General features: G+C 39.5%; 4 protein-coding genes across 10 annotated transcripts; 2 read left to right on the top strand and 2 right to left on the bottom strand.

Annotated features, from left to right (window-relative positions):
- Positions 1 to 16,725: 16,725 nt before the first annotated feature.
- On the bottom strand, positions 16,726 to 40,006 carry SDC4 (syndecan 4). The gene is made up of 5 exons (XM_012539807.3): positions 39,850 to 40,006; positions 22,149 to 22,293; positions 20,468 to 20,514; positions 19,478 to 19,670; positions 16,726 to 18,739 (listed from the first exon to the last, which is right to left on the bottom strand). Exons 1-5 carry the CDS (start codon positions 39,907 to 39,909, stop codon positions 18,588 to 18,590), a joined length of 597 nt encoding a protein of 198 aa, XP_012395261.1. The 5' UTR covers positions 39,910 to 40,006; the 3' UTR covers positions 16,726 to 18,587.
- Positions 40,007 to 59,155: 19,149 nt separating this feature from the next.
- Positions 59,156 to 65,265, top strand: SYS1 (SYS1 golgi trafficking protein). Of its 2 annotated transcripts, none has more exons than XM_031951547.1 (4): positions 59,156 to 59,343; positions 59,673 to 60,080; positions 61,593 to 61,660; positions 62,571 to 65,265. In XM_031951547.1, the coding sequence occupies exons 2-4, from the start codon at positions 59,919 to 59,921 to the stop codon at positions 62,809 to 62,811; spliced, it is 471 nt and encodes a 156-aa protein (XP_031807407.1). In that variant the 5' UTR covers positions 59,156 to 59,343; positions 59,673 to 59,918; the 3' UTR covers positions 62,812 to 65,265. The 2 variants fall into 2 exon arrangements, with proteins under 2 accessions (XP_031807407.1, XP_003757775.1); XM_003757727.4 differs by having other exon boundaries at positions 59,157 to 59,343; positions 59,801 to 60,080.
- Positions 65,266 to 73,743: 8,478 nt separating this feature from the next.
- On the bottom strand, positions 73,744 to 76,922 carry TP53TG5 (TP53 target 5). The gene is made up of 4 exons (XM_012539789.2): positions 76,782 to 76,922; positions 76,267 to 76,338; positions 75,521 to 75,651; positions 73,744 to 74,202 (listed from the first exon to the last, which is right to left on the bottom strand). The coding sequence occupies exons 1-4, from the start codon at positions 76,803 to 76,805 to the stop codon at positions 73,776 to 73,778; spliced, it is 654 nt and encodes a 217-aa protein (XP_012395243.1). The 5' UTR covers positions 76,806 to 76,922; the 3' UTR covers positions 73,744 to 73,775.
- An 18,298-nt stretch (positions 76,923 to 95,220) lies between these two features.
- DBNDD2 (dysbindin domain containing 2) lies at positions 95,221 to 108,027 on the top strand. Of its 6 annotated transcripts, none has more exons than XM_012539805.3 (4): positions 95,221 to 95,300; positions 98,555 to 98,703; positions 101,093 to 101,239; positions 103,895 to 108,027. In XM_012539805.3, the coding sequence occupies exons 2-4, from the start codon at positions 98,565 to 98,567 to the stop codon at positions 104,080 to 104,082; spliced, it is 474 nt and encodes a 157-aa protein (XP_012395259.1). In that variant the 5' UTR covers positions 95,221 to 95,300; positions 98,555 to 98,564; the 3' UTR covers positions 104,083 to 108,027. The 6 variants fall into 6 exon arrangements, with proteins under 6 accessions (XP_012395259.1, XP_012395260.1, XP_012395258.1 ...); XM_012539806.3 differs by lacking the exon at positions 95,221 to 95,300 and adding an exon at positions 95,318 to 95,368; XM_012539804.3 differs by lacking the exon at positions 95,221 to 95,300 and adding an exon at positions 96,136 to 96,362.
- Positions 108,028 to 144,179: the final 36,152 nt, after the last annotated feature.

Here is a 144,179-nt window from a genome sequence, read left to right as displayed (position 1 = left end):
AAATTTTGGTTGCAACAAAATTCTGTTACAGGTATACTTCATTTTATTATGCTTGCCTTTATTGCCCAGAGTTGTGGATGAAGGAAAAAGTTTGATCTAAAACAAGGGAGTAGAACTTAGGGAAACAAGGAGTCATAAAATTTTAAAGATGGAAGGGATCCTCAAAGATCCAACTCAAAGAGTTGGAAGAGCCCATTGAGTCCAACTATATGTGAGCATGACCAAAGATTTTAAATGACTGCTTCCCAGGCTGCAAAGACAAGACTCACAATTAGACAATGAAAGAACCAAGTTTTACATGCTCTTTGGGCTCTAAGTCTGGAAAGAATAATGAAGTCTGGAAGCCTGAAGGATGATAATGATATTTTCTTGAAGAAGGAAGACCATAAGATTCAACTATTATGCTATAATAAGACATGATAAGCAGGAAGATTTCAGAAAAATCTGCAAAGACTTATAGGAACTGAGTGAAGGAGCAGAATCAGGAGAACATTGTATAAGCTGACAACAACATTGTAGCAGCACAATGATATAAGACATTTCCAAAAGACTCATCATGGAAAATGCTGTCCACATCCAGAGAAAGAACTATGGAGTCCAAATGTAGATCAAAGAATGCTATTTCTACCTTTTAAAAAAATTTTTTTGGTTTGTTTTTTTCTTTCTCATAGTTTTTTTTCCCCCTTTTGTTCTGATTCTTCTTTTCATAACATGACTAATGTGGAAATATGTTTAAGATGATTATACATGTATAACATATAGATTAATTGCCTTCTTGAAGAGGAGAGAGGAAAGAGAGAGAGGTAGAAAAAAATGGAACTCAAAATCTATAAAAAGTTAATGTTGAAAAATAAAAAAAAATTAAAAAAGATTATTGGATTCAGAATTAAGAAAAGATTCTGAGATAAAATTGAGACCCAGAGAGGTTAAATAATTTGCTGGAAGTGACCCACACAGTGAGGAGCAGAATCAGGATTTCAATGTGAGGCTGGCTTTAAATTTGGGGAGTTTCTCACATTGTCTCTGAGCCGGAGCATATTCAGATGAACTCTAAAGAAAGGCAGCAAAGTTCACAGAGAATAGACCCAGGAGACTAGTCAAGTCCTTTCCCAGATAGCTGTGTATCCACTGCATTGTTCTGGGTGAGCCTTCTAACCTCTCAAGACTCTAGGCCAAGGCTTCTTGAACTTTGTCCACTCTAGACCATATTCAATTCAAGAAATTTTTATGCAATTCTGGGTACACAGGTTTATAAAATAGTTATGAAAATCAAACATTTGCTGATAATAAATCATAATTTCATGACCTTCACATTCAGCTGTGGCACCGCATATAGACAATTTAAGAAGCTTTGCTCTAAATTGCTGGGAAAATTGGAAACTAATATGGCAGAAACTAAGCATTGATCCATACTTAACGCCGTACACCAAGATAAGGTCAAAATGGGTTCATGACCTAGGCATAAAGAATGAAATTATTAATAAATTAGAGGAACATAGGATAGTTTACCTCTCAGACCTGTGGAAGGGGAAGGTTTTTATGACCAAAGCAGAACTAGAGATCATTACTGATCACAAAATAGAAAATTTCGATTATACCAAACTGAAAAGTTTTTGTACAAACAAAACTAATGCAGACAAGATTAGAAGGGAAGCAATAAACTGGGAAAATATTTTTACAGTCAAAGGTTCTGATAAAGTCCTCATTTCCAAAATATATAGAGAATTAACTCTAATTTATAAAAAATCAAGCCATTCTCCAATTGAAAAATGGTCAAAGGATATGAACAGACAATTCTCAGATGAAGAAATTGAAACTATTTCTAGTCATATGAAAAGATGCTCCAAGTCATTATTAATCAGAGAAATGCAAATTAAGACAACTCTAAGATACCACTACACACCTGTCAGATTGGCTAAGATGACAGGAAAAATAATGATGATTGTTGGAGGGATGTGGGAAAACTGGGACATTGATTCATTGTTGGTGGAGTTGTGAACGAATCCAACCATTTTGAGAGTAATTTGGAACTATGCTCAAAAGTTATCAAACTGTGCATACCCTTTGATCCAGCAGTGTTACTACTGGGATTATATCCCAAAGAGATTATAAAGAAGGGAAAGGGACCTGTATGTGCACGAATGTTTGTGGCAGCCCTTTTTGTAGTGGCTAAAAACTGGAAACTGAATGGATGTCCATCAGTTGGAGAATGGCTGAATAAATTGTGGTATATGAAAATTATGGAATATTACTGTTCTGTAAGAAATGACCAACAGGATGATTTCAGAAAGGCCTGGAGAGACTTACACGAACTGATGCTAAGTGAAATGAGCAGGACCAGGAGATCATTATATACTTCAACAACAATACTAGATGATGACCAGTCCTGATAGATCAGGCCATCCTCAGCAACGAGATCAACCAAATCATTTCTAATGGAGCAGTAATGAACTGAACTAGCTTATACCCAGAAAAGAACTCTGGGAGATGACTAAAACCATTACATTGAATTCCAGTCCCTATATTTATGCACACCTGCATCTTTGATTTCCTTCACAAGCTAATTGTACAATAATTCAGAGTCTGATTCTTTTTGTACAGCAAAATAATGTTTTGGTCATGTATACTTATTGTGTATCTAAGTTATATTTTAATATATTTAACATCTACTGGTCATCCTGCCATTTAGGGGAGGGGGGGGGTAAGAGGTGAAAAATTGGAACAAGAGGTTTGGCAATTGTTAATGCTGTAAAGTTACCCATGTATATATCCTGTAAATTAAAGGCTATTAAAAAAAAAAAAAAAAAAAAGAAGCTTTGCTCTAGGCAGCTAGTTAAAACTAGTCATTCTCAGTGAAAGTCCTGATCTGCTTTAATAGAGGTGGTTTCCTTGCCTACTAGTTCCCTCTGCCAATGAAATCACACTTTAGCCCCTGCTTCTATGACCTGAGCACTAAGGGGATTTTGGTAAAGAAGGAACTAGGAGATAATGAAAGGTCTTGTAAATAAGGCACAGCTCTAGGGCCTCTTTCCATGATGAGGGATAATGGAAAGGGACAGGAGCCAAACGTGAGTAGGTAGCACTGACCAGCCCCTTCCCTCACAGTATGCTTCTTCCCCGGATCCCTCGTCAAACATCTTCGATCACAGACTGTCTACCCAATACCTATCTGTGGAAAATGATGCACTCATCATCAGTGCTAGACAAATGGACAGCCTTCACCCTGCATCTAGGTGCTGCACCTAGATTCAACTCTACCTATGTCTCTGTCTACCACCCATACTTAAATAGCCCCCCAAAAGAGGAGTATTTTCGTTCCCAGTCTGCTTTCCTATGTTTGCTATTATACTAAGCATTCTTATTGAAGTTGAGACCAAGTTGAGCAATCTGTATTCCTACCTTCTCCCCCTGGTGACAAAGTGAGGGATCTGTAAGCTTAACAAGCATAGCCCTCAAATTTGAACTTACCTCTGAAAGGAGGTGGTTGGCCCTTCTGGGTATTGAGCAGATGTTCCAACACCAAGCTGAAAAGGTCATAACCGAACCTCTTCCTTAAACACTGAATTAGTCATAAACTCAGAGCCAAGAAGAATCTCAAAGACAAGTTCATTTTGCAAAGAAAAATCAGAGAAGTGAGTATCCTAGGGTAACATAGATAATTAGCAGCAGAACTAAGGGTATCCTGAATCCTGACCAATGCCTTTTTCTTCAGCACCTCCAATGCCTCTCTCAATCCATTCTTAATTGGAAGGGGGAAATTTAGACTAGAATGAGGTCTTCCAATTCACTATTCCTTGGAACAGGGGAGATACTGACACTTGTAATCATATTAGCTAACATTTCCATAGTGATTTTAATTTTACAAAGCATTTTGCACACAATTTTGTGAGGTGGAATGAAAAAAAAAATCACTACCCCATTTTACAGAGAGGCTTAGAAAGATTGAGGTTTTACACATTAGCCATGGAGCTAAATTTTGGAGTCAGAATTTGAATCCAGTTCTCCTGACTTTGGATTCAGGAATCTTTCCAAAACTCTACTATAGTCTATACTCAGCAGGAGTATATGCTGCAGGACATTAGAGATAAGAAAAGTACTTTCAACTAGGAAGCATATTTTTGTTTGCCTAATTTATAATGGATTAAGGTACCTTTTTCAGGTTGAAAAAAGCAGGACCTAAGTCCTGGGAAGCAATAATATGTTGTGGACAGAACTCTTACCTTGGAACCAAGAAAAGAGTATTTCATACCACCTAGTTGTGTGATTTGGAGGAAGGGACTGTCTCTTTCTGATTCTCAGTTTCCTCATCTGTAAAATATTTGTAATAACCCACCTCAAAAGAGTGGTATGATTGATGTGCTTTGTAAAGTATTGTATTTTTAACATAAGAGAGAACATGGCAGAGTAAATAGTGAGCTGGTCTTGGACTGAAGATCTGAGTTGAAGTCCAGCTCTTTTTATTAACCCGGTGACAGTGGGTAAACTATTCAACCTCTCACTGACCCAGGCAACTCTCCTAGGTACTCATTTACATTGGCAGAAACTGGGAGAGGTGTTTTGGTTTTATTTTGGCTCATGAAAAACTTTAGGGTGTCAAGGAAGGAGAAAGGGGCTAGTATCCTGCTGGGAAATCAGAAAAAGCCAATAGATGGCAGAGTGTTCTGGACATAGGGCATAGGGTAGTGGAGAAAGTACTTGGAGTAATAGGATATATCTATGGGATCACAGATTTAGAGGTAAAAAGAAGCTTAAAGATCATCAAATCTAAACCCCACATTTTACAGAGGAACCTGGTTCAAATCCAGGCCTTCCATTTACCCTATGTATAACCTTGGGCAAGCCATTTACCTACTGGGACTCAATTCTCCCTCACTTGAAAAATAAGGGGGTTGGGCTGAATGACCTCTATTGTTTGTTTGTTTTTTCTCAAATTTTTTTTATTTTAATAGTACTTTATTTTTCCAACTATATATGAAGATAATTTTCAATATTCATTCTAAGATTTTGAGTTCCAAATCTTTTTTCTCCCTCCCTAAACTCCTCCATCCCCAAGATAGCAAGCAATCTGATATAAGTTATATATGTACAATAATTTTATACATATTTCCATATGAGTTATGTTGGGAAAGAAAAATCAGGACAAGCAGGATAAACCACGAAAAAGAAAAACAAAACTAAACTTAAAAGTAAAAATAGGATGCTTTGATTTACATTCAGTCTCCATAGTTTTTTCTCTGGATGCATATGACATTTTCCATCTCAAGTCTATTGGAATTGCCTTGGATCACTGAATTGCTAAAAAGAATTAAGCCTATTATGGCTGATTATCACATAATTTTGCTGTTACTATGTACAATGTTCTCCTGGTTCTGCTCAAGTCATTCAGTAGTAGTTCATGTAAGTCTTTCCAAGCTCTTCTGAAATCAGTCTGCTCATCATTTCTTTTTTTTTAAATAATAGCTTTTTATTTTCAAAATATATGCAAAAATCGTTTTCAACATTCATCCTTGAAAATCCTTGTGTTCTAAATTTTCTCCCTCCCTTCCCCTAGGTAGAAAGTGATCCAATATATGTTAAACATGTGCAATTCTTCTATATGCATTTTTACATCATGCTGAAACAAGAAAAATCAAATCAAAAAAGGAAAAAATGAAAAAGAAAAAAAAAGCAAGCAAATAACAACAACAAAAGATGAAAACAGTATATTATGATCCACATTCAGTCTCCACAATCCTTTCTCTGGATTCAGATGGCTCTCTCCATCACAAGTCTATTGAATTGGCCTGAATCACCTCATTGTTGAAAAGAGTCATGTCCATCAGAGTTGACCATCACACAGGATTGTTGCTGTGTTCAGTATTCTCTTGGTTCTACTTATTTCACTTAGCATCAATTCATGTAAATCTCTCCAGGCCTTTCCGAAATCGTCCTGTTTATCATCATCCTTTCTTATAGAACAATGTAATAATATTATTACATTCACATATTATAACTTATTCAGTCATTTCCAATTGATGGGCATCCCTTCAATTTCCTAGTTTTTGCCATCACAAAAAGAACTGTTAAAAACCATATTTTGCATCCTTTTTCCTCTTTTATGTTCTTTCTGGGATACAGACCCAATAGTGGTACTGCTGAAACAAGGGGTATGCAGTTTTCTAGCCTTTGGGTCATAGTTCCAAATTGTTCTCCCTAGTGACTGGATCAGTTCACAATTCTACCAACAATGCATTAGTGTCCCAATTTTTCCACATCCCCTCCAATATTTATCAATCTTTTCTTGTCATGTTAGCCAATCTGATAGGTGTGAGGTGGTACCCCAGAATTATTTCAATTTGCATTTCTCTAATCAATAGGGACTTAGACCATTTTTATATGACTACTGGTAGTTTTGATTCCTTCATCTGAGAATTGTCTGTTCCTGTCCTTTGACCATTTATCAGTTTGGGAATGACTTATATTTTTATAGGCATACATATTTATACAATTATCTTGCTGCACAAGAAAAATCTGATCAAAAAGGAAAAGAAGTAAAAATGCTATGTTCTGATCCACACTCAGTTCCCACAGTCCTCTCTCTGGGTGTAGATCGTTCTCATCATCACAAGATCATTGGAACTGGCCTGAATCATCCCATTATTGAGAAGAGTCACGTCCATCAGAACTGATCGTGATATAATCTTCTTGCTGCCATGGACAATAATCTTCTGCTCATTTCACATAGCATCAGTTCATGTAAGTCTCTCCAGACCTCTCTGAATCATCCTGCTGATCGTTTCTTATAGAACAATAATATTTCATAACATTCATATGCCATAACTTATTCAGTCTTTCTCCAACTGATGGGCATCCACTCAGTTTCCAGTTTCTTGCCACTACAAAGAGGGCTACCACAAACATTTTTGCATATGTGGGTTCTTTTCCCTCCTTTATGATTTCCTTGGGATACAGACCCAGCAGAAACACTGCTGGATTAAAGGGTATGCACAATTTGATGGCCCTTTGAGCATAGTTTCAAATCGCTCTCCAGAATAGTTGCATCAATGACTTGTATTCTTATAAATTTGATTCAATTCTCCATGTATTTTAGAAATGAGACTTAATCAGATGCACCAGCTATAAAAATTCTTTCCTAGTTTTCTATTTCCCTTCTTATCTTGTCTACATTGGGTTTATTATGCAAAACTTTTTTAAAAATTTAATGTAATAAAAATTATCCATTTTGCATTTCATAATGTCCTTTATTTCTTGTTTGGTCACAAATTCCTCCCTTCCCCAAAAATCTGAGAGGTAAACTATCCCTTCATCTCCTAATTTGCTTACAGTAAACCTTTTAGGCCTAAATCATGAATCCATTCTAAGGTCCTTTTAAGTTCTAAATCTATGACCCAGTTTGCCTCCTAAAGAAATCCCCTTCAGTGGCCAGAAGGACTGACTCCCAAGTGTTGGGAAATGCCCTTAGCGGTATGGCCAGAAGGTGGCAGAGCTGCATAAGCCACAAACTCTCCTAGATACCAGATACCCTGTCAGAACTGGAAGGAATTTTAGGACCTAAGATTATTTAATAGAGTTGAAAGATCCCATCCATAGTCTTCGACCAGCCCAAGATTCTCATTTTGTAGGCAATGAAACTAAGCTTCTGATAAAAGGAAAAACATTGTATGTTCTAGCGGTAACTGAGGGACAGCCCCGGGAAAGAAGCCCAGTCTCCCACCTCCCAGCCAGGTCTTCTCACTTCCCTTACACTCATCTTCTCTCCATCTTGTCATAGGACCATGCTGTATATATATATATATAGCACTTTACTCCTAACTGAGCCCTTTTCCATCCATTATTTCATTTGAGTAGAAAATGTCAGTTCCTCAAGGACAGAAATCACTTTCTTGCTTTTTGATCATCATAATAATTCTGGGAGGGGCTAGATGGGCACTAGAGGTACTGAAAAAGAGACCTGCCCAAATAGTTACTAATTGATAAATTCAGAACTCAAATCCAGAACTTCAGATTATAAACTTGGGGTTTTAGCTGTTATATTAATCCATAATGAACTAGAGGCTCCTTTGATCGAGACTATTCTTATAAGATGAGAGAGTAGGTTTTGGCCTCCTGAAATGATTTGGAGGAGTCATGAGTCTTCCTCCCTCTTCTTCCCCTCTTTCTCTCCCTACCCCTTTGCAACCCCATGCCCCCCCAAAAAAAGAGTGCCTGAAATCCCTCGACCAGGTCTTTGTTTCTTTGGCTGAAGTATTGCCCTCTTGTGGCCCTTCCCTCAAGATGCAAATCACCTATCTACCCATACAATGCAAAATTTGAATCCTTAGTTACTTATTTATGAGCTATGTGATTTTGGGCAAGCCATTTAACTTCTCTGGCTCTCAGTTTTTTCATCTGTAAAATGGGAGTAATACCTCCTTTGCATACTGTTGTTAGCATCAAATGAGATAGTCTTCATAATGTCTTGGAAACTTTAAAATCCATTTAACCCTTTCTGTAGTAGCAAAGAACTGGAAATTGAGTGGATGCCCATGGGGCATTGGCCCAGTTGGGGAATGGCTGAATAAGTTATGGTATATATATTGTTATGGAATATATTATTGTTCTATAAAAAATGATGAGCAGGCTGATTTCAGAAAAGTTTGAGAAGACTTACATGAACTGATGCTAAATGAAGTGAGCAGAACTAAGAGAACATCATACATAGCAATGACAAGATCATGTGATGGATTTAGCTTTTCTCAACAATGAGGTGATTCAAGAGAATTCCAATAAACTTGTGATAGAAAGAGCCATCTGCATCCAGAGAGAGAACTATGGAAACTGAATGTGGATCACCACATAGTATTTTCATCCATTTTTGTTGTTTGCTTGTTTTTCTTTCTTTCTCAAGCTTTTTTCCCCCTTCTGATCTGATTTTTGTTGTGCAGTATGAGGAATATGGAAATGTTCAAAAGAATTGCACATGTTTACTCTACATTGGGTTGCTTGGTGTATTGGGGAAAAGAAGAGAAGGAAAAAGAGGGAGAAACATTTGGAACACAAGGTTTTGCAAAGATCAATGTTGAAAACTATATGTGTATTTGGAAAAATAAAATACTATTTTTAAAAGTATAAGAGGAAAAAAATACTAGCTGTTATCATTTAGGAGGCTAATGTAAGCACACAGAGAAGCTAAGAGGCACAATTTGACAGAGTGCTAGGTCTGGAGTCAGAAAGACTCATCTTTCTAAAGTAAAATCGGGCCTCAGACATTTATTCACGTATTAGCTGTGTGACCTTGGTCAAGTCACTTAATCCTGTTTGCTTCAGTTTCTTTATCTGTAAAATGAGCTGGAGAAGAAAACACCAAATCATTCCAGTATCTTTGCCAAGAAAATCCCAAATGGGATCACAAAAGAGTTAGACAGGACTAAAAAGACTTATCTGATCTGTCAGAACACAGGGTAACTTCCTTATACTGAGTGGTGTGGACCTCTCCCAATCTTCTTTGTCAAGGTTGGTTGTTTGAACCAGTAAGACAGATAGAAGATAATCAGATTTTTGAGTGATTTGTTTTTTTTTTAAGTTGAGGGGAAGGGCCTGAGCAAGTCAAAATTCCTGGGAAGACAGAGAAAGTACTCAGCCCAACCCAGACAATAACTATGAACTAACCCTCATTAAAAGAATTCTTTTCAGGGAGCTTTCCATAGACTAGTGCTGGACAGACCAGCTAATGCAGCATTTCCCTTCTCCCACCATTTTACAGATGACAAAACTGATCCCTAAGAATCCCTGGGATCATTCCTGCTGCTCTGGGATACTGGAGAGAGTGCCATACTCTTAGCTGAATAATCATGGGTAAAAATAATGACCTCTCTGAACCTCAGTTTCTGTTATAGGGGGATACTACTCACACCACCAATCTCATGGGGATTGTTATGAGGAATATTTCATTTCCCCAGGAATGTAATGATAATAAATGATGAAAATGGTGCCACCAGAAAAATTTGTGAAGATGATCACCTTAGGTGTGAAAGGATTGTCAGATTGTGAAAGGAATTAGAGCAGAAAAGGACCTTAAAAATCATCTAGATTAATCCCCTCATTCTAAAGATGAAGCCAAGCTCAAGAAAGGTGAATTGAGCTGTGTGACCCTGAGCAAGTCACTTAGCCCCAATTGCCTCAGAAAAAAAAAAAAAAAGAGGGGGGGAGGTTTAATTGATCTGCCCACAGCCATACAGCACTAAGTGGAAGAATTTGAATCCCAAGTCCTCTGACTTGAAATCCAAGTTTTTTTTTTCCATTATACTATATCTGCTTATTTGAAGAGATAGTATACCCACATAGTTAAACATTTATATATGTATGCATATACATATACATATATATATATATATACACACACACACACACACACACATATATGGCGGGTATATGTGGAGGGGTGTATATATATATGTATATATAGTAAAGTTGGCAAATATATATATGTGTGAGTATAGTATAATGTGAATATATGTGTGTGGTATGTATATGTATGTGTATGTGTAGAAACATATATATACAGATACATTCCACATGCATATATAACCACACATAGTACACACAAATATATGCATTCATGCGTGTATGTATACAAATATATACATAGACATTCACACATGTCCATGCATATGTGTACGTGTATACACTAAGTGCCATCTTTACAATTATTATTATCTCATTTGATCCTCACAATTCTGGAAAGTGAATGCTACTATTATTGCCATTTTACAATTGAAGAATAATAGGCAAATTAAGGTTAAAGTTAGGGTGATTCAGGCTGGATTTGAACTCGTGTTTCTGACTTCAATCAAGGTCAGTGTTCCAGACACCTAGCTGCACTGACCAGGAGAAATGGACTGCAGAGAATTGGGAGCCATGTTTTAGCAGCAGCAGCAGGCCAATGATAACTTGAGAAGTCACAATCTAAGTTATTGTTGTTATTGTTTGTCCTTCATTTTTGAAGAGGACCATGATATCAGGAAGGTGATCCCATGATGTACAAGTGAATTGGATTTAAGTAAAAGCGAGCTTCCCAAGGTCATTTGCCTCCCTTTCCCCTCTAGAATTATCTGGTCCAGTGGGCAGCTATAGAGTAGGAGGACTGGAGACAGCCTTTGGTGCAACAGGAGACCTTGGACTTTGTAAGCTAAGGTCTTCCCTTAAAGACCTGAGCAAGTTTTTCCAGGGATTTTTAGGTTATTAAGACTTCTCTTAGACATTCTCTATGACTGATGAGAATTTGGGAAGCCTGAGATTAAAGTATTCTGGAGGGGAAAAAGTTATGGAGTTGAGAAACCCCCTAATTGAGAATTCTGAGCCTCATATCCACTAAGCAGGCCCAGGGATACATGCCCCTTCCAAGTCCTGTATATATTTTGAAATGACTTGGCTATACCACACTGCTTTCCTAATACAAATCTTAGGATTAAAAGCTCTGTTATTTACAGGAATAGTCTAATCATCATCAGGAAAAGTCAAAACAAATTGTGATACTTTTTTTCCCCAGAGAAAGATTCTGGGTAAGGGCCCAAGCCAAAAAGATGAGTTGTTCTTACTGAGAAACCCTAAGACACAATCTGATCCAACTGCCCAGAAAATTCAGTCTTCCTCTGACACTTGGGCTACATTAACAATCACAGCTCACATTTCTAACAAATCACTCTCCTCATAAACAAGGCTGTTAGAATAGCATATGAGGATTATCACCATTAACACTGAAGAAAATAGACTGGGGAGACTTGGACTCACTCAGCATTGCACAAGCATAGATTTAAAACTGGAGGGAATCTCAGGCTTTCTTCATTCTATAGGGGAGGAATCTGCTTAAGATCATACAACTTATGATCTCAGAATGAGAATTCAAACTCAGGTCTTCTGAATCCAAGCCCAAGGTGCAAGTGGTGCCCTTTATCCCCCAAGGTCCCTTGCATTTTCATCACAAAACAAAGAATTCCATACTTTTGAGAATTAATGGGCACTTTCACAGCAGACCTACATATGCCCCCCTCCTACAAGCATTCTCTGCTTCTAATTATATATATATAACATGTAAAAAAATATTTAACATTCACTTTTTTAAAATTTGGAGTTCCTGGACCTTTAATTGAAAATAAAAAATAACACAAGTAAAAGCAGGAACTCAAAATTTTAAAACGTTACATTTTTTTTTACATGTAATTAGGAAATATTTAACAAAACACATTTTTTTTTAAAAGAGTAACAGCAAATGTTTGAACCAAGAAGGGTTTTTAAAGACTCTCCAGTATAAATTTTTCATTTAACAGGGAAAACTGAGGCCCCAAAAGGGGAAGTAACCTAGTCTAGCTCACATAGCAAGCTAGTCAATAGTCTCTTCAATCATGAACAAATTATTTAATCTGGATTAGAAAGAACTATGCAAAAAAAAGAAAGAAAGCACTATGCAAACCATGAAGTTATATGAAAAAAATTGATAAGTATTTTCCCATCCAAGATACAGCTGCCTCTTTTGGGAGCCACTTCTCTTCCCATTCAAAACTTCCAAAATTAAACACCTGCTATATGTTCAGGAAGATCTGCAAAGAATAAGAATTAGACTCTTCCCTTTCATAATTTAGATGCAGAGATAAGACGCTTTTTAAAAACAACTAGGCCACGTAGATAAGTACGTAAGTTCAGGTACAAAGTGCTAATAGGAGGGACTACAAGGAAGGAAAGAGTATTTCTGGGAAATGGAATTATCCTAGAAAAAGTCTTCTTTGAGGCAGATGTGGAGCAAAGCTCTTATTACGATGATTTTAGATTAGCTCTGTGATATTACTGAATTTTCAGTTTTGCTCCAAGAAGGGTTTATATTTCTAATAGCATTTTGGGATGTACAAGGCACTTCCTTCAAAAAAGCTCTGTGAGGTTATGTACTATAGCCCTATTTCAATGATGGTTGCTGTCCTTCATTTTCTTTTTTTTTTTTTTTTTTTTTTTTTTAATATAACTTTTATTTTAAAATCCATCCTGGGTAATTTTTTTAATTATCCCCCTCACTTTTTCGATTTTTCCTCCATCCTCCACCCCTCCCTAGATGGCAAGATCCCTATATATTTAATATTCCCTAGTATATCCTAGATACAATGTATGTGGCAGATTCAAACGTTTCTTGTTCACAAGGAGGGTGGATTCAGAAGGTAAAGTAACCGGGAAGAAAAACAAAAATGCAAACAGTTTTTCATTTCCCGGTTCTTTCTTTGGGTGTAGCTGCTTCTTATATTGATCAATTAAAACTGAATTAGGTCTCTTTTCAAAAATCCACTTCCTAGATTACATCTTCTCAGTATAATTTTTTGGCGTATAAATGATCTCTTGGTTCTGCTCATTTCATTAGCATCAGTTCATGTAATTCTCCGCTTCTGTATTCATCTTTGGTCATTTCACAGAACAAAATTTTCCTAACTTCATATGCCACAATTTACCCAACCATTCTCAATTGATGGGAAGCCACTCAGTTTCAATAGCCACACAAACAGGGCCCACAAACTTTTTTGGCCTGGTCCCTTTCCTTCTTTAGTATCTCCAGGGTATAAGCCCAGTGAAACCTGCTGGATCAAAAGTAAGTTTGATAACTTTTTGGGCATAATTCAGATTCTCTCAGAATGGTGTTCGTTCACAGCTCCAAAAGTATCAGTGTCCCATTTTCCCATCCCCTCAACACATCATTTTTTCCTTCATCTTGAATCGCAGGGGAATAGTATCTCAGAGTTGTCTTAATTTGCATTTCTATTAATAATGATTTGGAACCTCTTTCCCTATATTTAATATTTTTAATTTCATCATCTGAAATTGTCTGTTCATTCCTTTACATTTATCAATTGGAGAATCCTTGGTTTCTTATAAATTAGAGTCAGCTCTCTATATATTTTAAATACCTTTATCAAAAACTGTGAAATGTTTTAGTTTTTTCTTCCTTTAATCTTGTTTACATTAGTTTTGTTTTACAAATTTTTAATTTATGTAATCAAAATTTTTATTTTTGATCAATAATGGTCTCTATTCGTCTTTGTACAAATTTCTTCCCCACAAGTCTGAGAATAAACTATCCTATTTCCTCAATTTTTTATAATCTCTTCTTTATGTTCTAAATCATGGACCCATTTTGATCTTATCTTGGTATCTTTTAAGGTTTGGGTCTATCTAATTTCAAACTAATTTCAGTTATCAGCAGTTTTGTCAAATAATAATTCTTATCCAAAATTAGGTCGGGTTTGTCAAACACTAAATTCTATAGTTATTTCTGTTTAGATAACCTGTTCCACTGATCAATAATCTTTTTTAAATAAAATGGTTTTGGTGACTGCTGCTTTATAATATAGTTTTAGGTCAGGTACAGCTAACCTTCATTTGATTTTTTTTCATTAATTCTTTTGAGATTCTTGACCTTTTTTATTCCATATGAATTTTTTGTTATTTTTTCTAGATCATTAAAATTTTTCTTGGAATCTGTTGGAAACTAAATAAATGATTAGTTTAGGGGTATTGTCATCTTTATTATATTTGTGACCTATCCAGGACATTGATATTTTCAATTTTTTAAATCGCTTTATTTTTGGAAAGTTTTTTGTAATTTATCTATAATTCTACTTTCCTTTGGTAGATGATTCCCCAAATATTTTATGCTGTTAACAGTTATTCTGAATGGCATTTCTCTTTGTATCTCTTGCTGTTGGTTTTTTGGTGTGTAAAAATGCGAAATTTAGGGTTTTTTTTTTAAATAACTTTCTAAAAGTTATGGATTATTTCTAATGCTTTTTTAGAATCTCTAGGGTTTTAAGTATAACTATCATCTGCAAGAGTATAGTTTGGTTTCCTCCTGCCTATTCTATTCCTTTAATCTCTTTCACTCTTATTGCAGGTTGTGTTTCCCTAATACAATATTGAATAGTAATGGTGACAGTGGGCAACCTTGCTTCACTCCAGATCTTACTGGGGCTGTCCTTCATTTTCAAAGAGGACCAAAATTCCATCACCATGTTAGAGTCCAGTTAGAATGTGTCTGTGGTTGATCAGAACAATTCTAGCTCAGAATGCTCTGCCACCGGTCAGACATGGAACATTTAGGGTGGACTCTTCTTTGTGCATCTAATTCAATTCTGCTTTGCTCAGAGCACAGCCCCTTATCTGATGAGGGCATACCATGCTGAGTGGTCCTGTGCCAGTGTCTCTGTCATACAATCAATTCTAAAGTTTTTAGGACAGATCCCAAGTATTTTTTTTTTTTTTGGCTGAAGCAGTTGGGGTTAAGTGATTTGCCAGGGTCACACAGCTAGAAGTGTTAAGTGTCTTGAGGTCAAATTTGATCTCAGGTCAGGCAGACCCTGAATATTCCAATGATGAAGAAATTGCCAACCTTGGATCACTTCCACCATTTACTTCCTTCACTCCTTGAATGAAAACGGAGAAAATTACTTAATTGTTCTGATGGGATCCACCACAAATTTATATTATAACAGGGCTCTCAATGCTACTGGCAACCCTTCTATACATCTCATCTGCTCTTTATCGCACATTCCATAGCAGCTCTTCCAGCAGATTGCCCTCTGTCATCTCCACTCTCTTACCTTCAGTCTGTCTCTCTCTCCTAATTCACTTCCTACAGCCTACAAACAAGCCCTTGTCTCCCCTATCCTAAACAAAACAAAAACCAAAAACCATAAACCATTCACGTTTCTCCCATCTATTCTATTGCTCTTCTACTTTTTGTGGCTAAACCTCTCCTCTCACTAACTCCCAGTCTTATTAGTCTACCTAAAAACTGGTTTTGATAATCCCTTAAAAACCAAATCCAGTAGCTTTTTCCTCAATTCCCATCAATTTTTCTGCAGCTTATCACTATTGATCACTCTCTTCACTGGTACTCTCTCCTCTCTAGATCTTTGGAACAATACTTTCCTTCCTACCTCCCTTTTCTGCTCTTATTACTGACCTTCCTGGTCTCAATTAAAATCCCACTTACAGAAAGCCTTATTTCCTATTTGCCTTGTATATTGCTTCTTTTGTAAATATCTGTTTGAATGTTGCCTCCCCCATTAAGATCATAAGCTCCTAGAGGATAAGAGGTCTTTTGGATCCTCAGCATTTAGCACATAGTAGGCATTTAATAAGTGTTTATCGATTGATTGAGATTGGAGCTACCCTCAAAATCTCCTGCTCCTTAGTGGTATCCGGAAAGAAGTTATTTCCAAATAGGGTATTCTTTCCACTGCTTTTGGGTGTGTTTCCAATTAGACCTATAAGCTCCTAGAGAGTGAGAAGCTTCCACAGAAAGGGATTCAAAAGTGCTCCAGGCAGTAAAACCGTTTTCAGAGAAACAACTTGTAAGTAAGATCAGGTAGGCCTTTGAGGTTTGATTAGAACACCCATACCAAGAAGGGAAACATTGATAGCGCTGCCATGGAGTAGGCGGCTATGCCATTTGCTTTGGCAATGTTTCCCACACATCCTGGCTCCATCACTTGCCAGCTTTCCAACTATTGGCAAGTTTGCTAAACCTCTGAGAGATAACAGAAGGGCTAACGTATGCCCCTTATGGCGAAGGGCTGTCAGCCATTCCTGGTCATCATATTAATGGATTCTCCCTTTCTCACTATGGAGATGGGAAAGTAGAGCCTGCACCAGGATCACTGAGATCATTTTTATCTATCCTCCCACCATAATAAAATGAAATAGAAGCAGAGGGTTTGAGAAAGCTTTTTTATTTTTATCCAAAATATCAGTAACAGACACAGTGAAAGGCAACTACAAAAAGGCAGGAGGTGCCCACTCCCACCACTCAGTCAAAGCAGTGGGCAACAACAGGTTGGATGGGGATATCAAGGGAGGAAAGGGACAGAGATCCAGCCAGCTGGACTCCTAGGGCAGGGAAATCAAGTCAGATCAGGGAGCAGCTGCCCCAAGGGAGCAAGAGCAAGGGCAGGTAGGGAAGAGCTGCCCACCCCAGCCAGCAGGGTAGTGGTGGGAAAGAACTCTCAGAAGGCCCTTCTCTCTTCACCAGGGGATTCTGGGATTTTTCTACTCATATAAGGAGACAGTTCAGGACTGTGCCTCCATCAATAGTCCCATGAAGGTATTTTCACTCAGGATATTGGACTAGGGCCAACCAACTCTCAAAACCATGGCTACTGCTGCCATCCAAACTGGGAGAAGGCACCAGAGGAAGAGGCCAGGAAAGAATTGAGAGCTGGTCAACCACTCACCAACTCCCATTCTCCCACCCAGCCTATTTTATACTCTTTAAATCATTTTACTCGAAAAATATATCTTTCTATCTAAAACCAAGAAAAAAGAACAATATATTACATACTAAGATAAACAAAGGCCCACCATTGCCTACAAGACCAACATATTTTGGAATCGGCAAGAATCTATTTTCGGGATGTGGGAGGATAACCTTGGAAGGGGTTGAGGTCAAGGACAGTGTCTGAAGTATCAAAAAAGAAGGGACCAGAGAGGTAAGGAGTGTCCATAAATAATAAAAAAAAAAAAAAATCATAAAAATCACACCCCAGGCTCTCCCCTCATTTAAAATAAAAACAAAATGAAACAAAAAAATAATAATAATAATAAAGATACATAAATAGACAGGCCACAGCAGGTATCAGGAAGATGCTGGAGGGAAGGCCCACCCAAGCTGGTATCTCACACCATGCACCAGGGCAGAAGCAGCCTTCTCTCCAAGGAATGAACTCTTCAAAAATTGGAAAGTTTTTTTTTTTTAAGTTAACTTTTTTCTTCTTAAGAGGAAACTCTACAAATCACTTCTATATAAGCATTCACCTGTGTCTGTATGCTCTCTTTATCTACTCATTCTACCCCTCAAAAGAAGTTATAAAAGGAGCCCTCAACAGACCAGCACAACTTGTTTCAGATCGCTTTTCTCTGGCTTTTACACAAGATCTGCTGTTTCCCCACTATCTTTTCTCCCTAACGCCACCCTAGGGTAGTAAATACATTGCTATAGGGTGGTCATAAGTCTATGTGTTAATAGCTCCATCTGCCTCTCTTCCACCAATTGTGATGCCGTGAAGATACAGGGTGGCAGCTTTGCCCTGGACAGAAGTGAGAGACCTGTAGGGCCTTACCTACACTGCCCCAAGAAATGTTTGGGGGTCTATCTAGTTCCCCTCTCCCTCCTCCAAATGCCTCTCTCAAATTAGACTCTACAATGCTCAATATTAGACTAGATATCATAAAATTCTAAGATCAGAGCAAGAAGGGATTTCAAGAGATTTCTTTATCCATCTCTGACTTTCAGACTGGAGAATTACTGCCATTTTTCATATGGAACAACTGAGGCTCATGGGCTGTGAGGAACTGGTAAATGAATAGGAGGGGATGAGGAAGAGGAGAATTTTCTCTTATATAACCTACCCCACCCCCCACCCCCAATGTAAGAGCACCCACTTTGTGGGAAGAGGGGGAAATAAGCAGAAAAAAAGTGGAGACACGATGGCTGGTCAGTGCCTCCCCCTCCCACCGAGAGGTGCCAACCCTCCCCTCCCCATCCCCTAAGTCTATGCTCTGCTGCCCAGTGGAGGGCCTCATGCGTAGAACTCCTGGGTAGGAGCTTTCTTGTAGATGGGTTTCTTGCCCAGATCATAGCTGCCTTCATCCTTCTTCTTCATTCGGTAGATCAGCAGCAGGATCAGGAAGATGGCAAACAGGAGCCCTACAGCACCACCAGCAATCAGAGCTGCAGAGGACAAAGAATGGAAAGTTGTTAGAGCTTGGAGGGACAGGAAACAGAGTTATCAGATCCAGACAGGACCTTCAAGGTCATTATGGTCCAACCCACTCCTTTTATGGGTAACAGCCAGAGTGGAAAGGTGACCTGGTCCAAATCAGCATAACCTCTTTAAGCGAGGCAGCTCTTCAGTACAGTGGATGGAGCCCCTGGACTGGGAATCTAGAAGACCAGAGTTCAAGTCTAGTCTTAGATATTTATTAGCTCTATAACCCCTAACCCTGTCTCAGTTTCCTCATCCATAAAATGAAGATGAGAGTAACTATTTCCCCAGGTGTTATCCAGTTTCCTGGCTGGATAAGCAAGAGGCAGTTACTTGCCTTCTTTGAATCTTAAATGAACTATTCATCTATAGTATGGAAGTAATATTTTCACTAGCTTCTTGAAGGAAAATTTAAGAAAAAACTTTGAAAATCTTAAAGAATAATAACTATCAATTCAGATTATGCTGTTATTATTCTGTTTGGGGGAAATGGTTTCTTTGAGAGAAGTGAGGTCTGTCTGTTGGCTAGAAATTGTTTAGAACAAGATAAAATGTAACCACATTAAAAAAAAAATTCAGTCACAAAACTTTAAAAAGGTTACAGTAATTGGATTTCCTTCAGTTACAGTCTGTGGCTCCATGGGCACCACACACACACACACACACACACACCCCTTCACCCCCAAGAACTTAATCCAAATTACCTGCCAAGACTTCTGTCTTCTCAAAGATGCTGCCCTGGGCAGTGCTAGACATCGACACTTTGTTACTTAAAGTTTCTTCCTCAAAGGGAAATCTCTTCTTGGACATGATCTCGTTCCCTTCCAGCTCTTCAGAGTCCTTAGGATCCTGGTTTGAAGGCTCCCCTTCCACAGGGATGTGGTTATCCAGAGGCACCTAGAAAGAGACAAAGTATCCAACAGGTTTCAGAAAGAAAGCCCAGCTCAGTGAAAAGTGTATACACACACACAGGACTGGAGGACATGACAGTTCCAGCTGTCCAGGACAGATCTCACTATTAACGACAGCTAATTAAGGCCCACTTTGCTTTTTCAGTTTTTCCCCTCTTGTTCCCCTCCACCCAACCCACCCACCTCAAAGCACTGTCTTCTCCTGCAGACCTGGATCAACTATCTCTTGAACATACCTATTTGTTCTCTCACCTCCAGGCTTTTGCTTTCTATGTCCAGAGCTTCCCCACCCCACCTTGGGTTCCTATTTTTTTTCCCCCAAAGCTAAACTCAACCCTTCCCTCAACAAGAAGGTTTTTCCAATTCTTCCCTGGGCCCCACTTTTAATTCAGCACTTTGTTTATGCTTCTAATTGATCAGAATTCAGTGTTGAATTTTAATCATCTGTTTACCAGTAACGCCCTTCCTGCAGCTCCATGACATCAGAACTTATATTTTATTCAAACCTTGTTTTTTTAAACATGAAACTCAACTCTGCACCCAGTAAGTATTTAATAAATGCAGAACTGACCTCGGCTCCTGACTCTTTAGAATCAAATCAAATATCCCTGCCCAGGAACTAAAGAATCGCCTTTAGATTTGTACCTATATATTCATGTATAGATACATTTGTGGGCTCCATGAGAGGCCTCTGCTACTCTCCCCCCCCTTCAACCGACATTTGAGGTTTCACCTTCAGGCCAAGAGAGAAGGAGAAAAAGAATCAAGATTAGTGCTACTCACCGAGGGCTGAACTGTATTCAAGAATGTCTCAGTTATCTCCAGATCATCTGTAAGGACAAAGGGATGATAAGACAAGGATAGTGAGGGAGAGCTCAGTCTATTTTGTTGTTTTTAGTCCTTTCAGTCATGTCCAATTCTTCATGACCCCAACTGGGATTTTCTTTCCAAAGATGGGTTGCCATTTCTTTCCCTAGTTTATTTGACAGGTGAGGAAACTGAGGAAAACAAGGTGAAGTGGCTTGTGGAGAGTTATGCAGCTAGGAAGCATCTGAGACCAGATTTGAACTTCTGAAGATGAGTTTTCTATCCACTGTGCCACTTAGCTGTCCAGCCTAGGTTTAGATGATGCAAAATTAGCCCAGTAGCAGTTAGCTCCCACCCAGAGAGAGGCTTACATAGCTAGGACCTGGGCATCCCATACCAGAACAATCTTGTCCGTTTGTCTGGCCTCTCCAAAGAATCAGAAGAGAGCATGTGGTAAGATCATATAGATAACTGAAGGCCCCAAAACGGGCCCTACTGTGGGACCCCGGAAATAGGGAAGACTGAACTATGTTCCAGTTTTTCCACCCATTTCATGTGCTGTATGGCTACAAACCAACCACTTTTCAATTTCTAGGTCTTGGATTCTTCCAAGTTTAGAGTTTAGGAGTTTAGATTAGATTCTTTTAGTCTAATAGACTTGACTCTACAACTGAAAAGAACCCATGAGGCCATTTAACACATTTTAAGCTTCAAGGCTCTAGAGGAAGGGCGGAAGATAAACAGAAATTGAGAGATGGATGTCTGAAGTCCTCCCTTCCTCCACCCTCCCTGGGGTGGACCCGGGGCCTTCTTCCAGTTCCCTGAAGATCAGCCACCATGTCTGTCACTTGCCCAGTTTACCCTATCTCACCCCAAAGCCCAAGCTTGCTCTCATCCTCCTCTACCAGTTCTTTCTCTACTTCTTCACCCCCTCCCCAAATCTGCCTGCACATGCCCTACTGGTTTCAGGGCTGGTGCTTCTCCTTTCCTCCCCACCCCCAGGGTGCCCCAAGCTAAAGGGAGGGGCCTCTTAGGACAGGTTGGGGCCAAAGCTCTGATGAGCAAAAGTCTCATAGGCAATTTCATGGTCTGTCAGAGGTGGAAAGAACCCGAGTTCAACCCCCTCATTTCTCAGGAAGAAGCTGAGTCCTGCAGGAGGGAAGGTACTAGCTGAAGGCCACAAAGTCAATGAAGAGCTAGGGGTCCAAGTCTCCTGACTCCTGGTCCAGGTATTTCCAGGTTCAAATAAACTTTCTTCAGGAGCCAACAGCAAATAAAACCTAACAAAGGGATTCAGAATGAGGAGGAGGGTGTTTGCCTTTGTTTACATTCATATGAAGGCTGTGGAGTCCATACTAGAGAGGACCCTTTAGCCAAAGACTAGCAGCAGAGAGAAATGTTAATGGGGGAGAAGGGGGTTTCCTCCCAATATCTTTGGGGAGTGCTCCGATAAGTTAAATAGGGAAGTCCACACCCCACAATCCTCAAGGCCAGGTTTGCCTATGGACTTGTGGGCTCAGAATATGGCCAACTACTTCCCAGAATTACCCTTCCCTCCCTCTCATCGTGGGGCATATCTTGGAACTCTCCTGCCCAAATTCCCTTTAGGACCCTCAGGACCACCTGCTCTTCTCTCCTTTCCTAGGATTAGCCTTACCTGTATCTCCTGAGCCTGACAGCTCAAAGTCATCTGGTTCTTTTTCCAGAAGGGCCCCTCCTACATCCTCATCATCTGGCAGGACCCCAGAGAAGTAGTGGGCTTCATAGAGGTCTCGGGGGTCCATCACTTCGGTCTCACGGATCTGGCCAAGAAGAAGGGAAGGCCTGTCAGTCAACAGTGTCCTCAGTCCAATCAGTAAGCTGATTGATGGGACACGGAGTCAATCCCCTACACCAGGCCCACCTGCAACACAGGACACAGGCTGGGCGGGCAAGGGGGCTTAAGGAACATAACCTGGACAGTGGCTCTGAAAGAGAAGATCAGGGCCAAGCTCAAACTATTCCGAGTCTGCTGTAGGAGAGGCAGAAGACACAGCCTTTAACCCTGGGAGAGCCATCAGTCAAAATGCAAGAAGGTGGAAGATCGGGATGGCAGGACTCATTCCGATCATCTCTCTTCTAGGCATTGGGAACCATCCAACCAAGCGGGGGGGTGGGGGGAGAGGAAGGGAGGAGAACTTTGCTAAGAGTTGAAAAGCAAAGATGGGACACAGTAGACCCTGGGATGCAGACATCCTACTCTGGCCGCTAATTTTCTGGCTGATCTTACATGACCCAGGTATGATGCATCCTCTATTCAGATGTGAGCTTCTTGAGAGTAGAAATCATATTCCTTATGCTTAGTATGGCACCTGGCATATTGTAAGCAATTAACAAGTACTTGTGAACGGATCAATTCTCAGATCCTCAGCTTTCTACTCTGAAAATATAAATATCCTCCAAATGGAGATGCAGGAGAGACAGATGCAGAGAGAGCTCCTCAGCCTGTTGCTTACCACAGCCATGGAATCCTGACTTTTTTTTTTTTTTTTTTTTTTTTTTTTAAACCTAAGCTTCTTTCTTAAGTATATGAAGCCTTGAGACTTGGATTTTTTTTTCCAGAAAAGCTATGAGGAAATGTGTATCCCTCAGGCAGAGGCCTGACCAAAGTCATCTTCTGCCAGGAAGAAGAGGTTGGTCAGGTGCTTACCACAGGAGGAAGGGGGAGTAAGAGGGAGGAAAGGAGTTCCAGCCATGCTTCCAGCTGCCCCAGGGCTCTAGGTCTCAGAGAATCTGTTCCCGTAGGTGGCTACAGAGAGAGAAGACCCCACTTCCTGTCTACCAGGACACAGGAACCCACATGTTCTGTGATAGAGAAGCCCTTGGTGCCTGCCAACACAGCCAAACCCACAGGCTGTACGCGGGGGCTAGGAATTCCATCGGCAATAGCTCCTGATTCCCAAACCGTGAAGTCATCTCCCAGCAAAAGCCTTAACCCCTTCTATTCCCCTCTTCCTGTCAGGGGGAGCTGCTCAGAACAGTCCTGGCCCAGGAATGTGGGGGCCTGGATTGTACTCCTATCTCTAAACTCTGACCCACTGACACAACCTCTCTGGGACAGCACTTGCTTCCTTTTTAGATAAATCACAGGGTAGGAAGAAATCGCCTCTCTGGTTCCTCCTCACTCCAAAGTTCTACAATTCAGAGTTGGGGCTTCCCAGCAGATATTTTGTGTGTGTGTGTGTGTGTGTGTGTGTGTGAGAGACAATCAACAAGTAAGGAAAGTCAATGATAGTTCAAAAAAATGGAATTTCCCTCCCCAATTGAAAGAATTTACAAATACTCTTTAACCTGGCCCCAGTTGAGGACTTGTGCTAAATTCCTGAAGTGGGGAGGAAGGGGGGATGAGGTGGAAAGGAGAGAGCAGAATTTGCTATGTGATTCAATCGACCACCTCCTTTCTGCCTCTATTTTATCTCAGCCTGTTAAATGTTTTATTTTTTAAAACCTGTCCAGCAGTTACCGAGAAAATGAGTGTGAAAGTAATTTGAAAATGACAAAGGGCTATCTAAACACATGGGTATGACACAGCTAGATCCAGAGAAGCAGGCTGGGTGAGTGGGCCACACTCGTGTGCTCACACACATACAACCTCTGAGTCAGCCAGGCTCCTAGCACCACCCAGACCCAAGGCTCTGAGTCCTAAGGCTCGGCCATCCTTCCTACAGAGCAAGCCTGGCCTGCTCTGGCCCTCTGATAGCTTCTGAGAAGGCCTGGTCAAGCTTAGCTGAGAAAAGGGAGGAAGTAAGGTGGAAAGGTGGGGAGGAAGGAAGCAACCACACTCCTATCTGAGTCAGGATCAATCAGCTACCGGATCTTAAAATCCCAGAATTTAAAAGAGAATGCTCAAAGGGCTATTTCCCCATACTTGGAATGTAGGGTTCCATCCTATCTACAGCAGAAATCTCGCAGCTTTCTCTGATCCTACTATCTCGGAAGTGATCTTTCCCTGGTTTCCAGCACCCTCAACCTCACATTCTATTTATCTGTGGCCTTATTTAATCTCTCCCAGAAGACCATAAACTCTTTGAGGGCAAGGAGATTTGTTCAGAATGGGTACACAAGGTACTCAAGGCATGTTTTTTTTTTTTTTTTTTTAATTGATTTTTCCCCCCAACTTTGAACATGGGAGTTGGCAAGGTCTATGTAAATGTTATCACCCAATTTCTTTCTTTAACAAAGAAAATGGGGGCCCAGGAGAAAAGTTAAAAGTTACATGGGGCTAGAGGTTGGCATAGAACCAGTGATGGGCTACAGCAAGCTACCAATTGGCAACACGTCAGTATGAGAATTTACACACACTTGACACTAAGAAAGTGTTAATAATACAGATTAAACTTGAATGTGTCTGTGGTTTTTTTCCCCCTGGACAGCTCAGTCCTGCCTAGAATGCTAGGCAATTATAGGACCCTTAGGAGGTGGTATATCAGCTCTGGGCACTACCAGCATCAGGGATAGGTCTAAGCCGGGGCCAGGATGGTGTCTCCAGACCCCAGCCCTTGGAGACTCCTTGCGGGCCGGCCTTCAACTCCCTCCTAGTGGCTCCTTTTTATAGAGAGCTCAGCACTGGGTGGCCCTGTTTCAGAACCCAGGATACCCAGCAGGCTACGTTTGCAGAGGCATATACCAGCAGTTCCCAGAGCTCAGCCCAACTAGAGGCCAGGGACCACACCCTTATGAGTGGGGGGGAAGGTCTGCATCCCATAAAGCAGTGTGTGTGTGTGTGTGTCCATCTCCATAAGTTTTCCCAGCCAGTCTGCAGTTTCTCTGTCTTCCTATTCTTGCCATCCAAGCAAGGTACCCTCCTCAAAAGGGACATCTCTTGGGCTTTATTAGGCTGCAAAAACAAAACATTGCTGAGTCTGGTAGCCTGGACTAGAAGTTGGGAAACCCAAGATCGAAACTTAGCTTGAACATTTATTACAGCTACATTAGGTAGATTAAAAAAAAAAAAAAAAAAAAAAAAAAAAGGAAAAAACTTTAATACTATTGTCTCTCAAATTTGTAAGGAAGAAAATACTAAAGAAACAGGAAATAGTATTATCCTAAGCCTCTTCAAGTTCCTAAACTCAGAGCTATAAAAGCCTGGAGGGTTCTCGGATCAATTAGTCTAACCTTTTTTTTGTACTGGTTAAGAAATGGAAGTGCCAGGTATTTTCCGGATCACACAGATAATAACTATGGGAGGCATAATTTGAATTCAAGTCTTCAACTCCAGAGCCAGAGGGGTTCCTTCCACCGGATCATGCTATCTCTTATCTAGAAACCAGGAATGCCAACAAAAGGCCCATTCAGAGGCTGACCAATCCTCTTGTTTTATATGAGGGAGGGAGCTATGGTCATTTTATTCTGTGGCAGTCACTGTTCTAAACTAACCTATCCTAAATTAGGACAGGAGACAGGATGGAGAAGAAAGGGAAAAGAATATGATCCCTTAAGGATCCCTATGGATCAGTACCAGGCTTACTTAAATATGGGGAGAAGACCCCGAGGGTTGGGGTAAAGATCCAGCATTAATTCAAGTCAATCATGAGGAGTCAGAAATTCTTTCACCTCTGCCCCAACCTTCCACAAAGCATCAGATGCCAATTATTCTGGCTACAGATAACAGGCCTAGCCTGCCCAGGAGCCTCAGATCCTAAGAAAAAGATAGGAGGGGAGGGCAAGAGCACAGATCTCCTAGAAGAAACCCCCATGGGAAGGCCTTCATGTCTATCATCCATCAGGCTCTCCACTCCAACTCTCCTCCCTTTGCCCACAGAACAAACACAGTGAATGTCTAGGTTGTTTAAAGTACTGTTTAAATGGAAACTTGGCCCCTTCTCCAGAGGGCTCTAGACAGGGCCTGGTTAACTGTTTGTGAGGTGAAGAGAAAGAGAAGGGCACATTCAAGGAAAATTTCTGAGACTTGGCCTCTGGGACTGGAGAAAGGGACTAGAAGCTGGAGATTTTTTGTTTCCTCCATTCCTTCTGAGGAGAAAATGTTTGTTGGTTAATGGAGCAGGTGCTGCTAAGCCTTCATTTCCCCTACTCTGGATTCTGTGAATCACTGCTGTCATCATCAGCATCTTAGGTAAAAGCAGAGGGATCCAAGAAAGAAACTGCAGGTATAGCCCTCTGTTTTCACCTCTGGGTAGAAACTCCCCAGGAAATAAGGACCCAAGACTCCCTACTGAGACCGACTGTTCTGTCCAAAATACTGTAGTCCTAGTTCATCTAGAATCTTCAGGCTCCCTGTGACAATCCACTTTCTCCCCACTTTTGGATTTCACAATTCATTTTACCTCATACATCTCAGATTCACTTATTCACCTATCTAGGAAAACTTTGCTATGTTCCAATAACCTTCCTTTCCCTTCTCCTTCCGATTTAAAGTGACTGAACTATTATCAATTCCAGCATATATATATGTCTAATATATGTAGAGAACCACGCTGGACATGATGGAACAAGACCTGGTCTCCACCCTCAGTTTACAGTCTTAATTGTAGTGCCTGTGTGTACATGCACAAGTATACAGAAAACAAGGCACAAGGCATGATAAAAGCAGAACCACGGCAAAAGAGGAACCATTTGGGGAAGAGATACAGAAGAGAAATCAGTGAAGGCTTCGTGGAAAAGGTAGCTTGTGAGCTGGGGTTTAAAAGGAAAAAAAATTGTCAAAAAGCTAGAGTAGAGAGGGAATAGTCTGAGAAAGATTGGTAGATCTTGGAATAATCTGGGAGAAACCCCAAAATTAATCTGGTTACTACTAGGCAAAGGGTCTTTTGGCACCTAAACACAATTCTGCAGCTCTTCAAAGAAAAACTAAGTAGGAACGAACTGAACCAGACAAATTCAAGGTAGTTAAAAATTAGAGGGGAAATCTGTGTGTTGGGGAGGGAGGCAGTTTGGAAAACTGGGAATCGTTAGCAGGAGCTCGAGACCTGGAAAATCAGCCCAGTGACCACTGGAATTTGCCCAGCCTACCTTTTTTTTTCCTAGGAGGTAGGGTGAGGAGGGAAGAATGAGACTCACATTTCCTCCCCCTAAACATATGCGCATGCCCACATGTGTACTTCTAGTTCTAAATCCTGGGATCATCATATCCAAGGTCACAAGGAATGGTTGATCCAGAGGGCTAAGCACTTTTCTCAGACTCAGAACAGAAGGGGACTTTAGCAACCATCTGATATAGTCTCCCCTTACTTTACAGGACACCTAAGAAGGAAATGACTTGCCCAGAGTCACACATTCAGTAAGTGATACTCAAAGAGTTAAACCAGGTCTCCATGGGGGCTCAGATGACAGGCTAGGCAGGGAGCTCGGCTCCAAGGTCGGGTTACTTTCAACACAATCACTCTGGAGGGAGCCCAGGGCCAGGCTGCCAGGCTCTAGGCAGGAGTTTTTACAAGAACCCCATGGGACAGCCCCATGCCGAGGGCAGCTGCTGGCTGGGAGACCCGGGCAGAAAGGCTCTTCAGTTGGGTCCCAGTTCTACACTTTGGACTCCCTGCTTAAGAGGGGCTCCGTTCTGCTGGGTCAGCTAGAAAGTGCTCAGATCTCTTTTTGACATAGTTAAGGGGGCCAAAGGAGAGAAGAGAAGAGAAAGAGCCCCAGCACCCCACCCCCATCCTCCAGGGGCTCCCAGACAGAGATGCATTGAGCTTGGGCTTTTAATCTGAGAACCAGATCTGAAATCCCTGCCGGATAAGTGTCCTGAGGAGCTCTCGCGGCTCTGAACACAAATCTCCTGTTCTCCCAACCTCAGTCAATAGCCTCTTTCCAGGCCTGTCGTCTTTAATTATATCACCCCTGTAACCAATCCAGAAGGCCTGGTTCCCCAGACTCTCTCCCTTCAGTCCCTGGGGGTGGGCAGGAGAGTGGCCATGTACCCTTGGGGGAAGCCTCCTCTGGAAAGGGTCAGTCTGCCCCAGAGAAGTTGGGCAAAGCAGGTCAGGCTTCCCTAGACTGGGGACAGAAGAGGCCTCCTGATCTCCCTGGGTGATGGGGCACTAGCCAGCCCCACCCCCAGCCCCCAGGCTCTGAATGGGAGATTTTTCATAAGGTCCCAGTACACGGGGTCCCGGCAATTGGCCACAAGCTGTTTCTCTGCTTGGGTCATTCTTTCCACACACATTCTTGCCACCCCGCCCCCTCACCCCTTTCCACTACCCTGGTCACCTGACTTCCAGCTCCTTTGGCTTCAGGGCAGAAGGAACTGGGAACAGCTGGGCTGCCAACCCTATACAGGGACAGCCCTTCTTCCACTATCCCAGACCACTGAAGTTAGACAGAGATCCCTGGCTGACTGGCACACTCACACTTAAGGTTGCTGCCTGAAGGAGAGACAGGGAGCGAGGAGGAATATGTACATTTGGAGGAAGAACATCACTCCTACTTCTCTATCCTGAATCCTGCACTTCCCATAAGAGCCCATTCAACAGATGATGAAACTGAGATCCAGAGAGGAAATCACACCCCTTGCCAGACCCCAGACTTTCACTCCAGCACAGTCTCTATTACATAAAATAGTCTGAGCTTCTCTGTACTCCATAGATTCCATATTTCTAGATTCTAACTCTATGGAATCTAATGGAAACTCTTAAGACAGAGATCCATTCTTTTTCCCTCCCCACAAAGTTCCTTCAACTCTGGGCCAGCAAACAAGTAGGGAGGGACACTTAGGAACTAGTCCTAGTTTAAATATAAACTCATCTGATAATTAGCAAACAGCTTAGTTCTTAGGTAAATAAATAAGAGAATTCTGGATCCTAGCCCCACCACACCCCTTTCCCCAACAACAGAGGGGTAGGGCAGAGGGTAGAAAAGCAGCTGCTTCTGAAGGCTCCACCCCAGGACCCCTCAAGAAGATAAAGGCATCTTGCCCACCCCCCATCCGAACATCTGCAGCCCAGGTTTAGGGTTTCTTGAACACTGGGCAGATTTAGGGGTGGACTACAAAGATAAAACTAAAGGTTCCAGGGGGTAAAAAGAAAATGGACCTGAGTCTGAAGCCATGTATTAAAGTCCCAGGTTTAAAACGTAAGTTAATTGTTAATTGACAAGGACAAAACTAAAGATCCTTGGAAAAAAGAAAATGACTTAAGTCATGTACTGGAGTCCCAGGTTTAGAACTGAAGTTAATTGTATGATCTGGAATGTCATCTCCTTTTTTGGCCTTCAGTTTTCCCATCTCTAAACCCAAAGGTTTAGACAAGTTTTCGAGGGCCCATTCTAGTTCTGCCATTCTGGGTGATTCTGGGTGCAAATACAAGGGAATTCATAATGACCTGTTCCTAATCCACCCTGCTTCCTAAACTATTACATATGGAAACATTTCCTCTAAGAGAGAAGACTCCATTCCCTTCAGACCCAACTCGTGAGAAGGACCAATGAACTCATCAGCAAAAGAAGACTCAAATTAACTGATATGGTCAGGGTCACAGTAAGCCTCATAATTTGGAATTGAACCCAGTATCTGGGCCTCCCAGTCAGTTTCTTTTCTATCGTATCCTACCTCTCCAGAACAACCAAAAGCCAGGTGTTGTGCCTTAATGGAGCATTTTTTTGTTTAAATAAGTTATATTTATGCCTGCTATAATATTAATCATTTCCAGGTAAACCTGAAGACAGCCATGTGACTTAGTAGATAGAATACTGAGCCTGGAGTTAGGAAGATCGGAGTTCAAATCCAACCTCACACATTGACTCTGAGCAACTTCTATTTACCTCAATCCACTGGAGAAGGAAATGGCAAACTATCCTGGTAACTTTGCCAAGAAAACTCCATGGAAAATATAGTCCATGAGGTCAAAAAGAGTCAGACAAATGAACAAGAATAACAACAACAACAACAACAACAAAAATGATACACACTAGCATTAAACACTCTTATAAACCTAATATTTTGTAACAAAATGAAACTCAAATTAACCAATATGCTCAGAGTCACAGTTAGCCTCATAATTTGGAATTGATTCCAATATCTGGGCCTCCCAGCCAGTTTCTTTTCCACTGTATATTAACTCTCCAGAAGGACTAAAGGCCAGATGCTGTGCCTGAAGGAGGTCTGAGGCAGGCTTCATCCTGTCCCCCACTCCCTTCTTTAGGAAGGGCGGCAGGTAAGTCAATATTTAGCTGACTTTCTAAGGAAAAGACTAAACAGCTTTCCCGGGCCCCAAGACCTCTCAGGGTGGGCCCCACCAATCCTGGAACAGTTTGGAAGAAGCTTGAATGACTCAGGATTAGTTAGACTGACTGTGAGTCAGGGACCCAGAGCTAAGGTCCTCTTCTCCAAATGGTCATTTCCAAAGCCTTCTCCCCATTCTACCCCAGTATGGAGGGTTATCTGGCAGTATGGGGCCAAGATGGGTTTCCAGCTCCCTCCTCCACTGATGTGGGGCTGCCAGCTGGGAGTCTGACTTTTCAAATTCACAAAATTCACAAATTCACATCCAGCCTAGCATTCAGAGTCCTTGGAAAAGCCCTGAACGGAACTTCTGTTGCCGGGGAGGCGGGAGCAGTGAGGAGTGAATCCTGAATCGCTGGTTTGTCTGACATCCAGCCGAGTTAAGAGGCACCAGTTTACTTCTCCTCCTGATAGGCCAGGGCCTGGTTGGCTCAGTCACTACAGCAGAGCCCTGGTACTTCTACCTGGTGGCCTCCCGAGCCTACAGCAAGCTCATGTGCTCGTGCATGGGCACATCAACAAGTCAGAGCTGGCAAAGACCTTGGAAGGGACTTTAGGAATCATTTACGTGGACCAACCCTCTTGTTTCATAAAGCAAGAAACAGACTTAAAAAGAAGAGGTGGCTTGAGCCAGGACACACAGCTAAATAAGAAGAGCCAGGCTGTCTAACCACTAGGCCACAACTTCTCTACTATATCAAATGTCAAAAAATAAAATAAAAAAATAATCTAGGTCCAACCACCTTATAATTAAGAGTTAAACTTAAACTTCAAGCACCCACGGCACAGTTAGGTGGCACAACAAATAGGTTTGTTGTCAGGAAAAATCGAGTTCAAATCTCAATTTCTTCTACTTCAACCTAACCCACAGAGCTGTTGTGAAAATCAAAAGAGCTAACAGTTGAAAAGCAGCAGGCACATAGTAGCCACTTAATAAGTGCCTGTTTCCTTCCTTCCCCAGATAAGGTAGAGGGACTAGAGTCCCTGCCCTCCTTCCCCCCTCCACCCCCAAAAACAAAACTATCTCCACAGACAATCCACCCACCTTGTTAGACAGGATCAGTCTGCCTGCCCTCCCCAAGTTATAATAGATAGGGGGTCTTGAGATTCCGTTTATCTGCTAGGTTACAGGGCCACATTCCAGGAAAATAGCCATGAGGGACAAGGTGAAACAGAGTTCTCCAATCCTAGAGAGCTACTTATACATAGCTCTAAGAAATAAAGGTTATAGAGAATCTAAGGAACCCTACTAGATTCAACACTGGTCCTCTCCAGGACCCCACCCCACCCTTCCATGAAGCTAAAAGCCAACCACCCCCCAAAGCATATAGTATATAACATCTCCTAGCTGATTCCCAGTTTTCCTTTAAGACCCAGCAGGTTTTCAGTGACTCTGTTCCCCACCCCTCAGTCCAGTGATCTTTCATTTCACTAAGAAAGTGCAAATCTCAAAAAAAATTTAGAGGAAATAGGGATCTTGGAGATCTCAGGGTTAATAATCACATCGATTCAGGAAACAAAAAAACCACAACTGGCAGTAGGGGATTAGGATTTGAACTCGGGTGTTGGCCCACTCTCTCCTCCTTTGATAGTTTCCTAAATGTGTCTGGCCCTCAGAAGCCAGAGTAGGAGCTCTCAAAGAAGTGGGATCATGATTTACATTCTCATCCCTCCAGGGCCAACAACAGTGTCCTTTAGGTGGCAGACAGTTGATAATAAATACCTAATTGATTGATGGGAGTTGTCCAAATGTAGGAACAAGAAAGGTGAGAAACATCAACATCCTCCCTGGTCAGAGCAGCTGGGACATCTCATACTGGCTCAGAACTGAGCCACTCTTCCATATGGAAGGTACAAGCAATAGAAGCCAAAAGCAATAGAAACAGACAGATGGCAAAATAAATCCAACGCTAGGCTTGGAGTTAAAAATTTTGAATACAATCTCAGATACTTAAAAGTTAACTAGTCTCTAGCCTAAAGTCAGATAACAGCTCCTATCCCTCAGATTGTAGTGAGGTTTAAGCGAGTTAAATGTAAAGCACTAGATAATTTAATCATTATTTTATGATTCCACCTTCCTTCCAGCTCCTTGACCTTCTCAGGTACAGCTATAAAGACATCAGCTTTTTTTTTTTTTTTTTTTATAAATAATGCAGAAAGATAGCAAGCATTTGGATTCCAGTAACTCTGAACAGGCTTCTCATAGAGGGACTTTCCCCAAAGGCTTCCCCCACTGGTTTCTATTTTCTAACCCAGACAGTTACGGATCCAAGGGGGAGCCTATTTGACCAGCTTAGAAGTCTTCTCAAAGCCCAAATGTTTTGGGAAACAATGACCAGCTCTATCACCTGCTGTCTTCCTAATGGCTGTGGCTCAACCACATCCCCTACAGACCCAGATGAGAGCCTACCCATTGTTATTTTGTTACTGCCTTGTTTTTGCCTCAATCTATTTCTGGAGATATCCCCTCTCCCCACTTCTTATATGAACTCTTAAAAACCAGCAAAACCACTCAAACACAGATAGTGATCTCATAGGATAGTGGATATAACATTCTGCTCTAGAGGTCCTTTGCTTCTCTGAAAAAGATTTCCTAATCTATCCCCAGGGACCATTTATTGGTTTTTCAATTACTCAGAGTCTGGCTTCCTTTCTAATGATCTTTTCATTTCCAGTGACAGTCATTGTGTACATTGCTCTTTTGGTTCTACTTATTCACTATCAGTTCACAGAAATCTTCCCATGTGGCTTTGAATTTTGCATATTAGTCATTTCTTATTGCTCCATAATATTCCATTAGATTCACAGGCAGCAGTTTTTTTTTTCCAGTCTCTCCTCGGTTATTAGTTATTATACTTTATTTTGACAATAAATGCTGATATGAATATTTTGGAATATGTTGAACTATTTCTGACTTTAACCTCCTTTGATGGGAACCTTGGCTACCTTCTAGAATAAAATGGATAACTAGAGATTGTTACTCCTGTTTTATAAAAGACACAGAAAGATTAAAAGAAAGAATACTGAATTAAGATTATAAAGGTTCAACTCCTGTCTCTCCCTACTATGTCCAACCAGTAGACTCATCTGGACAACCAGAGACCCCAGGCTCTCGGTGTCCTCTTCTGAAAAATGAAGGGGTTGGATTAGGCAACTTCTTCTACATCTCCCTCCAATGTCACCAGGGCCCAGGCCATGCAGCCAGCTTGTCTGAGCCAGTCACTCCAACAGGAGACAAGGAGGCCTTTAATTGGTTGAGGCAGGAAAACTGAGTAGGGCACCAAAGGAATAGGCCCCAGGGAGTGCCCTCCCCATCGGACAGGAAGAACAGGTTTGAAATTGTAACCAACACTGGAGCATGGGCCCAGGCATCGGGCCGAGAGGAGTGACCCACAAACATGCTATGCAAGGACAAACAGCTAAGAGCCTTGCTTCTCCTCAAGCCCCCTCCTGGGAGCCTGTCACATGAGTCAGGGTGAAAAGCACATCGAATTAGAGCCAGAAAAGCCTTACCTAGTTCTATTCCCTCATTTTTATGAATAAAGAAACTGAGGCCGAGAGAGATCAAATGATTTGCCCAAACCACTTTAAGTGAAGATGTATTTTCTCAAAATGCAATTTGGGAAGAATTCAAATGAGAGGGTAAGACGTAATAGAAGTTACATTTGTGGGACCCAAAACAATAAATCACTTTTCTTCTCTGGGATTCAATTTCTTTATCTATAAAATGAATGTTGGACCAGGGTCTAAGGGAACAGCTCTAACATTCTGTGATTTGTGAGCACTGGATAGTCAGGAGACTCAAGTTTTAATGCCAGCTCTGGGCTATTGGTCAAATCATTTCACTGAACTCATTGGACATGGTCCATCAACAGAGCTAAGACTGCCAGATTAGGAATCAATAAGCCCTAAACTCTAAATCTCAGCTCTGCCACAAATTTGCTGTGCAATGGGGGTCTTAGTTTCCTCATCTGCAAAATCGATATAATTTCTGGCATCCAGGATTGAAGAGGAAAAAAAAAAAAAAAAAAAAGACTGAGTATGAATGTGTTAGAAAAACTTAAACAAAAACAAACAAACAAACAAAAAAAAAACAACCCTGAATTATCCTTATAACCTTTCTTCTCTCATGCCATCTAACCCTTTCTCCTTGACTTTTCCTACCCCAAACTCAGACCACAGATCAGGTGACCCAAAAAAGTAGGCAATTCCTTCTTTAAGAGACATCTTGGCCTTTTTCTTGGCTAAAGGGGCCAACAAAGCTAGGAAACCAGAACCATAAGTCAGAAGTCAGAGATCAGGACCTATAACAGGAGTCAGGCACATTGCAGCAGGCTGCCCAATTTCTATAACTCAAGAAACCATCTAACTCTTCCACTGAGGATCGAGGGTCAGACTTGCTCCTACTCTCATTATTTCTTCAATACCACAGAAGCCACTCTAACCAGAACAAAGTGCTCCAATGAACTAAGTCGCTGCTACCAGGAGTTGCTGCTTAAAAGGGGGAAAATTCCTTCCCCCAGTCTAAGCTGCCTATCACTCGTTAGGGCCTTCTAGCCCAACAAGAAAGCCTAGGAAGTGTGCACAGGGGACACAACTGTAAATGGTTTAGAGTTAGGGGAAGGAATTTGTGTCCCCCTAAATCCAAAGCACCTGATTTAAAAAAAAAAAAAAAAAAAAAAAAGGCTATTCATTTACAAAGGTACTCAAGGGCATTTGGGAAACAAAACTGCCACATAGTGAAATTAAGTCCTACACCCCAAGTCCAGAGACAACAACTCCAGTTTCAGCTTATACCAATGTAATAATCATGTGACTTTGTCTAAATCAAGTCCCTTCTCTGAATGTCTCAGTCTCAGCTATAAAATGGCAATAAGAATGAATGTCTACAACACAAGTATACCTTGTAAACATGAGATCGTAGAATTAGAGCTGGAAGGAAATTTGGAGGTCTCTAAGAACATAACTTAGAGAAACAAATTTGAGGCCCAAAAATGCAAAGTGATTTTTACCATTTCAAAAGTTGGTAACAGACCCAGGTTGTGAACTCAAGTCCTCAGGACTCTAAATCTGGCACTAAACCTCATAAATAGAAGGTGGTATACATAGGAATTCTCTGTACATAGTAGGTGTTGAATTATGCTAATTCCCTACTGATCATAAAATTTAATTCTAGAAGGAATCTCCTGCCCAGTTCAGGTTAGTCATTTAGCAGAAGGAAAACAGGGCTCAAAGAGGAAAAGTGACTTGTTCTAGAAGTCACATGGGGCATAGGCAATGAAAGGGGCCTTTTCAAGCCTTTGCTAGTGCTGTCTCCTCCTCCTCTTTAAATCTACCTATCCTTGAACGCATGGTATTGAAAGCGTGGTATAAGTAAGATACCAGGTTTCTTTCTACTTCCAGCTCTTCTGCTAGCTCATCATGTGACTCTAGATAAGCCCCTTCACCCAATCACAAGATCTGGAATTAGTGGAGAGCTCAGAAATCCTCCAATTCAACCCCCTCATTTTACAGAAAACTGAGGCATAGAACGGAGAAATGTTTTGCCTAAGGTCAGAGCCAGCAGACCACAGAAGTGGAATTCAAACTGTTCAGCAGACCCACCCCAAATTCAAACAGAGCAAACACAAATGATCATCTTTCCCCTACAAACCAGCCCTGCTTTTAGAACTGGATTTCTATCATGGACACTACCAGTTCCCCAAGATCTTAACCCTTGCCTTCATCCTCACTCTCACAACCCATGGTCCAGTCAAATAAATGTCAAATCTTGTTTGTCCTTTTACTACACTGCTCTCTTGGTCCCTTTCTCTTCACCCACAACTTCTACTCCTATCTCAGGCCCTCACTGTTTTTCACCTGGGCTATTACACTAACTTCCTAAATTGGTTTCCCTGCCTCAAATGTTTTGCCTCTCCAATTAGTTTCCAAAGTAAAATTCCTACAGATCTGATCTAATTCCAATTCCACCAGCTCTCCAATAGCAAATTCCAATAGCTCATTACCTTCAGGAGCAAATACATCTACACTTCCCTATTCAGAGTTCACAATCTGGCACCAAATGACCTTTCCAGACTTATACATCACACCCTTTCATTCTTCAAAACTATAGTCCTGTATGGCACACATAGCACTCCCATTTCCCATCTCTCTATTTGTGTTATGCCTGAAGCACAGTAGGTTCTTTATAAATGTTTGCTGATTGGTTTCAAGTCCTTGTATTTCCTAGTAGACTCAATGTCTCTTTAGTTATTTTTCTCCTCAAAAGATAGCCTGTACTTGATAGAAGTTTCACCTTCTTTCTGCAATTCAGCACTTATTAAACTCCTACTATATTCCAGAGTGGGGATACAAATCCAAAGAGGTACTTTCTGTCCACAAGGTTTACCTCCCCTCCCCCCCCTCCAGGCAGCATGGGCTATTATTCTAGGCCAGGTTTATTCTCTTTTGAGTAAAGAGCTGGAAGAGTGAACTGCAGAAGTTTTGATTCCCCGGTTTTCTGTAACTTTTTCTGTAACTTATTCGTGAGTTTTATCTCCCTCCCCCATCAAAAAAAAAAAATTGAAAAATTTCTGCAGAAATGAGACAGAATGAATACAGTGGGTCCATCAAGATTTTTATATACACATCCCTTTTTTACTAGTAATGATAATAATAACTAGCATTTAAGGTTGCAAAGTACTTCAAATGTCAACTCAATAATAATACTAATAAAAAGCTAGAATCTAAATAGCTCCTACAAAGTACAGGCATTGTGCTACACATTTGGCCAATAATATCATTTGAGCCTCACAACTGCCTAGTGAGTACGTACTATTAGCCTTATTTTACAATTGAGAAAACAGAAAGCAGTCAGTGATTAAGTGACTTGCTTAGATTCACTATTAGTAAATGTGAGGCCAGATATGAATTCAGGTCTTCCCAATTCCCCATCTGTATAGGACTCTCTCAAATTTACCACCTAGTCATCTCAAAGAGATTAAAAGCCCTCTTCTGGGGAGCTCCATTGGCTTCCCTTAGCTTATCTTTCTCCTGCTTTATTACATATTGCTTCCCTTTTCAGGGTCCTTATAACTCCAGAGAAAGTGGACTAATGGGCCCCATGAGCCGTTTTCAAAACACAAAACTGTTCAATCCTTTCAAGACTCAGGTAAGGTACTATTTCTTCTTCCAAACGGACTTCCCCGATTCCAACCAGAAATCATTCTCACCTTTTCTTCAACTTCCCTATAGAATCTAATGTTGATCAATGAATAGAAATACATAAGGATCCATGAGGGCTTCAAGTGAATTGGTCTTATAATATTGTCCATGTTTTTATTTTTAATTGTTTTTATTAAATATTTCCAAATGACATTTTAATCTATTTCAGGTAGCTTGTTTGAATCCTCTGAACTAGATCCTTGAACCCACTCCATTGCTTTGTTTTATCTTTATCTATGGACATTTTATATATATATATATATAAATATATATATGAAATAAATATAAAATAAAAATTATATATATAAAATCTCACAAGCTCATAGTACCTGCCTTCAAGGATCTTAAATGTCATTCTCAACTCTTATCTTCAACACAGTTCCTTGCAGAGTAGGCAGGTAAGTAAGTATTTGTTGAATGGAACGTTATTACTGCCCATCCAGTCCAAAGGTTGTCCCCAAACTGCTTTCAAGAGGCCTCAGAGTTCTAAGTTGAATCAATATTTAATGATTAAGCTGCTAGGGCTTTCTGGCCTGGACTAAAGGTTAGCAAGAAAATGGTAACAAGCTCTACTCCAGACAACAGACACGGTAAAGAACAAAGTTTTATACTTGGGATGGTGTGGGGGAGACTCAAAAGCAAAGAAAATATTGCTTCCTCATCCCAATAGTCAGCTCTTTCAGTTTTTACTATAGTTCATGAGGGTTAATTCCTGGCAGTTCAATTTCTTCCTCCCACATTCACACCTCAGGCTCCACCAGGTGGGAAGTCAATAATACACCACATTTTTATGTAAACTTTTAAAATTCCAAAGCACTTTGGCATTCATAATTTCTTTAGTCCTGGAAACACCTCAGACAGATAACTTATGTAGAGGCCACATTATCCCCCATTTCCATTTGAGAAAATTGAGGCTATGAGGGGGAAGTACTTAGATTGTCACCCCTTAAATATTAACTTTGTATCTCACACAGAAAGAACAAATCTCTACATACAGCAGATACCTATAAATGAATCTTCAAATTAATTGGTCCACTCAGCTGAAAAGACTTGAAAACCTAGGTCTTCTGGCTCCAAGCTTTTGTTTTTTCTGTCAAGAGGGGCTGAATTTTGCTTTCTCCTCCTTCCCCTCATTTAAGTGGGGAGGAAGCAGGGGAAAAGTTGGAGGTCGATTTCTGTCTGGATCATAGTATGCCACAAGAGATGAACCCAAATCCAAAAGAATAGAGAAAAGGAGGGAGCCTATCACCAATTCCAAACTCTAACCCGCATGAATCACTGTAAAGATCTATGGTTTTAATGTCGGACGAGAGACTCTGTCCACTCTGTCACTCACTAGCCTCTCCGGACCTCAGTTTCCTTAAATGTAAAAAGAGGCGACTAGATGAGTTTTTTAAGGTCTAAAATTTCAGTTCTAAAGTTCTACCTATGAACGCTGGATCTGTCCCCTCGCAGCACCCTCCTCCCTAACCCCCAATCACTCCGGTGAAGGCAGGCTGGGGCCCAATGGAGGGAGTGGATGACGGGGGGAGGGGGAAGGGGTCGGTCTCAAATTAGTCACATCTCTGGCAGAAAGAAAGCTTTGGGAGAGAAGGGAGGAACCCCGACATAGGTGGAGGTGGAGGCGGGCTTGGTGGCATTCTGGGTCAGTCACCCTAAGGAAGGGTGAGTTGAGGGCAGAGAAGCCCAACCCCACACCCCGTCTCTGGGCCCCTTCTGCTTCATCGCCATTCCAGAGTAAAGTTCAGGAGAAAGTAAAGTTAATTCTAGTAGAAGTGGCCGCCTTCCTCCATCCCTAGGGTTGGGAGACGCGGAGTCCGAGGCAGAGCCTCCCCGCCCCGCGCCATGCACCCCAGGCACAAAGCAGACTCCAAGCTCGCCCCACTTCTACCGAACCCCTCTTTCTAAGGGTCACCCAGAACCATTTGGATCTCCAATCACCTACCGATTCAGCAACGGCACTAGCGGCCAGGAGCAGGAGAGCGAAAAAACCGTGTGGGGGCATGTTGTCTGGCAGCCAAGCTGGCGTGAGCGAAGATTAGGATAGATCGGATCCGGAGATGTCCTGAGCCGGCTACGCGCGCTCCTCTTATAGGTGGCGTGCTGCTGCCGCCGCTGCAGGGGCTACCAGCCCCTCCCCGCCCCGCCCAGCCAGGCTTAGAGCCGCCGCCCCCGTCCGGAATTCCCCAGCTCCTCTACTCCCCGGAGCTCGGATGGCAGATCCCCACGCTGCGGAGGCTCGCTCCCCCCGGGAAGGATTCGCGAACCCACGCGGAATTCCCGGAACCCCTATTCAATTCATAAAGTGTCTACTTCCATTCCCCGGACTTCGGTGGCCCCTTCCAGTCCCCAGTTCCCCTCCCCCCACCCAGGCCACGCCCACACCACCTTTCCCCACCACCTTTTCCCTCCACTTCTTCCGCAGCCCCTGCAGGCTTCCTCTGAAAACCAACTTCTTCTATTTTCTAAGAGATGAGTCCTAAAGATACTGGAATTCTTAGGGAACTGCCCCATCCTATTTTCTCCCCAGCGATGATTTTTCATGGGGTCATAGATCTAGATTTGCAAGGAACTTTAGGCGTCAACCAGTCCAACTCCTCAGGTGAGGAGATAAAGGGTCAGTAGAAGTATTGCAAAACAAGTTCGAATCTATTGGGGATTTTCGTTGTTGTTCTTGATGTCATATTAATATTAGGCTAGAATTATGATCTCACTGATATGGGGAACTCCCAGGAAGGAAATTATCCTTAATGCGGGTCTGGCAATATTTTGTAATTTATATGGAAGTAGACTTACAGACAGGCCTGGGCACCTGAAAGGTTAAACAATTTGGTCGGGGTCACAACCTGCAACCAGTGTGTTTTTGTGGTAAAATCTGAATATAGGCCCTGGGGACCATCTCTGAGAGCGGGTAATTCTCCACTTAGCGGGTCTGCCTCTCACCCACATCATTATTATCGTTATTTTGTAGCACTTGAAAACTTTAGAACTGGCTCTCCCAACTTCCATTCACTAATTCGAGTGAGGCTGTTGCATCACCAACAGGGTCTTTGTCGCACAGAAATTCTCAACCTGGAATGTTTTTGTTTTTTAATATTTATAGTTGTGTTTCAATATAAATCATCTCCTTGGCAATCCTATGTACTTTATTTTATTTAGTAATGGTAGCTAGTATTTACATTGACTTCTAAGGTTTGCAAAATACTTCACATGTTATCTCATTTCCTCACAATAACCCTTGGAGGTAGATGCTATCATTACATAAAATATGTTTACAAATCAAGACACTGAGGCTGGGAGAGGTTGAAAAGACTGTTCACAGAACTGTTAGGAATCTGAAGCAGGATCAATTCTTTGAAGCTCTATTCTGGGAAAGGAATATAGGCTTCACTACATTGTCCAAGGGGTCCATGATGAAAAAAAAAAAAAAAGTTAAGAACCCCTGTTGTCTTTCTCTCATGATTATCAGTTGATATCAGTTAGGTCATTTTTAGAAATGAATGTTTATTATAGTATATCATTATTGTGTGGGACAGGTTGGGTGCAAGACCCCCTTCCCAATTAACTAATCAGAGACATCATCAGGTACAAAGAGAAAGCATTTATTTAATCCCTGCAGGGAGAGGCCCAGACACACACCTGGAAGCCATGCCAACTCCCACCATGTGCACCTGGAACTTAACCAGCTTCCGGCTTGTCCAGGGGTTTAAAAGCAAAAGATCTGAGCCTTCTCATTGGATAGACTAAAAGGACGTAATCAGTGCTGGCTGCCTCCCACAGGTCATGTACTGAGAAATACTTCATCCAATCAGTCCCATTCAGTATTATATATTTCATATTTATTATAATGAGTACAAATCGCAAAAAAAAAAAATGTCTGTGGTACTCTCCCACAAGTACATACAGAGTCTAAGGAAAAGTAGATATGCTCATATGCTTGAAATTCGTATGTAGCCAAGAAATAGTGCAATCCATAAAGTCTTTTAGCTAGTCTTCCAGATGTTCCCCTTAGCTATTGTATTGCTTTCTTGCTGATCTCCTTATGGAGATTTGATTCTACTTTTCTTCATGGAATCCAGTCAATCCTAAACTTCTGATGCAGACACTACTGCTAGCCCCTCATACACATTAACTGTGTGAATCACTTAACCTCAAATGTAAAATGACAATGATAATGGCACCTACCTCAAAAGGTATGCTTAATATAGTGTCTGGTACATAGTAGGTGTTGTATAAATGTTTATTCCCTCTCCCTTCTCAACCAGTCGGAAGGCTTCTTGTCAAGCCTTATTAAAATACTGGAAATATCCACAACTTTTCAGTTGATACACATTTCCTGGAGATGTCCATGCCTTTTCAACTGATACCTGTTCCTACTTGATAAAGGTTTCGATGCTAAATGGGGTAGGGTCATTTGGACCACTACAACTATATTAATATAATTCATAACATGGTGAAGCGTATACGGGCATCAAATTCCAGCCCTGCTACTATGTTGCCTCATCTGTAAAATGGAGAAGGTTAGACTAGGTAATTTCTAAGAACCCTTATAGCTCTGAGAACATATTAATCTATGAAATTTACATCTCTAGAGTTTTAAAGTTCACAAAGTTCTTTCCTCACAATAACCCTGTGAGATTGTAGTGAAAATATTATGACCCTCATTTTAAAAATGGGGAAAGGGGAAACTGAAGCCCAGAGATGGGAAATTATTTGCCTTAAGTCACAGAGCTAGTAAAGAGCAATCTCACCTCTCCTTACTTCTGGTATCCTGTTTCTTCTTTACCTCATTGAAAACCCACACAACCAACTGCACAGACACACTCACACAATATTTTAAATTATTGGAGGGTATGGGGAGAATGATTACATTGTGTCATTTGTTCCAATCCTGTCTCTGCAAGACTCTAACATGTGAGTATCACTGGAGTATGGATAGCAGGATTCCTTAAAAAAAAGGTTCAGTGCTCCACCCAACTTATTATTGGGTATTGACAGACTTCTGGTCGGTTAGAAAATAAAAATAACTTATTTTTATATAGCATGTTAAGTTCTGCTCTTTCCTCAGGACAGTGCTGTAGTTATTATCATACCCATTTTACAGTTGAGAAAACTGAGTATCTATCTGAAAGGGTTAAGTGACCTGGCCAACATCAAAAAACTATTTTTAAGGCAGGATTCAGTTGTCCTGACTCTCAATTCAGTAATTTATCTGCCATTCCACCACACCAAAAGGAACCAAATAGGTGTTCTATTAGTGTAACTCTTTTGTCGGTCCACAAAAAATGCCCAGTTATGTGTGTTAATGTCACTTCTTTCTTCTTTAAATTACCTCCTTGATCTCTCCACAGAGCCCAGTCTGGGAGAGAGAACTGAGGATCCCTAAATGGAAGCAGCATATTGTAATGGAGAAAGCTTCTTCTTATTGTTTAATTGATTCAACTTTTTTTTATCCCATGTAGGGTTTTGGCACAGTACTGGAGTGATTTGCCATATCCTTCTCCAGCTCATTTTACAGGTGAGGCAAGGTGAGGCAAACAGGATTAAATGACTTGCCCAGGATCACACAGATAGTAAGTAGCTGGGACTGATTTTGAACTCAGAAAAACAAGTCTTCCTAATGTTCTATCCATTGCATCACCCAGCTGTCCCAGATGGGAAGAGCAACAAACTGGAAACCAGGATTAAACCCATATTATCCATTTCCTGTCCAATGCTTCTCCATAGACCACTCACTTCCCTTTGCTGGCCTCTGTAAATTGAGTAGTTGTGATGAGACTGTCACAGGGTCTGTCACTCATAATGGCACTTAGTCACTCAGTGTTCTCTAACTGTTCTCTCTGGGTTAATCTTGTCTTCCCAGATTGATTTTCAATCTTGCAAGGGCAGGAGCAGGATCTTCAATCTTTGAATTCCCCTGTGTTTAAATACTTACAAAACTGAATGTTCATTACTGTTCTCAGAAGCCCTTACAATCTGTTTCAGCAATTTACCCTTCACAGCCTCCTTTCCCTCTTTCTCCTTTATTGGCTCTGGTTTGGAACACCAGGTAGCAGACTATTGAACCATAAATCAGATACAGAAGAAATCCTTAGAGATCACCATATCCGCCCCTTTCATAGATGTGAAGAGACTGAGACCTAGAAAGGACAAATGGCTTGTTTTAAAGTCACACAGTCCATTAAGCAGTAGAGCTGAAATTAGGACCCAGATATCCCTGGGTCCATTTCAAAATTCCATCCACTATGAAAATCTAAGGAAATCAAAAGAGCTCCAATGAATAGCTTCCAAGGTTCCAGAAATACCTAAACAATTAAATAAAAGTGGAATGAGCTGTCTCTCCAGAACAAGTTTCTTATTACTGAAGGCATTACAGCAGAGACTGAATGTCCAACTGTTGGGGATGCTGCAAGTAAATTTCCTACTTCAGGAAAGAGACATAAGAGATGAACTTGGTGGCCTCTTCCAGTTATATGTGCCTCAGGTTACTATTAGCTGGTACCCAGCTTTGGATAGCACTAGGGAAACTGAGGTAGAAATGACTCAGAGGAGGTAATGACCTATGGAATTCCCCACTGTTGAGAAATATACTGTTTCCTTCCTAGACCTATTCCAATGCAAATCTTCCTCCAGGTAATGAGCCCAGAATTGAAGTGGACCACAGCCACAGTGTCCAGTCACAGCCTTTCCCAATGTTAAACATTTGTCACTGTGTTCCTGTTTCTCTAAACACACTGACTCACACTATAAATCTTCAAGAGATTCATTCTAATAGGCTTAAATTGCTCCCAAGCAGAACTTCTTCATTAAAAACTATACAATCCTTAAATTTCTTCAAGCACTAAAATTTTAAACTTACTATAGCATCTTCCTCTTATATCTCCTCACCAAAGAATCTCTAAGGCAAAAATGGAGGAAATTGCTTCAGAAAGTGATAATGGGGAGATCAGACACCTTTAATGTCTTATCATCTCCCCCTCCAGACTGTACTCTCCTTGAGGGCAGGGACCATGTTATTTATTCTTTGTCTTATCTCCAATAGACAGTACTCTGAACAGAGTAGGCCTTAATAAGTATTTGTTGAACTGAACCAAATTAAACTGGTTCTCCCCTAGAGAGAGTCTGTAACTAGTTATCTTAGCTATTCATTCTTATAGTATCTGGACCCCAGAAGATGGAATAAATAGCAAAACCTTCCACCAAGTATAGGATTGGTCATTTACTACTGAGACACAGAAAAGTGAAATAGCTTGTCTAAGATCACATAGGTAGTAAATAGCAGATTTAGAAATTAATGTCTGGTCTTCTGATTTTAAATCTAGTAGTTTTTTTCTACTACATAATAATTGTTATTCCCAGAAACACAGACCACAAAACCAAATAACTGTTTAAGTGGGATTGGAGGCAGGGGTGGATGGGGTAAAGGAGAAGAGTGATGAGGTTCCAACTTTTGTCTTTCTAAAAAAGATCATCAGGACAAATTCCATCAATTCCCACTGGTTCTTGGGGTCTCACACTCCCAAGTAGCTGCTTAAGAATGGAAAGATGATTCCCAAGGTATAGCTACCTGAGTAGCAGGAACTAGGGGAAAAAATTCTGCCCCATCTCTGGGACAATATGGTTTTGAGTTCCTCTTTCACAGTGTGATGAAATCTCTGGCTGGTGCCCAGGTTAGCCAGATACTTAACTCCCTAATGGATTTTCCAAATTTGTGAGTACACAGTTACATAATCTGCCCAGATAACATGCTTCCCTTGGGGAAGGTGTTTTTTGAAAATGTTCCCCACAACAGGAACATGTGAAGAGGGCATATGTATGCCAGCTGAAATGGGGGTGAGAATAGTGGGAGTCCTTCTGGGAATGTCCATTTCTCCATCTGCATAGGAGAAACAACCCCTTTTCTGGGACACTGGAAGGCCTTATGAGGGACCTCATGGGAGTAGGGGACCTATAGAGTATTTTAGCACCATCTTGGTATTTGAAGTGAGAATGACAAATTAGGATTCTGCTGTCTTTCTCTCTAGGGTGGTTTGATTTGGTTTGGGGCTTCTGTCACTATTCAGTTCCTGATCAAAGACAGAATAAAAATGACTTTTGCCACAATACTTGGGTCATCCTTTTTCTTTTTTTTTTTTTCTTTTTTTTTTTTTTTTTTTAATTTAATAGCCTTTTATTTACAGGATATATGCATGGGTAACTTAACAGCATTAACAATTGCCAAACCTCTTGTTCCAATTTTTCACCTGGTCATCCTTTTTCTATGAGGGTTAGAGGTTCCCAGCTTTAGATTAGTGATGTTCTTTGGGCATCCCAGTAAGCTAGTACTAATCCAACTGGATTCTTATAGTTGGTTCATGACTGAGAGTCTGGGAGGATATTCAAGTCAAACCTCTACATTTCAAAGGGAAACTTTTCAAAGGTCCAAAGATATAAAGGGTAGGAATTCTGGAGAAATATACTTAAGGCCCTGTATGATTGATTTAATCCTACAAGGTATTAACTCAGTGAAATTAAAATAATGATTCTCTAGAATCATTAGAGGGCTTCCAGAAGGGTCTTGGTTTCAGTGAAGGAATGCAGGAGGCAGGACAGCCATCCTGAGGCTGATCAAAGATGGAATGTCTCTCTTTCAGTCTTTGTTGATTCTTATATACTCTATTACAAGTACATCATCATAGGTGTCAGTCTTGTAGAATAGGTGTCAACTTGTAGAATTATACTAAGTACTAAGTACAAGTAAACTAGAGAATTATTGTCTCATCAATTCCTCTGAGTTAACACCTTGTTTCAAGTATACTTCTCCAGAGTTCTGGCTCTTTACACAAAGAGGGAATTTAAGTTGTGCAAGATCACATGAGGAGTTTGTGACTAAGTAAAGACTGTAAGACAGGACTCCTGACTCCCAGGCACTACACTTTCCATTACAGATGCTTTTGGCCAGGTTTTCTCCTAGGTAATTCCACAACATAAGGCTCTTTTTTCTTTTCCTGCTCCCTTTTGATCTACCCTGGGTATTCCAGTTCCCTTTTGATCATCCCTCAGAGTCTTTGAAATTTCTCTCTCTAGGTTTGGGCCAAAAGGGGCCCATCCCATTCTAGTATCTCTTTGCTCAGATCACCAAGACTGGTCTCAGTGAATTCTGTGTAGCCCTGTGTCACAATGAAGAGAGCAATGAATTTGGATGGTCAGCTGTGTGATCCCAGGCAAGTCACTTAACCTGACTGGGCCTCAGTTTCCTTATCTGTAAAATGAAAAAACATCTGTAAAAATAAAAATACAAAATTAAATAGCTTTTTATTAATCACCTAGGCATTAGAGATAAAAAGACCAAAAAAAGAGGAAAGAAAAAAGAAAGAAAATAAAAAACCTACAAAGCTGTTCCTGCCCTTAAGACTTTTTTTTTTTTTAAACTGGGGAAAACAATGCAAAAACATAGACTAGACTAGGGGACAGAGAAAACCTGGGTGCAAATTCTGATTTGGCCATATGACTTTGAGTATCCCTATACAACCAACTAGGAACTACTACCAAATTTCTTTCTTTTTTTTTTTTTTCATAATTATAACTTTTTATTGACAGAACCCATGCCTGGGTAATTTTTTACATTATCCCTTGCACTCACTTCTGTTCCAACTTTTTCCCTCCCTCTCTTCACCCCCTCCCCGAGATGGCAAGTAGCCCTATACATGTTAAATATGTCACATTATATCCTAGATACAATATATATGTGCAGAACCAAACAGTTCTCTTGTTGCACAGGAAGAATTGGATTTAGAAGGTAAAAATAACCTGGGAAGAAAAACAAAAATGCAGAGTTTACATTCATTTCCCAGTGTTCTTTCTCTGGGTGTAGCTGCTTCTGTCCATCATTGATCAATTGAAACTGAATTAGATCTTCTCTTTGTTGAAGAAATCCACTTTCATCAAAATACATCCTCATACAGTATTTTTGTTGAAATGTATAATGATCTCCTGGTTCTGCTCATTTCACTCAGCCTCAGTTCATGTAAATCTCTCCAAGCCTCTATGTATTCATCCTGCTGGTCATTTCTTTTTTTGTTTGTTTGTTTTTGTTTTATTTTAGTAAGTTTATTTGATTTTTTTTAAATATACATTGCTTTTTTTTTTAATAGCCTTTTATTTACAGGTTATATGAATGGGTAACTTTATAGCATTAACAATTGCCAAACCTCTTGTTCCAATTTTTCACCTCTTACCCCCCCCACCCCCTCCCCTAGATGGCAGGATGACCAGTAGATGTTAAATATATTAAAATATAAATTAGATACACAATAAGTATACATGACCAAAACGTTATTTTGCTGTACAAAAAGAATCAGACTCTGAAATATTGTACAATTAGCTTGTGAAGGAAATCAAAAATGCAGGTGGGCATAAATATAGGGATTGGGAATTCAATGTAATGGTTTTTAGTCATCTCCCAGAGTTCTTTTTCTGGGCATAGCTAGTTCAGTTCATTACTGCTCCATTAGAAATGATTTGGTTGATCTCGTTGCTGAGGATGGCCAGATCCATCAGAACTGGTCATCATATAGTATTGTTGTTGAAGTATATAATGATCTCCTGGTCCTGCTCATTTCACTCAGCATCAGTTCGTGTAAGTCTCTCCAGGCCTTTCTGAAATCATAATATTCCATAATATTCATATACCACAATTTATTCAACCATTCTCCAACTGATGGGCATCCATTCAGTTTCCATTTTCTAGCCACTACAAAAAGGGCTGCCACAAACATTTTGGCACATACAGGTCCCTTTCCCTTCTTTGAGGTATAAGCCCAGTAGTAGCACTTCTGGATCAAAGGGTATGCGCAGTTTGATAACTTTTTGAGCATAATTTCAAATTGCTCTCCACAATGGCTGGATGTATTCACAATTCCATCAACAATGTATTGGTGTCCCTGTTTTCCCACATCCCCTCCAACATTCGGCATTATCTTTCCCTCTCGTTCTAGCCAATCTGACAGGTGTTACTACCAAATTTCTAAAAGAAATTGTTAGGATTCTTACAAGATATTAAGTCAGTGGAATTAAAAGAGACAATAATTATCTAATTTAGCATGGTTCAGTATGATTGATCTGATCCTACAAGGAAATGTTATGGGCCAGAACTTGAAACAAGGTGCTAAATCACTGGAATTGATAGAGACAATGATTATGTACTTAGTACTTACTAGAGTTCTACAAGATTCACACCTTTAAGAGAGCATATATAAGCTAGGAGCCTCAACCAGGATGCATTCCGGGAGATTCAGAAGCCAGGATTCAGTCGAGCAGATTCACAAGCCAGAGAAGGCAACTTAAGCTCTCTGAATCAAGGAGAGAGATAGGCCTCTAAGAAAGCTAACCAGGCCCAAGGAAGGAGACAAGACTTGGAAAGAGACAATAAAGGAATTAGACTTTTAACTCCTGGCTGCATTTGGGGTGATTACACTGAACTGAAACTAAGGTTGCTCCCAGAAGTCCCCCAGGAATCCTGCTCCCAGAGAACATTATATTTTTAGAGAACATTACAGGAAACAACTTTGCATTTATTATCAAGCTGTTCATATTGTTTCCTATCAATAGAAAGTAAGCTCTCTTTTCTATTATTTGGTCTAGCAAAGGTCTAGCAAAACAGACAATAGATAAGCATTTAATAAATGCTTGGTGAATGAATTAATGAAGTCACTTAACTTGTCTAGCTACCTCCAATTTCTTTACCTGTAAAACTAGGGGGTTGGACGAGGACCTTTCCTGAGATTTTTGCAGAGTATCCATAAGGTCAAAACTATTTTCATAATAATACTAAGATTTTTTCATTTCTAATATGATAAATATTAATAACAATCCATTTGAACAAAAGCTATTGGGTAGGGTGTGGGAAGGGGTTCTCCATAATTTTTAAGAATATAAAAGGGACTCCTGGCTGTGTGACCCTGGGCATTTAATTCCAATTGCCTCAGCAAAAAAAAAAAAAAAAAAAAAAAAAAAAAAAAAAAAAAAAAAAATATATATATATATATATATATATATATATATATTTAAGGGACTGAAGACCAAAGAATCTCACAGTCCTAAATCTGAGTCTAAAATACATTAGGGGTTGGATGAACCCAGAATGAAATCAGAAAGCTCTAGGAACCCCAGGAGAGGTGGGGAGAGCCCTAATAGCTAGAGAATAAGGAATGTACACAGGGCTAAGGTGGGTTAATAGTAACTAAATGGATTTCTAACTTTCCTTCCACCTCTAAATCATATTATCCTAGTTCTCTGGGAGTGTTACAGGGAAGTCTCCCCATGGTGCCAAATAGAAGAGGTTGGTAAAATCAACCACCAAAGGGGGAAGTAGGAGAAGGGGTCTGATTTCCAGAGATGGGGGAAGCTGAGAAGTGAAACTGCAAATGGAAAGGGAAAGAGCATCTTGCCCAGGTGGGGATGGGGGAGAACAGCTGGCAGGAAGGGTGCTTTCCCAAGAGTTACAGGAGCACACACAACTCAGGGGATTACATCAGAAACCAGCTATTCAGTGCAGGCAAGCAGCCAGCCCAGCCCAGCCCAGTCCAGCCCAGTCCAGCCCAGCTCAGCCCGCCTTTAGTTCCATTTCGGGAAAAGGGGGCAGGGCCAGGACACTCCCAGTGAGGAAAAGAGGGGGATGGGCCTCACATCACAAAGCTTGAATGGGAATGGGGGTGGGTGGACAATCCAGGAAACTGAAACCTATGAATTTCAGCCTCATCCTGGGAAGATTAGTATAAAATCTTCCAATTAAATAATAAAAATAACCACTCATATTTCCAGATTGTGTTGTCGTTTGCAAATTGATTTCCTTACAATAGCTCCATGAGATAGGGAGGGCATTATTATTCCCATTTTACAGATGAGGAAAAGATACAGTCCCATTCAATAAAGAACCTGATTTCACACTGAGAGTTCAATCTGTGGTACCCATTTCTTGGCACTTGTCCTTAAATTAGATATAACTTTAACGTTCTCCCAACAGCCAGGCTCACTTTCAAATGGAGAATATTTCCATATTCCCCTTTTTCATTCCTACAGGAAGTTGGCTCCTCAACTGCATTCCTCCACAGCCACTGACACCTCACCTCCAGGCTGATGAGCTTTTTTTCCTCTTTTTTAAAAAATCAGAAATCTTGGAGACGGAGGAAATGACTGATTACTAGGTAAGAAGAATTATTCATAGACTCATTGAATATCTGGATTGGAAAGTTGTCTGGAAGGTGGAATGTCAAATTTAGAACAAACTCCATTGGGAAGGACTCTTGAAGGTTGTCTAGTCTAAACATTTTTTTTTACTGAGGGGTGAAATTGTTGCTGAAGGAAAGTAGTACCTTGCCCAAGGCCATATAATGTTCACCAAAAATCCTGTAAATTGGCACATTTCCTAAATTTTAGGTCAAGGTTCTTTGCCCTCCCTACCTTCTATTCACACCTGTTCTATATAGGGAAAATTGAGGATTCATGAAGCAGAACTGGACAGGTGAAGAAAATAATCAATTCAATGCTGTTTTTTCCCTTCACCTCTAAACTAATTCAATAGCCATCTCTTCTGCTACAAGCTCTGTGTCTAGATCCAGGCTAGGAATAAACTTCTACATTTAAAAAGTATTTTGCTTATTTGAGCTTATCTCATTTCATGCAGGCGCTGGAAAGGGAATCTTATCTCTCTTTATACTAATTAGTCTCACCCCCAACACACTTAGATATTTTGATAAATCTGTTACCTGGTCCACCTGGCTTCTCCTTCTGGTGGGAATGGTGAGATTACATCCCACTTATGCCTTCTCATCCATTGCCACTCTTGATGCATGTACTGGGCTCTACTCAGAAATCCTCTGGATTTCTTGACTATTGTAACTATCAGTAGCAGTTTAGGGCTGTGAATGAGTTATCCCTAATTCTGGCTCTTTCTCTTGGAAGACCACTTTTTTTTCCCAGTTACCCATCTCTCAAATGAGGTCCCCTTCCATGTTCTTCTCTGACACAAGTCTTAGTGGGTGATATGTTTCAGACTTATGCTCATCATGTGTTTGATGGGTTTTAATTAGGGATGCTTTCTCTTAGGTTTGTACTCTTTTCTCCCTCTCTCTTCTCTTCCCCCCCTTTCTATCTCTCCTCCTTCCCTTCTTCTCCTCTCTCTCTCTCTTTATTCCCTTTCTCCTCCTCTCCCTCTCCCCCCCCCCCCTTTCTTTCTTTCTCAGGAAAACAATATAGTCAAATCAGACTCTGAATTTGTCACCAATTTGGTGTATCATCTTGGTAAACACCAAATCACTTGGGGTTAGACACTACTTCTTTTTGGCAAAGGGGCAAAAGCTGCAGAGAGCCAGTTTGAGGGTTGGTTAAAGGAAAACCTTCCAAACAATTAGACTTAGCTTAAAGTGAAATGGGCTATCCCATAGGCAGTTAAGATCTACTTCAGATAATGTCAAATAAGTAAAATCTAGATAACCCCTTGTTACATACAGTAAAAAGTGAATTCTTGTTCAGGTACTTTGGACTTAGTGACCTCTGAAGTCCTTCTCTGGAGATTTCATGTGATCCTAGGGCTCTGGATAAGTTACTTCCTATTTCTAACCCTCAGTTTCTTCATATGTAAAATACATATAAGAATCCTTGCATATCACACATAGACCATTGATGTTCATCATTGTGGGTGCTCCTTCCACTGACTGAAACCTCTCAATGGCTCTACTAATGATTTTCAAGATCTGTTATGTGCTTTGTTGATGTGGCATTAAGAACCCCAATTGCATATCATTTTTAGTTATATATATTGATAACTGCCAATTAGACTGTGAGTCCCATGAGGCTAGGGAAAGATTAATTTTTTAAATAACTGAAAGCTTGATAGATAGATGAAAGGCTTACATTCTAAATGGGGAAAAGGAAACAATTATCCTTCAGAATCTTTATTATCAGGGTATTAGAGGGAGTTCATTTCTGATGTTATAAAAAAGAAAAACAAAAGGGAATATATAAGAAAGAATATATTCTTGTGTAGGAAAGAGGAAGAGGGAGGTAGAACTTATTATTTTTCATAACTAGGATGAGAATACAAAAAAATGAAGAAAATGAGAGAGTATATTTTAAAATATGAGTAGAAAGCAGGTGGTAGTTAAGAGGAAGGCTAATACTAGGGAAAGAATTCGTTGTTCAGTCTTGGCAGAGATCCTAGAATGATTTGCCATTTCTTTCTGCTCATTTACAAATGAGGAAATTGAGGCAAACAGGACTAAGTGACTTGCCCAGAATTGCACAATTAATATCTGAGGCTGGATCTGAACTCAGAATTTTCCTTACTCCAAACCCAGCACTGGATCCATTCTGTTAGCTGCTGAAATGCATCACTAGTATACAGTGTTAAATTTTCAAAGAAGTCAAGAATGAGGCCTGGAAAAGCATTTAAGAGATTGTTAGTACAAAGAAGAATGCAGTTTTAGTCGAATAGTAGGAATGAAAGTCAGATTTCAATAACAAGTAGCTTGAGGGAAGGGAAGGGTTAAGTATTTTAAGCATTGTAGAGATATGTGCTCTTTTGTAGACTGCTGGGGAAGATCTAGTAGATAAGGACTGATTAAAAATGGGAAGAAGGAGGTTTGATTGAAAGGGAAAGCTCTCTGAGAAGATAGGAATAGGATCCGGATCTGAAAGGTGAACGGTTTGGACTGATTATCTCTATACTACTTCACGTGCTTATTTAACAGCTTCCGTGACTTTAATTATCAAATTGTCATCTCCAAGAAGATGATTCTTAAAATTTTTTAACCTCTCTGATGACTTCCGTATTTGCATCTCCTATTGCCTTTTAGACATTTCAAACTAGATGTCCAAGAGACATCTGAAAATCAACCAGTACAAAATGGAACTCATCTATATCCCAAACCATTTCCCAAGCTTCCTATTACTATCTAAGGTAAGGTATCTTTCAGTTCTCCAGACTCTCAACCTAAGTAATTACTCATTTTCTTAACCTGTTCTATTCCATCCTCCTTCTTCCCTTATCCAATCAGTTGCCACAGCCTGGAGATTTCACTTTTGCAACATTTCACCTATATAACCTTTTCTCTCTCTTGTAGCTAGGTGATACAAGTGGATAGAGTGCCAGGACCAAAGTCAAGAAGACTCATCTTCCTGAGTTCAAATCTGACTTTAGATATTTGCTGTATAACCCTGGACAAGTCACTTAACCTAAAGTTAAGTTTGCTTGCCTCAGTTTTCTCATCTGTAAAACAAGGTAGAGAAGGAACTGACAAACCACTCCAGTATTTCAATTAAGAAAATTCCTAAATGGGGCCACAACTCTTGTATTTATCACCACCACGGTGTAGGTACTCATCACCTTATACCTGAACTATTGCAGTAGTCTGCTGATACTGCCTGGCACAAGTCTCTCTCCATTGCATTGGTACTCTAGGCAGTTACTTGGTGATTTTTCTATTGTTCACATCTGTTGGTGTTTCTTTTCCAAAACACAGCCAGATGATAAAAGAGTTCAGATCTTTTATTGTGTCTTTCAATATAGCCCGGTTAGCCCAGAGGCCTATCTCTCTGCTTAGTTCTAAGAGCTCCGCCCGAATGTCTCCAAATCCAAAGGTTTGTCCTTCCAACTCCAGCCAGCACCAAGGTAGAAGGTATGATGAATCTCTCTTGCCTGGAAGATAGGGCTTGTAGGCTTTCTTGCAGAGTGCTCCTCTCCGACCCCTGGGAATGTTACCCAAGTAACTCTTTCAAGTGGCTTACTGGAGCTGTATTTATGCTACTTCTCCGAGAGTGGGATTGTGGGATATCTCTCAGCATGCTCTCTGGCCCTAACTGAGGTGTGAATTCAGATATCTCTTTCTAAATCCTGAATTCTCCCAAACATGTGAACTCCATTGAGTACTTAGATTCTTATGAGTTCTCTAAAGGTGTGAACACAAGCATTGTTTCCATCAGTTGTACTTAGTACCTTGTTTCAAGTTCTGGCCCAAAATATCTCTTTCTAAGATCAAATCAATCATATTGAACCATGCTAAATTAGATAATTATTATCTCTATCAACTCCAATGTCTTAACACTTTGTAAAGATTCCAACACACATCCAATCATGTCAAGCCTTATACACACACACTCACTCTTTCTGTCTTTCTCTGTGTCTGTCTGTCTGTCTCTCTGTCTCTCTTCCTCCCTCCCTCCCTTCCTTTCTCTGTCTCCCCTCCAGTAGCTTTCTACTACTTCCAGGATCAAAACCAAGACCCTTTATTTCAAGTCCAATGAACTTTATGACATAAATCCCTTCTCACTTCTCAGTCTTATACCATACACTGTTCTCCCAGCATGTATTCTTTGATCTAGTAACACTGGTCTCTTTGCTCTTCCCCAACAAGATACTCCATCTTTTAGCTCTGCTCATTTTCTCTGGCTGTCTCTCCTACAAGGAATGCTCTCCCTTTTCATGTCTGTCCCCTGGCTTCCCTTATTTCTTTCAAGTCCCAGCTAAAATCCCACTTCTTAGAGAAAACCTTTCCCAATTCCTCTTAATTCTAGTTTATTATTTCCAATTTATCCTATATATAGATCCAATTTATTCTGTATATAGATATATATTCCTGTTTGTACTCTGTTGTCTTTTCCCAATTAGACTGTGAGCTCCTTGAGAACATGCATGGTCTTTTGCTTTTTTGTATCTTCAGTGTATCACAGTGCCTGGCACATGGTAGACCCTTAATAAATATTTATTGATTAACTGGCTGTCCTTGGCAAGGAAAAGGACCACGTCTTTCTCAAAGATCAGAATGAAGGATAGAGAATAGTGGTATTAAAAGTATGGAGCAAAAGAGAAAAAGGACTTTAGATAGATAGTCTTGGTTTTCTTAGTAGAATTAAAGACTTCTTCTTCCAAGAAAGAGACAAAGGTGGGCATAAACATCTTGAGAAAGGAGGGGAAAGGGTTGGGACTCTCACTGTAAGTGGTATGATAGAGTTGGGGGAAAATACAAGAATTTTTAAGTAGCAAAGAGCACTCAACAGGGGTGTGCAAAAGGGCTTTTAATCAATAATCTCTATATAAGATTAGATAACATAAATATGCAACAGACCCAGTTTGCATGGTTGTTGACTTCTTTCAATGGCATTCAGTAGCACCTGACTAAGAGCAAAGAGGGAGGTTAACTAGGGGTTGGAGTTTGTCAAGATGTGAATGGTAGTATGACAAAAGAGCAAGAGAATCAACAGAAGAGGATAGTTTTTAATTGAATTGGTCAACCATGGAGTGCAGATCATGATGGGAGGAAAGTGAGGTCAGAATAGAAGTGATATACTAGATAATGTAAATATTAAATCATAATATTTATTATACTATTATCATTATATTGGCAGTGTGCTATAGAGTTTTAGCCTTAAGAGTCATTCAAGAAGACATGGGTTTAAATCTTAACTCTGACACATACTAGGTATGTGACCTTGAACAGAATAAGTTCCAGATTCTCATTGGTAGAGTGAATTTCCTATAACAAGGAGATCACAAAGCTAGCTCTTATTCCATATTATTATATTATCTTGGAGGAAGCAATTATTAGTAATAGTGAGATATAGTATATGAGCCTTCCTGTGTTTGGCTGAGATAGAATGACGATTTAGGTCATAGGAATTTAGAAGCTAAGATATCAGAGTATTTGAGGGACATAGATGACCTAAGTATAAGGGCATAAGTTGGGATTGAAAGGAAGACTGTGAACTAATTATAGATAATAATAATAGTGTAAATATATATAGAATTTGTAGCTTTAATATTTTCAAAGCACTTTGTAAATATCTTTTTTTGTTTCATAGAAAGGTAGGTGTCGTTATCATCTTTATTTTATAGATGAGGAAAATGAAGTTAGGAAAGTGATTTGTCCAGAGTTACACAGCTAGTCTTTAAGTTGAAATTTAAACCAGTTCTTTCTGACGCTAGGCCTATCTCTCTATCCATTATGCCACCTTGAGAAAATAGAATGACTTGGATATCAGTTATGACAAGAACAAGGAGGTTTGGGATTGGGTGATGGAAATCAATGAAATGTACCTCAAAGAAGCAAAGTTTGTTAAGTGATAGTAAAGGAAGGTCCTGAATAAATGGCAGTGATAAGCAAAATATGCCTATTTTTCCTATTGTGCTGGGAGCATGAGGGATGAGCAGTTACTAGAAAGGATAGCAATATGCTAGAAGAGAGACTGAGCCAGATTTCTTTGAGTGAAAGATGGAAAATATGTGGGATGTGAGATCTGAGTAGATGAGAGAGTTCCGGATGAGAGGAAACTTGTTAAGAATGAGGTGTGGTTTCCAGAGGGCACAATGGAAGGGAAAGTTTGAAGGAAGATTGGGACTCTGGAGGAGTAGGATTTAGATGGATGAGGATAAAATGACTAGTGATAGCAGGAAGAAAGGAATTTTCACCAACTCATTCTCAGAGATAAGGTGGTAGAGGTGGAGGTGGAAATTCATACCATCTGAAGCTAGTTGTTGAAATGGCTGGGTCTGAAATTAAGAAGATCTGAAGTGATATCTGAACTCTAATACTTATTACCTAAATCACCCTGACTCAAAGTGAATATAAATAGCAATCATTTCTGTTTTGGCCAGAAACCCTGAGCATCTTCCCCTCGCAGATTTATTTATTTAGATTGGTTTTGTTTGTTTGTTTGGGGTTTGTTTTTATTTTTAACTAGATGAAAGAGGCCTTTCTTTGCTTCAATTGCTACCTAGTGCTAATCACTTAATGAGTGTTGCCTCAACCTGTCAAACTGAGACTTGTGAAAGACCTTAGCCTAGAAAGGCCAAAGTCTACTATTTCATCCAAGGCCATCTCTAATCGTCCTGAGCTGTATCTGGCCACTGGACCCAGATGGCTGTGAAGGAGAAAGTGAGATAGGTGACCTTGCACAGCCCTCCCTCATTCAAATCCAATTCACTTGCATGTCATGGCATCATCTCCCTAATATCATGGTCCTCTGAAAATGAAGGACAAACAGCAACAACAATATGATCCCTGAGCAACCTCTTCTCAGTTTCCTTAACTGTAAAATGGGAATAATAATAATACATCCACCTCAGAGAGTCGTGAGAATTCTTTCTCACACACATGTGTACATATACACACACATACATCTATCACAAATGAGAGACCTTAGCACAATTTCTGATAGGTGACTAATACATTTTCCCCCTTTTCTCCATAGGACAGGGGAAGTCGTTATGGACCGAGAGATTGACAAACTGGATTTCTCCCCATAGCCCTCTCTTCCTCCCCAAATACCACAGGATGAAGCCCAAAGAGAGATCATATATCTTTCTGGGTTAGTAAATACTTGGTTAGGGACAACACTGGGCTCTCATTTGGTGGCGGTTCCTTTGCTTTATCTCAAAGTAATAGGGGTTGAACAACTATAAGAAACCACAGATGGAGACTATATTAGGATCTCTTTCTGATCTTGTGTTTGAGGTGCTAGTTCTTGGTGCTGTTCAAGCAGTGAGATAAAGAGATGGTACCTAAATAACCAAGGAGTGTGCCTAGATGCTTTGTCACAACATCTTGTAAGACACTGGGTTATCTGAGACAAAATGGCTTGCAAACTTAGTCCTGGAAAGGGGTTGAGGCTTGAAAAAGCCAAATGCTTCTGAGTTTGGGAGCTCACTTCATTCACTGTTGATATTCTCTGCGGTCCAAATGACCTTTTTCTGAACAAAGTTAGCATTTAACATATTTTTAAATTTTTTTTTTTTGGAGGAAACCTCTTTGTAAATCTTAAATAAAAGGGAATTGTCACTACCACCCTGCTGTGAACTTCCTGAGGCAGAGCTCGGGTATTTTTGACCTCTGTTTGCTACCCATATCCCACTATGGGCTCCTTGCACACAGTAGGCACTTTAAGTTTTAAAATTCTAATTGTACGAGGTACACAAGCAACATTGTGAGCTCAGTGACCAGAGGCAGGCTAAAAAAAAAAGGCAGATCCATTCCAAGGCCATTCTAGCTGGAGAACTTCCCAGTTTGGCTCCGACATTCACCCAGGACTCCTCCTTCTCTCCAGTCCTCAAAACCTTCAACCACAGGCTTCCACCAGAGGGCACGCACGTTCCACTTAGTTAATGCCCCACTTCCGTTTCTCTTCAATTTCCTAAATGCGCATGTGCGCTACTCTTCTTCCTCAGGCTGCTCCCCTCCCCCCTCCGCCCCGCCCCTTCTTTCGCGGGTCCTTCTCAGTGCGCCGGTGCGAAGCCGGGCTTTTCTCGTCCCCGGAAGCGCTAGGTCCCTTCCCTTCCCAGCGCTGTGACACGGAGGAATCGGGACGCTCTAGGCGCCACTACCACCACCATGGTTCCAGCCGTCCGCGCCGCACGTAAGGCTACGTGGTGAGACCGGGCCGAGCAACTGGCCCCACAGTCCGTAGCCGGGTGAGTGAACCTCAGACTCCTGCGGAGGTTCGAGCGCCTGCCTGATCTTCCAGAATGGCACAGCCTGACCTCTCAGGGCCCCCCTTCTCCCGCCCTCCGCCTGAAATGGGCTCGTCCATGCCTCTCTCCTTTTCCCTACCCCGCCCTCGCGGAGGGAGGGTCTGGTTACCATGGAAACGGGCCTCTCCGCACCCTTCCTTTCTCCCCAATTTTCAGGCTATTGGAAAATGGAACTTGGGGGAGGAGGGTGAGTTGCCATAGATAGTGTTCAGTGCTCTGGCCCTCATTAGCCTAAGCTCCTCAGAGTTATCTGTTCTCTTTCCCCCCAGCTACAGGTTCGCCCCTCCCTGGGCTGGCCAGGTGTCGGGAGGAGGAAGGGAGGATGGGGCGGGGGGACTATGAGTTGCTATGGTTATAGAAGTTCTCCCTGACTGCACCTTGGACCCCGACCCCGCAGGCCCCGCCCCCGACCTCCACACTTCCCCTTCCCATGGCTTGGACACACGTGGAAACTGTTGGGGGAAGGAGGCAGCCGCCGTGCTGAAACTGGAGGCCGGAGCCCTGGAGCCCTGGCCATGGCTGGCCAGTTCCGCAGCTACGTGTGGGACCCCATCCTGATTGTCTCCCAGATCGTCCTCATGCAAAACGTCTACTACGGCTCCTTGGGTCTGTGGTTGGCGCTGGTGGACAGCCTGGTGCAGAGCAGCCCCTCTCTGGACCAGATGTTCAGCCCCGAGGTAAGTAAGGGTCTCCTCGGGAATCGGAGGTTCAGCTCAGCGAAGGTGGAGAGTCAGCATTCCGTGCTTCGGTCTTCACCACAGTGCTCATTCACTCAGTCCCTTCTTTACTAACAATCACTTTCATTCATTCAGCTGTTCAGTGGCTCATACTCTAGGACAATTATACAGTCTCCCACTCAGCCAGTTAGTCAGATTAGCCACCTGGTCAACCAGCCAGTCGCCCACTCAGTCACCCCAGGGGGCAGCAGGCAGTCACTCCTTCAGGTCTCTCATTCACTCATTTCCTCCCAGTGTGTTACTTGGTGCCTGTTCAGCTGTCAGCCAGCCAGCACTGATTTGTTAACCTTTAAGTATTTACAGTGCACAGAGATTTGTGCTTATACAAGGCTACAAAGTTGAAATATGTCAATTGCATATTCTTATGGAATTTATAGTAGATGGAATTGACACACAGATGCAGATTGTTATATAACATGTTACATGATAAATAATTAGAGTGGGTGAAACAAAGTGCTCTTTGAGGTCTAAAGAGAAAGTGTTACTTAATGGGGAGGGGGCAGGGTAGACATGCTGTATGGATGGAGCATTTCATTTAGGCTTTTAAGATAAATAGAAATTTTAACAGGTAGAGTGGGATATGGGGCAAGAGGAAGAATGGAAAGTAGGAAACCATTCTAGGCATTGAAGCAAAAATTGAGGTAGGAGAATTCAGGCTTCAGTCAGAGACATTGTGGTAGGAAAGAGTCCTGACTAAAGAGTCAGGACACCTAAATTGAAGTCTTAGTTCTCTATCACATATTAGCTGTATAATTTTGAAAACAATTTTCCCCTTTCAGATATTCAGTTCCCTCACCTATAAAAGAGAGTTAATTGTACTTAAGATTACCCAACTCCTGGAAAGAATACTGAAAGGAAAGTACTTTATAAACTGTTCAGTCACTGTAGAACCACAGTTAAGATTATTGGGTAAGAAAGCAGAATACCTGAGGAGCAAGTATAAGGAGATGAGGCTGAAGGATTAGTCAAAATGCCTTACTACCCTCTATCTTCTGGACCCTGCTGAGACTCCAGGGACATGGTGTCCAGGGTAGGGAGATCTTTCTGGGGGCATCCATCATAAGGTTATTGATGATAGATTCATGTATACATTTGGACCTTGGTATCCTCAGAATTTAATTTCTCACCCACATCTGAATGAAAAAGTGATTGAATCCTAGCAACATCTACTTAGTCCTTCTTTGGTGATGGGTTCTGATGTTTTTCCTTGTTGGATGTGGTTTATTTTCTTTGAGCCTCAGTTTCCTTACTTGAAAAAATTGATGAGAATCAAGTGAAGTGTTGTGTATGTATATACATAATTTTAAAATACTATGTAAATCTGACCTGTTGTTAGTATGTGATATTATCATCCTCCTTCTGGGATTCTTAATCCAGGTTCTTGCTGAAAAAAATCATCTCACAATTAGTGTCGATTCATTCATTTGTGATTGCTTCCTTTTCTCTTCTTAGATACTGGGTTTTTCCACTCCTCCTGGCCGTCTCTCCATGATGGCCTTCATTCTTAATGCTCTTACCTGGTGAGTATCCCCAGCCTTATAAGCCATCTAAAGTTCCTAAGATAAAGCTTCTTTTGGTTGAGTACTAGGGCTATCTCCCCTTGGCTTCTGAATTGATATGAATGTCCCTACACTAGATTGTTTTTTTGCATAGAGCACTGGGCCTAAAGGCAGAAAGACCTGAGTTCAAATGTGGCCTCAGCCATTTAGCAGTTGTGTTGTGTGAATGTGGGTTAGTCACTCCCTACCTTGTTTGCCTTCATTTCCTCATCTTTAAAATGAACTGGAGAAGGCAATGACAAACTACACCACTATCTTTGTAATCAAAACCCAAAAAAACAAAAACAAAGAGTTGGCCATGACTAAACAGTAAGTTCTCTTTAGGGAGTAGTAAAAGAAAGTGGGCTCATTCAGGCATTTACTCCATTTCTAGTTTTCATAGAAAAGCAATTCTGACATAGGTTTACATTTGTATCTTTCTACCCCCTATAATGTAGCCTAGAGATAAAACTATTAAGCAGAGACTCGAAACAGAGATTTTTGGTCTCGGTTATGACCACTTCCTGTGACCCTGGAGCAAGTCATGTCTCTCTGGTCCTAAGAGACCTCATACATAAAAATGATGAAGTTAGGCTATTTCCTTCTCTGATATGCTATGTTTCTTAGCTGATGTGACAACTAAGTTCATAGCTTCTTCAGTTGTCTATGAATATATGGCCTAATCTTTTTTTCTGGGTAGCATCCTTGATTTTATAGTCACAGAACTTTTAACTTGTATGTTGTTTGCCCAATTCCTGTTCTTATAACTGTTGTGCTCCATTCAGTCTAATTAGTGACCTGTCAGATGAATGAGTTCCCTTCAGCTTGTTAGGTGTCTCTCTCAAAGTAAGATCAATGCAATGATCTCTCCCCATTTTGTCCCCCATCACAGTGCCCTTGGTTTGTTATACTTCATCCGTCGAGGGAAACAGTGTTTGGACTTCACTGTCACAGTTCATTTCTTCCACCTCCTGGGATGCTGGATCTACAGTTCCCATTTCCCCTCATCACTGACCTGGTGGCTGGTGCATGCTGTTTGTATTGCCCTGATGGCTGTGATTGGGGAGTACCTCTGTATGAGGACGGAGCTCAAGGAGATCCCCCTTAACTCTACTCCCAAGTCCAATGTCTAGGAGTAACTCATTGCTGTCACCAAGAGGACTTGGCCAATGAAAGTTGACATTGGAGTGGTTGAAGCAGGTTCCAGCAGTCAGCTCTGGGGCAGTCAATTGGCATAAGCTGAGGCATTGGTGTCTGCAGGGAAGAAATACATCAAGAAGAAAATCTTTCATATGGACAAGGACAGAGTGAAAGAAGCAAGCAAAAAATGGGAGATGTCTCATTCTTTCCACTATTATCATTTTTTTTTTAAAGAAAAAAATCAAGAAACTCTGATTGGAGTAAATCACCTGCCTGGCTATTCATTCTGCCAACTTGGGAAAGATATAATTTCTCAAATTTTGCTGGATCAAAGAAGATCATTTTGGGGCAATACATTTTTGTGGTTGGAGGCAGGGGTCATAAATGGTCTAGTAATCAAGGCGGACAGAGGCACTGAATGCTAGTGAAGCCCAAAGCCTGTTTCCCTGAAACACACATATTGGCCAGTGACCTTCCTTTGGTTACCTCTTCTCTGTCCTGTCCCTGACTCCTGGTTCTTGTGAGAGATAGCTTATATGACCCTAGGGAGTATAGGCAGACAGTTACTCCCTCCTTTCCTTGGAACTATAATACAATGGGAATTACTCAGTGAAGGGACAAGTCCATTGTTCTACCCATCCAGGGTTTTTCTCTTACCAATTGGGGATGATGTGGTGAGGAAAAGGAGGAGGTAGTGCTTTGCTGTCCAGATGTGCTTTTGGGGAGGGATTTCCTAGTGGAGTGCCTAACAGCTCCTTGACTTCCTTTGTATATAAATACAGTATTTTCCACTTCTCCCTGTGCTGACTGTGTTTCTATTGGGAACTATTGGAAAGAGGTTCTTAACAAAGATAAAGGCATTCTTTCCCTTCCAGAGTTGTAGGAGCAACCTTTCTATTGTACTAGCAGAGCAGCATGGTAGAGTAGGAAGAGCAGGGAAACTAGAGTGAAGATAAAGAGTTCCAAAGTCCTGATTTGAAAACTCACTCAGCCACATGACTGAGAGCCATTCTTTTCCTCTCTTGTAATCTTCAGTTTCTTTTTTGTAAAATAGGGATAATAATAGTGGTCCAATCTGAGTCACTGCCCTATTATAATGACTGCATTTTGTTAAGCCTTAAAGTGCTATCGCAATGAATTAGTAATAAATTTGTAGGAACTAATTATTTTGGTGAAGGAGTGCTGAACCAGGCATCAGGCAACCATGCTTCTAGTTCTGGCTAAGTCAGCAGCTAATTGAGCCAGTAGCTTCCCCTTTCCAAGCTTCAGTTCCTTCATCTGTCAAATGAGAAGGTCAGACTAGATGTCTTGAAGTTTCTGTCCTGTTATAACATTTCAAGATTCAGATATTCCTTTCCTTGTATTACCATACAAATCTACTCTACTTCCCCTTCCAGGTTTTAAGAGAAGTATCTTAGAAACTGAGTTGAGAGATACCACTATCGCCTCCTGATCATTTTCTAGCCCAGGTGACAATGGTGTTAAGGTCTATATTCCCTGTTCCACATTTGCCTGGCATCTGTTTTGATGCTGAGTTTTGTAATTATTGCTTTTTTTGTGGAAAAGTGGTATGAGGCAGAAACCTTGCCAAAAGATCTACTATAAAATGCCAGATTTTTCCACATTAGTAGTTTCGGAGCTGGGAAGGAAATGTAGATTTGACTTTAAGAAGTCATTGGATTTCCCATGCTTCTCTGGATTTTAATCTTGTAAGGGAAAAGTTAAAGGCTGACTATGTTCAAATTTTTAAAGGCAAATAAATGCTTGGGTGGAAAAACATTAAGAAAGGGTAAAGATTGGAATATGAGGGAAGTCTAAAAGGTTATAATTTTGCCATAAAGAATGGGAGAGAGTGAATTTATTAAGCTTTAAATTTTCAAGAGGAACCTGATACAGGTTTTTTTGTGTTTTGGAAGGGAACCCACCTCCCTACTTCGGGCATGAATTCTCTTTATGATAGTCCCAGCAGGCAGAAGACCAAATTTTCTTGTCCTAGTTAAGTCCCTCATCTTAAAAGGGGATTTGGGTAACCTCTTAGGATAGTATGAGAAGAGAAGGCAGCAGAAGAGAACTCACTTTTCCCTTTGCTTAAATTGATTTGAAATATGATTTCCTGTATAGTGGAACTTAAATAATAACTTAAGAGAAAGAAGGCACCTCTGATATTTTCTTCACAGGCCTATTGTGAAGCTTAGCTTTCCTTAGAAGCTTGCTTTGCAAGCCTTAAAGCAGTATTTACATGACAAATTATATGTCTTGGCAATGTCTTTTAAGAGTTATTGAATATTTGAGAAGTTATGATGGAAAAGCAAATAGAAGCTCTGGGTACTGCTGTTTACTGTACTGTGAGACCTGAGCAAATCAACTGCCCTCATTGGGCTTCCTCATCTGTAAAACAAGGATAATGCTTAATATGCTAATATAATTCAAATAGACTTGTAAGACAAGCACTATTTCTTTTTTTTCTTTCTTTTTTTTTTTTTGCTGAGGCAATTGGGGTTAAGTGACTTGCCCAGGGTCACACAGCTAGGAAGAATTAAGAGTCTGAGACCACATTTGAACTCAGGACTTCAGGGCTGGTTCTCTATCCACTGTACTATTTAGCTGCCCCAAAGCAAGCACTATTTTAAAAATATTTAAAGAACTTTTATTATTTGGACCTCATTGTAGTGGGGATATCTAATTGAGTACTTGGAATACACAGTATTTCTAAAATTTCAATGCTGACAAGTATGCTTCCCTTCTTTCCAAGTTTACTTTCTAAGGAAGCCTTGCTGATATATAGCAAAATCCATAAAATGCAAGACTCCTGCATCACAGGAAGGTTTTTAATTAATTGTAAAAGATACAAGTAGGTTCTTTTCTCAGTATGTATTGTGGTAGGGGGAAGTGATACTATCTACCTAGGCAGGAAACCAGTGGATGGTAGGAATCTCACCTGTTAGGATTAGATATTGGATCAAGTGGCTTAGAACATAGCAGGAAAAGATCTCCTTTCCTTTTGACAAGAGAGGGTTTGGCTCAGGGACGTAGTAGGTTCCATGCACTAACCCAGGCTTGCTTAGAACCAAAGAAGGAGCAGGGCAGTGCCTAGCAGGTGATAGGGTAAAAAGAATAAAGGGCCTGGCCCACCAGAACCCCTAGGGTTGCATAGGTCAAACAAGTTCCCAGGAAATTGAAGATTTCTAAATTCCTTTTTTAATGTCTCCCAGATTAGGGTAGCTTCCTCTTCACAGTCCTGAAGGGTAGTCAGGGCACAGGCATGAAACTCTTCCCAGTACCTGTAGTCAAAAAAAGGACAAAGAGGTAGCCTTTCAGAGCTTTGGATACATTAATTTAATCAAAGTCTTATATAAGATAACCATCTTCTATATATAAAAACAGCTAGATGACAAATACAAAAAACACTCCTGTCCTCTGAGTCTATGTATACAAACAAATAAGAAACAAAGAAAACTGAAGAGGGAGACAATTACAGAACAGATTTTCAGATTTGGAAGGGAGCTCAGAGGCTGAATGGTTTAACTTATAAACCTTTTTAGGGAAGCTCTGACAACCTTTTCATCAATTCTTTGATTAAAAGCTCCCAAGGAGGGGGACCTGTCCCACCCCCACCTCCTGAGACTGCCCCTTCCATTTTTAAAGAGGTATAATTAAGCTTTCCCTTTGCAATTCAGTTCTGCCCTTGGAGCAAAAAAGAACAAGTCTAATCTCTTCAACTTGACTGCCTTTCAAATACTTAAAATTGTGTTTTGACTGAGTTTCTTTCCCTGGCTAAACATTGGAAGTTCCAATAGTTCTTCATGGCATCTATTTAAGGCCCTCATTTATCTAGGTTGCTCACTGGTCAATTTCCATTAGTTTTATTGGAAGAAGTTTTTTGGTGGCAAAGTTGATGGAGGAATGGATGCCTAGTATGGGGTATGTGCCAGTTTGTCCCTAGCATAAGAGATAGAATGTTGAGTGCAAGCAACAGCTAGAAGTCCAGTGGGCTAGAATATGAGTGTAGAAAGCAGAGTAGCAAGAAATAATTTTGGAAATCTGGTTGGGAGCCTATTTAGGACAACTTTAAATGCCATGATTGAATAACTTGGAAACCACTAAAGGTTTTTTGAGTAGGGGTGTGAAGTGATATGGTTTTAAGAGGATTATTTTAGTAGTTCTTCAGGAAAGACTAGAAAGAGAAAGTCTAAAAACAGAAACCAATTGGAAGTCTATTAAATAGTCTAGAAAAGTGGTGATAAAGATATGAATTATAGTATTAGTCCATGAGTAGAAGAGGTTAGGTGGGTAGTGGATAGCTAACTGTATGTCTTGAGTAAGTTAGGTGGATAGTGGATAGCTAACTGTATGTCTTGAGTAAGTTGTTCGTCTCAGTTTCTTCTAGTGTAAAAATGAGGATAATAGCATTTATCTCAGGGTTGTGGTGGTGATGAAATAATATTTGTAAAATTCCTGGCCATAGGATAATGCCAGCTATTATATGTGTGTATGTGTATTTTAGGTTATACATGTCCATTTATTTTTTTACATATTATATGAGTTATATTGGGAGAGAAAAATCAGAACAAAAGGGAAAAACATGAGAAGAAAAGACAGACGAATAAAGATGGTGAAAATAATATGCTGTGATGTTTTCCTGGTTCTGTTTGCTGCACTCAACATCAGTTCATGTAAATCTTTCCAGATTTTTATATTTCTTCAAGAGATGTGAAGATAGAATCTAAGAGTTGGTAATTCATTGGCCTTGTGAGATAGTGAGGGTAGATGAATATTCAAGGGTGATTTTTAGCTTATAAATCTAATCAATTTCTCAGGAGAAATAAGGAAGTTTGAATGAGAGGTAAATTAATTGGTGAAGAGAATTGGTTCTAGTTTTGAATATGTTGAGCTTGAAGTGCCTACAGGACATCTAAGAAGAGGTTTTTGACAGCAAGTTGGTATTATGAAATGGACTCGGGAAAGGGACTATGGTGGAATATTTAGATTTGGGAGTCATCTGGGGAGAGATAACTGAACCAGTGAAAGCAGATGACAACACCAGGAAAAAAGCATAGAGGAAGACAAGGGCATGGGACAAAGCCCTGCTAGAGGACCAGGAGATGGATGATCTGGCAAAGGAGACTGAGAAAGAAACTGGATAGACAGAAGAACCAGAGAAAGCAGTGTGATAGGAGGAGGTGACTAACATTGGCAGGATCTGCAGAAAGGTCAAGGAAAATGTTGGCTGAGAAGCCTTTCAATTTAAGGGTTAAAAAATTGCTATTAATCTTGGGGAAAGTCTCATTTCAGTGGTTGGATTATAAATCAGATTGCAAATGGCTGAGAAATAAATAGGTATTGTGGAAATAAAAGAAGCAAATAGATTATTCTTTTGAGGAAGCATTGGCAGTGAAAGAGGAGAGATGAAGGATTGTAGCTGAAGAAGATAGCAGATGAGATAGATGAAAAAAATGTTTGTACAGAGGAGGGAGCTTATTTGGAGAAATGTTAGTGAGAGCAAGAGGAAGAAATTGTGGAAGATGAAAGCAGAGGCACAAGTAGAGAGGTTTATCTTGGTAAGGAGAAAGGTCATCCCCCTTAAAGGCTAGAGCAAAGGAAGAGATAAGCAGGAGACAATCTAGAAGAGTTCTGAGGTGTGTAGAATTGGGACAATGAAAATTCACAGTCAGCAAAAAGGAAGATAAGAACATCTGCTAAAAGGGAGGTCTTGAGAGTAATTTTGGAATAGTCACTTCGAGGTTTAGAATAGAGAAGAATAAAAGGATTGCTATAGCGCCTATCCACTGTGCCACCCAGCTGTCCCATTGTTTATCATCTTGATATTTGTTGTAATCAATGGTGTCCTAATAAATGTTTAACTGTAGTACACACACACACAATGAATTTGTAGTGGAGACAGATGTTGTATAGCTTCTAGTCTTAATCAGCTACAGAAGAGTGAAAACAGATAGCGGAAGAGATCCAGGGTTGACAGGGGGTTAATGACAAGATAAAGGGACAAGGGAATTATAAGAAAATAATATATGTAGCTGAATTAGCTAACTTGTAGGACTATAGAGGGGAAAAGGTGGGCCCAAAATTGAGATGCTTTGGATGTTGTGAGGAGAACATGGTGTCTTGCTTGGTGAGGAGCATATTTCCCTATTTAGAAGAGATGGGAAATCAGATTTTAAGAGGTTGTAAAGAATTCAAAGTAGGACTTAAATGGTGACTATAAAGCTAGAATAAAGTTATTTTGGCATTTCTGGGGGAGAGAATACCAAATGGGCTTGGTAGCAAGCTTTTCTCTAGCACTTTTTTTTGTACCCCCACCTCTGTACTTCAATCCTTTCAGGTAACTCATGGAATCATAAAGCAGAAGGAGCCCTTAAGGATTAACTAATTCTACTTCATTTTTCAGAGTAAACTGAGGCTTGGACAGTTATACAATGAATTAGTGCAGAGGTAGGATTATTAAGAGCTGGAAATGGTAGAGAAAGTAAAAGATTTTGGATTAGACCTGACCCTGTCCAATGCCATTTGCTTAAAAGACCGTGAGTTTCAATGAATTTTAAAACCACCAGCCTTCCGACAGGTCACCAAAGTATTTCCTTTCACGTAAAGGCAGATTTTATTTTGCATGGCTTTGATCAGAAATATTCTTTGTCCCCTTCAGAAAGTCAGGCTAGTATGGGTACTGTGGGAAGATCAAAAATTTTTATATTTCAGCAGATCATTTGGGAGGTTGTGAAGGAATAAACTTCCTTTTCAAATACCGTGGGTAATTAATTCCCTGAGGGTGGGTAGTCGAGCAGCTGCTCATTAGTGGGGAGAAATGAGGCCATGAATATCCTTAGGGCATCTTAGAGAAGCAGGTAAAAAGAAGTGAATGAGGATGTCATCTCTTGTGCTCTCAGTCTCCTTCATCCTTTCCAATCTTTTCTAGGCAGGACCTGTAGGGACATCAAGGCTGGTGGGGGACACTTGTGGCAATTGGCTTCCAGAGGGAGAGGAAAGATGAATTCTACTCACCCACAGACTGCGGGAAGTCCCTGTGCCTCAGCCATGCTACTTCCTAGCTGCAATACGCAGGCAGAGAATCCGCGGTATACTTGAAGGCATTCTACCTGGGCATCTCGAGCCTTGTCTGAAGTCGCTGGAGTAGAAGGCAGAAAAAAGAAGGGAGGGAATGCGGAGGAATGAACTCGTTCCGCTCCCTATGAGTGTGTGTGTGTGTGTGCGTGCGTGCGTGCTTAACTCTTCCGACTCCCACCCCTGTCTCTACTCTGATATTTGTAGGATAAGGCTAAACAACTTGTCCCACACCCCTCCACATGCAAAGTAGTTCTCCCGTTGCCTCCTTCTGTACCGCAGAAAGAGCTCGATCTTAAATCAATTATGGTTCATTTCTTTCAGGGCCCCTCCCGAGCGGTTCATCCCAGTCTTCCCTCCATCCCACCCCAGTTTGCAATTAAGCTCACTTTGCCCCAGGCAGAGATTAAAATAAACCGGGGCTAAGCTGGGAAATAGGGAGCCAAGGAAAGCCCAAGAACTGAGGGAGAGGTTCAGCGGATAGAGAGCAAGAAGCCCGCGGGAATGGGAGATGGACAGAGAGAGAGTGGAGGCGGAAGGTATTCTTAAATAAGAGGAAAACGTACAGGGTACGAAGGTTCAACCGGGGCGCAAAGGCAGGCTGAGAGCGCACAAGCAGAGCAGGCAGTTTAGCTATTTTAAAGGGAAGAAAGGCGCCAGGAGCTCCAATGGAAAGAAAGAAACAAGAGCGCAGAAGTGAGAATTTGTTTTGGGAGGAAGGGATGCGCACCTTGGGGGTTCGAGGCTGGAGGGCGGACGTGGAAGAATGGACAGAGAGAGGGCGCGTTGCAGAGGGATACGGTGAGTGCTTCAGCATATCGTGGGTGCCTTACCAAAGGAGGGCAGCAGCAGCAGCGCCGAGAGCAGAAAACCCAGTGCCATGGCCCCTCTCAGGACAGTCTGCGGAGTCCCATGTGGAAGACGGAACTGCAGAACCAGGAGCCCAAACCTCTCGCACATAGCTTCATCTGCGCCAACCCGTTAGCTCCCACTGCCTGGCTCCCTCCTTCTCGCTCCCACCGCCTGACTCCCTATTCCCCCCTCCCCTCCGCTGCCCAGTGTTTCGCTGCCTCACCGCCCCAGGTCCCGCACCTGGCCAGGCTCACTGGCCGAGACCAGCTGCCGTCGGGACTCCACCAGAAGCTTGAGACTAATAGAAAGCAGAAAAGGAGGGAGGAACGAGGGGGGAAAGCACTGACTGGATTCAGAGGATTTGGATCCAAATGGATCCTCTTATGTTTACTACCTGTGTAACCTTGGACAAATGACCAACTCCCCGCACTCATCTATAAAACGAGAGAGTGGAACTAATGGGTTCTGAGGTTCCTTTCATCTCAAAATCAAAATCTGTGATCTTACGATCCTATGATCAATAGATCCAATACTCTTATAAAGTCAGGCCCAGAGTCAGAATCAAGGAGGAATCTCTGGCTAAATTAAGAATCCAAATCGTCTGGTCTTTTATATTTTTTATCCAATTTGCTTTATCTCTAATACATTATTTAAAATATCGTTTTGAGTCAATAATAAGAATTCTGCTTTCCCAGACAGAATATAAATTCTAATCTGGGTGCTGACTCTTGTCAGCTGAATGATCTTGGATAGTTCATTTCCCCTTTGGGGGCGCCTCAGTTTTCCCACCTGTAAAACAAAGGATGATTTCTAAGGATCCAATTCAATTCTAAATCTAGTCTTTCCAAATTGATAGGAGCTGCCACAGAAGCTTGAGGATAATGGTCATCCCACAATGAAGCATCGGAAAAGATGTAAGATCAAAATTGTTTGGATGAACCCTCTACAGTTCAAGGGTACAAGTACCCAATCCAAATTAGCACTCTTGGAGAGACTGTATCCCTTGTTTCTTTCCTCCCCCAGAATAATCTTTTGAAGTGGGGAATGGAAGGGGGACGATTCTGAAGCCAGAGTGAAACAATTATGACGTCCAGATTTCGATGAGCCCTACTCGCTGGCCAGACTTGGGTTAGCCCAGGATTAATTCTATTCCCCGTAAATTCCAAGTTTTCTTGACTTCCCTTTCCAGGACTGCCCACTTCCTCCCCCTTCCAGTCTTTTCCTCTTCCCTAAGGACAGACGGATTTTGGCCAGATGGTTCTAACCCCATGCTATGTTGCTTGGGACATCTATTTGCACAATCGTGATTTCTCTCGAACTTTCCGCAGGCTTGGGCTGACCTTTCGCTCTTACATTAGCTCCACCTGCCTGCTCAAAAATCTTAAGAGGACGCACTGTCGCTAGAGGGCGCTGCTTAAGAGTAGGCTCTACAGGGGATGTATAAGGCCACCTGTCTAGAATAGTACCGGTTTCCAGACTTCTTCCCCGTGGGGTGGATTGTAATAAAGGGCACACTGCTAAAACGGTGGACTGGAATGAGTTCTGGACTGGAAGACTATTCCAAGTCAAGGGAAAAGACAATAATTCAGAGAGCTCTTGGTGGGGAGTCGTCTGTACTCCAGGATCTTCACATAAATTTAGGGGCTTGCTTGAGGCAAGGAGAAAAATCCAGATTTTGTTAAATGTAATATCCCTGGGCCTAAAATTAGAAGACCTGAGTTCTAGTGCCACACATACTATCTAGGTGACCCGATGCAAATCAGTTAACCTCTCTATTGTGTCTCTTATCTGCAAAACAGGGATAATATTTGCACATCCTCTCCAGTATTGCTGAAGAAAAGGATTTTATAATAAATTTATATAGCTCATAAAGCTCTTTCCTCATAAACTCTGTGAGGTGGGCAATATATATATATATATATATATATATATATATATATATATAATTCTCCCCATTTGACATGAAAACTAAGGCTTAAAGAAATTTAACTTATTTGCCCATGACCAGAGAACATCAATTAAATTCCAGAATTAGGATTTGAATTCTGAGCCCAAGGTTCAAGATCTTTTTTCATTGTAACCACACAAAAATTTCAGTCCTTATTTAAAATGTTTTTTGGTCCAAATCTATAATTTCACTGATATAGGAAACTCCTTTAAAAATACACAGTAGTTATGGTTCTGCACCTTATTTTAGAAGTGTTGTCTGTGGCACAAAGAGGTTAAAGCTTCCCAGGTTCAAATAGGTGGATCAGTGGATAATAATTACCAGACCTGGAATCAGGAAGACCTGAATTCAAATTTGAGCTTAGACCCTTACTAGTTGTGTGACACTGGGCAAATCACTTAACTCTGCCTCAATTTCTTCATCTGCAGAATAATCTAGAGAAGAAAATAGCAAACAACTCCAGATATCTCTGCCAAGAAAACCCTAAATTAGGTCATGGAAAATCAACAACCCTAAATTAGGTCATGGAAAATCAACCAAACACCAAGTTAGAGCTAGAGCCCTAACTCTAATCTTCCTAATTCTAAAGTCAGTTTCCTCTGCAAGATGTCATTCTAACATCTCCTAGGTTATTATTTTAACATATTACTATATTTGTAATTAGGAAGCTTTGGGGGACATAGCTAGATGGCAAAGTACCATCCTTGGAGTCAAGAGGATCTGAGTTCAAATCCAGTCTCAGATACTTAATACTTCCTAGCTGTGTGACCCTGGGGGCAAGTCACTTAACCTCAATTGCCTAACAAAAAAAAAAAAAAAAAAAAGATTTAAAAAAAAATTAGGGAACTTAAGGTTCCAGTGCCAGTTCTGCTGCCTGTTATCTGTGGTCAATCTTTTCTCCTCTTCCTAGGGCTTTAATGTCCCAACCTGTGAAGGTGAAATGACCTCTAAGATACTTTGGGGGAAGGTACTGTTCTAGCTCTATGATTTGAACCTCTGCCTCAAATCCCAATACCCAAGCTACCACCAATAAACACACAGAGAGCTTGGGTCTAAGACATTTGACCCAGGCAGCAGCCTGAATCATGCTTTGTAAGGGTAAGCCCTTGGTAGCTCCAAGGTTGCAGAACAGAACCGTGTACAGCAGCGCTTTACCCATCGAAGTGAAGAAGGCCGACAGAGTGTTCTGGGGGCTGGTATGTGGATGCGTTTGGGCAGGCCCTCGAACCATGTCCAAGATTTGCTAAAGTTCTGGGGGGTTGCTTTGCGGGATTTGGGAAAAGTCTTCAAGACGATGAAGTGAGAACCCTTTGTGGCTTTGACCTTGGAAGAGGAGATGGAGAAGGAACAGCATTGACTTTTAGCCTTTGTGGCCTTCTTGGCCCCTCTCTTGGCCTTCTCCATGTTTGCCTTTGCCTTCTCTACTTTTGCATTCTTTGCTACCAGGTCTCCAATCTCTATGGGAGCTCTGTTCATTTCCATTAGTTTGGAGGAAGTACCAGAACTGGTCCTAGAATGGTAGTGGAAAGGGTAGGGGGTGATCAGTACAACAGAAACCCAAGCCCCAGAATGGATCAGATCCATTTAGCCCTGCAGTTGCACTCTTCCACCCTTTCCTCCCCCTTAACCCCAATCTTAAATCAAATCTGTCTTTGGGAAGGAGAGGTGGTGCTTGAACACAGTTCAAACCCAAAACAGAGAATAATTTCACTCCTGTCATCAGAAACAAAGACCTGTATGACAGAATGAGGTGGGAGAGGGGCAAAAAGGAGACTGGAATAGGAGAGAAGAGGAACATTCTATGATAATTCAGGAGGCCTGGTTAGAATCTTGCCTCTACAATTTAATATTAAGCCTTGGGCAAAGCACTGAAGTTTCCTCCTTTGCAAAATGCAGAACTTGGACCAAGTGGTTCCTAATGTCTCTTCAAGCCATAATATGTCATATTCTAAGATTCTTTCCTGCTCCAGCATTCTGTTTTAAGACTTCCTCTTATTTCTGATTTTCAGTTTCATCATCCCCAAGGAAGAAGGGAGATGGGGAAGTAAGTGGAGAGACAGAAATCCCTTGAAGCAAATCATTGAAGCTTTTAAATCTCAGGACAGTTTCTGTCAAAAAGGTAATTGCAATGGGCTGGTCCCTTCAATGGGACCAGATTCAAGTGTGGGGCAGCAGCATTTTAGTTGTGCATCTGTCCTTTGGGAGCAGCAGCAGCTGGGAAAATAAATATTTGTTAAATGAATGAATGAAGAGAGATGAAGAGGTGTATTCAATAAGATATGTTCAGGGATGGCCGATAGGGTCCTAGGTTCTAAGACACTCTCTATTGAATGTCCACAGAGAGCTGGTGATTTGCCAGAGAGATTATCAGAGCAGAAAGGATGAGAATTGCCTAGAGCTATAGAATGAATCAGAGTTAAAGCTGGAAAGACTCTTGGAGATCAATTAGTCCAGCTTCACCCTGCTCTTCCCATTTTACAGAAGGAACTGAAAGTTCAGCCCAGAGTGATTTGCCCAAGCTTAAGTTGCAAGAGCCAGGGTTCAAGCCCAGGCCCTCTGATTTTAGCACTAGTGTTCTTTATTCTAACCCCATACAGCCATAAAAATTCAACTCAAGCTGGTTCCAGACCTAAGGTGCAAGTATGCAAAGGAATTCCCCAGGGTTCCTCTCTCTGGAAGACAAACCTCTCTCTACACCACCCTCCTCCCTAGAGCTGTCCAGGGTACTAGCACTCTCCAGAATTGGGAGTACTGGCAGTGTAGCCTCAGCAAGCAGGCACATATGCTCCACACACTATATTTCTGGGTACAGTGAGAGTCTTGATCACCTAGAGGAAACACGAAGTATCTGGGGCACTTGAAATAGCAGTTTCCAGCAGGACTTTGCCAGATTGTGGAGACTTATTACACGGGGATTTGATTTCTTCAACAGCTTCAGGAGTGACAGGTTTTTCATCACCTATACAGGAGGACATAAAGGGTTAGGAGAAATAGTTATGAACTTACTGGGACCTTCCCTTCACTCTACCCCTCTCTCCCATCCATCCTATCCCTGGTCATTTAGATTTGAGGACTTCTCAGGTCAGCTCAGCCTGTGGTTTAAAATTGTGAGAAGATGGCAGTAATATCATGTAGTGTAAACAACCCTGGATTTGGAATAAAGAGATCTGTGTCCAAGCTTTGACTCTTACAGGAGCTCTGTAACCTTCAATAAGCATTTGTCCTCATGGAAACTCTCCTCTACAAAATGAGGGGACTGAACTAGATTCCTCTAAAGTTTCTTCCATATCCTAGGTCCTATAATATGAGATGATCTGGATCCTGTTGGCTTGAAGATATCTATGCTAGGAGATCAGTTTAAAGATTAAGGAATCTGTTTTTTTTTTAATTGAAGCTTTTTATTTCCAAAACATATGCAAGGATAATTTTTCAACATTCACCCTTGCAAAACCTTGTGTTCCAATTTCCCCTCCTTCCTCCCTCCCCCTCCTCCTAGATGGCAAGTAATTTAAGGAGTCTTTGTAAAGGTGTGTGTGTGTGTGTGTGTGTGTGTGTGTGTGTGTGTGTGTCTTACCGTCCGTAGCTGGTTTAGCTCAGCCTCCCTGCTGGATCTACACCTCTTTTTCCATTGCTCCATATTTTGAACCTGGGGAAAGAGAAGTTTGAGGACATGTCATGGGGAGAGGAATTTCTATGTTTTGTATAGCCTGGCTCTTACATTCAGTGGCCCTTGATGACTTCTGGTGAGATGGGGTGATGGTTCAGAATCCAATTTTTGTTCAGTGATGGTTATATGTGGCAGCTCCCTATACTGTGTTTTCTAGGGTCCTAGGATTTAGGGCTAACAGGAAAATTAAGAGATCATCCAGAATGATTATCTCTTATTTTAGATTAGAGAACAAAGGACTTTCAGAAAATTACAAAAGCTTAGAACTTGTACAATCAAGATTCAAACTGAGGTCTCCTAACTCCAATTCAGTATTTTCCCCTCTATTTTTCTGACTGCACTTCATAGCCTTGTTCTGGTCCTTGCTGAGCCCAACCCCTTTGGGACTAGTGGGTTCCTTTGTGCCCTGCATGATACCCAACCTTGGGAACAGGCCTGGTTTTCATTCTCCGTTTCACCGAGGGGCTAATTCTTGGTGGAGAGCAAGTCGTGTCTGATGGGTAGGTTTAGTGCCAAGATAGGCCTGCTCCTCTCTCTGTAGAGGAGGTCAATGACTTGCTCTGGCTGGCAGGTTGTGACATAGATAAGGATGCTGTGACCTCATGGAACTTTGTGATGCCAGAAATATTTCTGATGATGTCATATTTGGCAGGTAGGAGGCCCTGCTTTCGGGGACTAACAGGTTAAGCCTGAGAAATGAAATCAGCTTTTTTCCTAATGGAAGAATGCTTTATTTTTGATACTTCAAAACAGCTGGGTTTTCTATGATGTGGACACTTCCTTCTAAAATGACTAAGATTAAACCTACTACACAAATACTTTCATGAGTTATAGTGGCCAAAAACCCTACCAAACAAAAATAAATTCAAAAAGCCCTTTATTCCCTATGGGTCCAATAATAATAGCTCATATTTTATAAAACAATGTCTTTTGTAATATATTTTTTTTCCTTTTTCCTTTTTTTTTTTTTTTTGCTGAAGCAACTGGGGCTAAGTAACTTGCCCGGAGTCACACACCTAGGAAGAGTTAAGGGTCTGAGGTTGGATTTGAACTCAGGTCCCCCGACTTCAGAGTTGGTATTCTATCCAATTCATCATCTAGCTGCCTTCTGTAATTATATTTTCTAAAGTAACATCATGATAGTTCAAATGTCTATAGCTATTTAAGATTTACAAAATGCTTCCTCACAACAATCCTATGAGACAGGTAGTACAAGGATTATCATCCCCATTTTACAGATGAGAAAACTGAGGTTCCAGAAGGAAGAATGACTTGCCCATGGTCACTTAGCTAGTAAGATCAGAGGATGAAAATTTATGCTGGGATCCTAAAGTACTTTCCTGTCCATTAAAAAAGCTTAGAAAAGAGCACTAAATTTGAAGTCAAAGGCCTTGGTTTCTGGTCTTAGTTCCATTAATTACTACTTCTATGGCCCTAGGTCTCTTGATCAATCTAGCTTCGGTTTCTTCATCTGTAAAATGAAGACATTTAACTCTATGATCTGAAAGGCTCCTTTTGGCTCTAAATCCACTGCTTCTTTATGATTCTTGTGATGTATACAGTACAATAAATTTATTCCTCATTTTACAGATGGAGAAACTGAGACTTCAGAAAGTAAGGTCATAAAACTAGTAAGTAGCATGAGTGCATCCAAGTTCACGATTTTTTCCTGTAACAGTATAGTGTCTCTTGCTATAACCCACTTGCTTCATAGAATAAGAGAATTATAGTGGGCCAAACTATAGAACATAGAATGTTAGGGCATAAAATGTAGTAGGACTATCTTTTCTCTGATCCGTGTACATTATGAATGTCCACGTGAATTTGTTTAAATGTGGCTCGAAGAGAGGCAAGAATAGACCTGTCTAAAGTCTCTTCATCTCATCCTTCTCCAAGAAGTGAAGGAGGAGATTGGGCACAGAGGCTAGCCATTCTGCTTTCCTTGAAGAAAGGGGGCACCAGGTCAGTTAGATCTATCTACTCCATTTAATATTATTAATCTAAGGACAGTGATTTTTAGATTAAAGCTAAACTTCTGATCTCTGTTCCTTAATGGGGAAAGAAGGCCTCAACCTATAAATTTGAAATTTAACCCTTTTCCCATCAGGTGACAGCTCTACAGTGAATACACAGAGCAAATAAAAAGAAATCCCTTTATCTAAGTTGATAGCAAAACAGAAACCATATATATGATCATATGTACCAGACAATACAAATTGAACAATCTCTCCTTTTGGATATGAAATAAATCAGTTCAATTAAGAGACAATCTCAGATTTCGCTCTTTAATAAAATTCATTAAAGTGTCTACTGTAGCAAGCTGGGGATAGTAACATGATTTGTCTACCTCTCTGCAAGTCAGCTTTTCCTTAGAGTCTTTGTCTCTCTATGAACCTGAAGAGAGATTGGAATTATTCATCTTATCTCGAAAAATCAGAAGTGCCTGGTTTTCTCTTTTCTCCCAATATCATGGATTCAACCCTCCCCAGAGGCACTGAGTTGTCAGTTTCCAGCAGGGAGGGAGAACCCTATGCAACTGTCCCTTTGAACCAACAGTTACATTAGAAAAACCTTTAATAATGACAGTGACCCTTACCGAAATTAAAGTCAGAGATTCTCAAGATTTAAAACAAACAAACAAACAAAAAAGATTTATTATGATCTTTCAAAAAAAGGACAACTCCCGATAGACAAGGTGTCTATAAAGGAGTGCAAAGTACAAACTGCAAAATACAAAATTAAATAGATCCTAAATGCAAAAGCCCCCTCCCTCCCCACCTTTTCTCCCATTGTCTGGGGGAGTCCAGGCTTACATTCTAAATGTGGAAATCTATCCCAAAAAACAAAAGAATATTAGTAAATAACAACCATTAATTTAAATTTCCCTAGAGAACTTCTATACAAGCAGATATTCTTGGATGGGAGAATTCTGTTACCTGAATTCCTAAAGCCATGATCACCTTTAAAAGAAGTATTTAAAATACTAAATAAGAGGTGTATGTGTGTGTGGTGGGGAGAGAGCAAGAGGGGAAATTTTCAGCCAAGACAATGGAATACTTGTAGCTTTTTAGCTATAACTCAACTTGTTATTGCAAAGTCTCAAGTCCCAGTTAGGGCATAGGTTGAAGCCACATTCCCATGAGAGGTCTTCTCTCAGTTTATCCCATTAATTTAGAAATCATTTTTTTTAATTCTTCATTTTACGTAGGAAAAAACTGAGGCCCAGAAAGGAGAAATGACTTGCACAGCTGGTTAGTATCAGAGTCAGGATTTGAATCCAGATCTTTTAATTCTATGTCCATGGTATAGAAGAAAGAACTTTGATTTTGAATCAAAAGTCTGCCAGGGTTTAAATCCTATTTGTGGTACTATCTCAGCCAGTATGGAAAACTATGGACTTCCTCTTTCTGAGTCTTAGTTTTTTTTAATCTGTAAAATGAAGTTTTTCATTTGTTTGTCTCAGGCCCCAAAAGTCTTCTTGGAAGATCCCAAAAGGGATGTTCAAATAAGAAAGAAGAAAAATTGGGGGGGGGGGTGAGAGTTATGCAAAAGAATTATGAAAAAAAAGAGACAACAGCTTAGAAAAAGAAGTACAAAAATTGATTGAAGAAATGATAGTTTCAAAAGGTCCTTCTAGTTTTGATCCATTTTAAGGGTCCTTTTAAGGTGTAATATACAGGCATAATTGTTTCTTCTTATTTACTCTGTGAATATGTAAACTTTCTGAATATGGGAATTCTTTCATTCTTTGTATTTGTATCCCCAGTAGTACTTAGCAGTTTTTTTTGTTCTGTTTTTTTTTTTTTGCAAAAAGTATATGCTTAATAAATGTTGCTTGCTTGCTTACTTGTTATCCTTACAATGATTATCTCCTTTTCTTTTCCCCAATTTCTCTTTCTGACTCTGTCTCTGTCTGTGTGTTTGTCTGTCTGCCTTTTGGTGAGGCAATTGGGGTTGAAAACTTGCCCAGGCCACACAGCTAGCAAATGTTAAGTGTCTTGAGATTGATTTGAACTCAAGCCCTAGTGACTGTCTAACCACTGTGCCATCAAGCTGCTCTCCCTTCCCCCAATTTCTCCATCTGCTTAATCTTGGCTTGTATTGTTTTCTTTTGCTTCAATCCCCTTTCAGGAAACTAATAGTTCAGTTATTTTTCTCATTCTAACACCTAATTGGTCAAGATCTATTTCAAAATGATTCTTCAAAACAGGCCAATTTATTAGGAGGAGGGAGTGGATCCACATGCTTATAACTGGAAATCACAAGGAAATAATTATAAACCCAGACACATCAGATGGGAAAAACTATTTTTTAGAGGAAAATTAATTTAAAATTTTTTCATACTTTATTTTCTCCTCAATTACATGTAAAATAATTTAATAGTATTTCATTTTTACAAATATGTGTAAAGATAGTTTTCAACATTCATTTTTGTAAGATTTTGTGCTCTAAATTTTTCTCCCTCCCTTCCTTCACCCTTCCAAAACAGCAAATAATCTGAAATAAATTAAATACGTACAATTCTTTTAAATGTATTCCCATATTTGTCGTGTTATATAGAAAAATCAGACCAAAAAGGGAAAAAAAACACACAAGGAAAAAAACACATGAAAATAGTATACTTTGATCCATATTCAGTCTCCATTGTTCTCTCTCTGGATGTAGATGGCATTTCCATCCCAAGTTTATTAGAACTGCCTTGAATTATCACATTGTTAAGAAGAGCCAAGTCCATCACAGTTGATCATCATATAATATTCTTGTTACTGTGTACAATATTTCTTGGTTTTGCTTGCTTCACTCACCATCAGTTCATGTAAGTCTTTCTGGGTTTTTCTTTTTTTAGGTAAATGTATAGAAAATCAAAATTTGCTTATTTATTACAGTGATAACATATCAAAAGAGATGTTTTTTATAAACTTTCTTGTTTTTTATAATAGCTTTTTATTTTTCAAAATATGTGTAAAGATCTAGGTGACACAGTTGATAAAGCACCAGCCCTAAAGTCAGATGGACCTGAGTTCAAATCTGGCTGCAGACACTTAACACTTCCTAGCTGTGTGACCCTGAGCAAGTCACTTAACCTCAATTGCCTCAGCAAAAAAAAAAATACATGCAAAGATAGTACATTCTTGCTTTCATTCATCCTTGCAAAACCTTGTGTTCCATATTTGTCTCCCTCTCTCATTCTCTCCCCTCTCCCCTAGACAGCAAATAATCCAATATTGGTTAAATATGTGCAATTCTTCAAAACATATTTCCACATTTATCATGCTGCACAAGAAAAATCTCTTTTCAAAAGGGGAACAAAATAGGCTCTAGCTTAGTGAACATATGTAGTAGAAGAGTAACTCATAGGCTCTTCTTTGCTGGCAGTCCTTTCCTTCCATTTGTGGGATTCTCATGAAGTTGCCCTTGGATATGAAATAGCATTCTGCTGGGCTCCCTGAAGCTACCTTTTATCATTTTGTGTACTTTGAGTTCATCTTCCAACACAGATACTACTATTGATGAGGTGCAAGAATTGAGGGTATGAGATCCCCTAATAGCAATGAGATCCCCTTGGCTGGTGGCAGGCTTTGAGAAAGAATTCACAAATCCAATGAATACAGGCACAAGGTTTGTGACAAAGAATGGCATTTATTTACACTAAGAAAACGACTTGCTAGGAAGACAGTCTTCTTAGTGGGCAAGGTCCTGTTAGGAATATAACAAAAGTGGGTTAACTCTGAGAAGAAAATATCTTCAGCAGTGGGCAAAATTCTGTTAGGACTTCTGCAAAGATTCAAGTTCAGAGTTGTCTTTTATTAGCCTTCTGAGGTCTTATTGCGGTTTTCCCAGCCTCCCCCTCAAGCTGGGAGCAATTTGAGGGACTAATCTCCAATTCAATAGAAGGTGATTATGTCCCTGGCCAAGATCTCCAATTGAATGAGAACACTTAAAGGTGTTGTCTGGGAAAGGTGTGCTTTTCCAAGAGTTTGAGAGTCCTCCCAAAGGGGACACAGTTTACATCTAGGCCCCCCAAAGATTAAAGGGGACACAATTTACATAATTTTTTCCCAAAAGATCTGTTTACATCCCTATCAGCCACTGGTGTTTTGGGGATACTGCTAGGACACTCATGGAAGTCCAAAATATTCTAACCTTTTGCAATTTACAAGGTCATATTCTGGTAAAAAATCTTCTGATCTTTTATAATTTACAAGATTATTCTGTGGTCAAAAGGAAGAAGAGATGGAGACTCTCTTCGTTCCACTTCCCTCCTTAAACTGTGGGGTTTAGGTAAAACCACTTCCACTACTATACTGGGCTGTTACTAGAATTCCAAGTTCTGAATTGGCTTGTTATTTTATCCAACATCCTACTGTTGAGGTTGGGAAAGGGGACCCCAAAAGTTTGGGGTCATAGACCAATGTTGCAAGATGTCTGAAAACAATTTGCAGGCTTGAACCCATCTCCTTAGCCAAAGGGCAAAGTTTATTGTAATAGTAATGCCATTACAAAGTAGAATGGAATTTTAAGGGAATTCAGCAGAGAAACAGAAGCAGAGAGACACTTTTTTTAGTTTTTTAGCATTAATATGCTAATTCTATGGCTTATGGGTGGGAAGGAAGACTGGTCTTCGGAATTTGGCTCTTGCTGACAAGATTATCAATCAGCAATGAATTGAGGACTGATCTTTGGAATCAGGCAGATGTCAGAACAATAGCATTCCTAAGACGGGTGTTGGGGGCAGGGGCAAAGCCAGAGGACTTTGGAATCCTCTGATTGCCAGAACAGAAGCCCTAAGGTTAGGTGACCCCAAAACCACCACTATATTTCCCTAGAAGCTATACTATATCATTACATGATATGACTGAGTCTCTGTAAACAATATAAATATACTTGATGTGTAACGTTTCATTTCAATTTTTCCAAATTGAATTAAGAACTTTTCTGCCACTATTTTAATGTCTTTGATTGATTGATTGATAAAGATATTAGGGTGGATGTATTAATTACTTTAATTATTTACATTGTTACTGTTAGTGTGGTGAGATCATTGATTCAACTGAGACCCCCACACATACATATATGCATGTGTGCATGAGCATGTGTGTGTGTTTGTATGTATATAATATTGTTATTTATTTATTTCTCCTCAATTACACATAAAACCAACTTTTTTGGCTATATATGTATTCACTTTTTTTTTTTTTTTACATATTTCTTTATGAATCATGTTGGGACAGAAAATTAGAACAAAAAAAAGAAAAACCAAGAGAGAAAAAGAAAACAGAAGAAAAAGGAAAAAAAAATGAATATAGAATGTGTTTATTTATATTCAGTCTCCATAGTTCTCTCTCTGAATGTGGATGGTGTTTTCCATTCAAAGTTTATTGGGATTGCTTTGGATCACTGAACCACTGAGAAGAACCAAGTCTGTCACAGTTGATCATCGCACAATCTTGGCTGTTACTGTGTACAATATAGACCCGGTTCTGGTTCTTTTTCTCAGCATCACTTCTTGTAAGTCTTTCCAGACCTTTCTAAAACTACTTTGTTCCTAATTTTTTATAGAACAGTATTCCATTATTTTTATATACCATAACTTATTTAGCCATTCCCCAATTGATGGGTATCTACTCATTTTTCAATTCTTTGCCACCACAAAAAGGGCAGCTACAAATATTTTTGCACATGTGATTCTTTTTTCCTCCTTTATGATTTCTTTGGGAATGACTCAGTAGTGACACTCTTGATTTAAAGGATCTGCAGTTTTATAGCCCTTTGGGCATAGTTCCAAATTATTCTCCAGAACTGTTGCTTTGTTTCACAACTCCACCAACAATGCATTAAGGTCCCAGTTTTCCCACATCTCCTCCAACATTTATCATTATCTTTTCCTGTCATCTTAGCCAATTTCAGAGGCATGAAATGGTACTTTAGAGTTGTTTTAATTTGCATTTCTCTAATCAATAGTGATTTAGAGCATTTTTTCCCCAGATGGCTATATAGATAGCTTTAACTTCTTCATCTGAAAATTGTCTATTCCTAGCCTTTGATTACTCTCAACTGGGAAATGACTTGTATTCTTATAAATTTGACACAGTTATTTATATATTTTAGAAATGAAGCCTTTATCAGAAACACTGTCTGTAAAAATTTCCCCCAACTTTTTGCTTCCCTTTTAATCTTGGGTTTTGTTTGTGCAAAAACTTTTTAACTTAATGTAATCAAAATTATCTGTTTTGCCTTTCGTAATGTTCTCTAGTTCTTCTTTGGTCATAAATTCCTCCCTTCTCCAAAGATCTTATAGGTAAATTATCCCTTACTTTCCTAATTTGCTTATACTATTATCCTTTATGCCTAAATAATGTATGCATTTTAACCCTGTTTTAGTATGGTATGTAAGATGTAGGTCAGTGGTTTTCAAACTTTTGTTTTCAGTATTTTTATCCTATTAAAAATTATTGAGGATCTCTCCAAAGCATTTTTGTTTATCTGGATTATATTTATAGACATTTACCATATTGGAAATAAAAACTATTTTTGAATTTGTACACCCTCTAAAAGGGTTTCAGAGATCCCCAGGATTCTCTAGACCATACTTTGAGAATCACTGATGTAGGTCTATGTCAAGTTTCTGACATATTGTATTCAGTTTTATAGTGAGTTTTTACTTCAAATTCCAGTTTCTGGGGTAAGAACTCACTATTTTACGAAAATTGCTGGGGAACTTGGAAAATTATATATATCTGATATGATAAGAAAGTCTATGTAATATGAAAATGTGATATATAGTAGAGAGATAATTAACATTGGTGTCAGACAGATCTGCATTCAAGTCCTGTCCGTGACATATGTAGGTTTTAAAAACCTGGGCAAGTCTAAAGTTCCCAGTGCTCTAGTGAAAACTCTCTTTGAGATAAAGTTTTTAAAAAAGTATTGGAGGTGAGGGAAAGTCTACACGGTGCAGAGAAGCCAGGAAGTTGTCTGAGCTCTCCTCAGTTTCCCTCAAACACAACATTAAATCTCTCAAGAGAATTCTGTAGTGACAGAATCCACAAAAAGATTGAGTAAAACAATTTTCCAGCCCAAGAAGAAAGTTCTATCTCACTTGGGTAAAACAGAGTCACACTCCAACATGACTGGTGTCCTGGCAAGTCAGTGGGAGGCTCTTAGTTACCACACAGATCACTCGTCAGTGAGGCTCAGCAGGCCAGTAGCACAGTAGGCCAGCTCTGAGGTATCCAGTCCCAGAGCAACAGGCAAAATGCCATCCCTGAAACCCAGGGCATAACAGATATGAGTAGGTTGAACCACCCTAAGACAGTGGGCAAGCCACCAGCTTCAGAGGCCCCAATAGAAAGCCAGTAACCAACCCTTTGATTCCTAGTGGAAGAAGCTTGGGATAGTGCCACTGTACCCCAGGAAAAGAATGTAACTTTTTTACATGACCAAAAAGCAGAAAAGAGCTCTGATCATAAAATGTTAACAAGCCTACATGCAAGGTCTCAAAAGGAAATTTGTCTCAGGCCCCAAAAGTCTTCTTGGAAGAGCCCAAAAGGGATGTTCAAAATCAAATAAGAAAGAAGAAATATTGGGGGGGAGGGGTGAGAGTTATGCAAAAGAATTATGAAAAAAAAGAGACAACAGCTTAGAAAAAGAAGTACAAAAATTTATTGAAGAAAATAGTTCTTCCCAAAACAAAGTTAACCAAATGAGGTACAAAAGCTAACTGAAGAAAATAATTCCTTAAAAATTAAGATTGGGCAAGTGGGAGGTAATGACTCTATGAGATATCAGCAATCAAATAAAATCAAAAGAAGAAAAAATAGAAAAAAAATGTAAAATACTTCATTGAAAAAAACAACTGACCTGGAAAATAGATCCAGGAGAGATTACTTAAGAAATATTGGATTACCTGAAAATTATGATCAAAACAAAGAGCCTAGACAGCATTTTTCAAGAAATTATCAAGGAAAACTGCCCCGATACCATAGATTCAGATAATAAAATAATCACTGAAAGAATCCACTGATCACCTTCTGAAAGAGCTCCCCAAACAAAAACTCTAAGGAATATTGTAGCCAAGTTTCTGAATTATCAGATCAAGGAGAAAACACTGCAGGCAGTTAAAAAGAAACAGGTCAAATATCAAGGCGTCATAGTCAGAATTAACCAGGATTTAGTAGCTTCTACATTAAGGACTGAAAAGCATGGAATATAATATTCTGGAAAGCAAAGGAGTTTGGATTACAACTAAGAATCAACTACCCAGCAAAAGTGAGAATAATCCTTCAGGGGAAAAGATGACTATTTAATGAAATAGGGGACTTTCAAACTTTCTGATGAAAAGAACAGAGCTGAACAGAAATTTCAATCTTCAAACATAAGATTAAAGAATAAAGAAGTAAACAGGAAAGTTAAAAAAAAAATTACCATAAGGTTAAACTATTTTCATCCCTACAGGAGAAGGCAATACTTGTACCTATTGAATACTGCACCTCCATTAGGGCTTTTAGAAGCATTTTACCTACATAGTGTGATGTGATGATGTAAAAAAAAATTAAGGGGAGAAAAAAGAACTATACTGGGAGAAGAGGAATAAGGGAGGCAAAATAGGATAAATTGGGTGAAGAAATAGAACTTACCCTATAGGAAAGTGAGGAGCAAGGAGAAGAGAGAGGGACTGATAAAAGGCAGGCAGTTTGAGGGAGGTGGTGGTCAAAATCAAAGCTCTGGTGAGGAGGGAGAATATGAAAAGAGATAGAGAAATATAAACAGAGGGGAAATAGGATGGAGGAAAATATATAATAATCATAATTGAGGATGTGAATGGGATGAACTCTCCTATAAAATGGAAGTGTATAATAGTGGATTAAAAAATCAGAATTCTACACTAAGTTGTTTACAAAAAAACACAATGAAAGCAAAGAACACATCTAGAGTAAAGGTAAAAGTCTACAGCAAAATATATTATGCTTTCGCTGAAGTAAAAAAAAAATCAATCAGCAATCCTGATCTCAGACAAATCAAAAACAAAAATAGATCTAATTAAAAGAGATAAGAAAGGAAATTATATCTTCCTAAAAAGCACCATAGATAATAAAGTAATATATTACATATGTGCACCAAGTGGTATAGCATTCAAATGCTTGAAGAAGAGAAGTTAAGTTATAGGAATAATTGAATAGCAAAACTATATTAGTGGTGTATGTCAATCTCTCCCTCTCAGAATAGATAAATCTAACCACAAATAAAACAAGAAAGAAGTTAAGGAGGTGAATAGAATTTTAGAAAATTTAAATATGATAAACCTTTGGAGAAAACTGAACGGGGATAAAAAGGAATGTACCTTTTTGTCTTTTTTAATTATAGATTTTTATTTTCAGAATATATCCATGGATAATTTTTGATATTCACCCCTACAAAACCCTGGATTCTATTTTTTCCTCTTTCTTTCCTTCCCCTCTCCCAGTCAAAAAGCAATCCAATATATGTTAAACATGTGCAGTTTCACTATACATGTTTCCACAAATATTATGCTGCACAAAAAAAATCAGATGTAAAAGGGAAAAAGTGAGAAAAAAATAAAATGCAAGCAAACAACAACAAAAAGAGTGAAAATATGTTATGGTCTACATTTAGTTTCCACTGTCCTCTCTCTGGGTGCAGATGGCTTTCTTCATCACAATGGAACTGGTCTGAATCACTTCATTGTTGACGGGAGCCATGTCCATCAGAATGGATCATCATATAATCTTACTGTTATGGTGTACAATGATCTCCTGATTCTGCTCATTTCACTTAGCATCAGCTCCTGTAAGTCTTTCCAGGCCTCTCTGAAATCATCTTGCTGATCATTTTTTATAGAACAATAATATTCCATAATATTCATATACCATAACTTGTTAAGCCATTCAACAGTTGATGGGCATCCACTCAGTTTCTAGTTTCTTGCCATTACAAAAAGGGCTGCCACAAACATTTTTGCACATTCAGGTCCTTTTCACATCTTTATGATCTCTTTAGGATACAAGCCCAGTAAAAACAGTGCTTGATCAAAGGGTATGCATAGTGTGGTAGCCCTTTGGGAGTAGTTTCAAATTGCTCTCTAGAATGGTTGAATCAGTTCACAACTCCACCAACAATGTATTAGTGTTCCAGTTTTCCCACATGCTCTCCAACATTCATCACTATCTTTTCCTATCATTTTAGCCAATCAGAGAGGTATGTAGTGGTACCTCAGTTGTCTTAATTTGCATTTTTCTGATCAATAATGATTTAGAGATCCTTTTCATATGAGTAGACATGGTTTTAATTTCTTCATCTAAAAATTGCCTGTTCATATCCTTTGACCCTTTATCAATTGGAGAATGACCTGAATTCTTATAAATTTGAGTCAGTTTTCTATATATTTTAGAAACGAGGACCTTATCAGAAGCCTTGAATGTAAAATTTTTTTCTCAGTTTATTGCTTCTCTTTTGATCTTGTCTGCACATGTTTTGGTTGTACAAAAACCTTTTAACTTAATATCATCAAAATTATCCATTTTTGCATTCAATAATGTACTCAAGTTCTTCTTTGGACACAAATTCCTTCTTTCTCCACAGATCTGAGAGGTAAACTATCCTTTGTACTTTTAATTTGCTTATACCATCATTTTTTATGTCTAAATAATGAACCCATTTCAATCTTATCTTGGTATAAGGTGGTTAGGTGTGGGTCAATGCCTAGCTTCTGCCATATTAATTTCCAATTTTCCCAAGAATTTTTGTCAAATAATGAGTTCTTATCCCAATAGTTGGGATCTTTGGGTTTGTCAAACATTAGATTACTATAGTAATTGACTATTTTGTCCTGTGAACCTAACCTGTTCCACTCATTGACTACTCTATTTTTTAGCCAGTACCAAACAGTTCTGATGACTGCTGCTTTATAAAATAGTTTTAAGTCTGGTACAGCTAGGCCACCTTCATTTGCATTTTTCATTATTTCCCTTGAAATTCTTGACTTTTTTGTTATTATTTTTTCTAGCTCTGTAATTTCTTTTTAAATTTTTCTTTATTTTTTTAAATTAAAGCTTTTTACTTACAAAATATATGCATGAGTAATTTTTCAACACTGGCTCTTGTAAGACCTTGTGTTCCAAACTTTCCCCTCCTTCCTTCCAATCCCTCCCCTAGACAGCAGGTAATTCAATACATGTTAAATTTGTTAAAATATATGTTAAATCCAGTATATGTATGCATATTCACACAGTTATCTTGGTGCACAAGAAAAATTGGATCAAGAAGAAAAATAACAAGAAAGAAAACAAAATGCAAGCAAACAACAACAGAGTGAAAATGCTATGTTTTGGTCAATACTCAGTTCCCACAGTCCTCTCTCTGGGTATAGATGGCTCTCTTCATTATAAGATTATTGGAACTGATCTGAATCATTTCATTGTTGGAAAGAGCCACGTCCATCAGAAATGATCATCATATAATCTTGTTGTTGTCTTGTACAATGATCTCTTAGAGGTTCTGTTTGTGTCACTTAGTATCAGTTCATGAAAGTCTTCCCAGACTTCTCTAATATCATCCTGCTGATTGTTTCTGATAGAACAATAATATTCCATAACATTCATATATCATAACTTATTCAGTCATTCTTCAACTGATGGGCATCCACTCAGTTTCCAGTTTCTTGCCATTACAAAGAGGACTGCCACAAACATTTTTACACATGTGGATCCCTTTCCCTACTTTAAAATCTCTTTTTGATATAAGCCCAGTAGAAACATTGCTGAATTAAAGGGTATGTACAGTTTGATAACTTTCTGAGTATAGTTCCTAATTGCTCTCCAGAATGGCTGGATCCATTTTCTGTGAAGTAATTTCTTGGGAGTTTGATTCATATGACATGAAATAAGTAGATTATTTAGGTAATATTATCATTTTTATTATATTAGCTCAGCAGAATGTACTTTTTCTCATTAGTATATGGCACCTACATAAATATTGACCATATAGTAGAGCACAAAAACCTCACAATCAAATGCAGGGAGGCAGAAATATTAAATGTATCTTTTTCAGATCATGATGCAATAAAAATTACATGCACCAAAGAACCATTGAAAGATAGGTTAAAATTAATTGGAAATTAAAATAATCTAATACTGAAGAATGAAGAATACTGAACAAGTAATTTTAGAAAAAATCAATTTCATCAAAGAGAATGGCAATAAGGAGACAATGTACCAAAATTTATGGAATGTAGTCAAAGCAGTATTTGGGGAAATTTTTATATCTCTAAATGTTTGCATGAATAAAATAAAGAGGAAATCAATGAATTGGGCATGTAATTAAAAAAGCTAGAAAAAGAACAAATCAAAAATCCTCAATTAAATATCAAATTAGAAATTCTGAAATCCAAAGGAGAGATTAATAAAATTCTAAGTAAGTAAACTATCAAACTAATAAATAAAACTAAGCTTTGACTTTATTTAAAACATAATAAAATAGCTATATCTTTAGTTAATTTGTTTTTATTTTAAGAAGACATCCAAGTTCCAATATCAAAAATAAAAAGGTGAATTCACCATCAATGAAGAGGAAATAAAGCAATAATTAGGTGCTATTTTGCCAAATTGAATGCCAATAAATCAGTCAATCTAAGTAAAATGGATGAATACTTTAAAAAATATAAATCACTCAGACTAACAGAAGATGAAATAAAATATATAAATAACCCCATTTTAGGAAGAGATATAGGCCAACAATGAACTCCTAGGAAAAAAATCTTCATGGCCAGTTGGATTTACAAGTGAATTCTACCAAACCTTTAACAATTAATTCCAATAATATATAAACTATTTGGAAAAATAGGGAAAGGAGTCCTGCCAAAATCCTTTTATGATAACAAATACAGTGCTTATATCTCAACCAGGAAGAGCTTAAACAAAGAAAGAAAATTACAGACCAATAACCCTAATGAATACGGATGCAAAATATTTAAATATTAGCAATGAGATAATAGCAATTTATCACCATAATAATCCATAGGACCAAGCAGGATTATGCCAGGAATGCAGAACTGCTTCAGTATTAGGAAAACTTATAACTGACTTTATCAATAGCAAACCAACAGAAATCATATCATTATCTTATTAGATGCAGAAAATATAGTACCCATTCTTATTGAAAACATTAAAGAGCATAGGAATTGAACTTTCCTTAAAATGACAAGCAGTATCTATCTAAAACTACCAGCAAGCATTATCTGTAATAGGGATACTTTTCTAATGAGATCAGAGTGGAACAAAGATCACCACTATCATTCAACATTGTATTAGAAATTTTAGCATTAGCAGTAAGAGAAAAAAAAAGTTGAAGGAATTAAAATAGACAATGAATAGTCAAAGCTATCACTCTTTGCAAAGAATATGAGAGATTCCTTAGAGAATCCTAAAGAATTAACAAAAATGCTTCTGGAAATAATTAACAGCAAAGCAGCAGGATTTAAAATAAACCCACATAAATCAGCATTTCTGTATGTTACTAACAAAGTTCAGCAGCAAAAGACAGGAAGAGAAATTCCATTTAAAATAACAGTAGACAATATAAAATATTTGGGAGTCTACTTGTCAAGCAAAACCCCAAAATTATATAAACATACTTTTAAAATACTTTTCACACAAATAAAGTCAGATATAAAAAATTGGAGAAATATCAGTTGCTCATGGGTAGTCAGAGCTAATATAATAAAAATGACAGTTCTCTCTAAATTAATTTATTTATTCAGTGCCATACCAATCAAATTACTAAAAATTATTTTATAGAGCTGAAAGAAAGAAGAATAAAATTCATCTGGAAGAATGAAAGGTTAAGAATATAGAGGGAATTAAAATGCAATGAAAGTTGGGCTAGTTGTACCAGATCTAAAACTATATTATAAAGTGACAATTACCAAACCTATTTGGTACTGGCTAAGAAACAGAATGGTCAATCAGTGGAATAGGTTAGGTACACAAGACACAGTAATCAATGACTATAGTAATTTACTGTTTGATAAACCCAAAGACTCCATATTCCGGAATAAGAACTTATTATTAAAAAAAAAAAAGAAACTGCTGGGAAAACTAGAAAATAGTGTGGCAGAAACTGGACATAGATAAACATTCACACCATATATCAGAATAAGATCAAAATGGATACATGATTTAGATATAAAGGGTGATGCCATAAGCGAAGTAGGAGAGCAAGGAATAGTTTACCTGTCAGATCTATGGAGAAGAGAAGAATTTATGATAAAACAAGAGATAAAGAATATTATAAATGCAAAATGGATAATTTTGATTACATGAAGTTAAAAAGTTTTTGCAAAAATAAAGCTAGACACAATTTTTATAGCCAGTATCTCTGATAAAGACTTCATTTATCAAACATATAAGTAACTGAGTCAAATTTATAAGAATATAAGTCATTCCCCAACTGATAAATGTTCAGAGGATATGAACAGGCAGTTTTTAAGTGAAGAAATTAAAGCTATCTAAAGTCACATGAAAAAATTCTTTAAATCACTATTGAATAGAGAAATACAAATCAAAACAACTCTGGAGTACCCCTTCACACCTATCAGATTGGTAAAATGATAGAAAAAGAAAATGATAAATGTTGAAGAAGATGTGAGAAAGCTGGAACACTGGTGCATTGGTGATGGAATTGTCAACTGATCCAACTATTGTGTAGAATTTGGAACCATGCCAAAGAGTAATTAAACTGTGTATTCCCTTTGATCCAGCAATACCATTATTAGTTATGTCCCAAAGACATCATAAAAAAAAGGGGAAATGATCTATATGTGCAAAATATTTATAGTAGTTCTTTTTGTGGGGGCAAAAAATTGGAAATCGAGGGAATATTCATCAATTGGAGAATGGCTGAACAAGTTGTATTATATGAATGTAATGGAACACTATTGTGCTATAAGAAGTGAGCAGATAGGTTTCAAAAATACTTGGAAACACTTATAAAATGATTCTGAGTGAAGTAGAATCAGGTGAACATTCTACACAGCTAACATTAATACTTTGCAATGATCAATTTTGATTGGCTTAGTTCTTCTTGGCAACACAATGATCCAAAACAATTCCAAAAGATCCATGATGGAAAATACCGTCAATATCCACAGAAAGAACTATGGCGTATGAATGCAAGTTGAAACATTATTTTCACATTTTTTTGGTGTACTTTTTGTGGCTTTTCCCTTTTATTAAAAAAAAAGTCCCTTTTTCTATACAAACATTACACATACACACACACACACACACACACACACACACACAATCTAGACTTGGAGCTTCTAGAGAGCAGGGTTAGTCTTTTTGCCTGTCTTTATACTCCCTGAACAGTAATTGGAACACAGTAAGCATTTGATAAAAGTATATTGACTGATAATGTATGTAATACATAGAGATATGCACATATATAAACACATTTAACATATACCCATATATTTCACACAGAAATACATACATACAGGCATTTTATAAATAGATATTTACTAAGATAATAAGAACAGTTCGTTCAGGCATTGCCCTGTTATACATAATATATATATTATGTTAATTATATTGTATATTTCCTAAGTATATGTAGTATGCTGCTCTGGAAGTGTAAACGCCAACATTTCTGGTCTGGCTCTGCCTCTAACTCACTGTATGACTGGACTATCACTACCCTACTGCGTTTAAATTTCCACATTTGTAAAAGGAGAGGGTTGAATCAGATGGTTTTAAAGGTCCCTTCCAGCTCTAATCTACCTCTGAAAGGGAGCTATATGATTACATTGTCTCTAAGGTCTTAAATCTGTAATTTTCTGTAAGATTTCTTCATCTTTTTTGTGTGGTGGACCTCTTTGGCAATCTGATGAAGCCTGTGAACTCAATCTCAGAATAACGTTTTTTAAATTATTGGAAGGAATGTTATTTTTCAGTGAAATGAGTGAAAATAAAGATGTAATTTTTTCCTATCCAAGTTCACAGACCCCCTGAAGTCTATTCACAGAATCCTGGGTTAAGAACGTTGTCCTGTGTGGCTCTTTTCAACAAAGAGGTGATTCGGGCCAATTCCAATAGACTTGTGATGGAACGAGCCATCTGAATGTAGAGAGAGGACTGTGGGGACCGAGTGTGGATCATAACAAAGTATTTTCTCCTTTGTTGTTGTTGTTTGCTTGCTTTTTGTTTTTTTTCTCATTTTTCTCCTTTTGATCTGATTTTTCTTGTGAAGCATGATAAATGTGGAAATATGTATAGAAGAATTGCACGTTTAACATATATATATATTGGACTACTTAACTGTCTAGGTGAGAGGGTAGGGAGGAAAGGAGGGAGAAAAAATTTGGAACACAAGGTTTTGCAAGCGTGAATGTTGAAAACTATCTTTACATATATTTTGAAAATGGAAAGCTATTTTTAATAGAAAAATTAAAAAGAAAAAATAACTTTGTCCTGGGGGAAGGAGACAATCCTTTCAATTTAAGACTCTTGATTCCTCTCCCAGCTCGACCACTTATTTGCTCTGCCATCTTTGGGCAAATGACTTCCCCTAAAATGTTCAGTTTCCTTCCCTTTAAAATGAGGAGATTGGACTAGGTGACCTCTAAAGCCTTTTCCAGTCTCCGAGGTCTTTAATTATATGATTAGATGATCTCCAAAGTCCCAGCTGTGATATTCTAATACTGTTTCCCATCTGTCAGCTACAGGCCTTGCTTCCTTAGCTCCTTCCACAGTGCCCTCTCTCGGTCCCTGAATTACTGAGAGCTCTGAGGCCAACTGTGGAAATCAGCTCTGGATGGGTTTGGACGCCGCCTCTCTGTCTTCCCCAGGACTCCGCCCTGGCTCAGGCTTCCTCTCTATACAGTGTATCCGCAAAGTCGGTCGGAGACCAGAGTGGGAAGCGGTCTGGTGAGTCTTAGGGAGAGGAGTGTGTGACCCAGCTTCAGGGCAACTGTGCACCTGTAATCCAATAATGGGTAAGGGGAGGCGGGGTCACGGATCTTACCTGTTCCCTTCAAAACTCCGATAATACACTGTGAACTCCTTCAGTTCCAGCTCCCATCTTTCAATATCTTTTACTGCCTTTCTAACGTTGATGTGCAAAAAGACCATGTGTAAATGAGCGAGTCTGTGTGTACGTGGAAAATCTGTGTGCGTGTCTGTGTGTCTATTTACTAAGGAGATTCTGGGTGAGTGCAACAGTGTTTCTGATAGTATGTATAGGAAATCATTTTATCTTAATGTCTGCGCGTGGACAGGGTTGCTATGGGTATGTGTGCATTGTGTATCCTTGGCTCACTGAGTTACCATGGGGAGAGTGCTTTGTAAACATTTAAAGCAATATTGAGAAATGCCCATTATTAACCCGAATGTGCATGTCCCAGGGAGAACGCGTGTATCCTTATCTGAGGAATGCAAAGGAGACCTGCAATGCTTGCGTATCCAAAGTATGTAAGGCAAACTGTTAGGAATGTCAATTGTGCTTGGGATACCAATTTGTTTGAAGGTTAGAAAAAGATTAATTGTGCGTCTAACTTTTTTTTTCTTACTTCTCAACGCATATGCTTATGTTGAGTTGCGTCCCTTCGGGAAGCTAAATCTGTCAGAAGCTCCGATCGTGAGAGTGGGGATCCCAAATACCCAGACCACTGGGACGCTCCATCTCCCTCCAACCCCACTTCCGCCGCCTGCCTCTTCCTAGTTCACTCTCCCTGGGCCAGTCCACAGGGAGCCCTAGGCGACGCCGCCGGACGGGCGGAGCGTGGGTAGCTGTCTCCGCCAGAGCCACACCCCGCCTGACGGGGCCGGCTCGCTCTCACGCCCACGCGGCCGCCGCCCCGTCGGAACTGCTCACACCGGGCGGGCGAGCGCACACGCGCAGTGTTCCTTCGGAGCCAGCTGCCCCCGGAGCGTCTCCTCGGATTCATCGGGAAGCCGAGGCCGCTTGGGGACTGAAACAGGGGCTGCCAGGCAGGTAGGAGGGAGCCCCGTTAAGGACAGGTGCGCCCTGGGTGCGAAGAAGAATGGACAGGGAAGGCCCACCAGGGCAGCTGAGGGTCAAGCAGGAAGCCACCTCCTTGGTCCCTCGCTTTCCCCCTCCCCCAGCCACTCCTAGCCTTTTCCTTTTTTAGGGAAATTCTTTAGCTCTTGCTCTGTCGGAAGCCTTTTGGGAGTCGTGGGTGGGGGAGGAGAGATAAAGAGACCTCGCGGTCCCTGGATCTGAATCTCTGGATTTCATCCCTTTCCCTGTCCCCTGGAGCGCCGTCCGTATCTCCTTCTCTCCCTCCTGTCATGCGCGCCTACCCCAAGACCAGTAAACAAGGCTTTCTACCTCTCATCTCCCCCCTCTCCTTTCTCCTCCTTTCTTTTCCCTCCCTCCTCTCCCCCTTGCGCTGTATTGTCATTCCTACAGTCCCACTGGTTTGAAGTCCCCTGGGAGGGGTGACGGGGATGGTGGGAAAGGATTATTAGGAGGGGGTTCCTAGGCCCAGTTCAGCCCCCTCCCTTTCTTCTTCCACCCCTCCCATCCCCAACTAGCGCCCCTGCGGGGCTCAGGAGTATTTTTAGCTCGATGACCTGGGCGGCTGCTCTAAGCTTTTCCCAGGGATCCTAGTCACAGCAGTTCTCCCTGTCCCCAACCTTTCTCTGCTGCCAAATCTCCCGCCCCACTGTGACTTCCTCTACACCCTCCCCAGCTCCATATTCCGGGGTCCCACCCTCCTTGACTGGCCTCCACCTAGACTCCTGAGACCCCTAGGTCCTGTTGATCTCATCATATGGGCTGGTGACCTGGCGGTTTCAAACTATAAGTAGATAACCTAGAGGGACTTACGCTGAGAAAGGGTGTGTCCCCATTCTAGGATCAGGGATAGAGAGTCAGAACGGTTTTTAGCGGAAATCTCATGTATAGGGGGAATACTATTCTAGTGTCCCTCTTCAAAGACAGAAAGTACCTTCCAGCTCTGACATTTAATATTCAAAAGTCTCTTAACTATAAGAAGGTACCAAGAGAAATCAGGAGAATTGAACTTAGAATTCATTTCCCCAGTTCCTTTTCATCACCATGCTCAGGTAATTGACTCTGTCAGTAGTTTCATGATAGTGACTATGATTCCCTATAACTCAGTTTCCCCCGCTGTAAAGGGACAGTGGGCCAGTTAATCGCTAAACTCCCTTTTGTCTCTGACACGTATGTTAATGCTAAATCTCTTCTGGCTCTAACATAATAGTTCTGTGTGCTAATATTCTGTGTTCTAAGGTCTACTTTGTAGTTTTAACGTTCTGTAATAACAGTTCACATTTATGGAGCCATTTATAGTATATAAAATGATATCCTCACAGATAGTAAATATCTTCATTTTACAAATGAATAAAGCAAAGCTTAACAAATGCTGAAATCGATATATTCTATAAACTTCAGCTAGCTGTTGGCATCCAGAAAGTTCTGAATTTGCTATATCCAAAGCTCAGACTAAATTATTCTTTTTGAGGAAACATGTAAGGAGTGCTCAATCCATGTTCAGGTTCTTCATTTCCTTCTCATGTTCTGACCTTGTTAATATGAGCAAGGTCTTTTAGGCCTTTTTGTCTTAGTCCTGTTCATCCAGGCTGACACAACCTTTACATTTCACTCTAGCATTTGGCAGGGTTCCCCTGATAGGGAACAGCTTCTTCTGCAGAGCCAGTTTCCCCCCAGTGGTGCCTGGGACAAGCATCTCTTTTGTGGATGCACAAGTCGGCTTCAGTAGGGAAGGATAGATTGTGTGTGTCTGAAGGGATAGAGATAGAGAGAAATAGACTAGGGAGGGAAATCAAGTGAGGATAGAGAGATGTAGGCTGGAGCCAGAAATGAGGCTGGGTGCTATGGTGACTGAAGCATAGGATTAAGTCAAATGTCTAGTTTTTCTGTCTATGACCATGATTTGGAATCATATAAATTGGAATGCCAAAACTAGAAGAAACTTTAGAGATCATCTAGTCCAATGCCCTTATTTGAAAGATAAGAAAGTTGAGACCCAGGGACTTGCCTAACATCATACAGGAAATTAATGGCAGAGCCTGAACCAAGATCCCCAGGTTACTTGGCTCCCAATCCATTGCTCTCTTCATCACAACATGTTGTCTCCTGACTTTGAAGGGCTTAACCTTCTTTCTACCCCTAGAGAAGCCATCATGGAACCCAATTCCCGTGGAGCCTTGGACCGGCAGCAGCTCCGTCTTCGAGATCGACAGAAGTTCTTTGAAGAAGTTTTCCAGCAAGACTCAGAATTCTTCTTCCCTCTATCACATCTTCACCTCGAGTCCCGGAGACGTGAGCATAGCTAGTTGGGGTTGGGGTGTATCATCTTGATATAGGGGAAGGAAACGACCACAACACTCAGTAGATAGCAAGCCAATGTGGTGCCCATCAATAGACATTTACTAAGCATTCACTATGTTCCAGGAGCTGTGTTGTACAATGGGGATCTAAAAAAAAAAAAAAAAAAAAAAAAAAAGCCCCAGTCATTGTCTTCCAGAAGCTGATATTCTAATGGAGGTGGCAGCATGGGAACAACTACATGCTTATGAGATATGTATAGTATAAATAGAAGATAGGAATCTCAGAAGAAAGGAATTATGGGGTGAGGAGAGGACCAGAAAAGTCCTTGGTAGAAGATGAGGTTTTAGTTCAACCTTGAAGGAAGCCAGGGAAGTCTGGAAGTGAAGATGAGGAAATAGAGCATTCACAGCATATGGCTATCCTATGAAAAGACTTGGGGATAGAAAATGAGGTGTGGAATTTGAATAATAGCAAGAAGACCAGTATTTCTGGATCATAGTGTAGGTAGAGGAGAATAAAATGTAAGAAAAGTAGGAAGGGACCCAGAGCTATAAAAGCCAAATAGAAGATTTTACAGGTAATAGCCATTGATGTTTATGGAATAGGAGTGACATGGGTAGACCTGTACTTTATAGTAAGATCAACTTGGTAGTTGGGTGAAGTTATGGGGAAAGACTGGTGGCAGGGCATTGGTCAGTTCTGAGATCCTCGTGTTCATGATCTCATTTGGCTTCTGAAGATTCTACATTAGGACCTTCCTTAGCCTCTTAACCTTAAAAGAATTAAAACTCTTTCCAACTGCCTAGTTGGATCAGTTCATCAGCTTGTTATGACCCTCCACAATCTTGATACCAAGACCCTCGTCCAACATTACTTCCTAGAGCTTAATTTTGTGCTTTCTCTGACCAAACTTGAATTTATGCTCACTGATCCCCATGCCTGTAATAGACTCTATACATATACCTGTTAGAATTTTCTTTTAGTAGCCAACTCAGGTACTGCCTCTTCTTCAAACCTTCCCAGATTCTTCTAACTGGAACTTATCCTTATGTCCTCATATTTCTCAGGTCACTGAAATCTCTCTGTGAGTCTCTCTCTCTCTCTCTCTCTCTCTCTCTCTCTCTCTTTCTATCCCTCTTTCTTTCTCTCTCACACACAAATCCCTGTGTACTTAATAAGTTTATAAGAGTAGTTATTTTAGTTACTTGTATACTACAACACCTCCCATGACAGAGAGTGTAAGCAACATGAAGGTATGGATTTTTACTTATTTCATCATTGTATCCTTAGCACAGGGCAAAAGACTCTGTGTCGAGCAGTTATTTAATAAATCTTTGTTGGATAGAATTGAATCACTGTTTCTGATTCCCCAGTGTCCTAGAGAGTGGCTCAGTTCCATACCCCCCTGAGGTAGTTCAGTTCAACAAACATTTGTTAGCATGCATATATTGAATGAAAAGAACTATCTTTGGCACCTTTCCTGGATTCTCCTTGTTTCTCTGATCCACTCTTTCCCTGCCTTTGATTCCCTTCTGGAGCAATTCCAAAGTCCCCTTGGAATTACAAAGACAAAGGAAGGTTACTTTCATTAGTCTTTAAACAATTGTTTAGCACTGCACTGTCCAAGGTGCTGGGAGAGAGCCAGAGTTTACATAAAACTCTTTCTGCCCTCACAAAGCTTACAATGGAGTGTGGGACAGGGCAAAACAAATAACAGAGAATATACTATATAATACAAAATCTGATACTTGTCAGCCTCAAAGGCTTGGGCAGTTCACTTTCCTTTAGTTTCCTTATACCCATTTAAAACAGGGACAGGAATATTTGCATTACCTTCCTCATGAGGTTGTGAGGACAACTGTGAACAAAGAAACACTATACAGAAATGTGAGTTATTGTTATTAAAAAAACTACTTATTCTTATATTACATGATAAACACATAAAAGATCCTATGTCTTCTAACTCTCTTTAGTGTATGAGGTTGCAATCTTTAATAAAAGAAAAACATATCTAATAATAATTGCTGACATTTCTACAGCACTTTGTTGTTTATACAAAGCAAAGTTGTTTATAGAACAGTTTAAATTATCATGAATTATCTAAATTTATCTATATAGCAACCCTATGAGCTAAATTGTGTTAATATTCCCATTTTAGAGATAAAGAGACAGAGACCCAAAAAGATGAAGTCATACAGTGAGTCAGTGGGAGAGCCCAAAGTCCAACCCATGTCTTTTGTCTCCTGATGGAGTACATGATGCTGCTGAACCCTTTCTAACAGGAGGTGGCTTGGATTGGTGTGATAAGAAGAGTTGATTTCTCCTGAACACAGTAGAATTAGTGGATCCTCAATGTTAACTCACTTGTTTCTTTTCCTAGCTCCCATAGGCAGCATTTCTTCTATGGAAGTGAATGTGGATACACTGGAGCAGGCTGAATTGATTGATTTTGGGGACCCAGATGCCTCAGATGTGTTCTTACCCTGTGAGGAGCTCCCACCAACTCCACAGCCACCCACCATCTCTGGTATGTCTTCTGTCCTCAGGGTCTGTGGCTTTTTCCTAAGGAATCTGCAGTGGCAGGACATGAGGATGTTTAGTTTGGAGAAGATAATACTTAAGAAGGGTGGAGCAGTAATGATAGCTGTCTTCCGGTAGCTGAGGGATCATTATAGGGAAGATACAACATACTTGTTTTTTGTGGTCCCAGGGAGAGAGGGGATGTGGTTTATAGCAAGAGGATTGCGTTTGAATACTTGCTGTACTGTGATTTCCCATTTAGCCCCTCTTCCTCAGTTTACTTCATTTAAAAGGAAGGGAAGTGGTTTATAACAAGCGTATTGAGTTTGAATCCTTGCTCTACTGTGATTTCTTGTCTCTGGAGCTTGGGGCAGTCACTTAACCTCTCTGCCTCAGTTTCCTTCATTTAAAAGGAGGGAATTGGACTTGTTGATCTCTAAATACCTTTCCAACTCTGAATCCCACAATCCTAAAAGAGCTTCCTATTTAGATGGGCTTGTCAGTTTCTAAGAGGCAGCTAGATGGGTAGAACCCTAGATCTAGAAAGCAACCCATTTGAAATTGAGACCCATACACTTCCTAGTGAATGTGACTCTGGGTGAGCCCTTAATCTCTGCCTGATTTCTCCCTCTGTAAACTGGGAATAATAATAATAGCACCTGCCTCCCACACTTGTTATGAACTTAAAATGATATAGTATTTGTAAAGCACGTTGCCAATATTAAATCTTTCTGATGATTATTATTATTGTTACTATCATCATTATCATCTGTTATTCCCATCTATTATTTCACTGAGAAAGTTCAGTCCAATAGGAAGTTCCCTCTCCCTGGAGAGTTTCAGGTGGAGGCTAAATTCCCATTTGTTGGGACAGTGCAACATTCACTAGGACTGGTTGACTCATGCCTCCCAGCTCTCCAGTGTGTGGTACTACCGGTTATTCTGTTGCTCCTAGTGACCAGTAGCAGCTATCTCTTTCCTCCTCTCCCACTGGGCTGAGGGGGGGGGGGGGTTCAAGCTTTGGGAAAGAGCAGGACTGGAGACAATGAGAGTGAGGGAGGTAGTGTGTGGCAGCATTGCTAAAATTTTTGGTTTTTCCCTTGCCAAATTTTCAGGAAAAGGCCCTTTTGCCCTTAGTTAATTGTAAAATAAACAGATGGCCAGCTCTCCCTCCACCCTTCCTCCAGCCCTGCTAATTACAGAGCCAGATTGGGCAGTATAGAGAAAAGAGGCAGCTGGCAGGGACAGCGGTGTGTCTCCTTGGCTGCAGCTCTAGTTTGTTGTCCATTGCCCTTGGTACCTTCTCCATGTAGAATAAGGTTATATTATGGAATGAACACCTACCAATACAAATAATGGTTCTCCTACAGATCTGAAGGACTGACCTGAAATAGGCATCTTGTGTTAGAGCTAAAAAAGGTCTTAGAGATCAACCCCCTCACTTTATTTAGAAGGAAGAAAATTACTTGTCTAAGGTGATACAGAGGGTAAGTGGCAGTCTGGCCTAGGACCCAGAGGGGCTGGCTCAACCTCAGCAGACTTAAGATGTCCTCAGGGAGAGGAACCCAAGAATGAAGCTCTAATGAGAATTTTGAGCGGCCTGGCACCTGTGTTGAGGAGGCTTTTTTTGGCAACCCTCCTTTCCTGGCAGTGGCAAAATGGCGCTGGAACCACCCCCACCCCTTGTGAGGCCCCACCTGCTGCAGAAAGCAGGCAGCTGGCTCTGTGACTCAGGCCTGGAGGAGGAGGAGGAGGAGGAGGAGGAGGAGAAAGAGAAGGAAGCGGGATACAATTAGCAAATACAATTACTGACATGGCGAGGACTCCCAGTCTTCTCCTCCTGTTATCACTCAGGCAACAGTCTCCTCTTCCCCCTCTTGCTCTTGGGATTTGATTTAACCTAGTTTCCTAGAATTCCAAAATATCAGAGCTGAAAAGAGAGGACTTGCTGAAGAACACGAGCCATAAAATATCAGACTTAAATGGAGAGTCTCTAGTTCAACCCCTTGATTTTACAGAGAAGAGCTAGTGATGGGAAGTGATTCCCTGAAGGTCACAGAGGTATGTAACTAATATCGGAACTGGTACTCCCAACTTCATAGCTTTTTCCACTAAGCTAATATAATGAGTAAACTTGTTGGAGAAAAATTTAGCATAATCATGTTCTAAGGCAGGAGTTCTTAACTCTTGATTTTCTGATAACTGTGTTATTTTAGGATAATTGATTTCTTTTGTAATTCTGTGCATTTATTTTATGCATTTAAAAACATCATTCTGTGAAGGGATCTACAGACTTTACCAGATTATCCAAAGGGAGCATGATATAAAAAAGGTTAAGAATCCTGTTGCTGGGAGGTAAGAGTTGTGCACTGTATAATTGATTGATTTAATTTTTTGTTTTTTAAAGAAGCAATCAGGATTAAGAGATTTGTCCAGGATTACACAGCTAGTGTCTGAGGCTGGATTTGAATTTAGATCCTTATGATTCCAGGGCTGGGCAGAGTGTCCTATGATGTATGATTTATGCTGATCCCCATAAAGCCCTAGGTGGGGAGGGGCATTGCCCAGTTAGAACCCTTTATACCACACCATTAGGAAACCAAATCCTCCTAGTTCTTGCCTCGCCCTGCCTAGCCACTGACCAGTGCTTCTTTTTGGTCAGGTGTGGATGATCGTCCGGAGGAACTGAACCTGCAGAGGCCCCCATCAGACAGGACCATGTCAAGGACCTCCTCTTCCTCTTCTTCCACTGAACTTAATAGCCCAGACCTGATTGGAGATGGTGTGGACACACCTTTGGCTCAGTCTGATGAGGAGGATGGTGGCGCAGAACCTGCAGCCTGCAGCTAGCAGTGGGGGCTTCCTTTGGACTGAACTAGATGGGGACTGGTCATACCTTAGTGAGGAACCCCAGCCCCTGCTAGGAGCCTTTGGGGAGAAGGCCAAAGTCTTCCAAAGCAGTTGGCACTAGAGGGAGAAGACTACAAATCTTTCAGACATTAACTCCTGCTTGTTGCTAATGCTTGCCAGCGTCCACTGCACATATCTACTCATGACCTACGTAGGCAACAAATGAACTAGGGAGATGTGGGGAGAGGTGGAAGGTAAGGTGGGACACCATCTACAGCACATTTCCGAAGGGCCAGAAAAACCATCCACCTTTTGTTAGTGGACTTGACCAAGAGGACTTGTGGATGTAAATATACCAGCCCCCTTCCTTCCTTCTCTCCTTGAAATGCTACACAAACCAGCCTCCTTTCCTTTCCTTCTTGAAATGGCATATCAACTATCCTGCTTTCTCATTTCTCCCACTGTTACGCTCTAGTAATCTTCTCACTTTATTTACATACTGAGAAGCTCTCCCAAACCATCCCGCTTGACTTTTTGTCTCTTTTCAAGCACAGTTACTGGGGTCCAGGATGGTCATTTCCTAGTCTTATCTACAGGCCTTCCCTTACCCTGAAGAAACTAAGCCTCTTAGGCTCAGCATGAGGCCCCACAGCTGCCCACTGTCTATGGGGGGGGAGTGTGTTTGGATAAAACTTAGCAGCCCCTCCTGGCTCCAGGAAGGTTGGGACCCAGCTCCCTTGTCCCCAATCACCAAACCTTGGTGCTGAGACCATCTACTGTGCAGCCAGAGGGTCAGTGGCTGCCCCCACTATTGGCAGGGTCTGCAGTTGTGTTTTTCTTGGCCCCAGATCTCCCTGCAGGAGAGACAAAGCTTTAGGGTGCACTTCAGCAATATCTCCTCTCAACCCTGACCACTCATTGCTTCATCACCAGGCTCACAGCAGGCCCAGCGCCTGTGGTCTGACTAGGACCATATAATTATAGGATTAACAACTGAAAGGAATCTTAGGTCATCTAATCCAATTCCTTCATTTTACAGATGGAGAAATTGAAACCCAAAGCCATTAGAGTGACTTGTCCCAAGCTATTGGGGTAGAAATAGAGGTGTACCTTGTCCCAGACAGGTAGTAGTTTGCCCTGCACCCAGTGCCCCCCTGCTTCTGCTCCCCAGCTCAGCTTTGATGCTTCCTCCCACTATTGTCCGTGAGGTTTCTACTGTGGAGGGCCAGAGACCAGCGTGTCTGGGCTGCGGCCACAGCAGACCATGGGTTAATAAACCTTTTGATTCCAGCAGGCAAATGCTATCATTAGCCTTCTGAGTGAGAGAGAATGTGTGTGTGTGTATCCGGGTAACAGCATCTCAGTGTCTCCCTGGTGATATGGAAATGTTGTTGGGTTTATGGGGCCTTGGTGCATGAATCAGTTGAGATTCTAATGCAAAGGAGGTAACCTTCATGCTTTGTGCAGTCATTAGAACCCTCTTGGAGTACTGTGTCTAGTTTAGGAGGTCACATTTTAGGAAGTATGAGAGAGAGAGTTTGGAGTTCAGAAACTTGGATTCCAATCCTGCTTCTGACACATACTCCCTGTATGGCCTCAGGCAAATCAATAACTTGCTGGTGCTACAGGTAAATTGCTAAGTTATAAATTGGTCTGCATCGGTGGGAAGAATGGCTGTACCAATTAGTAGGCAGGTGATACCATAGTGCACAGAGTGGTGGACCTGGAATCAGGAGGTCAAGTATGACATCTAGCTATGTGACCCTGGGCAAGTAACTTAACTTCTGCCTGCTTAACTGTAAAATGGGGATAATAATAGCACCTATCTCCTAGGATGGTTCTGAGGACCAAATGAGATATTTGTTTAAAAACAAGTCCTTACCATAGTGCAAATAGTAGGCATTATATAAATGCTAGTCATGCTGATGTTGATGAAGAAGAAATCTCAGGTCTGGGCAAGAGAAGCTAAAACACACCCAGAGCTTTTAAACCTGGTGAAAGATTGGCTGTAGGGAGGGGAGCAGTTGATTATTGATTTGTAATTGATCCCAAAGGACAAAAATAGGATCAAATGGAAGTCAGGCAGATTTTTGTTTCTAAATTAGAAAAAAAAAATCCAGACATTCAAGAGGCCATCTTGGAAAAGAGTGAGTTCCCCAGTATTAGAAGTATTTCAATATTGTGATGTTTTGGGAAAAAGCTGGTTTAGATCACAAACTCACAGTGCTAGAGTTAGAAAAAAACTTAGAAATTAGTTACTTCAATATCCTTTTTTTTCCCCAGTTAGAAACTGAGGCCTTAGAGAGAGGAAGTTGACTTACCCAATATCAAGCAATTATTAAGTCTAAGAATTGGAACTTGAACCCAGGTTTCCAAGTTTAGTGCTTTTTTTTTCTTTTACCCATGATGCCTTCTAGAGTCATACCTCCAGGTTTCCTTCTAGCTCTAAGTTCCTATGAGGAACTAAATTCCTATGAGAAGCTCTTCTATTTAGTGTTGCCAAAGGGCGTCTCTACCCTAAGCTGATTGGGTAGCCCTTGGAAACCGGAGAGAAGATTCTGGTCTTAGCTGAGATCAGACCCTGGGGTGGCTCAAACTGTCACCCACTTCCTGGCCAGGGACAATGGGCTAATCCAGTGCCAAACCACAAGGGCTTGGCTTCCCATCAAGAGCTTCCTTGTGCCTAGTCCAGCCTGGGTTTCTAGACCACATAATGCTCTCCCAGGGACAGGATGGTTTGGAATGATTTCATGGGGCATTGAGCCCAGGTCCTACCCAGCTTCCCTCACCCCTGTCACCTCCAGCCATGGCTGATCGTTTGTATTTCGAAGTTTTGTAGAGGTTGGATGACAGTTCTTCCCAAATTCCTGGCACCCAGGGAGAGGCAGGGATTTAGTGATCCTCACAGCAATCCTTAGGTTTGGAGGAAGGAAGATGAGCCACTACTTAGAGGAAAATAGAGAGAGGGAGATAACTATAATCTGAAAGTACAAGAAATTAATATGAGGGGAGGAAATCAGCTACCCAGGATTTTTACTCTCACACAGATCTCAGGGTCAGGTCAAGAGAGACAATTTGTGGTCCTTTTGATTGGGATTTATTGTCTTTCAAAACAACCCATGTTTTGATGAGTGAAGGATTATACTGACTTTCCAGTGTTCTCTTTTTCACCAGTTAGCAATTAACCAGGATCAAAGCATTAAGGGCTGGAAGGGACTTTACCCTCTCAGGGATGCTTAACCTTGGGCCTACTTTCAAGGAGTCTATGGATAGTTTTAGGAAATATATGTACTTGGATAAAAAAAAATTACAATTTTATTTTTCACAAACTACTAGCCAAATTTTAGCTTGTTCCTTCTAAGATATTATTCTAATAAGGAATTTGTAGGGATCATTAGATTGCCTAAGGGGGTCAATGATGCAAAAAAAAAAAAAAAAGAAAGGTTAAGGACTACTACATATTTTTTCTTTTAAAAAATGGATATATTTCATTTTGACCCAACACTTTTCTCCAAAAACTCAAACCTCCTTACATTCCCTATAACATTTTATCAATGTTAATCAAAAGAAAGGATGTGACCTTTAACTTTGACAGTAGGATCCTAATTTTTACCATTGTTACTGTATTTGACCAAAGTTCTGTCGACTTTATTTGCTTAAGTCATTGTATATATAGTTCTTTTGTCCCTTCTTTCTTTGTTTTGGATTACTTATAAAAGTCTTCCTATGTTTCTCTGAATTCTTTGGATTTGTCATTTCTTATGGTACAATAATTTTTATTACATTCATATATCATAATTTATGCAGTCATTTCCTTATTGTTGGGTAAATATTTATTTTCCATCTTTTTATCACAAATAATGTTGTTCTAAGCATTTTTGTAAATATGAGTATATTCTTGCTGTCTATAACAATATATGGCCCCACAAATGGGGTCAAAAAGTATGAATGACTTTATTTTTCTTGCATAAATCCAAATTGTTTTCCAGATTAGTTGGTACAAGTGTACCAGCAATGAGCTAATGTGGCTACTTTCCCATCTTTCAGCATCTTTGCCAGCTTTATGAGTATGAGGTTACACCTCAAAGCTATTTTTAATTTCTGATTATTCACAATTTGTACAATTCTCAGTAGGTGATTATTGATAGTTTATATTGCTTTTTGAAAGATTCTTGTCTTTTGACTATTTTAAAAAATTCAATAGTATTTTATTTTTCCAATTTACATGTAGATAGTTTTCAACATTCATTTTTTTTTTTATAGTAACTTTTTATTAACAGAATCCATGCCAGGGTAATTTTTTTTACAACATTATCCCTTGCATTCACTTCTGTTCCGATTTTTCCCTCCCACCTTCCACCCCCTCCCCTAGATGGCAAGCAGTCCTGTATATCAACATTCATTTTTGTAAAATTTTGAGTTCTAAATTTTTTCCCTCCCTTCCTTATCTCCTCCCTGACAAGACAACAAGCAATCTGATACAGATTATACATGTGCACACATTTGAAACTTATTTCTATATTACTGACTATTTTTCCACTGGGGAACGACTTCAATTCTCTCAATTTTGAACCCCTGATCTTACCCTCCATACTTAATAGTCTGTAAGTTTCTTAAGAGCAAAGATGCTTCTTCAGTACTAACACATTTCATCAGCAGCAGTACTCTCCAGTAGTAGGTTGTAGCTCCCCTGTAACTTGTCATACTTTGTGATTCCTGTTTTTGCCTTTCTTTAAAACCTTCATGACAGATCTGCCTTCCAGCTCCTTTAATAGATCCTGAGGCCCAGTGCAGAATGTGGGCTGCCCAATTCTTGACCCTTTTCCTTGCAACATGACTGGTCTGGTTCCTTTTCTAGTTATACATGTACTTTATCATGTCTTTGACATGTCCCATTTTCATATAGTGCTTTATACGGAGAACTTTTCCTTATACCCACCCTATGAGGTAGGTCCTCTGAGTATTATTAGATCATTATCCCCAGTCCACAGATGACTAAGAGTGACTTGCCCAGAATGACTTAGCTAGCATGAACTAGGATTCCAATCCAGGCCTTTTGACCCCAAATCCATTGTCTCTTTCCATTACATCCACTAGATGGCAGGTAGGTGGTACAATGGATAGTGCTAAATTAGCATTTTTATTAGAAGAAGCTAGCTGGTGCTAAACCTCTGGGTCTGCAATCAGAACCACCTGAGTTTAAATCTAGTCTCAGACACTTACCTAGTAGATGATCCTGGGCAAGTCATTTAAACATTGTCTGCCTTAGCTTCCTCACCTGCAAAATGGGGTTAATAATAGCATCTACCTCACAGGGTTTTTTGTTTGTTTGTTTTTCCTCATAGGGTTTTTGTGAGGATCAAATGAGATTATAATGGTAAAGTACTTGGTACAGAACCTAGTATACAGTAGGCACTTAATAATGCTTGTTTTCTTCCTACATCATGATGCATCTCTTGTACACTATTTCTTGGTGTGCAGAATGTGTTGCATTAACATTGCAGTTACATTCCTTTTGAGTTCCCTGTAATTTTGAACTTTTCTAATATATCAGTTTTCCATGATATGCAACTACAGAACATTACCAGAAGAATAAGGTATTTTAAATAAGATGGGATTTTGACTATTTTTAGTTTTTTGAGAGGGCAGGGATTATCTTATTTTATAATTATATCCCCACTTCTAAGCACAGGTATTGATTTTTATATTTGTTCTTCTCTAGCATTGAGAATAGGACTTTTGAATGAACAAAAGTTTGATCTCAGTGTATTTGTCATTGTTTTCATGACTGATCTTTGGAATCAATCAAATTTTTATTAAGCACCTACTATGTGCTAGGCACAGGAGATACAAAAAGGGACAGAAAGTCCCTGCTCTAAAGGCGATAATCTAATGGGGAGACAACATGCAAATAAGTAGATATAAACAAGCTATATAGAAAATAAATAGGAAATAATTAAAAGAAGGTACTAAGATTAAGAGAGGTTGGGAAAAACTTGTAAAAAAATTGGGATTTTAGTTGGGATTTAAGGAAGTCAATAGGTGGAACTGAGGAAGGAGAGCCTTCCAGGTATAGGGCACATCCAGAGAAAATACCTGGATTGGAGAGATGGAATGTTTTACATATGGAACATCAGAAAGGTCATTGTCACTGCTGAGAAGTAAGAGTATAAGAAGACTGGAGAGGTAGGAAAGGTCTCAGTTATGAAGGGCTTGAATAACCAAAAAAATATTTTATATTTGATTCTGGAGGAAATAGGGAGCCCCTGGAGTTTGTGGAAGGAAAGGGATTACATCACTGGATCTGTGCTTTAGGAAAATCAATCTGGATGGATTGGTTTGGGAAGACACAGAGGTAAACAGACTCATCAGCTGGCTATTGCAATAATCCAGGCATGAGGTAATGGAGGTGAGAGAGAGATGCTGCAAAGCTGAGATCAACAGGCCTTGGAAACAGATTAAATATGGGGGCAAGGCTGGGGGAGAAGAGCTGGTGAGGAATCCAGGATAACTCCTAGGTTGCAAGTCTGAGAGACTGGGAGGATATTATTATCCTCTACAACAATAGATAAGAGGTGTATGGGGGGCAGTAAGGGGGGAAATGAGTTCTGTTTTGGACATGTTAAGTTTAATGTCTACTGGACATCTGGTTTAAAATGTCTGAAAGGTAGCTGGACTTGTGAGATTGGAGGTCAGTAGAGAGATGAGGGCAGGATAGGTAGATTTGAGAACCATGAGCCTAGCTGGAGAAGAACCAGCTCCGTGGGAGCTGAGGAAATGAACAAGTGAAGTAGTATTTAGGGAGGAGAAGATCCAGTACAGAGCTCTGTGGGACACCTGTGGGAGAGCTTGATCTGGATGAATGAAATTCAGAAGCTTGATGCTTTGTAGAAGTCATTATCTTTCAGGTTACCAGTAGATAAGACACATAATGGCATATTTGGACAGATAAGGCATAGGGAGTTACGGTATTGTCTGCTGAGGCAAGCAACAAATCCACTGAACAAGGAATTCCAGATCTCCTGACTCCTCTCCAAGGGGATGAAAATGATTGGGCTTATGTTTTCATTTTATTCTACAGAAATGCATGGGTCTTTCAAGGAAATTTTTTATGGTTATAGTGAGAATTATGTCTTTCCAAAAAGAATCCGCAGTCCAAGAGAGAAACTGCATGCCAGTGATTTAGAAGTATGGGACACAGGGCTAAATGCAAGACTTATATGATTTTTTTTTTCTTAAGTTCAGGAGAAGTAAGCAAGGTTCTGGAGAGGGAAACACAGAGGTGAGCTTCATAGACTCTAGGACCTTAGAATATCAGAGGCAGAAGGGACCTTAAAATATAAAGTCAGAGTTAGAGGGAACCCTAGAACATTGAACATCAGAGCTAGAAGGCACCTTAGATAAGGACATAGAATGTCAAAGTCAAAGGAATCTCAAAATAGAAATCCAAAGCCAAAGTGAATCTTAGTGCACAGGATTTCAGAAATGGAAAGGATTTTGAAATAGAAAAACCAGAATCAAAAGGGGATTTTAGAATATAGAGTGTAAGTCAGAGCCAAAGTGAATATTAAAGCATAGATTAGAATCTTACAATGGAATGAATCTTAGAATTGTAAAGGGCTGACACTCTGGTTTCACTGGAATCAGACAACTGAGCACTTAAGGCTAATTACCTATTGGACAATACTCTATTAGCATATGCTTGGAAAAATGGCCTTTCTCACTATTGTGTCCCTGCTCGATCTTTTGGTATATACAGAGAATTGTAGGAGGGATTAGGGGGTGGAGTGAGAGAAGCCAGAGTCACTTTGGAGGAGGATGAGGAGAAGGGAGGTTGGTTGGTGGAGAGCGTGTGGCAGTTTTGTCCATCCCCTTCACTTCTTCCTTTAAAGACCAAGGACTTTTTGCTTTTCCTGACTCAGATTGATTCTGAAGCCTCCAGGGAGCTAACCTAGACTTCACATAGAACATAAGATTGTCAGAGTTGGAGGGGAATTTAGAACAGTGCTTTCCACCTTGTGATCTTTCAAAGATGCTTGAATCCATATGTACATCAAATAAGCACACATGCTTTCAGTAGATTGAATAAATAACATCTAGCAATATATGTATTGCTATTTTTTAAATGTATCCCAATGAAACTGTGACTGACAAAATAAAAATTTATTTTAAAGACATTACTGAATTTGTAGCCTTTTATCATTATGGGTTTCTTTGATCAATGTATAATCAAGAAATCAAGACGCATTTATTAAATGCCCATTATGTTTCTGTCATTGTGCTGGCTACTGAAGATATAAAGGCAAAAAGGACACCATTTTTGTGATTCAAAGAACTAATATTTCATTAAAAGTGAATGTACACATACACACAAATGCAGAATAATTTTGGGAGGCACTGATAGATGGGGATGATTGGGAAAAACATATAGAAAGTAATACTTGAACTGAGTCCTGAAGTAACTAAGGGATTTTTATAATTTTGAGTTCCAAATTCTCTCCCTCACTCATTCTCCATTCTCTCATTTAGAAAGCAATCTTATTTTTTTTTGAAGATTTATTATAGCTTTTTATTTACAAGTTATATGCATGGGTAATTTTACAGCATTGACAATTGTCAAACCTTTTGTTCCAATTTTTCCCCTCTTTCCCCCCATTCCCTCTCCCAGATGACAGGTTGACCAATACATGTTAAATATGTTAAAGCACAAATTAAATACAATATAATATACATGTTCAAACAGATTAACTGTTTTGCTGTACAAAAAAAATCAGACTTTGAAATAGTGTACAATTAGCCTGTGAAGGAAATAAAAAGTGCAGGCGGACAAAAATGTAGGGATTGGAAATTCTATGTAATGGTTCATAGTCATCTCCCAGAGTTCTTTTGCTGGGTGTAGCTGGTTCAATTCATTACAGCTCTATTGGAACTGATTTGGTTCATCTCATTGTTGAAGAGAGCCACGTCCATCAGAATTGATCGTCATATAGTATTATTGTTGAAGTATAGAATGATCTCATGGTCCCACTCATTTCACTCAGCATCAGTTCATGTAAGTCTCTCCAGGCCTTAGAAATCAATTTTATAAAAGATTCTAAGAGACAGAACAAGAAGATAGTATCATAAGGAGGCATGTGGGTTAGCTGGTACAAAGTCACAGAGAGGAGAGACAGGGCAGTGTCTGCCCTGGCCATTCAAAACCAGGATGTTTTCTGACTCCATGGGGCCTTTAACCCCTCCCATGTGAAAAATAGCAAGGCCAGTTTAATAAATTATAATGTTCTGGAAAAGGAATAATATAAAATGAAGTTGGAAATGTGTGGAAGGCAGATTATAAAGGACTTTATTTAAATGCCAACCAGGAATTTTTATTTTATCCTAGAGGCTCAAAGTTGACCTTAAGAAAAATTACTTTAGCTGTGGATTGGAGGCAGGGAGTCCAATTAATAAGCCATTGTGATATTCCAAATGAAAGATGATGAAGACCTGAACTATTGTAGTACCTATATGAACAGTGAGGAGACAAATGATAGGATGTTGTAGAGGTAGAAATGAACAAATTTGGCAACTGCTTGAATATGTGAAGTATGACATCACATTTAAGGATAATTTTGAAGTTATGAAACCTTGTGTTACTGGAAGAATGTTCTTGCCTTTGAAAGAAAACAGATATTAAGGAAAGAGGTTGATTTGGTGGAACTTTGAGTTTGAGCTGTCAATAAGATTCTAATTTGAAATGTCCAGTAGGCAGTTGGTGATGAAGGATGGAAGCTTAGGAGATAATGTAAGATTGAATATTTGGATATTTAGATTTGGAAGTCATCTGCATAAAAAAATTAAATCCATATAAATTGGGTTCAGTTAAAACAAAATTTAAGTGAAAAGTGAATTATGAAGGAGAACTGAAAGGATAATAAATACTCTTGAATAGAAGTTAGGAAATCTTCTCCAAGTAGTAGACATCCTAAAAAATTAGAATGGACCAAATCAATAATTTCATGAGACAAGAAATAATAGAAAAAGTCAAAAGACTGAAAAATACAAGAAATTATAAACTACCTGTCTTTTTAAAATGACCTAGAAAACAATTCAAGGAAAGATATTTAAAGAATAATGACACTCTGAAAACCATGAGAAAAAAAATCTGCACGCCATATTTTAAAAAATTTTTAAATGAAAATTGTCCAGTTTTTTTTAGAACAAAAGGAAAAATGAAAATTGAAAGAATTTTCTAGTCACCTCTTGAAAGAAATTCTCAGGGAAATAATATTCAAAATCCAAAATCTCCAGGTCAAAGAAAACTAATACTCCAAGCAGCCAGAAAGAGTTTTAAGTACATAGGAACTTCAGTCAGGATCATACAAGCTCTGAAAGCTTCTCTTACAAAGAAAAGATCTTAGAATACAATTTCCTAACAGGTAAGGCTACTAATCAAGAAATCCAGGAATCAGACCAGAGAAGCATGGGGGAAAACATTAAATGAAGGTCACTTTCAGGAGAAACAAGAGATTTTTTTTTTCTGGAGTACACTGGAGACCACTTGAATATAAAGAGTTAATAGATGAATTTTGGAAACAGTTCACAACCCTATCACAGAGACATGATATGGTCATAATGAGAGACTTAAGTTATACAGTCATCTGTTGGAGTTGTCTCTCTTGAAAAAGCAGAACAATTAATGACGTCTTGGTTTATTTAAGTGAAAATTTCATCCAAGAGATGGATGAAGCATAAAGGGGAAATCTTGTTCCATATCCCTCCTTAAGTAGGTGAGAGAAAAAAAAGAGAGGAAATCTTACATGTACCATAGAATTTTGAGAAAGTACACATCAAAAAATTCAGAAGAAAGATAGATATGAGTCCATGAACTAAAAACTTACTAGGAACTTCAGCTCAGGAAAATCCTCAGGAATGACAACGAGGAAAACAATCCTAATAAGGAATAAAAATGAGATTTGTTTGATGAGATTATTATGGATGCACTTGTCAACCAATTTAGATGTTTTTAAAGAAATGTACAACGACTAATAATATGTTTTAAATGATCATACATATATAACCTGTGTCAGATTGCTTGCTTTCTTGGGGAGGGGAGAGAGAAGGAAAGGAGGGGAAAAAAATTTAGAATTCAAAATCTTACAAAAATGAATATTAAAAACTATTTACATATATATATATATATGTATATATATATACATATATATATATATAAAACCTAAAAATAAAAGAGAAATGTCTAAAAGATGGAAGCAAAGCCAAATAGAAAAATAAATGTTTCACTGTGGTATTATCCTTTAAAAATAGTGTTAGAAATACTAAAGTTCAGAGTGAACTGAATCTGGTGAACAAAGCTAAAAATCTAAAGCTCTTAAAATTTGTTTTTCAAGCTAGAATTTTTTTTAATTAAAAAGATTTTTAAAAATTCATATTTGGAGAGAAGAGAGATCATGTTTGTATAAATGGAATAATAACAGACAGCAGAGAGAAACTTTTCTATTTTAATTTTGCTTGTTTTTTTGTTTTTATTTTCCCCAAGGAGAATGGTCTTTGTACTTAGAATGATAGAACGAAGATGACTGATAGACAGGTGGTAGTTGAGTTAAGTAAAGAAATAAGAAGGGAACACCTATTTACCTATGATGAATTCAAGTCATCTGATCTAGGTGGACTGCATCCTTGGGTAATGAAACAATTGGCATGTATGATTGCTGAGCCATTTTCAATGACCTTTGAAAGAGCATGGAAAATGAGAAAGATATCACAAAGAGCAAATGTTCCAATTTTCAAAAAAGAGAAGAAAATAGTTTAAAAACTAGGTCAGTGAACATGACTTCAATTCCTGGAAACATTTTAGGACTGATCATTAAAGAGTGGATTGGTAAACATCAATAAAGAGAAATAGTAATGGTTTCATCAAGAAAAGGTCATGCCAGATTAACCCCATTTCCTATTTTAACAGGGTTACTAAATTAGTAGATAAAAGAAAGGCCATGGATTTAGGGTAGCTAGATGTTTTCTTTTTCTTTTTTTTTTTTTAATTGTAACTTTTTATTGACAGAACATATGTCTGAGTAATTTTTTTACAACATTATCCCTTGCACTCACTTCTGTTCCGACTTTTCCCTTCCCTCCCTCCACCCTCTCCCCTAGATGGCAAGCAGTCTTATACATGTTAAATATGTTATAGTATATCCTAGACTCAATATATGTGTGCAGAACTGAACAGTTCTCTTCTTGCACAGGAAGAATTGGATTCAGAAGGTAAAAATAACCTGGGAAGAAAACAAAAATGCAAGTAGTCCACATTCATTTCTCAGTGTTCCTTCTCTGAGTATTAGCTAGATGTTTTCAAGGCTTTCAATAAAATATTTCCTACTACTTTTGTTGAAAAGCTACAGAGAAATGAATTAGAGGATAATACAATCAGATGGATTTATTCCTGATTGAATGACTGAATTTTCAATAATAGTTTTTTAAAAGTTTTTATTTTTAAAATTTCAATAGTATATTATTTTTCCAATTACATGTAAAGATGGTTCTCAACTAACATTTTTCCAAATGTTTTCCCCCCCCTCCCTTAGTTTCCTTCTCCTCATACTAGCAAGCAATCTGATATAGGTTATACGTGTACATTAATTTTTAACATATTTTCACATGAGTCATGTTGGGAAAGAAAAAATCAGAACAAAAGGGAAAACCCACAAGAAAGGAAAAAAAAAGCCACAAAAATGGAATGCTTCTATTCACATCTAGTCACCATAATTTTCTCTGTGGATATAGATGGCATTTTTTTGTTTAAGGTCACTGAATTGCTGAGAAGAGCTAAGTCTATTATAATTCTTTATTATATAATCTTGTTGTTGTGTATAATATTTTCCTGGTTCTGCTCACTTCACTTAGCATCAGTTCATATAAATATTTCCAGGCTTTTTTGAAATCAGCCTGTTCATCTCAGTAGCTTTAAATGGTTTGAGGTCCATGTGGCAGAAAGTGTCCAGATGAGTGCCACAGGGATCTATGTTTGACCCTATTGTGTTTGGCATCTTTATTTGTGATATATAAAGACATAAATGTCAGGTTCATTAAATCTTTAGGTGTCACTGAACTGACAAGAGACCCGGAGGCCTATTTGTGTGTGGTATTGGGTATTCCTTTGTCTACTAATATTCACACCAAACCTCAAATTCTGAGATTCCTTTTGGAGCCACACAGAATAACTATGCTTCCTGTTTTGCAGAAGAAGACTGATTCCCTAAGTCCTCTTGTCTCTCAATTCCTTCACAGTATCCTCATCTCTTTTGGTCTCCAGTCCCCTCACCAGGGGGTCTTCCTCTTAGGTCTTCCTCTTAAGGTATGGCACATAGATTAGGGTCCAATACTCTAGATAAGGTCTGATTATAATAATATATCACAATGCAATTTTTTTCCCTTCTGTCATCCATAGCCCTCTTCTTCCTCCCTCAGAATATTATCTCAGTTGCTGTGACTGGCATTAAAGGAAATTTGTCTTTTTCCATCATTTAGACTGCTTGACTAATCATGTTTCTTCTTTAAAAAAAATTTAAATAAAATAAAGATTTTTATTTTCAAAACACATGCATAGATAATTTTCAACATTCACTTTTGCAAAACCTTATGTTCCAATTTTTTTCCTTCCATTCCTCGCACTTCCTCCCCTGGACATCAAGTAATCCAATATATGTCAAACATGTGCAATTTTTCTATGTATGTTTCCACAATTATCGTGTTGCACAGGAAAAATCAAATCAAAAAGGAAAAGAATGAGAACGAAAACAAAATGCAAGCAAACAAGAACAAAAAAGGTGAAAATACTATGTTGTGATCCACATTCAGTTCCCACAGTCCTCTTTCTGGGTGCAGATGTCTCTCTCTATCACAAGATAATTGGAACTGGCCCAAATCACTTTATTGTTGGAAAGAGCCAAGTTCATCAGAACTGATCATCATAGAATCTTGTGATTACCATATATAATGAATTCCTGGTTATACTCATTTCACTTAGCATCAGTGCATCCAGGTCTCTCTGAGATCATGCTGCTGATCATTTCTTACAGAACAATAATATTCCATAACATTCATATACCACTGTGACAGTTGCGCTAGCATCCTGGATACCTCAGAGTCAGTCAGAGTCAGGATAAGCAAAAGTCCTTAGTCTTTATTCTTGGTCTTTAGATGGAGGATTGAACAGAATGGAAGCAGAATCTCCACAACCGCCTTCTCCCTCACCAAAGTGTTACCCTGGCTAGTCTTACTCCACTCCCTAGTCCCTCCTACAATCCTCTGTGTACACCAATCATTGAGCCAGCACAGATAGTGGGAAGAGCCATTTTCCAAGCATATGCCCATAGAGTATTGTCCAATTAGTAGTTAGTCTCAAGTGCTAGGCAGTCCTGACCTCAGTGCATCAACTCAATAGTTTCAGCCCTCTATATCTCCTGCTTTCTTTTGTTTTAGAACACAGGTGGTCACGCCATCCCTGACTTCTCAGGGAGGTGAGAGCCCCCAAAAGGAGGTGATCACGCCCCCCCTGACTTCTCAGGAAGGGAAGTGAAAGCACTAAAAAGGAGATGATCATGTCCTCCCCGACATCTCAGGAAGGGAGATGAAAAGCACCAAAGGGAAGTGGGGATTGCTAGCAGGTTTCTGGGCTGAAGGCTCTTATTAGAAACAGGTATGCACAAACCCATCAGTATGGGAGGTATTACACAAGCACATAGCAATAATGCACAGGCTATTAGTGGTGACTCTCCCCACAACCAGTGCAGGCTCAATGTAGCGCAACAAACATGAATTGTATATACAAGTGGTGACATAACAAACAATATAAATCAATATGGTATTATAAAAGATTTCCAGAAGTCCTAGAAGGAGGGTATGTAAACAACAGTCACATAATACGCCTTCTTCAGCAGCCAAGAAATAGTCCAAATTCAACTTATTGTCCATTGCTTCATATGTCAGGGAATCCAATGATCCCCGCAAGTTTTTGAAGTCCTGCAACAGTCTTTTCATGTGTTAGGGAAGCCAATGATTCCACAAGTTTTTGAAGTCCTGCAACAGTCTTTTTATGTGTTAGGGAATCCAATGATTCCAGCAGATTTTGAAGTCCTGCAACGGTCTTATCATTTCTCAGAAAATCCAATAATTCCTAAGGGTTTTGAGGTCCTACAACAATCTTATCATGTCTCAGAGAATCCAATGATTCCTGAGGGTTTTGAAATCCTACAACAATCTTATCATGTCTCAGAGAATCCAATGATTCTTGAGCATTTTGAAGTCCAACAATTTTCAATATCCATGAGTCAAATGCCATAACTGCCATGTTCATTCAGTGTTGGGCACAGTCAGCAGTGGAACCATCTGATGTTTCTTGGGTCTTCTCCTTTGTTTCAAGGGTCTGCTCTGTTTCTCTCTGATGGATAAGGCGAATACAGCTTGTTGGCACCCATCTGATTCCTTTTCCACCTGTGGAGGTACAAGCAAATCCTCTCCCCCAAGCAGTTAATCTATCTTGTCCCTTCTATTCACCACTTTCTGGGTCTTTCCACATCACCTGGCAATTATCTAAAGATAGTGGAGATGCTCACACTGGACATTGCCCTTCTGGTAGGTTATAAAACCTGTCTGCCAGAACCAGTGCATCTTTGTCAAAAATCAAGAAATAGTATAAAGAGCTAGATTTAGAAGTTCTCTAGGGTTACCTGTGGCTCCCCCTTTCTTTTGTTTTTGGAGGAGCGTCTTAATGTCTACGTTTCTCCTCTCTACTTTTGCCTGTCCTTGAGGATTAAAGGGTATGCCAGTAGTGTGTAAAGTCTTATACTGTGCACAAAAGTGTGCAAAATGTTTAGAAGTATATGCAGGTCCATTGTTTGTTTTTATAGCTTGTGGAACACCCATAATTGCAAATGTTTGTATAAGGAATTCAGTGACCACTTGGGCTGTCTCTTTTGCTGCTAGTATTGCAAAAGTGAATCCTGAAAAAGTGTCTACCACAACATGGATAAAAGACAGACAACCAAAAGATTTATAATGGGTCACATCCATTTACCAAATTTCATTGGGTCTCAAACCACAAGGGTTCTTCCCTGGAGGCAGTGTAGGAGGATGGAAAGGAAGGCAAGCTGTACAGGCTTTTACTATGCTCCTTGCTTCCTCTCTTGTTATTCCAAATTGCAAACGTAAAGCTTGAGAAGCCGGATGATATTTAAAATGAGATTCTTGGGCTTCTTGAAATAAAGGAGTATTGGCCAGCATAGTTAGAAGGCTATCTGCCTTTAAATTACCATCAAAAATAGGACCTGGAAGTCCACTATGAGAGTGGACATCCAAAATATAAATCTTACCTGGATGCTTTCTCACTTGTTCTTGAAATTCCTTGAAGAGCTGATATATATTAGAGGGTATTAATTTTATTTGGGCTGTGGCAATTCTTTGTCCCACACCTACTGAATAGGCCGAATCAGATATTATATTTATATTTCCTGGATAATAAGTAAGAGCTAGAATGATTGCATACAATTTATTCTGCTGAGTGGACTGAAAAGGAATTTTGACTATTCTATAGTTAAGTCATGAGAGTATACAGCACAAATATTATGTTTGGATGCATCTGTAAAGATAGTTGGTCCTTTAAGAGGAACTTTAGAAACCTTCTCTTCAAGAATCCATCGCCAATTATGTAATAGTCTGGTTATCTTTAATGGAGACCCGTGTGCAAAATTTGAAGCCATGGCCAATAAAATTTGTCACTCTGGGATTGTTTCACAGCACACATTAATTTGTGTATTAGTATAAAAGGTGTATATCTTGTTAGGCTTATCCCAGATAATTGTGTTGCTTGCTTAATGGCCTTTAATAAAATTCTAGCCACAAGCACTGGGTAAGGAGTAAGGCTTTGTTCTAGTTGTGCTGGGAGATTCACCCACTCTATCACACTGTCTCCTTCATGAAGGACTGCTATGGGTGCCTCTTGTGTAGCAAAAACCAATATTTCCAAGGGTTTTTGAGTGACTCTTTCAACCACATTGGATAAAGCCAGTTCTATTTCTCTCAAAGCCTTTTGAGCTTCTTTTGTAAGCTGGCATGGTGAATTTAAAGCACTGTCTCTCCTTAAAATGTCATATAACGGTTGCAATTGATAGGTAGTCAAGCCTAACACTGGACACATCCATTGGATATCTCCTATCAATTTCTGAAAGTCATTTAAGATGTTTAGCTTCTCTGTTCTTAAGGAAAGTTTTTGTACTGTGAACACCTTAGGATATATTTCATATACTAAATACTGAAAAGGAGCATGTCTTTGAATTTTTTCTTGAGATTTGTGCAATTTGTAGTATCTTAGTCTTTCTATGGTCTTTTGCAGACATGCTTCTAATATTTGCTCCTCAGGTGCACATCCTAATATATCATCCATGTAATGTAATAACATAACTTTGGAAATGCTTTTCTTACTGGAGTAAGAGCAGCAGCAACATACATTTGACACATGGTAGGGCTGTTTTTTATTCCCTATGGCAAAACTGTCCATTCATATCTTTTATAAGGCCCAGCTAAGTTAACTCTGGGCACTGAAAAGGCAAATCTTTTCATATCCTCCTTATCTAGAGGGATAGAATAGAAACAATCCTTAATGTCTATAACCCAAAGAGGCCATTCTCTAGGCCAGTGATTCTCAAAGTCTGGTCCAGAGCATTCTCAGAATCTCTGAAATCCTTTCAGAGAGTCTACAAATTCATAATTGGTTTTTATTTTTAATGTGATCAATATCTATAACTATAACCCACATAAACAAAAACTCTTAGGACCGATCCTTAATCATTTTTAATAGGATAACGATATTAAAAACAAAAGTTTGAGGACCACTATGTCTAGGCAATTGAGTAGGAGATGGAAGCCCAGGCTGAAGAGTTCCCATAGTTTCCATCTGCTCATTTACCTTTCTTAAATCAGTCAACATCCTCCTTTTTCCAGATTTCTTTTTTACCACAAATACTGAGGAATTCCAAGGACTTAGAGAAGATTGTAAGTATCCTTGGTCAGGTTGCTCCTGTACTATATCTAATAAGGCCTGAATTTTATTGCTATCTAAGGGCCACTGTTATATCCACACTGCTGTATCAGTTTTCCATTGGATAGGAACAGGTGAAAGTGTTGTGAGGCCTTCAACAGCAGCCCTGCCTAAAAAACCGAGGTACTCATTTTTAATCCTAATTGTTGTAAAATGTCTCTTCCCCACAGATTGATGGGGATTTTTTCAACTATAAAAGGAATAAAAACTCCTGTTTCACCTTCAAATATCCATCTCAAAGGGATAGCACTCACTTCAGCTGCTATTGATCCTCCTATGCCAGACATGTAGGTATCTGCCTTAATCTTTGGCCAGTGACTGGACCAGTTGGCACCTCTAATGACTGTACAATCTGCCCCAGTGTCTACCAATCTTTCTAATTGTATACCATTTATATAGATAGTGAGCATAGGTCGGTCAGCTGTCACAGCTGCTGTTCAGTATATTCCTGGATTTTGTTGCTTGGAGTCAGAATCTGGGCAACTATCATCAGATTGCTTATTAGGATTCTATATCAGTAAGCCTGATGCTACTATTTTTCCTGGTTGATAAGTCACACATTGTCTATCTGTATTAGTGACTGGCATATTATCTACACATTCCCCAGTTTCCCACATCAGTGTATGGATGGACACTGTTTTATAAGTGCTCTCAGGAGGGGAAATGTTCAAGCCTATTGTGCCTGGAGGCAAGGGATCCATAGGCTGGAGAGGAGCAGTATAATTCTTCTACAAATCTCATTAGCATTTTCTTTAGCAAGTTGCCTTATCATAATGTCTGTTACTGAATTTTCACCATTAGTTCATATGATAGCAAATGTCCCACGAGATCAGCAAAGGGTTCATTTGGCCCTTGTGTTATTTTTGTGAAGGCTTCACTCTTGTTGTTTTTATTGGGGACTGAAGTCCATGCTTTGATAGCAGCAGCAGCAATTTGCCCATAAGCTACTAAGGAGTAATTAATCTGTACCGAAATTTCTGCATAAGAACCTACCCCGTTGGTCACAGGTGATTGGAGGATTAACTCCACTATGACTATTTTGTTGGGCTTGTATCCTACAGAGCTCGCTATATTCAGAAAGCCACAAATGTCCTTGCTATAGATTTCCAGTCTCTAGGGGTTAAGACTTCCTAAGCCAAATTCTGTAATAACATCTTAACATAAGCTGATGTAGCCCCATAAAGAGTGCAAGCCTTTTTCAGATCTTTTGAGGATTTCTATATCAAAAGGAGTGTATCTTCTACTTTCTTGACCTGAAGAGTCAAACTGTTGAATCATTGGATAAATCTCCAGTTGCAAATCACTTAAATTCTGGCCTTCTTCCGTGGCTTTAAATACTGCCTTTTGCAATCTGGTCATAGGAGGGGGTGATTTTTTGGGGGGACGTGCTGGTGGTGTCACAGCCCCTTCCACTACTACTTCCCCCTCCATCCCAGAAGGTGAAGTTGATGGGGGTGTGTCAAGAACCAGTTCCAGTTTAGGCTGGTTTGAAGCTGCTTTGTGAGAGCCAGAATCATCATACCCTTCATCCTCACTTCATGCCCTTTGGAGATATTGCTTTTAATTCCTCCTTTGTCCTCCTCATTTTCCTCATCTGGCCATTCTGAAAACTTTTCTTTTTTCTATAACTTGCAGGATTTTTTTAAGGCCAATTGTATTATGTTGTATATATATAGTATTTCTTTGGAAAGTGACTTGGAACCATTATCATTATAATAGTCATGTAACTGATCTCCTACAACTTTCCAGTTATTTAGGCTTACCTCTTCTTCTCCTAAGAACCAAGGGGATGTATGTTCTAATGTATACAGGAATCCATCAATCTGCTCCCAAGTCATAAATAAGCCCTGTCTCTTTATCAGTATGAGTATGCTTCCTGCAGATCTCCTTTGGGGTGGGGTTGGGGGTGGGTGTGGGTGTGGGGCTAGAGTTGGGGGAGAATCTTTTCCTAATATCTGCCCCATTGCAGCTAGAAAAGGTTACTAGTTTAACCCCTAACAAAGTTCCCTGTTTGTTTATTTAAATACTCACCCTATTTCCTGGTCACCAGAGACTTCTTCAGTGAAGTTAGGGTCCTCAGGCCCTATGCTTGGGCACCAAATGTGACGATCATGCTCACACTCTGGATACCTTAGAATCAACTGGGGTCAGGATAAACAAAAGCCCTTAGTCTTTATTCTTGATCTTTAGACGCAGGATTGAACAGGATGGAAGCAGAATCTCCATGACTACCTTCTCCCTTGTCTATAGCCAAAGTGACTCTGGCTAGTCTTACTCCACAGACCCCCCCCCCTCCCCCCAGTCTCTCCTACAATCCTCTGTATACACCAATCATTGAGCCAGCACGGATAGTGGGAAGGGCCATTTTCCAAGCATATGCCCATAGAGTATTGTCCAATCAGTAGTTAGCCTCAAGTGCTCCACAGTCCTGACCTCAGTGCATCGACTCAGTAGTTTCAGCCCTCTACATCCTACAACTTATTCAACCATTCTCCAACTGATGGGCATCCATTCAGTCTCCAGTTTCTTGCCTCTACAAAAAGGGCTGCCACAAACATTTTTGCACATGAGTCATGTTCCTTCTGATGAGAGGAAAGACCACCAGATCTTTTCATCTCCCCTTGTAGCACATCCCAAGATCCTCTAGGCTAAAAGTATTAAACTCATTGTCTGGGGGCAATCAAACAGCCCCCAGACTCCCTGAATGTAGCCCCAACAAGATTAAAATGTAATTGGGAAATGTTTAGTAGTATACATAAAAATACAACACAACATAATGTTAATTTGTGGTTTTCTAAGTTATTATGTAGTCCCAGAGATCTTTCCCTATTTGATAGAGGCAGCCAGAAAAAAAAAAGAAAAAAAAAGGGGATAGAGTGCTGGGTCTGGAATCAGGGAAACTGATCTGCCTCAGTTCAAATTCAGCTTCAGACCCTTCCTAGCTGTGTGATTCTGGACTAGTCACTTAGTCCTGCTTACCTCAGTATCCTCATCTGTAAAATGAGATGGAGAAGGAAGTGGCAAACCATTCAATATCTTTGCCAAGAAAACTCCAAATGGGATTGTGAAAAATTGGACACAATTGAACAATACCACATCATTGGTCCCATTTCTATGCTCTGTCTTCCTCCAATTCCATCATTTTACCTACTTAAGTAACCTAAGGACCTGTGGACCTTGCCATCCTTTCCACTTGCTGGATCCTTAGGACTTCTGGGACATTTTGTCTAACTTACAAATTAATTTTTTTTAATGTGTTGGTTCCCCCAGTTATATAGTGTATGAACTTGAGAGTAGGGTCTGCCTTGATTTTTCTGTATATATCTCTGGCACTTAGCACAAGTCTTTTCACATGGTAAACACTGAATAAATAAATAAATTCATTCATTTATTGCTCTTCTATGGGCATTTTAGATTTTTTTGTTTCTTCTCCCTGAGACATTGGGTGGGGAAAGTGCTCCAGTTCTGTCCTGGATTGTGAGAGTCTCCTTATTTCAAGTGGGAGTTCAGAATGTATTCAGGGAAGGTGGTGAAGTGACAGACATCTGAAAGTACAGTACTTTTTGATCTAGCATCTTTCTAAAAGAACCTTGCCTACCTTAGATTGAGTATGGAGTAAGAGCTGTTGAGTGTAAATAGACAGGAAGGATAGTTTCATCAGGAGATGAATACTTTATTTCTTTTTTTCCCTCTGAGGCAATTGGGGTTAAGCGCCTTGCCCAGGGTCACACAGCTGGGAAGTGTTAAGTGTCTGAGGCCAAATTTGAACTCAAGTCCTCCTGACTTCAGGGCTGAGGTTCTATCCATTGGGCCACTTAGCTGCCCTCTAAACGCTTTATTCCTAAAAGGGCAGGTTAAAATAACTTGCCAAACCCGGGACTGAGAGACCATGAGAAAAGATAAAGAAAGGGACAAAAATGGTCAAGGAGTGAAATGTGAGTAAGCAGTACCTGGAGGATACCAAATGATAAAGGCATAGGGCCCAGGGACTGACAAGGAGGCCATAGCCCTACCTTCCACTACTACCTACTTTGCCTAACACATTGACCCGCTTCCTACTTGGAGAGGTAAGAGCATGAAGTACCAAGGATTCTGCAAGTTCTGGCTCCTCTTCCTCCCTAGAACCTCTGTTTGGGTCTCCCTGAGCAGGACAACTGTCATATGGACAAATCCAGGAGAAGACCGTAGCCTTTGAGACTGCTCTCCTTCTTATGGTGTCTGGGTGTTGAGGATCCCAGTCAGGGTTCCAGATTTTCCTTAAATGTGTCTGAGAGATGGGATTAATAGCAACAATAAAAGCTAGCACATATATATGTCATTGCAGTCATGCCCGACACTTTGTGACCCTACTGGGGTTTTCTTTCTAAACATGCTATTTCCTTCTTTAGCTTATTTTACAAATGTGGAAACTGAGGTAAACTGGGATGGGATTTACTCAGGGTCATGCAGCTAGTAAGTGTCTGAGGCTAGATTTGAATGCTTTTCCAGATATAAAATACTCTATTTGGTTTTTAAAGCCCTTTATTTGGCTTCTCCTTATTCTATAGAACAGCCTTAATCTAAGAATTGCTTTCTTGTTGGTTTTCCCATAAGATACTGCATTAATAGACTCTGGGCATTTTCACTGGCCATTCCCCATATCTAGTCTGTAATACCTCCTTGGCTTCTGGCTTCCCTGGACTCCTGCAAGTTTCAACTGAAATTCCACCTTCTGCAGTTATCTTTTCCCCAATTCCCCTTAGTTCTAGTGTTTTCTCTAAGTGATTATTTCCAATTAATCTTGTATATAGCTTTTTTGTACTTAGTTACTTGCTTGTTGTCTTTCTGATTAGATTGTGAATTTCTTGAGAACAGGGACTGTTTTTGCATTCTTTGTATCCCTAATACTTTGCATTGTGTCTGGCATACAATAGATACCTAAAAAATGCTTGTTGACTTAAAACATTTTTTGGAAGTTATATAAGCCGTGGCTCTCATAAAACTTGCCCAAAGACTAAAGGGAGATCCTGGGAGGTGTTGAGATGGCATCCATGCTAAAGTTTCAAAGAATTTATAAGTTGTCTTTTCTAACCTATTCATTTTCTAAATAAAGAAATGCAGGCTCATAGAAGTTATGGGACTCCAAGAACATGTGCCCAGGAAGGAATAGAGCCAGAAAATACATGAAAGGTCACTATTTCCCTGAGACAGGCTGTCTGACTATTGGAGGTCATGATCCTGTTGGTTCCCTTGGGATCTCTACCTAATCCAGAATCCTAGTCTTTGAATTTTCTTAATCCAAAGGGTGGGTTTCTTTCCAGGAGCTATTCCTGCGGAGACATTACCTACCCAATCTCCCACCTAGGGAATTTAATAAATATTGAGCTAGTGAATCAGCAATAGTAGTATGTTCTCAATTCAGTTTATCTTCAGAACCACAAAACTCTAGATTTATTTCATATTTCATCCCATTCCTTCCATATCATTCTGTAGAATTCCATTCCATTCTACTATTCTAATGTCACTTTTCAAGGCATTTTACACACACACACACACACACACACACACACACACACACACACACTTATCTTTTCCTGTGGACCTGCCCTTCTTCCCACCTTCCCTCTTACAGTCAAGGGCAGTGTCATCCCAGGGGCAGTCACCCAGGTTGAAAACCTGAGGGATCATCCTTGACTCCTGCTTCCCTCTTACTTGATTGATCCAGTCAGTTGTCATATCCTGTCCATTTCTCCCTTCATAACTTCTCACAAAGTCTACTTAAAGCAGCAACTTTAGATCAGATCTTTATCACTTTTCAGTTTGATTTATTGCATTATTAAATAAGCAATCTGAAAATTTCACCTCCCTCCTTCCCCCAAGAAAATCCTATATAATTCTAAAGGTTTTTGAATTATCATGTTTAACAAATAACTGTAATGAGACATCCCACTACATTCAAATGTGCCCAAATTGAGAAAATTTCTGGGTCTAAAAACAAATTCTGAATTTATTTTTCACACACACAGAGCCTCTTTTGAAACTAGAGATCCTCCAGAGGGATATCCAACAGCACAAGGAATCTAATATTGGTAGAAATTTTCACTTTGTTTGTTTTCAACTCCAGATATGAAAACCATTTAATCTTAGTTAAAATTATTTGACCAAATTCTTAAAGAAGCTAATTGATAAAAGTTGAACTCTGTGGACATAAACTAAATAATAGATAGGAATTAAAATTGGTGGTAATCTTGTAATTCACTGAATTGTCATTGCTTCAGACAAACTGGGACAGATCTTAGTTTTAAAAGGCCAAGATTATCCACTGCTCCCTGACCCGTCGCCAGGTATCTTGACCTTTGTTTTGCCATTGGAGTCCAATGACTTCGGAGGAGATAGTGAGGCTGATGACTGCACAACTCTGTCTCACTCAAATCTAAATGACACACAAATCAAGACATCACCCTTATGGTTTTTTCAAGAATTAATGGTGAGGGGCAGCTAGGTGGTGAAGTGGATAGAGCATGAGTCCTGAAGTCAGGAGGACCTGAGTTAAAATCTGGCTTCAGACACTTTAACATATCCTGACTGTGTGACCCTGGGAAAGTCATTTAACCCTAAATGCTTCAGCAAAAAAAAAAAAAAATTAATGGTGAATAATAGCAAGAGCCTTCTTGTTGGTTGCCCCATTACAAGCCTCTCCCCGTTTCAATCTTTCTCCCACTCAACTACCAAATTGATTTTCCTAAACAACAGGTTTGGTCTTACCACCCTCCTATTCAATAAATTCCAATGGCTTTCTATTACCTACTGGATCAAATATAAGGTCTCTCATCACTTAATGCTCTTTACAATCTGACCCCTTCCTATCTTTTCAGCCATCTCATGCTTTCCTTTCCTTTCACTCACTGAGACAAAGCCACTCTGGTCTACCCATTGTTGAGTGCTGTCCAGTTCTATGTGATCCCATAGACTTTTGTCCAAGGGGATTTTCTTGGCAGAGATTCTGAAGTGGCTGGCTATTTCCTTCTTCAGTGTGATGTGAACTATGGTGTGGGTTTGGACCCAGATGCTGTGGTTTGAGAACCAAAGGGATGTGGGGGATGTGGCCACAGATGATGGCAGGCACAAAGGCTGGGGTTTGGTCATGGGAAGAATTCACCACGGCCATTCTCTTTGGTGGATTTATTTAGGGAAAGAGGTACAGACAAAATGGAGGGATACAATAGCCCCCAGGAATGGTAAATATGAGATAGAATTGGAAGAGCATAGAAAGGGGTTTTTCCCCAAAAGAGTTAGCTATAAGGCGGAAAAGTGGGGTTGGGAAGCACAGTGGAGTTAGGAGAGATACCACAAGGCTAGGGGGAAGGGTAACAGGAACCACACCATGAGACAGAGTGCCATGGCTGGCTGACCCAAAGGAAGGCAGCAACGATTTTATAGGAAGAATTTAATTTCAGGGGCATGATTGGGATTTCTGACAGGGCATAGCAAGGTGAGGAGGCTGCTGGAGGTCTCCATAGAGGATAGGCCTCAGGAGTTTGATGTAACTTGGATTTCAGACTGAGGGTGCGACGATGGAGCTAAACTGATCTCTCTCTATCAGAGCTTGGGTAAAGTTACTGGCCCAGGGTTATGTAGCTGGTAAATGTCTGAGGTTGGATTTGAACTCAGATCTTTTTGACTCAAAGACTGATGCTCTATCCCCTGAAGGCACCTAGCTGCCCCATTCTTAAACAGGATACTCCAACTCCCAACTCTTTGCCTTTGTAATGATTATAGTCTTCTGCAGAAGACCTTTCCCAGATGTTCCGCCTTATCTTCTGAGATTATGTTCCATTTATTCTCTACTTATTTTATATGTACCTACTTATTTACATGTTGTTTCCCCCAAGGTTTAATAAATGTTTGTTGACTGACTGAGTGCAAAAGAGTGGTGATGATGGGAAACAGTCTCAGGAATCAGAGAAAGCTCTCGATTCTTCCCACAGAAGATTAAGGAAATTTCATGAAGAACCCAAGAAAGAAGCTGGGGAATTAGGAACACTCAATTTACACTGCAAATGTGTATTAAATGACAATTATTTGTAGTGGAAGGTAATTTTTAAAAATTTCACAAGATTATGGTCCTTCTTAGTCCATGTCTTGGGTTTGGCAAAAGAATTTTGTACACTCAGTCACCAGGTTAAAGGGCAAAGATTTATTACTACTTGACATTAGGTTAATTTCCAAGCAATTTTAGCAAAGAGTCAGAACCAAGGAGATAATTTTATGGGAAAGAGGAGCAAAATTAGGTTAATATACTAATATAATGGCTTAGAGGTACAATTGAGGGTAGTAAGAGTGGGATAGTTCTACATTTTACTGAGTTTTACAGATTGCTGACCAACAGGTTGGTACTCTAAGGCAGGGGGGCTTTAGGGCTTCTCTGGGCTTTCAACTTTCTTATATCTCATCAAGAAGGGTAGATAGCATATTTCGTTGTTGGTCCTTTGGAATCACTGTTCACTGGAACACTTCTTTGAAAACCAAATATTTTATTGGTACTTTAAAAATATCTTGCACTTACTTCCTATTATTTCCCTATTATAGCTTTCTCCTTTGTAATGAAGTAATGCAGTGAAGGAAAATAAATTGACCCACTAACATATCTAATGTCATCTGTCTGAATCTGTACTTATCATTCCTATTTCCTTATTCAGAGGAGAGAGGTATGTTTCATCATCAGTCCTCTGAAGTCAATATTGGTCATTATCTTGATCTGCATTTTGATATTTTTTAGTTCTGTTTTCCTTTATATCATTGCTGTCATTATGATACGGTCATGAACCTACTCATTCCATTGAATCAGTTCATATAAACCCTACCCAAGTTTCTCTAAATTCTTCATGGTTGCCATTTTTTACATTCCTATAGTACCACTTGTTCAGTACTATCCCCACTCCCCCAAATTGACAAACATCCCCTTTGTTTGGAGAGGATACTTGGAGGAGTGAGAACATAAAAAGAAGGGAAGCTCTGTCATCCACACAATTATTAAACAATACTGACAGATCATTTTTTCTTTAAAAAATAAAATTATAATTAAAGCTGCTTATTTTTGAAATACATGCATAGATAATTTTCAACATTCACCTTTGCAAAACCTTGTGTTCCAATTCTTTTCCTTTCCTTCCCCCCATTCCCTCCCCTAGATGGCAAGTAATTTAATATGTTAAACTTGTATAATTCATCTATACATATTTCCATAATTATCATGGCACACAAGAAAAATCAGATCAAAAAGGAAAAAAAGAAAAAAGAAAACAAAATCCAAGCAAACAATAAAAAAGGTGAAAATGCTATATTGTGATCCACACTCAGTTCCTACAATCCTCTCTCTGGGTGCAGATAGCTCTCTACATCACAAGTCCTTTGGAACTAGCCCGAATCACCTCTCTGTTGAAAAGAGCCTCATCTGTCAAAATTGCTTATCATATAATCTTGCTATTGCTGTGTACAATATTCTCCTGGTTCTGCTCAATTCACTCAGCATCAGTTCATGTAAGTCTCTCCAGGTCTTTCTGAAATCATCCTGCTGGTCATTTCTTATAAGACAATAATATTCCATAATATTCATATACCACAATTTATTCAGCCATTATCCAGCTGATGGGCATCCACTCAGTTTCCAGTTTCTTGCCACTACAAAAAGGGCTGCCACAAACATTTTTGCACACATAGGTCCTTTTCCCTTTAAAAGATTCTTTTAATAATGTTTTGGTCATGTATACTTATTTTGTATCTAATTTATATATTTTAATGTATTTAACATCTACTGGTTATCCTGCCATCTAGGGGAGGGGGTGGGGGGTAAGAGGTGAAAAATTGGAACAAGAGGTTTGGCAATTGTTAATGCTGTAAAGTTATCCATGCATATAACCTGTAAATAAAAGGCTATTAAATTTTAAAAAAAAAAAAGATTCTTTTAAAAATGCAAATATTACACTTTAAGTTGTTGTCAACCACCAAAAGTTTAAATGAATGTCTTCTTCAGAGCCTTTCTTAGTAGCCATCTGAAAGCATGGGTTTGGCACAACTAATCACCAACCGGGTACAAAAATTCTTGGGTTCTAGGAAATTTGTGGCTTAAGTTTACAAGGACTTAGAACATCTATATTAGACTAGATTTAGAGATCATCTAGTCTAATCCCATGTCTGATTCCTAGTTAACCTGAGATTCTCCCCTCTAGTGCACCTGTAACTGCTGGAGGCCTGAGATGATAATTTACTTGTCTGAGTGGGCTTGCCCCCATCCACTAGAGAAACCTGCAAGTTCTGAAGTTCAGACTCAACTATTTAGTTGTTTGTTCTGCTATTTGATTCTACCAAGGAGTAAGCAGTTAATAGGAATAGAGATTAACATTAAGGCAGTCAAAACAATTTCATGTACATCCCTGAATGAGTAGAGTGGCTTTCTATTTCAGTTCCCCAGAATATTTGACTCAAATTCCTCCACATAATCCCAGTAGCCAAAGCATGTGCTGAGGGTCTTATGTATTTATTGTCCTCTTGGACAGTTCCTTAACCCTGTGCTAGTTAATATTTTTTATCAATGAATTAGATTTTTTATCAATGAATTAGAGATTAGATCAATGTGAATTAGATTAGGGGGGATTAGAACCCCAAAAAAGCTTGGGGTTCCAGATCAGTATCGCAAAGTGTCTCAAAAGAATTTTCAGGTTCACATCCATCTCCAAGTAAAGGGGCAAATTTTATTATAATTGTAATGCTAATTATAGTGGACAAAGTTCCAAAAGAATTTAGCAAAGAACTAGGAGCAAGAGATAAATTTACAGGAAAAAGTTAGAGAAACTAATTTTATGGTTTATAGGTGGATTTGAGGAGTGATCTGGTGTGCACCTCATTATTGTCTCAGGAACTTTGTTATCACTGACCAACAGATTGTTTTCTGGTAGCCAGCAATTTTTGTGGAACTACATCACTCCCAGAGCCAAGAGACCTTCGGTTTATTGCAGCCAGCCAGCAATATTTATGGAACTATAGTACTCTCAAGGCCAGAGGACCTCAAGGTTATCACTACATCTTCAAGAAATATATATTTAACTACATCACTCCCTGGGCCAGGTGGCCTTAGGATTATTGCTACATTTCCCCTAGAAGCTACACCAAATCAGCATGGTCATCAGATATGGAGATGACATAGGCCTGGGAGGATTTGTTAACATATTATATACCAAAGTCAGAATCTTAAAGGTTCTTGATAAGGTACGGCTGATTATAAGATGAAAAATTAAAAAGGGATGGCTACAATAATAGTACTACTAATAAGCAGTTATTCTGAGAAAAAAAATTGGGGGATTTAATGGACAGCAAATTGAATATGTTACCAGTATGATGTATTAGGTACAGGGATCTTGGGCTTCATGAAGAGAGAGAGAGCTTCTAGGAACAGGGAGGTGATAGGTCCACACTGTACACTGCCTTGGTCAGACTTCATCTGGAGTATTGCATTCAGTTCTGGGTACCATGGATTTAAAAGGACTCTAGAAAACTGGAAAGTTTTTAGATTAGGGTATTTAGGATGGTGAAAAACTTTTGAGTCTATGTCATTTAAACATCAATTCAAGAACATAGACATTTTAAGCCTGGAGGAAATTCAGGAAGGACATCTGAGCTGTCTTCAAATATGTGAAAAGCTGTCATGAAGAGAAGGGATTATATTCTGCTTTACATAGAAAAAAAAAAAATCAAAAGAGTACAGAGAAGCAAATAAGGTGTTATTTTTATAACTGAGTTTTGCTTCTGTTATTTGCATTTGTTATTCATGGCCCAGTTGAGAATGGGGGGAGGGTCCTGCCATGGTATTTCTAACATATAGGGCAACTCATTTATTTCATCAATATGGATCCCTAACAGTGGACAGGGTATTAGAGATGGGAGTCACTGTCACACATAGGGTACCCATTTCTCTAATACCATAGGATATCCAAATGGAGGTCTAAATTCACCAATGATAGGATAAGTGGGTTATCACAAAAAGATATAAAACAAAATTAGATAAGACCCAAATACATGTGTAGCTCCCCCCAAAGGATTAAAACTTAGGTTTGATTGGAATTAACTCTTTAAGTGTTGCATTCACCCCAGTCCTCCAGTTGTCACTTCCATAATAGGCCTTTGTCTCTCATTCTTTTTTGTCTCTGTGTCTCTCTGCCTCTCTCTCTTTCTTTCTGATTCTCTCTCCTTCCTGTCTTGTCCTTAGAGATTCTCTGATTCTTAGCCATCCCTGGTTCAGAGCTGGCGAGATGGTCAGGATCAGCTAAACACACTGAAGATTTGTAGGAGCAAAGTAAGACAGCACCAGGTGGTATTTGTTGAAGTATATAGCTTAAGTAACTAGTGACAGATTATCTAAATTGGGAATAATAATCATAGCTATTGTTTATATAGAGAACACTTTTCATATATTGTCTCCTTTGGCAATCTTGTGAGGATATTATTATTCTCCCCATTTTTACAAATAAAGAAACTGGGACTAAAGGAGGTTAAGTGGCTTGTTGATTGTCATACAACTGAGCCAGGATGTTCTGAACTCCGTCCTCTTGATTTCTTGGCTCATACTCTACCCACTGGGCTATCTCTGGATGTTTTCAATAAGGAATTCAGAGCAATTACAATGAGTGCTCCAAGCAGATAACTTTTACCTGGTATGCTGGTCAGAAGCAGGATAATAATTTTTGGGGGGTGGGTAAGGCATTTGAGTTAATTGACTTGCCCAAGATCAGAGTAAGTGTTAAGTGTCTGAGGCTGAATTTGAACTTGGGTCCTCCTGACTCCAGGCTGGTGCTCTATCCACAGCAGAATGGTGTTGATTGAGTTTTCCCTTCCCATCAAACTTTTTCATTCAGGTTTGATGAGGTTCGGCACTAAATCTTGAGATTGGGGTAGCAATCCCTAGTTTAAATACAAGGTGCAAGGCACAAGTCACAAGTGATGAGTTCACAAGAGCTTTCTCATTGCCAAAAGGTACCTTTATTTAGGAGAAGAGGTTACAGACAAAATGAAGAGATAGACTAGACACCAGGAGTGGTAAAATAGATTTGGGAGAACATATAGTTAGCAAGAAAAAGGAACCTTAACAATTAACAAGGGGAAAGACAAGTTTCCCAGTGGAACTCACTATTAACCAGGAGAAAGGGAATAAGCCACAAAGTGGGAATATGCCATTGACTGGCAGACTAAATCCATGGAGGAGTTTAACACCCCTAAAAGAGTTAGCTAGCTATACTAAGGGGAAAGAAACCATGAGGCTGAACATCGAGGTGGGCTAACTCAAAAAGGATTCAGCCAAGGTAGCCCTAGGCCATGGGCAGATTTACTGGGGAAATTTAGGGGTGGGACTCTAAGGCAGAGTTGATCCCTTTCAAGCCTTTCCCTGCTTGCTTCAGGGAGTAATCTTATCAGGATTCCAGGCTTTCTCTGCCAACCCCACCTAGTGACCCAAAACCTCATCAGGTTGGCCATGTGAACACGAGATAAAAAGGCAGGTTGGAAGGAATTGAAGACAGTGGGAAGGAATGGCGACATCCAGGACTCAGGAGGTTCACTCTGGCTCCCAGGAAGCTAGTAGGAGAGTAGATTCTCATTGGGACAGGGACAAATGTGCCAAATAAATTGTGAATTGTTGGTAGAACTATATAAATAACTTTAGACCAGGCCAAATCAGAAGCACTGAGAGGAAAAGGCTGGTTTCAGTCACACAGAGCCCAAGTATTGGGAAAGACTCCCGATTTAGCCTCTGGGGTTTTGCCCGAACCTGCACTGAAGGAAGCTGGAGCAATTTGAGTTTCGAGCTCCACCTGGTGGTGTTGTGGTCTTGGAGACAAAGAAAAAGGAAGAAGAAAAAAATATTCTAAGAGGTGATGAAGAATGTGGAGGAACTTGTTTTTTTCCCGAGAAGAGAAGCAAGAGAAGAGGCAGAGAGAAGAAAGAGGCCCATGGGAGGAGTGGATCCTCACTCATGTGAACTAGACAAAGGTGGTGGTGGTTGTTTGTCCTTCCTTCTCTAAAAGGACATTAGGGAGGGGAAGCCATGATGTGCCTGTGAGTTGGATGTAAGTGAGGGAGGCTGGGCAAGATCTCCTGCCTCACTTGTACCCCAGAGCCTTCTGGGTCCAGTGGCCAAACAGATCAGGACGATGGGAGATGGCCCTGGATGCAAGGAGAGACCTTGGCTTTTCTAGGCTAAAGTCTTCAGCAGGTCTCAGTGCCCATTCAGTGATTCAGGCTAGGTAGCCACTGAGATGAAGAATCTCCTCTTTCCCCTAGTCTAAAAAAAAAATCTAAATAAATAACTAAATCTGGGAGAGGAAGACTCTCAGAATTTGTGGCCAAAGCAGATTTACATTCTATTTACATTCAGTCTCAGTCAATCGGGACTCAGACAATGACCAAATGGGGCTTGACCTGGGACTTATTGGTGACCAATGAGAATCAGATTGGTTTTGATTTAAGGCCTGGTCCTTAGGAAAAAAATCTAGCCACTAAACCCCAAAATATCTTGGGAGGGTTCAGAGGTGCAAAAGAGAAAAAGATTTGCTTTTAGGAGCATCTATAAGTAAAGGTATGATAAAAAGGAGTGTAAAGCTGGGAAAATAATAGTCACAAGTAATATGTGTTTCTTCAATCATAAAGGAAACATTTAAAAAAGGGAAAGGATAAGAGCCTAGGCAGAGTGAAGAGAGAAATAAGAGATAACCATTTCAATTACAGATTACAAATGTTGATCACATTCCTTCTCTTTCTCTGACTGTTTTTTTGCAAAGAGAAGAAAAACTATAAGAGATAGGGAAATACATAATATACAATTGTTGCTATGTATAGAATGGTTGAACTCAACTATACAATGGAGGATCACAGTTTGCATTAGAAAGCAGAATACAACCACAAGTTGTTTGTAAGAAACAGCATTTGCCATCTCCGGGAAGAGGTGGGGGAAAGGAGGGAAAAAGTTGGAACAAAAGGATTTGCAATTGTCAATGCTGGAAAAATTATCTATGCATATATTTGTAAATAAAAAGCTATTAACTAAGAAACAGCATTTGAAACATTTACAAAGAATCAAGATGAGGGGCTAAAGCAAAATTTATTATGCTTTAAGTGAACTTTAAATAAAAGCAGGGGTAACAAATTCATTATTTTAGATAAGGAAATAGTAAAAATAGATTTGAGTAAAGAAAGGAGATGTTACATTTTGTTTAAAGATCATAGACAATGAATTTATAGACAATGGGCCAAACAAATGGGCTTAGCATTAAAAGAAAAAGTTAATCAAACTGTGATAACAAAACCCTAATAGTTGGAAATCTTGATATGTTCCTTTCAGAACTAGACAAATTTAACCAAAAAGATAAACAAAAAAGAAATTATTCATCTGAATAGAATTTGTGAAAATTAAAAATAAGAGATTGCTGGAAATTACGGAATGGAAATAGAAATTAATATACATATTTCTTAGATATGAATGGTACCTTTGCAAAAATTGACCATCTTAGGACATATGCAAATACAGAAATATTAAATGCAGTCTTGTTGACCCCAAAATAATATTTATAATCAAGGTTGTTTGTTGTTTGTCCTTTTTTTCTAATGGGTTCAAAGACATTATGGAGTGATGTTTTGACTTGTGAGTGAATTGGATTTAAGTGAGACAAAATTGCACAAAGTCATCAGCCTAATTCTCTCTTCCAAAATCTAAAGTTCAGTAGCAAGACAAAAGTCGATAACTGGCAACAGCCTGGGATGCAGTGGATGACCTTGATGTCTTTAATGCCTGACCAAACTCTAAGTGCTCCACAGTGCCTGCTTTCTCTGCCTTCATGGCTACTGGAACAAATTTTTTTCATTTGCCCATTCTGCTAAGGAGAAGTCTTCGTGTGCTTGGATAGACATCCCCCTAAATCAATGAATGATTTGAGCTCTGTTGGTTACCCTCAATCTAATTTAGTTCTTCTGCTAAGCTGGCTGCTGTGCATGCTATAGCTTCTTGGGCCACAGGTTGGATAGTAAATGAACACCAAAGGGGAATGAATTACACTGAAAAGGGCTCAGTAAGCCCTCACACAAGAGTTACTCATCTTCCTGAACATCCCATACACTTCCAGAAACGTGTGTGTGTGTGTGTGTGTGTGTACAGATGCATATATATATGTGTGTGTGCGTATACATATATATATATATATTTTATATAATACTCAAAAAAAACCTTAGCTAAGATTTTATCTTCTATATTTTTTCACCAAATATATTTTTAAAATATCAACATTCACCTTTAATTCTTAAAGTCATTACTTTTAAAACATGCAAGCAGCACTGTATTTTTCTCTTGCCTTGCTATATAAACAATATAGACTAAGTTATCTGTTACTGTCTTGAGTTGACATTAACCATAAATTCTTGAATAAATAAATATACATTCTGGAAAGTCATTTGGAATAGTATTCCTAAAGTCATTCATCTGTGGACACCAATGATATCAAATTAAAGTTGAAACAGGGGTCACTAAACCATTCATAAGGATCCCTATGGGCTGCATATTGACTTAATTTTAAAATGTAATATGGTTTGTTGTATTTTTGTTAATTTTGTTAAATATTTTCTAAATACATGTTAATCTCATGTGGGCCGTATTAAAACAGAGTGGTGTAGGCCACATGCAAACAAGCTTGCCGGTCACCTGTTTGATACCTCTGGGGTACATCACTTTGATCTAGCAATATCACCTCTAGCTTGTACCTCAAAAAGATTACAGAAAGAGGGAAAGGGCTCATGTGTTCGAAAATATAAAAGAACTGGAAACAAAGTGTGTATATGTCATTTGGGAAATGGTTGAGGAAGTTATAGTGTAGGAATATGATTAAATATTATTTCATTCTAGGAAATATTATTTCATCTACTTAATGGATAGATTCAGAGAAATCTGGGAAAACATGTATGAACTGCTGCAGAATGAAGTAAACAAAACCAGAAGAACAATTTATATGACTATAGTATTGTGAAGAAAAACAGCTTAAGAACTATGATCAATACAATACAGTGACCAATCAAATCTCCATAGGACTGATAATAAAGATTATTGACCACCCGCTATCAGAGAGATGATAAGAGTTACAGAATAAGTATAGATTTTCAGATATGAACAATGTGTGGATTTGTTTTGCTTACCTCTGCTTATTTGTAACAAGGAAGGAAAGCCTTTTTAAAAGTTAGGGACAGAATTTAGGGGAGGGAACTAGTATTAGTAATGAAAAAAAGCATCATTGAAGAATTTAATTTTTAAAATGCACAGGAAAGAATATAAGACAGTTCTGAGAGAAACAAGGAGAGTTTTGAAACATATCAAATTTACTAAATACTTTAAAAATGCTCTACATAATAGAGACCACTGATTTTATATATGTTTAACTACACTTCTACTCAAATATATTCTGAGGGATAGCTTTTGTGATGTTGCATGTATAAAAAAGGATGTAATTGCTGATTGTTGAGAGACCTCAATGATAGCTTATAGGGTAAGCAACAGAGGAGGAGTTGAAGATAGTCATGAGAGGCAAAGCTCAGACTTTCAGTTTATAGATTGGAGATTTAAGAGCCTTAGGCATTTAGGGAAACAGTTCTGCTTCTCCCCAGTACACTTCTTGATTTTTGGTCACTCTATCAGAGACTAAGAATAGACTTCCTGGGGAAAGTTTTTAACTGAGCTGAGACTTTTCTCTCTCCCAATTGAAGAATTCATTTATCTGATTTATTTTTTGGCAGTAGTAGTGGGGAAGAGTTTATTCTAATCTTTATATCTTCTCTGGTTACTACTTACTGCTTATTTTGATAAATAGCTTTATTGATCTTTTACTAGTATTTGGTGAGAAGGAACTAAACTGTTGGTAGTAAGTTAGGTGTTATCATCCTTTTGAAAGCAATGAGGGAAAGTGCCTTTTATTCTAACCTAATGTACATCCTGTCTACAGAGTTTGTGTGGTAGACAATAGGGTTCTCTGTTTGTGTCTTATTTTAAGGTTTAATAGCTTAAAATGATTTAAAACTGTATTTAAATTTTTGGAACAGTCCTTAAAATTCTAACCTGATACTCCTTTTGGAGAAAAGTCCAGAATCTGCTTTCCTCTCCACAGATAGGCTGCTGGAAGGTTTGTCACATAACCTGATTCCCAGTCTGTGCTCTTTTTGGAGATGCAGTGTGCCAGATTCCACATTTGGGTCAGAAGTATACTATGTGCCCACTATACATACATATTTTACATATACAGTTTTTTAGGACTTTTTTTTATATAACCTTGAGATTACTGCGTGGCTGAGCTCATAGGCTAAGGCACTTGACTCCTGATAGCAGCCAGTTTATGGACCAAGTTCCACCTGGGAAAGCCTTCTTCTAAATAAGGATATTTCTCAAACTTATTTTTACTTATAGTTCACAAGCCTAAGAGTTCTTTCAAAAGGGCAAAAATAAAAGAGGTGCTCTGCAGAATATGAATGAGATATAGAACAGGAATTTTATTTCTATACAGAAAGAGGAATGCTAAATATGGGATTCCTTAACTGAATAGAATTCAGTAACAGCTTCTAACTGACTACAATGGGATGTGAGATTAACAGTTAAGTCTCATCACAATATAAAGTATTGTTGTAATACTGCTCTATACTGTCTATAGAGAGGTTCCAATTAATTAATGTCAATAATGAATTTCATAAAGTAATCTCATTATTTAACCTGATACTATATATAAACATATGTGAAATGTGATAATTGGTTCTAGATCAGTGGAAATGTACAATGAAAATATTTTTAAAACCCTTTTTATCTATTTGCTAATGTAATATAAAAGTAAAAGAAAAATGCATTTCTGATTCAAGCTTATTACAAAGTAATAGTAAATCAAAAATTTAAAAGGTGAAAAAAATACAGTTGCTAAATATCATGCCTAAAGACAAGCCTAAATTGACAGTATGATAAAAACATTATTATTTACAATATTTTAGCAGTGTAGACTGACCTGTCTTCTCTTTAAATTTTCATACATACACAGGTAGATGCAATGATCTTTATCCACATTTTGGCAAATTTGCATATATACACTTTCACACAACAAACCGACTGGACAGCTGGATTATCTAAAATCAGTAATGCTTTTAAATAGGATATTGTTGTCCTTGCAAGTGTCTTTCAACAGCTGGCTGTAAAAAAACAAAACAAAACCCTGAAAACTGTTTTTTTGTAAACTGGGAAAACATTTTTACATTCAAAGGTTCTGATAAAGGGCTCATTTCCAAAATATATAGAGAATTGATTCAAATTTACAAAAAATCAAGCCATTCTTCAATTGACAAATGGTCAAAGGATATGAACAGACAATTTTCAGATGAAGAAATTGAAACTATTTCTAGTCACATGAAAAGGTGTTCCAAATCACAACTGATCAGAGAAATGCAAATTAAGACAACTCCGAGATACCACTATATACCTCTCGGACTGGCTAAGATGACAGGAAAAATAATGACGAATATTGGAGGGGATATGGGAAAGCTGGGACACTGATACATTGTTGGTGGAGTTGTGAACTAGTCTACCCATTCTGGAGAGCAATTTGGAACTATATTCAAAAAGTTACCAAACTATGCACACCCTTTGATCCAGCAGTGTTACTACTGGGCTTATATCCCAAAGAGGTCTTAAAGGAGGGAAAGGGACCCACATGTGCAAAAATGTTTGTGGCAGCCCTCTTTGTAGTGGCTAGAAACTAGAAATTGAGTGGATCAATTGGAGAATAGCTGAGTAAATTATGGTATATGAATGTTATGGAATATTATTGTTCTGTAAGAAATGACCAGCAAGAGGATTTCAGAGAGACCTGGAGAGACTTACATGAACTGATGCTATGTGAAATGAGTAGAACCAGGAGATTATTGTCCATGGCAACAACAAAATTATGCCACAATCAATTCTGATGGACGTGGCTTTTCTCAACAATGGGATGATTCAGGCCAGTTCCAATGATCTTGTGATGATGAGAACCATCTACACCCAGAGAGAGGACTGTGGGAACTGAGTGTGGATTAGAACATAGCATTTTCACTTCTTTCATTGTTGTTTGCTTGCATTTTTGTTTTCCTTTTCAGGTTTTTTTCTTTCTAGATCTGATTTTTCTTGTGCAACAAAATAACTATATAGATATGTATACATATATTGGATTAAACATATACTTGAACATATTTAACATATATTGGACTACCTGCCACCTAAGGGAGGGGTTGGGGGGAAAGAGGGGAAAATTTGGAACAGAAGATTTTGCAAGGGTCAGTGTTGAAAAATTACCCATGTATATGTTTTGTAAATAAAAAGCTGTAATTAAAAAAAAAAACAAAACTTTTTTTGAAAGCAGCTTTTATCACCATGCTTTCTTATTTGCCTATCAAAGTACTGAAAGTACTTTGAGTTTCTCAGAGCATAAGAATTTTGAGGCGATAAATAAGTTCTGGCTATATTTAAAGTCCCCTTTTGCACTGCATTTCAATAAAAATGTTAGGTGATCCAAAGGTACTTCAGATCCAGGTTCAGTTTTGTTTTGTTTTTTGTTAGAAAAGTAAGTTGTAGAACATATCCTTTTCCAAAATAAGTGTTTTTTATTCACATTAAAAAATTACAGATCAGTTTATTTGCTGTGATGACCGCGTATTTTAAAATCAGCCTGAGTCAGGAATTCAGGTTAAAGGAAAATCTTCAATCTTTATTCTCAGTAGAGGTGAAGAAGGATCGGAGGTAAAGAGGGATTGGAGGTAAAGGGAGATTAGCAATGTCAGCAGCTGCGTCAAGAAGTCGGCCAGACCAGAAGCCACCAGGGCAGAATCCAGCCAGCAGTCTCTCTCCGCCTCTCTTCCTGTCTCTCTGCCTCCACTCACCAAAATTGTCATTTTCTATACAACACATCAGGACTTACACAGAGAGTGGGCGGGAACCATTCTTTCTCCAAGTCTATATAGTAATAGAGTATGGTCCAATTACTATTTAGCCTCACGTGCTTGGGACCTCAGTGCATCAACTCAAGCCTCAGCCCATTACACTTTGCCTTTGATAATTTTCTCTAAAATAGTTTTAAGTTCTTTAAATATTAAAACAGATCCCATAAGCTAATCTTAATAGCCACTTTTACTGTTTTAATGTTATACAATTGAACTCAAATTTTTTTTTTTTAGTGAGACAATTGGAGTTAAGTGACTTGCCCAGAGTAACACAGCCAGGATACAGTAAATATCTGAGGCAAGATTTGAATTCAGGTTCTCCTGACTTCTCTATCCATCAGCTGCCCCTGAACTCAAACAACAACCAATGCTTGCAGTATGAGTTTCTTCACTAGCCACTTCATTTCTACTTTCTTTTCCTGCTTTAAATTTGAAGCTTTTGTTTGAATGGCTGCTCTGCTAAAAAGAATGTGTTTTTTACTGCAATCTTCAATACTTACAGCTAAAAGATATTCCATTTCTACTGTTCTAATACTTCTATTCCTCATAGCTGTTTGCAAACCACAAAAAGCTGACACAGATTTGCCTTTTTCTTTTATTTTGCCTATGTATTTTATAATATTTTGTATTATAGATTCAGGCATGCAGACATCGTGTCCTATTTTAAAGTTACTATGACCATGTTCATGTTGTTCAGTTACATCAAAATTTTGTTCTAATGTAATAGCGAGCCCCTTCCTTTTGATGCTGGCATTATTTCCATCTGAAACATTCTTCCTTTTGTTCTTTTTGTTAATATATTTTTAAAAATTAACACAACTGTTGGTAATATGGCATATAGCAGCATATTATATCCATACCCAATAATAGGAAAGTGCAAATTGACTCACACTTGTCATATTAATTGAATTATGGCATTAAATGAAACCTGGTACCATTTTACAATGTGCAACTTAGCTCTATTGTCATTCACTTCAGCTGGGACCTCTTGGTGGCTGCC

This window comes from Sarcophilus harrisii, chromosome 2, assembly GCF_902635505.1.
Source record: "Sarcophilus harrisii chromosome 2, mSarHar1.11, whole genome shotgun sequence".
Taxonomy (NCBI): Eukaryota; Metazoa; Chordata; class Mammalia; order Dasyuromorphia; family Dasyuridae; genus Sarcophilus; species Sarcophilus harrisii.
Note: the sequence above shows the minus strand (reverse complement) of the source record. Positions and strands in the feature narration are given on the sequence as shown.

Coding starts and splice junctions, on each gene's coding strand:
- SDC4 (XM_012539807.3), bottom strand. CDS start 39,909: ATGCCCCCACACGGTTTTTTCGCTCTCCTGCTCCTGGCCGCTAGTGCC. Junction 20,515..22,148: donor GTCAGGCTCAGGAGATACAG/GTAAGGCTAATC, acceptor TTGTCCTTACAG/ATGATCTGGAGATAACTGAG. Junction 18,740..19,477: donor GAAGACAGAAGTCTTGGCAG/GTAATTTGGATT, acceptor TGTCCTCTGCAG/CTCTGATTGCTGGTGGTGCT.
- SYS1 (XM_031951547.1), top strand. CDS start 59,919: ATGGCTGGCCAGTTCCGCAGCTACGTGTGGGACCCCATCCTGATTGTC. Junction 60,081..61,592: donor ACCAGATGTTCAGCCCCGAG/GTAAGTAAGGGT, acceptor TTCTCTTCTTAG/ATACTGGGTTTTTCCACTCC. Junction 61,661..62,570: donor ATTCTTAATGCTCTTACCTG/GTGAGTATCCCC, acceptor CCCCCATCACAG/TGCCCTTGGTTTGTTATACT.
- TP53TG5 (XM_012539789.2), bottom strand. CDS start 76,805: ATGAAAACCAGGCCTGTTCCCAAG. Junction 76,339..76,781: donor AAACCAGGCCTGTTCCCAAG/GTTGGGTATCAT, acceptor CTCTTTCCCCAG/GTTCAAAATATGGAGCAATG. Junction 74,203..75,520: donor ATACTTCGTGTTTCCTCTAG/GTGATCAAGACT, acceptor CTACCATTCTAG/GACCAGTTCTGGTACTTCCT.
- DBNDD2 (XM_012539805.3), top strand. CDS start 98,565: ATGGAACCCAATTCCCGTGGAGCCTTGGACCGGCAGCAGCTCCGTCTT. Junction 98,704..101,092: donor TCACCTCGAGTCCCGGAGAC/GTGAGCATAGCT, acceptor TTCTTTTCCTAG/CTCCCATAGGCAGCATTTCT. Junction 101,240..103,894: donor ACAGCCACCCACCATCTCTG/GTATGTCTTCTG, acceptor CTTTTTGGTCAG/GTGTGGATGATCGTCCGGAG.